Source organism: Lissotriton helveticus, chromosome 5_1 (genome assembly GCF_964261635.1).
Source record: "Lissotriton helveticus chromosome 5_1, aLisHel1.1, whole genome shotgun sequence".
Lineage (NCBI taxonomy): Eukaryota > Metazoa > Chordata > Amphibia > Caudata > Salamandridae > Lissotriton > Lissotriton helveticus.
In genome coordinates, this window is record NC_136065.1 from 471,508,577 (window position 1) to 471,652,755 (window position 144,179).

General features: G+C 43.8%; 1 protein-coding gene across 1 annotated transcript; it reads right to left on the reverse strand.

Annotated features, from left to right (window-relative positions):
• Positions 1 to 28,308: 28,308 nt before the first annotated feature.
• TMEM72 (transmembrane protein 72) lies at positions 28,309 to 102,231 on the reverse strand. The gene is made up of 5 exons (XM_078640988.1): positions 102,094 to 102,231; positions 55,010 to 55,076; positions 50,400 to 50,471; positions 34,101 to 34,240; positions 28,309 to 29,936 (listed from the first exon to the last, which is right to left on the reverse strand). Exons 1-5 carry the CDS (start codon positions 102,161 to 102,163, stop codon positions 29,452 to 29,454), a joined length of 834 nt encoding a protein of 277 aa, XP_078497114.1. The 5' UTR covers positions 102,164 to 102,231; the 3' UTR covers positions 28,309 to 29,451.
• Positions 102,232 to 144,179: the final 41,948 nt, after the last annotated feature.

Sequence of the window (144,179 nt, forward strand, 5' to 3'; positions counted from 1 at the left end):
TCCTGCTTCAACACCCTGCGCATGCACCGAAAGATCTTCCGGTGGATCCCCACCGAAACCAGGAAGACGGTCACCCAGGCCCTTGTCACCAGCCTTCTGGACTACGGGAACACCCTCTATGCTGGAACCACAGCCAAACTCCAGAAAAGAATCCAGCGCATTCAGAACGCCTCAGCACAACTCATCCTGGACATCCCTCGCCACAGCCACATCTCGGCCCACCTGAAAGACCTGCACTGGCTCCCCGTCAACAAGAGGATCACGTTCAGACTCCTCACCCATGCACACAAGGCTCTCCACGACACGGGCCCAAAGTACCTCAACAGCCGACTCACAATCTACACACCCAACCGCCAGCTCCGTTCCGCCAGCCTCGCCCTCGCCTTCGTCCCACAAATCCACCGTCGGAGGAAGATCCTTCTCCTACCTGGCAGCCAAGACATGGAACTCCCTCCCCACTCACCTACGGCTGACCCTGGACCATCTCTCCTTCGGGAAACAACTCAAGACCTGGTTGTTCGGGCAGTAGCGACCCCCCCCCGCCCCCTCAGCGCCTTGAGACCCTAACGGGTGAGTAGCGCGCTATACAAATTCTATTGATTGATTGATTGATTGCTTCCATAATGCATGGCAGATTTTTTTTGCATCTCAAAGATAAACTGAATTGTCACGCAATTCTTTGACATACATACACCATGTAGAGAAATATTTTTTTCTATTTTTTACTGGGGAAGAGTTATTTTTAATGTTTCAGTCGGAACTCACATTCTGCATACTGGAACACCATGAGAGAGCACAAGTTTGAAAAAATGTATAAGTGCACCATATTTACAAGCACATAGTTAGTTTAAACATGTTTGCACACGAGTGTTTTATATCTAGGAGTGAAATATACAGAGTGTTCTATATTCAATAGTGAAATGTTTCGAATGTTTAAACAGCGTAACAATAATTATAACTGTGTGAGATTAATGTAGAAATGTTGGAATGAATGTGAAAACCTCACGTTCTCATGTTAAAAGAATCATGTCTGAATTAAATGTAACTCTGAAATCCAGTTAAATGTGTAGGCCTCAGGGCAATTCACAGCAAACCTGAACGTGCTGCTAAAATAATGTGAGACGAGGTTGACATGGTTCTTCCAAATGTATTATTGAACTTAGGGTTAAAGTATATGTTTTATAGATGTGTTATTTTAGAAACGTATGTTAGTTAAGAATGTTGCTGTTTAAATCAAGTTAATGTTTTAAGAGTGCAGGGACCTGCTTCATGTAAATCAAGTAGGCCTGAACTGATAATGTCATATCGTTTGAACTGCCATGTGCTCGTTAGGGAAGAAGTCGAGAGGTGTCCAGCACAGAGCTTGGAGTGTGTTTTACGACCTAAAGATATGGTGGAGTCTGGAATTTGAGGCCCACTGCAGGACGAACTGTATGCAGGTGCGAGGGTCCTAATCAGCTCGAATGAAAGGGACTTTGTTCAGTGGCGCCTTGCGCAGGCCTGTAGGAGTTTCCAGGAATTTAGGGGGTATCGGCGCACTGGAGAAGAAGCCCGGGAACCAAGGTCAACTTTAACGAGGGTCTTCAAGAGTACCATCATGGAGTTTACCGCGCAAAGATGTACCACGTGAGGGGCGTCCCAAGGGGCGTTCCTATCCGAAATGTGATTTGGTATTAGGGAAAGAGACCCGGGAGGAGAGCAGAGCAGATGATTTTGGGAGCCTAAGGAAGCGGATGGGTAGGCAGATAGGCTGATCAGGAGAGACCCATTATCAGAGAAGAGACAAAGAGAAGTGCGTGATCTTCTTAGGAAGTCACCACGGCTGACACCTAGAGGGGTAAAGATCTTGCTAAGTAGGGATGTCACTTAGTATAGTGTAGGGACAGACTAACCTTAATTTTCTTTTCTGTAATGACTTTGAGGTTGCAACTTGTATCCATTTTGGCAACCCTTATGGTTTTCGAGCTTGTACTTATTATCTTGTTTTTCAGACTCAGACTATTCAAAAAGTTCATGTTCATAGTGATACCAATTTATCTTCTGAATCTTATTTTGAGAAGTTTGTATCTTCAGTTATCTTTGACTTTATATTAAATATTTGAAACTTAAATTTGGTCAGTGGTCATTTAGAGTGGTGTAAGTTCTTAAATTTATTGACTTATTGATAGATTACCTTTTACTCAATGACAGGTACCAACGATTCAGTCGACTTAGTTTGGGATTTGGTAAGGTAACTAGTAACCAGTAATCCCGCGTTAGCAGCTGGTAGCAGAGTGAGGATGGTTATCTTCTTGAGGAAGGTAATCTAGAGAGGTTAGTTTACCCCAAGGCCCCTAGACGTCGAGAGACGAACAGCGGAAGAATCGTGTGCCGAAAGGTGCAGACGGTGCGAGAAAAGCAGCAGTATCGGAGAAGAGTGAGTATAACAAGGGTCATGCGTGAACAGATTGCGGTGTTTTGTGTTGTATTTGTATTGTAATGTCTTGCGGAGTTGAATGCCTGTAGTGTGAATGAGAGAAGGTTGTGAGCGCGCGCAACCTGGTAAACTGGTAACCTGGTAAATGGGTGAACTGGTGAAATCTTAAGTTCAGGCCAGAGCTTAAGTGGTTTTGGGTGTATCGAACATCCAGGGTAGTTGTCGACCATAGTACGGAGGTCACGAGGTACCATTGACCGCTGTGGATCCAAGATAGGGGGAGTGTAAGAGTGAGTGTATGAGTAACGGACGCTGGTCGAAAGTTACTGTGTGTGAGTAACCTATCGGAGAAGGCGATTGTCTGGAAGTAAACGGAAAGACATTTCGCCAAGTTAAGGTGACAACTACAGAAAGACTGTGGGCGTACAGTCAAGAAAGGTGATCGCTTGGACGGAAGTAATCATTTTTCAGAGTATGAATGGGACGCGTGCATGACCGAGGAGACGAGCTGAGTAAGGAGGGGAACTGCTGCGAAGGGGGACGGGTGACGTCGGCTAGAGCCGCGCTGTGATTGAGCGGTTGGTGTGACGTTAGCTAGAGCCGCGCTCTGGTTGGGCGGCTAGAGTGACGTCGGAGGAAAGTCGCGTACGGATAGGCCAGTTAGTGAGAACGGCGCTGAGATTGGTGGAGTGTCATCAGGAAGTAAACAAACGCGGAGAAAAGAGAAATCATGAAGTGTTTTAAGTGTTTGAAAGGGATTTTTAAACGTAAACGAAGTGAACATTATTATGGGGAAGAGGCTCCGCCGGAGGGTACGCCAGCTCATTATATGGCAACGAATGTGGGGCTGCATACCATATTATGGATTGGGGCTTGGAATAAGCTTACGGAAGGGAATGAGGAAATGCAGTTCCCGAAGTACGGGACGTTTAAGTTAGAGGTGTTACATCGGCTAAAAGCAACTATGTCCTCATTGAAACCCTCACCTAGACCAACACAGTTTGAGGCCCTTAATGCATGGATTAAGGCTGCACACGACCGAAATTTGAACAGGCGTCAACAAAGGCTGACGCGATCGGTAAGAGCAGTGCGAGATTCAAAATGGGATGAGGAGGCAAAGCGTTGGAGGGTACAGGCTATTGAGGTGGAAAAAATGTATCCGATGAGGGAGGTGGCAGGAGGAGGAGGAAACCTCATGGAAGAAGACGAGGAAAGCGAGTCGGAGGACAATCTGATAAACAGATTGTTAATGGATAGACCGCCTCCGAGAGTGGGGGTGATAGAAGACAGAGGGCTCGCAAGGGAAGATGGGAATGCCATAGAGGGGTATACACCACTCCCTATATCGGAATGGACACCTATCAAAGGCGGAGAAATGCCTCAAAACCACACTGTACAGAGTGTAGTGGGAAGGTTTGTGGTGCAGAAAACGCCAACCACCGAAAGGGTTGAGTCTGTTGGATTGCCAGATGCTCTTCAGGTGCCCGTTACCATAGGACCCATAGTATCGATCTATAACCCAGAAAGAGATAGAGAGGAGGAACAGAGGCAATTGGATAGAGAAAGGATTGAGATAGAAAGGAGGAATAATGTGACAAATGCATGGAAACAATTGCCAGGATCGGTAACATGGAATACCCCATTAGACACAACTGTCGGTCCCAATTCAGAACAGGGAGGTCAGAGAGGACCAATGGATCTAAGGGGACCGCGGCCAAGACCCTATTCAGAATTAAGAGCTGATTTGAGGGAATGGGACGGGTCCATAGTATCCCCGAGTAACAGGACAAGAACGGAACCAGAGTGGGAAACTAGGGGCAATGGGACTGTATCTCATTGTGGGGCCAGCGAAAGCAGTCAAGGCCGGGAAAGCCAAAGTCCAGAGAATAGAGGGGATGCACGTCCTACAAATCAGGGAGAACAGCCGGAACAAAATACTAGGATTGTAGAGTGTGAGGAAATGTCTCGTCTCTGGGGGAAAGGGGGAGATGAAATGGTACGGGCTTTTCAGAATAGGTTTAGGTGCCTTCATCATACACTCGGGGAAGACGTTCAACATTGGAGGAAGGAGAACAGTGACAGGTCCCGCCATGCTTCGAGTAATCAAGAATCACAGGGCAATAGTGAGGAAAGGGGGAGCAATGGGATGCCTTACTACGCACCCAGAGAAAACAGGCAGATCGGGGAAGGCGGAAAATTGAGAAACAAGGAAGTATTTCACCATCCACCCCGAGAGGATGGAAAGGCATGGGACCTAGAGAGATGGGAAGAGGGGAGGACTCCCTTTAACTCACCAGTGCCTAGGCGCAGGGCTAGGAGCTGGGACGGGAAGGATGTGGAAGGTACATCTGGACCAGAGGTGCTGAAAGCTGCGATAAAGGTTAAAAGACTTGATGTCTCCAGTCTGAAATCCGATCTAGACGAGATTATAGAAGGGACGGTGCCTTTAGAAAGGATCGATTTGTACGAACAAGATGAGTTGTTGTTCATAGCAAAGGATACTACTAGGAGAGCTAGAGCATTCCATGAGAAACTGTCTAATTTGGCCGACAGGTATGCTGTAGATTTATCTAGGACAAGGGCACTACAGAGTAACCATAGGTTACAATACTCAGACCAAGACCTAGATGAGAAGAGGACTACTGGATTGAAAACTCACATAAGGGAGTTGATATCTGGAATAAGAGTGTGGAGAGAACTGGATAAATGGGAAGAAAGGTGGTCGAAAAAGGGCACGGTTAGGCGAAGTACAAATGTGATGACCCCTGACGGAAGGGTAATGCAGATGGAGGCATTCCCTTTGCGAGAAATATCAAATGGAAATTATGTACATGTGCCCTGGAGTAGAGGAGACTTAGCTGCATTTACCAACTCATTTCCGAAGTTGAGGGACAATCCAGTAGAGTGGTATAAGCAGGTAGAAAGGTTTGTCAAAATCTCGAAAGTATTGTGGATTGATTTGAACACGTTGTTCGACATCGTGGTCCCATCTGATCTGTGGACCCCGTGTAAGACTAGTGTCGAATGGCCAAATGCTGAACCAGTGAGGGATGTCCGAACTAATGGACCATCCGAGATTGTCATGCGAAAGTATGAAAGGGTAATAGCTTGGTTGAAAGAGAAGGTACCACCACAGGATATAGATTGGGTAAAGATAGATCGAACGAGGCAAGAACCGAAGGAGACCGTGCATGAGTTTTATGAGAGGTTGTTGAAAACATTCAAGCAATACAGTGGACTCGATGTAATGGATCCCAAAGATATAGGACAATTTGTGTCTAAATTTGTCTTGGGGTTGAGACCTGATATTTGCTTGATGATTCAGCAACATTTAATTTGTTGGCAAAACAAACCACTTGATGAAATCCTACGTTATGCAAGATACTGTAGTGATGAAATAGATTCTAAAGCCAAGAATCTAAAGGAGAAATTGATGGTGGTGCAAATGCAGTCCGCCGGGAAGGGTGGCCAGCAGAAGCAGGGGATGGGACGAAAGCCAAACGGTCAGAATAAGGACCATGAGGAAGGGCAGAGACCTAGGATAGACTTTGCCACTTTAAAGAAAACGACAAAGTGCCATCAATGTCACCAGGTGGGGCATTGGCGACGCGAGTGTCCCTTTAACCCTGAAAATGGAGAGCTAGAAGTAGAAGAGCAGGTCCAAGAAATCCCAACTCAAAAGGTGACAGTTCCAGGTAGCAAGGTGGCCAAAGGGGGGACTCCGGCTCCACGGGCCCAATTCCCACAGCCACCGAAGATAGCGACAGGGGGAAAGGTCTTTAAACAAATGCCTCTGTTTATCGAGGAAGAAAAGTGTTATTACATTGATCCATTGACAGGACAACGTGTGAGCAGTGAAGAGGACTGTACCCTCGGGGCAGTCTTAGAAGTGGATCAAAGAGGGCCGTTTGTTGAGGCAGAAGTGGCAGGGTGTCCTACAACGTTCCTAGTGGATACTGGGGCTACTCGATCGACTCTGAGATCAGCGGTGGTTCCAGACTTGCCGATGTCAGGGGAAACAATTCAGGTGGTAGGAGTCGCAAATAAAAGGATGACTAGTCCCTTGACAGAACCAGTGTCTGTGAAAATTGGAAACCACATGAACGAACATCAGTTTGTGGTTTGTGACTCGAGTCCGGTATGTCTGTTAGGAAGGGATTTGTTGTGCAAATTGAACTGCACCATATACTGCACCCCGAAAGGAGTGGAGGTACAGACTACCGACGAAGATGCTACTTTTAAGGTGGCCAATTCAAAATACTGTGTAGAACTATATCCTACTCTGACTGCAGAAGATCTTCCCCAAGACCTACGAGATGCAGTGGCGTCAGAGGTATGGGATTTCACCGGAGAGGAAATAGGATTGATTAAAGGGGTAGAACCGGTAAAAATTCTGGTAAACCCAAATGCTGAGTTTCCAAGAACGCCTCAATACAAATTGTCACAGGAAACGATTGCAGGAATAAAACCTGTGATTGAGTCAATGATACAACAGGGAATACTGAAAGAAATCGTGGGCAGTCCTTGTAACTCCCCGATAATGGGTTTGCAGAAACCTAGTGGGAAATTCAGGATAGTGCAGGATTTACGAAAAATTAACAACATAGTCGTTTCATGTTGTCCCGTGGTACCGAATCCTTCAGTGATACTGTTTCAAATACCATGTCAAGCAGAATGGTTCACAGTGATAGATCTTTGCCAGGCTTTCTTTTCAATCCCATTGGATGAAGAGAGCAGATATCTTTTCGCTTTTAAAATGGAAGATCGCGTTTTAACATGGTGTCGAATCCCACAAGGATTCATAGACAGCCCATCCATCTTTAATCAGTTGTTGAAGAAGAATCTTGAGAATCTAGTACTGCCACAGAATTCGGTTCTGGTACAGTACATAGATGACCTACTTGTTGCGTCAGAAACAGAGGAAGCCTGCAAAGCAGACTCAATTGCCTTACTGAACCATTTAGCTGAAAATGGACATAAGGTATCTCCAAGCAAGTTACAATATTGTCTGACAGAAGTACAGTATTTAGGGCACCGATTAGAAAAAGGGAAACGTAAGGTGTCCCCAGATAGGATTGAGGCGATAATGAAGAAGAATGCGCCTACAACACAGAGAGAAGTTAGAATGTTCCTAGGAATGGTGGGTTATTGCCGACAGTAGATAGTTAACTTTTCACTGAAAGCAAAGCCCTTACAGAAACTGACGCACAAGGAGGTGAGTGATCCGGTACCATGGGGTGAAGAATGTCTGGTGGCGTTTTTACAGCTGAGAGACGATTTATGTCGTGCTCCGGCTCTGGGAATGCCTGATTACGAGAAAACATTTTCACTCTATTGCTCTGAGAGAGAGGGATGTGCTTTGTCAGTCTTGGCACAGACCCACGGAAATGCCCGTAGACCAGTTGCATATTTTTCGGCTACATTAGATCCAGTTGCCGCAGCGTTGCCCGGATGTCTCAAATCCGTTGCTGCAACAGGTGTCAGCATTGAAAGGAGCGAGAGTATTGTAATGGGACATCCAGTGGTGGTGTATGTACCACATTCAGTTGAATTGTTAATGACCAGAACGAAGACGCAGCATCTGACCAATAGTAGGCTCACGCGCTACGAGCAAGTTATTCTTGCCGCAGAGAACGTGACTCTCAGGAGATGCTCTGTCTTGAATCCTGCTACTTTGATGCCATTACCCACTGTAATAGAAGGCGAAGGATGTGAAGACCACGATTGCCTTGATGTGACTGAACTATGCACGAAACCTAGACCAGATATTGTGGATGAGCCATTGTCTGACCCCGATGAAATTTATTTTGTTGATGGCTCATGTTTAAGAGACGATACTGGTCGGTTGAGAGCAGCTTATGCTGTTTGTACCATTACTGGAGTTGTGGAAGCCGCTTGCCTGGAAGGAGTACATTCCGCACAGGTAGCAGAAATTATTGCCCTAACTCGTGCCTGCATAGCAGGAAACGGAAAGAGAGTCACCATCTACACGGACAGCCAATATGGTTTCGGTGTGGTTCATGATTTCGGGCAGTTGTGGTCTCAGAGAGGTTACATGACCTCCTCTGGTTCGCCCATTCGAAATGGAGAATTTGTGCGGCTGTTGTTAGAAGCATTACAAGGTCCAGTTGACATCGCAATAGTAAAGTGTGTAGCTCATACTAAGAATACAGATTTTGTGTCACAAGGCAATCGATATGCTGATGAAGTCGCACGTTATTGTGCGGAACAAAATTATTCTTTCTCAAAGGTGGAAATAGAAGGTGCAGAAGAAAGGACAGAATTAAGCATGATGTTAGAGACCGTGGATTCCTGGGAAGATTTGAGGGTAATGCAGGAGAATGCACCAGAAACTGAGAAAAGGGCATGGGAAACAGCAGGTTGTGTGCGAAGTGAAATGGATTTTTGGGTTTCAGCAGATGGGAGAGCTGTGTTACCCGAAGAATTAGCTAATCCCATGGCAAGAGAAATACATGGTCCAGTACATCTAGGAAGGGATGCTATGATGAGAGTGTTTAGGCAGACTTGGTATTGCCCTAAATTTAGAATAGCAGCAGAAACAGTATGTAAGCGATGTGTTACCTGCCAACAACTGAACGTAGGCAAACGAACACCAGTCACACTGAGTCACATTGGGAGGTCGGGGGGGCCTTTCAATAGAATGCAACTAGATTTCATCGAAATGCCAAGAGTCAATCGCCTTCGGTATGTGTTGGTGATTGTATGCGTATTTTCCAGATGGGTTGAAGCGTACCCTACACGTAGGTGCGATACACTCACAGTGGCTAAATTGTTGCTCAGGGAGTTGATACCACGCTTCGGAGTGCCTGCCTCTTTGGAATCGGACAGAGGAAAACATTTTAACAGCGAAATAGTGAAGATGTTGTGCTCCACACTGAATATCGATCAAAAGCTGCATTGTAGTTATCGACCAGAAGCTTCAGGAATTGTGGAACAAGTGAACGGCACTTTGAAGAATAGATTGGCTAAAGTAGTGGCATCCACGTCTTTGAGTTGGCCAGATGCTCTTCCTTTAGTGCTCATGAGCATGCGCAGCACCCCTGACAGGAGGACAGGTCTCTCTCCCCACGAGATCCTGATGGGGAGGGCCATGAGACTTCCCACCGTTCCAACTGCTGCCCTATTGAATATTACAGATGATCTGATCTTGGATTATTGTAAAGGACTGTCTGACGCCATCCATTCTGTGTCCCTTCAGGTGCATGCTGTCGAAGTTCCAGCATCGAGGAACCTGTGTCATGACCTGAACCCAGGGGACTGGGTGTTGGTTAAAAAGCACGTCCGGAAGAACTGCCTAGATGTTCGCTGGCGTGGGCCCTTTCAGGTAATCCTGATAACGAACACCGCGGTGAAGTGCGGGGGGCTGCCAAATTGGATCCATGCATCCCATACTCGAAGAGTTCCAGCACCTCTAGAAGGAACAGCTCCTATCCCAGACGAAAGCCCGGAAGTGGAAGAAGAGTCGCAAGAAGGGATTGAGGCAGCTGAGGGGGTGTCGGAAGAAGTTGGGAACGCATCGGATTCAGAAGAAGAGCGAAGGCAAGACGGCAGTGAGACTGAAGACGCAACTGAAGGAGAGAGCAGCAGTGAATACGAAACAGACACAGATCAGTACCAGAGTGATCAAGAACCGAGTGTGAGGACGAGACATAGGAGAACAAGAGGTGAGGCTGCCACTTGGCCGGGAAGAGACAGGAGGCTAAGTTTGAGGTCGGCCCAGGAAGAAACCCTTGTCCCTATATCTGAAGACTCGGATCAGGAAGAAGATACTCAGGAGGGAACCGAGGAAGGCCTTAGAAGATCAAGGAGGGTGCGAGTGCCTAGTAGAAGATACTCTACTCCTGATTGGACCTACCTCGTTGCAGATGTCGGGGGGGCACAGAACCGGGAGGATCAGGGAAGTGGACCTGGTCAGAACTAACCCGATCATCACAGTGCAAATAAGGTTTCTACTGCCAGGAGCGGAGACCGAAAGGTTGCTGACACTCAACATCGTTCATCCTCCTCTCCTGAGCGGAATAAGAAAATTGATTTTAGAGACAGTTGAGTTTCCAGTTTGCTGTTCACGATATCCAATATTGGAGGGAACTCTTCTTCGTTTGGAAATGCTTGAGCGAGTAGTAGAAATTCTTGGAGCGCTCATTGTTGTGGATTAATACCATATTGCGAATGTCTTCAAGGGGGCGCAGAACTGGAAAGGTGAAGAAAGTGATCCTGATTAGAACGGACCCCTTTGTAATTGTGGATGTAGAACTGATGGTACCAGGAGTAGAAATTGAAAAAACGTTAACTCTCAATTTCGTCCGTCCACTTGTCCAGAGCGAAATAAGGAGAATAATCCTAGAAACAGTTGACTTTCCATGTTGTTGTACGAACTGCCCAGAACTTGAGGGAATGTTTCTTCGGATGGACATTTATGAAGACGTAGTGTCCCTCCTTGAGCCATACATAACTTCAGACGGAGATAAGACTCTTGAAAAGAAATTGTAAAATTGTTGCAAGATAACCTAGCGCCGAGTGGAAGAAGAAAAAATGGTAGGGGTTTCCTTTTAGCGGATGGAGAAGGGCTAGGGTTGTCTATTTTCTACTGAACTTTGAACTGTTTTGCGGAAATAAATTGTCAAGCTTCCAAGTGTTCAAAAGAGAGACATTGCGAGAGAAAAGACTTTGTTCGAAAAGAGGAAGAAGTTGATGCAGGAAGAACGTCCAGAACCACACTGTTTGAGAACATGGAGGCTGGCAACCCGAACCGCAGGGCAAAATGTATAGTTGGCACATTGTTGGGAGTAGTGATTTCCTTGATAGTTTTAGTGGTTACTGTCTCATACATGGTGGGACACGAGGGAGATGCAACTGCAGTAAAGGAGGCCAAGGGAGTGTCAACACCGAAAACTACCATTATTAATGATAAGGGAAACATCAATGATAAAGACAAAGTGTTGTTAGATGCAGAAATAAAAAGGTTACACACAGATGAGTCACAGGGAAATTTCAGGTCAAATGCTTATGCTAAATTGCTTTATGAATACGTTGATGCCATGGAGGTGAAGAATTGCTACGTTTGTATGCAGTTACCAGCTTCGGTAGAGGAGGGTATTAGATACCATCATCTTCCGTTGACATATGGAATCACGTGCAGTTTGTTGTTGAGCATATTCTATGGACGAGAAGGATTTGAGTATTATTTCTCGAATTTCGACTCGACATTGCCAGAGGTCCCGAATTTCAAGCATTTGAACAAGTGGGACTATTACAAAAGCGAAGACAGATTACACAAATGGTTTATTCCATGGAAAACGTTAGATACTTCACATGCTCGAAGAAACAATCTGACTTGTCAAGTGTCAGAAATTGAGAAAAAGTTTATAGGACAGGTAGATACTAGATACAGGAGGCAGAATATTCTGAAGGCCTCAGGACAATGGGAAACAGATTGGACCAAGGAGGAAAGGGCACATCAAAGAAAGGGTAGTATTGGTCCAATTGCTTTAGATAAGGAGAAACGGGGGAAACTGTGCATCCACAGGAGTTACTCCTATTATGAGAATTTTTATGTAGGTCAAGTCAATTGTGAACATGCCTTTCAACTGGAGTATTACTCTAAGGATTTTTTGAAAGGGATGCAAGCAATTCCAAATGTATATTTTGTATGTGGAAGAAATGCCTATGTGAAGTTACCAGATAATTGGTACGGATCATGCTATCTGGCTGTAGTCTTCCCTAAAATATATCATGTTGAGAATTTAGAAACGACAAAGAAAGAAATACCAACTAGATGGAAGAGAGGGCTGGGTGCAGCAGAAGTAGTTGGAGATGTACTCGGTGCTGCATTCCCTATTTTAGGACTGATATTGAATGACATTAAGATTAGGAGGTTAGCTACAGTCGTAGATAGGCTATCTGCCAGTACTGCAAGATCATTGATGCTGATAGAAGGTGAGATGCAATCGATTAGGGCAATGGTTCTTCAGAACCGACTTGCTTTAGACGTTCTGTTAGCTAAAGAGGGAGGAGTCTGTAAGGCTTTGAAGGTCCAGGAATGCTGCACTTACATTCCAGACAATTCAAAACCTCTAGAGAAGTATATACGAAACATCACTGCTATACACTACGAAATTGAGGATCTGACAAAAGTAAATGTGTGGGAAAAAGTAGGTCATGGAATGGGTAAAGTTGGAGGTTGGTTTGCCAACCTAGGAAAGGGTATCGTTTGGTACATACTGAAACCCATCATCATAATTGTGATTTGCGTAATCACTTTGTGGGGATTGGTGCGTTTGTATCAATGTTATAGAGCAAATAGGTTGCAGAGAACTATGAGGAAACAGGAGGAAGAGTTGACAGCGATGCAAGACACTCAATACAGGAGTCTGAAAGCATTGGAGACTATGAAAAGAGGTGGCGCTGCCATGACTTCACTTTGAAGGGTTCTACATTTTTAATGGTATCCTGATGGTGATGACCCCTGAAGGTCATCAAAGGGGGGACTGAGAGAGCACAAGTTTGAAAAAATTTATAAGTGCACCATATTTACAAGCACATAGTTAGTTTAAACATGTTTGCACACGAGTGTTTTATATCTAGGAGTGAAATATACAGAGTGTTCTATATTCAATAGTGAAATGTTTCGAATGTTTAAACAGCGTAACAATAATTATAACTGTGTGAGATTAATGTAGAAATGTTGGAATGAATGTGAAAACCTCACGTTCTCATGTTAAAAGAATCATGTCTGAATTAAATGTAACTCTGAAATCCAGTTAAATGTGTAGGCCTCAGGGCAATTCACAGCAAACCTGAACGTGCTGCTAAAATAATGTGAGACGAGGTTGACATGGTTCTTCCAAATGTATTATTGAACTTAGGGTTAAAGTATATGTTTTATAGATGTGTTATTTTAGAAACGTATGTTAGTTAAGAATGTTGCTGTTTAAATCAAGTTAATGTTTTAAGAGTGAAGGGACCTGCTTCATGTAAATCAAGTAGGCCTGAACTGATAATGTCATATCGTTTGAACTGCCATGTGCTCGTTAGGGAAGAAGTCGAGAGGTGTCCAGCACAGAGCTTGGAGTGTGTTTTACGACCTAAAGATATGGTGGAGTCTGGAATTTGAGGCCCACTGCAGGACGAACTGTATGCAGGTGCGAGGGTCCTAATCAGCTCGAATGAAAGGGACTTTGTTCAGTGGCGCCTTGCGCAGGCCTGTAGGAGTTTCCAGGAATTTAGGGGGTATCGGCGCACTGGAGAAGAAGCCTGGGAACCAAGGTCAACTTTAACGAGGGTCTTCAAGAGTACCATCATGGAGTTTACCGCGCAAAGATGTACCACGTGAGGGGCGTCCCAAGGGGCGTTCCTATCCGAAATGTGATTTGGTATTAGGGAAAGAGACCCGGGAGGAGAGCAGAGCAGATGATTTTGGGAGCCTAAGGAAGCGGATGGGTAGGCAGATAGGCTGATCAGGAGAGACCCATTATCAGAGAAGAGACAAAGAGAAGTGCGTGATCTTCTTAGGAAGTCACCACGGCTGACACCTAGAGGGGTAAAGATCTTGCTAAGTAGGGATGTCACTTAGTATAGTGTAGGGACAGACTAACCTTAATTTTCTTTTCTGTAATGACTTTGAGGTTGCAACTTGTATCCATTTTGGCAACCCTTATGGTTTTCGAGCTTGTACTTATTATCTTGTTTTTCAGACTCAGACTATTCAAAAAGTTCATGTTCATAGTGATACCAATTTATCTTCTGAATCTTATTTTGAGAAGTTTGTATCTTCAGTTATCTTTGACTTTATATTAAATATTTGAAACATTTGGTCAGTGGTCATTTAGAGTGGTGTAAGTTCTTAAATTTATTGACTTATTGATAGATTACCTTTTACTCAATGACAGGTACCAACGATTCAGTCGACTTAGTTTGGGATTTGGTAAGGTAACTAGTAACCAGTAATCCCGCGTTAGCAACCATGTAAATTGACAAACAAGCAGAGGCAAAGCCAAATGATCTGGCTTTATTATGACAACAGATTCAAATGGTTGCACATATTTTCAGACGTTAAAGCCAGACCTATTAGCTTTGCCAATGCCTGCATGATATGTCTTCCTAAAAGGGACTTCTGACTGACATTAGCTCTGTGGGGAGCCCGTGTAAATGTTTTGAAAAACAGGCGCATTGATCAGGAGATCAAAGGAGCCCAGCAGTAGATTCACAAGAATGAGTTGTTAGTGCAGTATGTGAGTAGGATTCGAAATTACAAATGGTGACTTCTCACACCATTCTGCAGTGAATGGTAGCAGGCTGTCGGAACAAGGAAATCCAGGATTTCTGGTCTTGAAATCCCCACCAAACGAAAGTTAGGAATTTCCTATCTGACTGCTGTGCCAGTCCGCCATGAACCATCACAACATGGTGATGACACTCAAACCGAGTCCAAACTCAATTGCTGTCTTGCTTGTCTGTGTTACCTCTGAAATATGGGTTGCTAGAGGACTGGTGTGCTCTTCCTTACGAATAGTGCTTTTTTTCTGCCGATCACTGGAGACATGGAAGTTGTTCAGTGAGAGCTCCTTCCCTTTATGCAACTCTGCCTCACTGGCCCACCTATCAGTCTGGTTATTTGTTTTCAGTCTATTCTTGTAAAGGTTCTTTTTCAGATTGATTCCTCTTATCCCAAGATCGTGTTCTTAAATTGTGTTTTTTACATTGTACACCATATCTCTGGCATCTCTTCCTCTTGGTTTTATCCCCACCTTTATGCTGAGGACAACCAAACTTGCTTTGCAGTGCCCTCTTTCTACGAGCATTTCAGTTCATAAATATTGAATGGTGAAACACTTCCTTCACACTATACATTCAAAAATATATGCAGATTCTTCATTTTTTTCCCACTGTTATATATGCAGCTTCGATGATTTTGTATTCTCTTAGTCTTCCTCATATTTGCTTCTATTTACTCTTCCTACTAAAGCTAAGGAAAATGTTGGTATCATTTTTAAATTCTGATTAATTATAGTTTACATTTAACGAGTACATTTCAGCAGTTAAACTTTGACACTTTTAGCTTTTAATGCCAAACAAATCAGAACTTTCAGAACTTTTTTTTTACCATTCTCGCCTAATCAATTTCTTCTCAAATTGTCTTTATTTATTTGTAATATTGTTGTACATTATGTATTGGCTACCCAATAGTGTCTTCTACCATTTCATGTGTCCTTTAGGGATCAGTGTGCCTTCACATTTTTAGGTCGAGCTGGCGTTGGAGCGCGAAGCGCTCCCGCCAGCGAGACTATAGTCACCTTCCTCCCTGTCAAGGGAGTAACAGCTGTGAACGAGCCCGATACAGACCTGGGTACGAGCCGACCCAGGTCTGTGAACGCGCTTCAAGGTTGAGCAGCTTGTGCACGTTTGTTGGACGTCAGGCGCTGCAAGCCCGCCAGACCAATTATCCCAGCATGAAACTCTACTTCCTGAGGCACCACAAGAACAATTATCCCAGCAGGAGTCTCCACTTCCTCAGGCACCGCAACAATTATCACAGCATGAGACCCACTTATCACAGCATGTCAACAGGCGCCCCAGGCTGCTGGAGCACTCAACTATAATTAATGTGCAGTTGAGTGCTCCAGCAGCGTGGGGCGGCTCTCTGCATGCTGTGATAATGATCACTTTGGGGCCTCATGCTGTGATAATTAGGGCGGCATGCTCTATTTGCAGCACTGAACATTTTCAACACAGCACAGCAAAACACAGCACAGCACAGCAAAACACAACACAACACAGCACAGCACAGCAAAACACAACACAGCACAGCACAGCACAGCAAAACACAACACAGCACAGCAAAACACAACACAGCACAGCACAGCAAAACACAGCACAGCAAAACACAGCACAGCAAAACACAGCACAGCACAACACAGCACAGCACAGCAAAACACAGCACAGCACAGCACAGCAAAACACAGCAAAGCACAGCAAAGCACAGCACAGCAAAACACAGCACAGCACAGCAAAACACAGCACGGAAAAACACAGCACGGCAAAACACAGCACAGCAAAGCACAGCACAGCAAAACACAGCACAGCACAGCAAAACACAGCACATCACAACACAGCACAGCAAAACACAGCACAGCAAAACACAGCACAGCAAAGCACAGCACAGCAAAGCACAGCACAGCAAAACACAGCACAGCAAAACACAGCACAGCAAAACACAGCACAGCACAGCAAAACACAGCACAGCAAAACACAGCACAGCACAGCAAAACACAGCACAGCACAGCGAAAACACAGCAAAACACAGCACAGCAAAGCACAGCACAGCAAAACACAGCACAGCACAGCAAAACACAGCACAGCAAAACACAGCACAGCAAAACACAGCACAGCACAGCAAAACACAGCACAGCAAAACACAGCACAGCAAAACACAGCACAGCAAAACACAGCAAAGCACAGCACAGCAAAACACAGCACAGCAAAACACAGCACAGCAAAGCACAGCAAAGCACAGCACAGCAAAACACAGCACAGCAAAACACAGCACAGCAAAGCACAGCACAACACAGCAAAACACAGCACAGCAAAGCACAGCACAGCAAAACACAGCACAGCATATCAAAACACAGCACAGCAAAACACAGCACACCACAGCAAAACACAGCACAGCAAAACACAGCACAGCAAAACACAGCACAGCACAACACAGCACAGCACAGCAAAACACAGCACAGCACAGCACAGCACAGCAAAACACAGCAAAGCACAGCAAAGCACAGCACAGCAAAACACAGCACAGCACAGCAAAACACAGCACAGCACAGCACAGCAAAACACAGCACGGAAAAACACAGCACGGCAAAACACAGCACAGCAAAGCACAGCACAGCAAAACACAGCACATCACAACACAGCACAGCAAAACACAGCACAGCAAAACACAGCAAAGCACAGCACAGCAAAGCACAGCACAGCAAAACACAGCACAGCAAAACACAGCACAGCAAAACACAGCACAGCACAGCAAAACACAGCACAGCAAAACACAGCACAGCAAAACACAGCACAGCAAAACACAGCACAGCACAGCAAAGCACAGCACAGCAAAACACAGCACAGCAAAGCACAGCACAGCAAAACACAGCACAGCACAGCAAAACACAGCACAGCAAAACACAGCACAGCAAAACACAGCACAGCACAGCAAAACACAGCACAGCAAAACACAGCACAGCAAAACACAGCACAGCAAAGCACAGCACAGCAAAACACAGCACAGCAAAACACAGCACAGCACAGCAAAGCACAGCAAAGCACAGCACAGCAAAACACAGCACAGCAAAACACAGCACAGCACAGCAAAACACAGCACAGCACAGCAAAACACAGCAAAACACAGCACAGCAAAACACAGCACAGCAAAACACAGCACAGCACAGCAAAACACAGCACAGCAAAACACAGCACAGCAAAACACAGCACAGCAAAGCACAGCAAAACACAACACAGCACAGCACAGCAAAACACAGCAAAACACAGCACAGCAAAGCACAGCAAAACACAGCACAGCACAGCAAAACACAGCACAACACAGCACAGCAAAACACAGCACAGCACAGCACAACCAAGCACAGCACAACCAAGCACAGCACAACCAAGCACAGCCAAGCACAGCACAACCAAGCACAGCACAACCAAGCACAGCACAACCAAGCACAGCATAACCAAGCACAGCATAACCAAGCACAGCATAACCAAGCATAGCGTAATAAAGCACAGCAAAACATAGCATAACAAAAAATAGCATAACAAAAAATAGCATAACAAAACACAACAAAACATAGCATAGTATAACAAAACACAGCATAGCATAACAAAACACAACATAGCATAGCATAACAAAACACAACATATCATAGGATAGAAAAACTAAACAGAGCATAGCATAACAAAACAAAGCATAGGATAGCAAAACAAAACATAGCCTAACAAAACATGGCATAACAAAACATGGCATAACAAAACATGGCATAGCAAAACATATAATAGCATAGCAAAACATAGCATATCAAACACAACAAAACATAGCATAGCAAAACAAAGCATAGCAAAACATAGCATAGCATAACAAAACATAGCATAACAAAACATAGCATAACAAAACATAGCATAACAAAACATAGCATAGCAAAACAAAGCATAGCATAGCAAAACACAACACAACACAACATAGCATAGCATAACAAAGCATAGCATAACAAACACAACAAAGCATTGCATAGCATAACAAAACAAAGCATAGGATAGCAAAAAAACATAGCATAGCATAACAAAACAAAGCATAGAATAGCAAAACAAAACATTGCATAGCATAACAAAACATAGCATAACATAACAAAAATTAGCATAGCATAACAAAACAAAACATATCATAGCCTAGCAAAACATAGCATACCAAACACAACAAAACATAGCATAACAAAACATAGAAAAACAAAGCATAACACACACAACCACACACACACAACCACGCACACATAACCACAACCACACACACAACCACAACCACACACAACCACACACACAACTATCTATCTATCTATCGCCCTCACTCTATCTGTCTATCGATCTATCGCCCTCACTCTATCTGTCTATCGATCTATCGCCCTCACTCTGTCTATCTATAGCCCTCACTCTATCTATCGGCCTCAGTCTATCTATCTAATCGCCCTCACTCTATCTGTCTATCTATCGCCTTCACTCTATCTTATCGCCCTCACTCTATCTATCGCCCTCACTCTATCTATCGCCCTCACTCTATCTATCGCCCTCACTCTATCTATCGCCCTCACTCTATCTATCGCCCTCACTCTATCTATCGCCCTCACTCTATCTATCGCCCTCACTCTATCTATCTAATCGCCCTCACTCTATCTAATCGCCCTCACTCTATCTATCTAATCGCCCTCACTCTATCTAATCGCCCTCACTCTATCTATCTAATCGCCCTCACTCTATCTATCTATCAATCTATCTATCGCTCTCACTCTATCTATCAATTTATCTATCGCCCTCACTCTATCTATCTATCAATCTATCTATCGCCCTCACTCTATCTATTTATCGCCCTCACGCTATCTATCTATCGCCAGCACTCTATCTCTCTGTCTAGCTATCTATCGCCCTCACTCCTATCTATCTATCTATCTATCTATCTATCTATCTATCTATCTATCTATCTATCTATCTATCTATCTATCTATCTATCTATCTATCTCGCTCACTCAATCTCTCTATCGCCCTCTATCTATCGCCCTCCCTCTATCTAGCTATCGCCCTCACTCTATCTATCTATCCCACTCACTCTATCTATCGCATCACCACAGCATCACTAAGGGGCACAACAACATCACTATGCGCTACCACAGGATCATTGAATGCCACAGCATCACTAGTCGCCACCACAACATCTCTCAGCCCCACCACAGCATCAATCTGTGCAACCATTTACCAACAACTGGGTCAAATATGATCTCTCAATGTTTCAAGCTTTATTACAAATGTCACAAAAAGAGGTTAGTATTTCACTTCTGTTCTTGGATTTTCGTCACAATAAAATACACTGAACATATTCTTCACAAAAGTTATTTACAAAAGTTTAAGCTATTGCCATTATAAATTACAATAACTTTTATTTAAGTATTAAATATTAAAAAAATTCAAAGCCATTGTTATTTGTAATATCAATACATCTAAGTCACGTGAATACAACACATATTGCATTACAAATGCTATAGGTGTCACAAGTTATAACTATTGGCATTGTAAATGACAAAGCTATTATTTTTGCTATTTTCAAAACCAACACATATATAAAAAATGTGTCATTTAAAATACCAATAGCTCAAACTTTCCTAATGCGAGACCTTATGCATTGCAAATGCTTGTTATTCCCATCTATTCGGTTTATATTACTCTGTTACCACATTTCTGTCATTTTGTCTTTCACTTCTTGTTTCCTATCGGTTTTAGTTTCATTGTGTTCAAAAGTTTAAATTACTTACGCTTCTATATCTCTTGGATTAAATTACCACATTCAACCTGCTACCTCTGCTCTGTTCCACTTGATCTTCTTAAATTTGCTCGCCCCACCCGTTCTCCCTCTAGGTTTCGATCTTTCTCACTGGTAACCCTAAAACGTAGGTAATCCCTTCGTACTACTGCAATTCATGTGCTACTACCATAATTTACTATAAAGAGTTTCTGAACACCATTTTTCCATTACGTTTAAATTGTAATTATCTCACCAAGGCCCGGACTGCAACTAGTTTCTTAAATTGCCATTCCTGCACGAGCACTGGTTTGCTCAGTAATTGCAATTACAGGTGGAGCTAGCTATGTTTATCACACTCGGTAATCACCAGTTTCGATAAAGATCGCACCCTTAAATTTCAACATGCTAAACCTGATGGAATTTACCGAGGAAAAAAGGGCCAGTATTTACTGGGACATGTGGCTTTTGTCATGTTAAGCAGGTAATTCCCCCAAAACTCAGAAAATGCTGTAATCATTGCAGCTGATAAATTCAGAACACCTTGACGTCAGATCTTTTAACAGATGAAATATTTAATTCAGGGGTCTCCAACCTTTTCTGTACTGAGTACCACTTATGTTTAATGGAACGCATTTAGAGCTACTAATATTATTAGCGCTGTATAATCTCAATTTTGTTGTATATTTCATTAATTCAACCAAGCAAAAGCTTTCTAATTTAATAAGCTGGGCTACACACAGGTGAGTTACTCAGAGGTAGCTGTAGAGCTACAGTAGCTCACTAGCTACTGGTTTGAGACTCCTGATTTATTGCATCTGAATGCAAAGCGGTGAAAAGCTTTTTTGCACCAAGAAAACACATTTGGAGCTGACTAGTTCATTGCAGCTGCCACCTTCCATCAGGTTGCTTTAAACTAGCCTTGGTGCAAAGCCTTTGTAAATTTGGGCCAAGAAGTTATTCCTTTTAAAATAATAACAAACACTGTGTAGAAATGGTCAATCATTCTATGTGATTACTATGTCATACTGCACCCGGACAAAGGCCTACAGACCCTCACATAGTAAGTGCCAACTGGTCCCCAAACTATTACTGGGGGGTCAATTATACAAAGGTATTCTTGGCTAACACTTTACAGTGTAATAAGTTACTCACTGCGGGCATAAAGAGTATTACTGTTCCTGTAAAGTTAGGGTCAGTGCTAAATTAAGGTTACTATAAGCACCACCACAAGAGGACACAAAAGGTATCAGATTTCACTTTAATGGCATCAAGAATTAACTTATTGTTCAGGAAGGGGGAGCACTGAAATGGGAAAATTTAATTTTCACTAAAGATGAGTGGATTTGATATTGTGATTTAATTTGCTATGTGGTATAAGTTTATGTTTACACAGTGCATGCAAACGTAATATACACTTTAATAAAAGAAATACATAAGATAACACACCAATGATATAGCCCCTCACTAGGTGCTGCAGGATCTGGTGAAAAGGCCCTAGTCAGATCAACAAGCATAAAACACAGTAAGATTTTATTTATTATTTAAAGATAATAGTCTACTTTTTCTTTCCATTGTAGAACATTATTTTAGGTTTTCTTTTTCTTTTTGATCCAAGTTCCGGTGCTCAATGATCTTAGGAAATTAAAACTCAACAAACAAATGTCTGTCTCTTGCTCTCTGTGTCATCTTAAGCCAGTTCCTTCACTTCCCTCTGCTTTAGACAGGCTCCTGGCTCTGCTGCTGGACCTATGTGTGATCTTAGACGAGCCACTCGGCTTTCCCGTGTTTTATTCCCACGCTGCCTAGTTACTGAGTACAAGTGCGACCTCAGAACAGTCATTGGAGTACTTCTGTAATGTCCTGTCCCTATCTCTTTCTTCTATTTCTATCTTTCTCTTGTCTCTCCTATTCATTCTAGAATCCAAGCTGGATTTATTCTGTCTTTCTCTTCATTAACGAACAGCCATTCCGCTGTGGGTCCCATATCTCTCTTTCTTTTAAAGACTTAATAAAGTCTTATTTCATTTCCAAGGAACTTGACTCATTTGGCATTCTTTCCTCGGTACATAATTTGGTACCAGGAGTGGGGTGGACAGAGAAACCTTTCTCTTCACCATTTTGCCTTCATTTTACATCGAGGATTTCATGCCCAGCTGACGTCGGAAAGCCTGTTAGGATCGTCACTTCAGACGCTCTCACGAAGATACTCTGTTGCGCTTCTGACAAGCTGCTTACTTGGATATTTTGTTTAATCGGACCCACAGCGTAAGACCCTGCGAACTGTCAGTATCTCTGCACAGCAGGTCTGTTCCTCAAATTTATTTTGCGGCGTATTATTGTTTATAATTAGCGCATTTATGTTGTGCGCTTTAACTCTGGGAAATGCGCTTCAAATGTGGGAAACTCGTCTGTTAAGGATAAGTTTGGCAGCGCGAGCAAGATCTTCAGTTTGCAGCGCGAGCAAGATCTTCAGTTTCCAACGGCTAAGCCAGCGCGAGCTACATCTCAGCATCTCAGGCGCTCTCCTTACGCTCCTCGAGCTAGCGTGTTGAATTTACATATTGTTGTCTCCAGTTTCCCAGCAACCACGGCGTGCTCTGCAGATTGTTTTACACGCGCTCAGTATTCAGGCATCCTAGCAACTTGGGTGACATCATTAAGCTCTTTGTGTTCTTTTGGAACTTTTCTTACAGCATTGCAGAACCATTTTACAAGCTTCAGTTGAAGAATTTTGCTTCTGCCTTCAAACAAAGGACATTATCCCAAGATTCTACATATCTCATTGACAGTCAATATTCTACTACATTGTTTCAACATTCCATCAATTTTCAAGAGCTTCAAGAGCATGCTTTATGACATCATAATTTCCTAGTTATTCTCCTTGCTCTTTTTGTACTATTATTGCATATCTGTTTCAAGGGAGTTTTATTTTTATTGTACCATGTCTTCTACAGAAAGTGCTTTACATCCTCCACCTTTTCTTCAGAAGCCAGGTAAACCTGAAATTGTATGGAAACAATGGATTGATATTTTTGAAAATTACTTTGTCGCCATCGATGGGGTTTATAATCATTTGGGTATTGCTGCACAGAAAATGTTCAACAATTTACTTCTTTTTCCTAGACCTTCTGGTGATGGCCCCTGGAACATTTACATTGAATCTAAGGGAAAACTCAAAAAACTATTTTCTGATGAGCCAAATGTAATATTGGAAAGACATAGTTTCTTTAAAAGGAAACAAGGCAGTGATGAATCAGTTGAAGAATATATTGCTGCTCTTCGAGTTCTTGCTTCAACTTGCGAATTTGACAATTACACTGATACCTCTATAAGAGATCAATTCGTTTTTAATTGCTTTTAAAAAAAGATGCAAGAACGACTATTGACATGCCACAATCCTTCTCTTTCGGAAGTTATTGACATTGGGAAAAGCATTGAACGTTCAATAATTTCTTCTCAAGCCTTAGCAGGACAGGAGGGTCATTCACCTATTTCATATGTCTCTGAGAATCCTGAATTTGCATCCATTTCTGCCATCAAAATTAACAAGGATATTAAACGCACTTTTTGTTTTAGGTGTGGTGCTAAAAATCATATTGCCAATTTTCCTTCTTGCCCTGACTTAGGTAAGAAATGTGGTAAATGCAAAAGGTCAGGTCATTTTCAAGAATTTTGTATATCTCGTCGTTCTTTTCAAAATGTTAGAATTCACACAATGTTGAATTACAATCTCCATCACAATCTCCTTCCACTCCAGCCTGTTTCTTCTATTTCTGAGTGCACTAATACCTTTTCCAATCTTCTCTTATCCATCGATGAACCATCTGATTATAATTATAAACGACCGTTATGCCAAGCCTTCATCAATGACGAATCATTACAGGTTATGGCTGATTTGGGTGCTCCCATTACTGTATTAGCTGATACCAAATTTTTCAATGTTTGGGGTCATTCCATGCCCTTGCAAGCCCCTGATATTTCTCCAAAAGCTTTTAGAGAAAAAGATATTGACCTTCTTGGTTTCTTTATTGGGTCTCTGCAAATTCTTGCACTCAGAGGCAGAAATTTGGTTGGTTGGAGAGATCTAGCTAGATTAGGTATTATCTTAAAGCCTGGCCATAAGAATCCAATTGTTTTAGGAGATCTTCCCATTCTTACTATTGACAATGATTCTTCTCCCATTGATTTACTCAAAAAAGAATTCCCTTCTGTATTTAGCAGTAAAATTGGTACTATTAAGGGTTTTGAGCATGCAATCAGACTAAAATCCGATGCCACACCAGTTACCCACAAAGTCAGACCTGTTCCTATCAGTGTCAAGAATGATCTTAAAAAACATTTGGAGAAACTCACTGAAGATGGTGTCATTACTCCTACTGATTCCTCTCAGTGGGTATCTCCCATTGTTCTTGCTAAAAAAACAAATGGAGATCTTCGATTATGTGTAGACCTCAGGTCTCTTAATCGCAATATCATTGTCGACTGCCATCCTCTTCCTTACATACAACATATGCTTTCTAACATTGGTCATGCTAAATATTTTTCTAGCATCGATCTCCGATCTGCATATCACCAAAATCTTTTAATCATGATTCTCAAGAACTAACCACTTTCGTTACTCCTTTCGGAGCCTACAAATTTTTGAGGTTGCCGTTTGATTTATCTTCGGCAGCCTCAGTTTTCCAAAAAGTCATGGATGTTCTTTTTAAAGATATTGAAAATGTTCAAGCATATCAAGATGTCATCCTTGTTTTTACTGAGACTAAAGAGGCACATTTGGATACTTTACATAAAGTTTTTTCTATTTTGAATTCAAGAGGAGTTACTGTTCAACCCAAAAAATGCTAATTTTTAGTTGAACAAATTGACTATTTAGGTCACACCATCACACCGGAAGGGATTAAACCAAAGTTTTGCAATGTTGAGGCCATTCTCAAAGCTCTGCCTCCCAAAGATAAAGATGCTCTTAGATCTTTTTTAGGTCTTTGCGAATATTATGCTGGCTTTGTACTCGAGTATTCTTTTTTTGTCCAACCTTTGAGAACTCTTCTCAAAAAAGGTACCAGTTTTGTTTGGTCCAATGATGCTAATGCTGCTTTTGAAAAGATCAAAAAGTTAGTAGTTAATGCTCCTGCACTCAGTCCATTTGTCCATGGTCATCATTGCACAGTCACTGTTGATGCTAGTTTAAATGGTCTTGGTGCAGTTTTTGGTCAATAAAATTTGGGTAAAGATCACACAATTTCTTTTGCATCAAGATCTTTGTCTAACGCTGAGCCCAAATATTCGACAATTGAAAGAGAGGCTTTAGCCTGTGTTTGGGCTATCTCAAAGTTTAAAACTTATCTGTGGGGTAATTCTTTCACTTTATACACCGACCACAAACCTCTTGTTAATCTATTGCAGGGAAAAGGTTTAGGCAAAGCTTCTGCTCGCCTTGTATGTATTCTTTCAAAATTGCAAGAGTACAATTTTACTATTAAATATATACAAGGTGGAACAAATTTCAGGGCGGATTGTCTTTCTCGTTTACCTCTACCTTCAACTGATGATACTGTTGATGAATTTGACTGTGTTGTGGCTTCTATTGATGCTTCCTTTCCATCTAATGGTGTTATATCTGAAAAAGATTGGCTTGAAGCCATTTCCACTGATCATGATTTAAAGAAAGTTTCACATTTTATTGTCAAAGGTTGGCCTCCTATTCATAATGTTCCTCATAATTTAAGACCTTATGCTCAAATATCTTCAGAGCTATCTATAGAAAATGACATTTGTACTAGAAATGGTTGTTTTATCCCTCCATTTTCTCTTAGGAATAAACTCATATCGATTGCACACACGGGACATTTAGGAGTCACCGCTACATGTAAAAAACTCAGAGAAAATTACTGGTGGCCTTCCTTGAATGCTCAAGTTTCTTCTTTTGTTGATCTTTGTCGCCAATGTATTGTCTCCGATAAACATTGGAAGACAACACAAAAGCCCCTTCGTCCAGTTCCTTTACCAGAAGGTCCATGGACGAAAATTGCTTTGGATTTTGCTGGGCCTTTCAATCTATTACCTAGCTCTTCTAAATTTTTACTAGTTTTGATTGATTATTTTTCCAAGTGGATTTATTTTTCATTTGTTGAATCGGCCTCTACTAGTTCTGTTTTACAATTTCTTACAAATGTTTTTTCGTTCGAGGGTCCTCCAAGAGAATTGGTTATGGACAATGGTACTCACTTTGTACCAAGTGCCAGGCAAGATTTTTTGAAGTCTATGGATATTAAACAAATTCAAGTAGCTCTATATATTCCTGCTGCCAACTGACTTGTTAAAAGAGCGAATCGCTTTCTTAAAGAGGGTGTTCAGATTGCGCTTTCAACAGGTGTAGATTTTAATCTTTTCTTAAAAGACAAAGTCAATGCATACCATAACTCACCTCATTCTATGACTAATTTCACTCCTTTCGAGTTGTTGAGAGGCAGAAAATGTTGTTCTTTACTTTTGCCTTCTTGGTTGGAGCGACATTCTTCTGCTGCCTCTTCTAAACATGTCATTAATACTAACAAAGATGCTGTTTTACGCCATTCTGTTGCTTTGGCACAAAGTAAACAAAAACATCATTTTGATATTCGTAAACATGTTCAACCTACAGAGTTCAATGCTTGTTCATATGTACTTATTAAAAAAGCTTTTTTTGTCAAAAAAGGAGAATCTTCCTTTTTTTCACCATATAAGATATTGAAAGTTGGACTTAGTTCTTGTTTACTTGAGGATGGCAAATGGTGGAACAAAAATAGACTTGCTCCTATCTCTGATCAACAAGCTGTGATTCATGCCAAAACTGCTATAATTCATGATTTGGATAATTATGTTTTGTTTGAAGGTCCTTGCTCATCCTCAGATGTTGTCTCATCTGCATCACATGAAAATATTGTCACTACTACATCATCCTCATCCTCCGATGTTATCTCATCTGCGTCACATGAAAATATTATTACTACTGCATCTTCTGGTAATGTTGTCAATACTCCTGTCAATACACCTTGTAGTATTTCTAATTTGCTTTCAAAAAGAATTTGTAAGTTACCTGTTCATTTTAAAGATTTTGTATTATCTTAATCTTATGTGCTCTTAAAAAAAATGTTGTATTATTATAATGTCATGTAGTTTTAAAGATTTAGTATTATCTTAATCGTATGTGTTCTTAAAAAAAATGTTGTATTATTATAATGTCTTGTAGTTTAAAATAATAATTAAAAAAAATGTATACCTTACTTTTGTTTCTCAATTAAGGGGAAGATGTGTAATGTCCTGTCCCTATCTCTTTCTTCTATTTCTATCTTTCTCTTGTCTCTCCTATTCATTCTAGAATCCAAGCTGGATTCATTCTGTCTTTCTCTTCATTAACGAACAGCCGCTCCGCTGTGGGTCCGTTATCTTTCTTTCCTTTAAAGACTCAATAAAGTCTTATTTCATATCCATGGAACTTGACTCATTTGGCATTCTTTCCTCGGTACAACTTCACTGTGTCTTAATCCCATTCAGACTATGGTGCTGACCTAGATGGTGACAGAAGAAAATTCACTGAACAAATACCCTGTGTCTCTGTCTATGCAGGCCCTGCTGCTGATTCTGTGAATGTACTCGGTACGATACTGAATTTTTTTTTTGTATCAGTACATTGATAGTGCTGATGCTAACACTGTGTGATCTTGGGTGTGTGAAGAGCATTGTCCACAGATGTATGTCACCATATCGAGTGAATATAGTTTTGTATCCAGAATATTGACTAGCACAATATTGCGATGGCAAGTATACCTAGGTAAGAATTGTTTTATTATTCTGAACTCCACATCTACGAACCTTGAAGATATATATATATATATATATATATATAGCAACATATACAATATTATGGCAGGATAAGATTCCTAAGAAACAACAGGATCAAGTAACTGAGATACAAAGAACGCGCTGCGGTGGCCTACTGCTCATAATACAACAAACAAACACAAAACAAACTTTATCCTTCTTGCAGTAGAGGACAGCACGTGCCCCATTTGACCCCTCCTGACAATCTGCTCCTACAATTTAGGGTCGGATTTGACCGACTTCCAGAGTCCACGGTGCAAATTGATTTCACAAAGGCATCTTTGATATCAGTCTCATTGTGTCACAGATGAAAAGGAGTGATTGTTCTTCCCCGAAGTACGGCAGATATCCAGGGAGAAATATGAGGTTTTTCCCTCGAATCCCACCTGCTCCATGATCCTTCTGCTTTTTGCACCCTCAAAATGTCAACAATGATAACACAGTGGAATGTGAAGAGTCTGCAGCTGAGTCAGAGGTTTCTGGTCCTGGAGATGGAGACCACCAGAGTTAGGGCAGAAGACTCACGCTTTTTTACATTGTCCATCTCAGTACCTGGCAATGAAATGAGAACGGCTCAGTCAAGGAAAATCCATAGTCTGAGACCAGAGGGTCCAAAAACAACATCACATTTTAAACAAGCGATCCAATATCCCAAGAAGTGATTTAATTTCTTAAAGAAACAGCAAGACAAATTTACATTTAGTGTAGCGGTGTTGTAATTTGGGAATCCATATTTATTGTTAAGAAAAAGTTTGTTGTGAGGTAAAACCCCAAAAATATAAGTTATGGCTGAGGATGCCAGTCTCCATTGAGAAGGAGCTCCCCTTTTTTTACATTTTGCCCCAAAATACACGAGTCCACATTAGATCCAGCATTGCCCCCTCTCAAGCAGGTTCCTGACTGTCATTGTAACTATTTCTGAAATTAGGTGGCATCCATTCTTAACAGGAATTGCTGATAGACTGCAGGGGTCAAGGTCACTAATGAGGTATGTGCTGAAGATAAAAGGTTTTTAAAGAGGCATTGGTCCTTCACGAAGAGCCTGCTGGGGAAGGCACAATCTTCAGCCATGAAACTGTACAACAAAACCCAGGGAAGTTCAGAAGATGCCGATGGTGAGTTGTGATGTGGCTCCACTGTTCCCGTCTCTTGGGGGGATGATGGGGGCAGTATCAGAGGTCGTCTCCTCCTCGCCCTCGCTTTCAGCCGCCTCCAGGCTCCCAGCCACGGACGGGACTATCTGGACCACCTTCTCCTCAAAGTGCACCTGCTTCCGCTTGTTGAGGGTGTCGGCTACCCCACTTGCCTGGCCTGCTGCCCCTTCCAGGGCTTTCGGGGGCGCCTTGTCCCTGTTGACCTTCAGGATACTTTTCACCTGTGTCAGAAGGGATGCTTTGCGTTCCTTGAAGGTGCTGTTGAAGGTGTAGGTCTGCTCCGTGTCCCCGGCCTGGGTCATTGACACTGCTGTGGCCGTGGGGTCTCGGTACTCCCTGCCCTGCTCAAAACTTTCTTTTTCCGCTGGCTTCAGCTTCTTCTTCTTGCTGAGTAGGAAGTATGCTGCCCCGGTGATGATGAGCATGGTGCCTGTGGAAGAAACAACAAAGGCAATTGTTACAAACGGCCCATTATTGAGACATATCTTTAATGCACCGAGATGGTACGCAGGGCTGAAGTGCTGCTGGTACTATTAATGTCATACATTCTTTTACAGACCATTTGGAAGTGTGACAGGCAATACAGGACCAGTGTGCAGGAAGTGCTCATGAACTGACAACTAAGAAGAGAAGACTGATGGACTTGCCAGTTTAAGAAAGCCGGCCCTTTTCTTGGGTACTGCTTGCAAAGGAGACTGCAGTCAGCAAACACGCACATTTAAGTTATTCACCCCAGACAGGCATCCCCATCTGACCAATGAAAGCCTCTACCACAGTGCTAAATTTGTAAAAAACTATAATAAGTCAGGAGGCCACCACTGTTTTCACCACACATTGCCACTGCACTTACTCAACTACTAACCATCACTCTGCTACAAGTGTGACAATTCAGACTGTTCTCGGCTGTCAAAGCTTTAAGAATGGCCTGGGTGGCAGGTATTAGTTGTTTTGAATGTATATTGTATTAGCCTTTTTGCCACGGCGCGAATTGCGCCACGGCGCGGGTGGGGCTAGAGGGTGGCGCTCCCGTACTTATGACGGCTCCACGCCGTCATGAGTCACGGGTGGCATGTGGTCATGACGGCGTGGAGCCGTCATGACCCCGCCCACTCACTAATTCGCTCGCACAGGCGGGGAATCAGTGCCGCGTGGGCGGAGCGGCAACTACATGACGGCTCCACGCCGTCATGAGCACACGCCGCCCGTGACTCATGATGGCGTGGAGCTGTCATGAGCACAGAAGCGGTTAACAAACAACTGTTTTTTTCTGATCATCTTCAAATTACACAAATCATCGGCTCAAATTAAGCACTGCTCTACTGAAATTAAAGGCAATAGTCAGAAGTGATATATGACAACACAACGTGCTCCTATCACAATTTGGCCATTACACCAATTGCCCCTAAGGCCATCATTTAAACTGGCCTGGGAAATGAGCCGGATTTTTCCAATCCCAAGAGCTACGCACACCGGGGTAGCAGTTACTCCAGGGGAGGGGAATATCCAGCACATTTTGAGTTGGACCCCGATAATCCACTTAGAATTGAAGAATTATTGCGGAATCAGTAACTTAGGTGCTGATCCCCCAGTAATTCCTCACTTTGGCCAGGACTTTCACAGGAATTTTCTGATTCTCGTGGTAACTTGTAACGAGGGCCTATTTTACCATTTTAATATATCATTGAAAATAACCCAACATATATGCTATTTATTTGAAGCATCGAGCCCTCTGCCCATCGTATGCTATCATTTCATTAATGCAATTTAATGGGGTTCGATAATAGTTATATTTGGTTGGGATTTTTATTATAATTAAATTATATTAGGATACATTGCATTTATTGTGATTGTATCGCTTTGAAGCGTGCAAATTTAAACTTCTGTCCTGTCACCATCAAAATAAAAATCTAGGTATGAAGAGCAGGGGGTTGTTGAAAACAGCAGTCTGGACTTGGGGAACGACGTGTTACAGGTAGCTATTGATAAGAGCAGAACTCGCGATCAAGGGTCATATTTCCAAACTGTTCATGCAACGCAGTGCAGCAGTTGAAGTTGCTGCAATGCGTTGCGTTAATGGCAAAGAGCAGGGCTGTGTCAAATCTTGGAAGAAATGGTGCAGTTCTGCTCTCTCTCCAAGCTCTGATGCACTTGTAGCTGCCTTGCACTAACACAGGCACTCTTGCACCATAGTGCAAAAGTCTGCTTTAAGGTCAGGATAGTTTTTGTGCAGGAAGGTGTACCTTGTAGCACTAACACTATCAGTTGAGGCGATTTCATCTTTGTATGTGTGCTGCAGAATACAGTCAGAGGTAGATATAGGCAGAGAGAGGGGTAGAGGTCGAGGTGACATAGAGATGATGTAGAGACAAATCATCTTACCCAGTGGGATATTGAAAGGTGAGCCCATGTGCACCACTTTGACCTTGCCTTACAATGTCTCTGGGTTTGATCCATGTTTGAGCATTTCTATATGTAACCAGATCTCTGCAATTAGGCGGCAGGTCTCCTGAGATAGTGGAACACTTGTGCATCGAATATGTGCAATCTGCCTACAGTGTTAGGTGGCGAAGGGTTCAGCCACAACTTGCAGAGGCATAACTTCAGTAGGGGTGTTTGGGGTGTGACACTCCCAAAATAAATGAGAGAGTGAGAGAGAGAGACACGTGGTGGCTGAATACCAAAATGTGAAACCAGGTAACATGAATCAATACAGGCATCCTTGCTTTTCCAAACTGTGTGATCCTAGGCAAACATATTATTTCACAAAGCCTCCTTTTTCTTTATTATCACATATGACCCCTTATTAAAATACTTGAGTTTTGGATGTGCATAGTACAAGTACTTCTTATGTCTGATTTAATAGATTGTAATGTTTCTCTATCTATAATAAGAATACAGGTCATTCCATATTGGGTGCTGGGTCTGTGAGCCCTAGAGTACGGATAGCTCAACTATCACCTAATCACTGTGGAATCTAGCCTTCCCTGCTTTCAACTACCAGTTGGCCGCAGCTTACTTATTTTTTCCCTGATCTGTGCTGGGCTGGAAACCTTTATTTAAACTATTCCTAAAGCACTTCACATGGTCTTCAAGAAACTGCATGAAGCCTACTCGCGATCAGGATTTGGTAGTATTATCTGGGAAGAAGGCATGTCCAAGGCATCTCCAAGGTTGCCCAAATGGACCCTTAACTTATACGCACCTGTTCCTGCAGGGTAGGGTAAACGTCGAAGGAAACAAGGGTATATCTTTAAAGTCCTAAAACCAGGTAGAAAACCTGGTACAAGGCAACAATCAATCCAATTGCTGCCTGATCCTATTTCAGGCCACTCCAGTGGGCATACGGGGTGACTTCCATGGTGCCTGAATGTGATCCAGAAGTTATTAATAAAAATCAACACTGTAGCAGAAATAGCTATACTTCCTTCTAATATAACCACAGGAGATGTTATCACCCCTGATGCCCTTGACTCCCATGGAAATTCCCCTGTAGACTTAGGGAATTTCAATTCAGACTCTATCTATGGCGTGACAATTTAGGAGATGGAGATACTCTGGGTTCAGAATTCTCTCAGGACCACATTGACATTTTGGCTAATTGTTTCGATGGCTCATTACCCTTGGATCAATTATAGACTTTAGAACACTTGGCGGATATGGATCAACCCATTTCATCGCCAACTAATGTGGATGCATATGATAAATCTACATTCATAAACAGAACAAACAACAAGTCTAAAAATGTTCCCGATGAGTGTACTCGCCCCACTTATCCAGTATTAGCAGCAACGGGGGCTATTAGTAATAATATCCTGACACAATTGTCAGAATTACTATCCAGTCAATCATCATTATTATTAGAACAGCTGCTACTGCTTAATCAAATCAATAAGGAATTGATTTCACTTAAAACCAATGCAATTCAGATATCTGCACTTAAACAAGGCCTTAACGACCTGGTATCTACTTCAATCAACTTCCATTGGTTAGATGATATAGTGGACCTACAGGAGTTACTTCCAATGAAGATCCAGACTATAGTAACAAAAAGTGAGCACTCGATTAAATATGCAACACAAGAACTAAATCGCCTCCTTTTTGCCTAAACCATCTACAGACATTTTTAATGATACATTACTAGGGAATGAATGCAACAGTTAAGTTCCACATATCAGCAAGCGTCGAATGAAAACATTAACCCCTTCGGTGCTCATGACGAGCTCAGCTCGTCATGAGGCACAGTGCTCGTGTGACCACACCTGTTTCTATTATGGTCCAGCACAGCAGGGGAATATCTTAAGCAGACAAGGTGTTAAAATGACTTAAGAAGAACGCATATTTGAATTCAGAATCTGCAAAACAAAACTGTCAAACAAATTTAGATAATTACCCTATTTTCATGAACACAACTTCTATTACTACATCACATTCTTCTACAGCACCCACCTCACCTCCGCTCTTATTTACTTTATATATAGTGGACTTGCCTGAATTTCTCAATTAAGATCACAGCGTTTTTGTTGGGAAATTTGTGATTAACTCCCCCCCCCTCCTCGCTGACTAAACTACGCCCCTGACAACCTGCATGTCTCACCTGGGATAGTAACATGCCAAACCAAAACGGGGTGCAGGAAGCAGGCGACGGAGAGCAGCGTGTACCCCAGAAACTTCTGGAAGCCTCCCATTCGAGCCGTTTTCTCCCAGCACACAGCCATAGTGGATTCCGAAGAACACCTAAAAAAGAGAAAGAGTCTCCACTTCAGAATAAGGGGAGCAGCTTCTGGCACCCCAACATTGCTTCCTGCCACAGATGCACCCGAGAGGTAGAAGGTGTGACCCAGGCAGCAGGCTGTGCTGTGCTGGCCTATGTAACACCCATATCCAATAGCGGAGTTTCTTCTTGTGAGCTGTGCCTCACCCACCCTATCATATTGGACCCCCTTATGATCAGTGGTTCATTTACTCTGTGACAGAGTGCCCTCGTGCGAGCTGGGGATTTCTTACTGTAAGATAGAATGACCTCATATGAACTGTGGATCTTTTACTTTGTCTTTGAGAAGCTTTATGCGAGAAGTGCATATCTAACCCTATGGCGGAGTGGCCTCCTGTGGGCAGCCGGACCCTTCCTTTAAGGTAGAGTGCTCTCACATGAGGAGTGGCTGGTTTAAGAGTTAGTGGAGCCTTATGTGAGAAGTGCATTCTTCCCTGCTGTGGGCTATCCTCACGCGAACAGTGGATTTCTTCGGGGCTTTAAGTGGGATGAAAAAACTTGGGGGTCTCTCAAAGGGGTGTGGCCAAGGCAATCAAGGGCATAGCTTAAAAACAGGTAAGCTAAAAATCTGTGCTTAGCATAGTGTGCCTCCAGCAGGCCCGGCTCCAGGATTTTTTATGTGGGTGGGCCAAGGGTGCATTTGGGTGGGCCACTGCGGGCTCGATTTGTCGCATATATCTCAGGGCAAGCCAACTTCAGGGCCCTCCTTTATCTCTTCTTAGTCTTACAAGGCGCAGTAAAATACACTCTTTTCCAAATCTATTTCTAAATATTATCACTCTCAAAAAGTGTTTTTTCCATGTAATGTTCTTTTGATGGGAAGAGGAGGTATCGGAGGTGGGAGTATCAGGCAAGTGACACTTCTCGGGCTCCCTCAGTGTGAGCCTTCAGGGAGAATCCCTCTTCGTTACTACCTCCACCTGACCCGGACTCTGCAACGCTCTCCCTTACAGGTTTGAATATCCGCATTTCTACCCCCCTTCTCCAGTGCGCCTTATCTCACAGCTGACCTTGGGCCCCAGCCCCATATCAGGCACCATAGGGCTCCACTTTCATTTTCCCCAGTAAAAACGTTAGTAAAATCACCTTCAAACTTAAAACATTGAATATAGCAGTAAATATAATTAGCACGCACTTTAAAGTATGTTCCACAGAAGCCCTTATGACCCGACTGCTAATTAAATAAACAAAAACAGAAAGGCCATGACAGGGCCGGCTTTAGCACTGGTGCGAAAGTCCTTTTTGGCACCCCACCACTGACTACTTTCTCTGTAAATACCTTTACTACCACCTTCCAACAGTGCCCCTCATCCCTCAATGGACCCTCCTATTGACCTCCTCCTCTTATTCCCTCACTGCTACCCTCTACCAGTGCCCCTCATCTCTCTGTAGCTCCTCCCCCCATGACCTTCTCCTCAGACTCACTACCACCCTCCACCAGTGCCCCTCATCTCTCTGTAGCCCCTCCCCCTCATGACCTCCTCCTCAGACCCCCTCACTACCACCCTCAACCAGTGCCCCTCATATCTCTGTAGCCCCTCCCCCTCATGACCTCCTCCTCAGACTCCCTCACTACCACCTTCCACCAGTGCCCCTCATATCTCTGTAGCTCCTCCCCCTCATGACCTCCGCCTCAGACTCCCTCACTACCACCCTCCACCAGTGCCCCTCATCTCTCTGTAGCCCCCCCCTCATGACCGCCTCCTCAGACTCCCTCACTACCCCCCCACCAGTGCCCCTCATCTCTCCCTAGCTCCCCCTCCACCCCATGACACCTTCCTCTGATTCCCTCACTGCGACCCTCCACCAGTGCCCCTCATCGCTCCGTAGCCCCTCCCACTACCTCCTCCTTGGATTCCCTCACTGCCACCCTCCAACAGTGTCCCTCCTCGCTCCATAGCCCCTCCCTCTACCTCCTCCTTGGATTCCCTCACTGCCACCCTCCAACAGTACCCCTCATCTTTACGTAGCCCTTCTCTCATATGCATGTTCTTTGTTGTATAGCGCTACTCATATCTGTAGTATGTGTCAGTACTTTACACCACACACATTATACAGAAACAATGAATCATACAAATATGTAAATCAGTTTACAGGGAATGTCACATAAGCCAATGAGGATTACAAGGTGTAGGAATCACGTGTCATCCATACTGGTGGGCAGTATATTTTAAGAGGGTTTGGTCTGGGGAAACACAACCTTATGATTTAAAGATTATTCCATGTGGGTCAGCTTTACTGATAAGAATGTATATCTGCTCAAACGAACTCATTTCCCCAATATTAGAATAATGAAAGATTGGGGAAGTTCTAACTATATCACAAAACACAAAAAAGCGAAGTTCTAACTATACCATTCATGTTTGTATGCAGCTCTTTGGTGACAGTTAATTGGTCGCTGTCCTATGTTAGGATAGTAACTCCTGAACTGCAAGTAACACAAGGATCTCTGTGACAAAGGCAGTAACCCACTGAGCTATCCACATAAAAGACACTTTATCTGCATTTAAAAACTACTAACAGACAAATGATTGCTCTCCAGCAGGATCATTCATCACCAGCATTATCTGGGCATTTTGTATTGTCTTATTATTGTCCTGCATCAGTCACGATAATGTGTCCTGCTGGGCCTGTGCAGATTTTAAAAAGAAAAACAAATAGTAACACATTCTCTTACCTACCACTCCATTAGTCAAACTTTGTGTCACAGCCTGAAGTGATAAGCAGCTGCAGGGGTCAGGAAAGGTGAATAGGAATAAACAAACTTATTTTCTCCTGCGCTGCATAGAAAAATAAATATCCACACAGCAGAACAGTAGGCGAAGGTTACCGTTAACAAATAAAGGTTTTGTCGCCCATGCCATGTGGAGATGAAGGGGTGAAAAAATAAACAAAGCCTCCTTAACATGTAAATGGTCTTTTAAAGACCTGTGAAGTACTCGGGTGCGGCTGCGATAATCTCTAAAACTGTCTGCGTGTTTGTGCGCCCGGGAAGCTGTCTCAGCCCGGGCGCACACACACACACACACACACACACACACACACACAGACAGCCCTTTGAGCCCAATGTCGTTGCGCGCCTGCCTTCAAGCCCTGACCGCGAGGGACAAGGTTCCTGTATGGGTGGGCCAGGCTCATGTTTGGGTGTACCTGGCCCACCCAGCCCACCCGCTAGAACCAGGCCTGGTCTCCAGACTTCTATTTTGCTGTTTCTGTCACTGCATCCAGATCTATGATACAACAAGTAACATCTTACCTACAACGATCAGGACTATTGGCTTTGTCATTGGTTGTTATTTGCATATGATAAATAAGCAGCACCAATGGCTTGTACATAATATTGAAAAAGCTTCCACTTAAAGCCCTGGTGAACCACGACCATGTTGCTGCTCCTGAGTTTTAAAACGAGAAGGTAAATCCGGAGAGAAAATGACTCTCTTTAAAGGATTTCCCTTCTCCTACAACGCTCACCTGTCATGAGGTCATCCCGTAACTTCTCAACTTGTGAGAAGTGAGCAGTGTGAGCACGCACACATGGATGTGCCTGTTGTCACTAGAGTTCGGAAGAAAAACAGATCGCCTGTGCCAGGGCACAAAACAGAGCCCAAGATAGATCCGTTTCGAGGCACCCTTTAAAAAACTGTCAGTGCTCAGCACCGGCGAGACCTGGCCCACTTAAAGCCCTAGGGGGCATATTACCAAGCAATAGCGATAATTATCGCTATTGCTTGGTTAGAGACAAAATTTTACCGCTGAGCTGCGGCGATTTTTATCGCAAATAAACCTTGGTATTACCAAGGTTTATCGCAAATGTGATAAAAATCGGCCGCAATGCATGAATATCGCTGAAAAGTCAGCGATATTCATGCATTACCGAGCTAATGCTCTTAGCCATGTTATCCACCTCCCATTGGATAACATGGCTAAGAACTACTAAGGGCAGGTGTTAGGAAGCGCGAATATCTCCATAAGTTGGTAATAGGAGATAGCGATGTTAGCGACTGTTTCCAGTCGCTAACAACTTGGCACGCCCACTTTGCATGTCATTAGTGATAAATATCACTGACATGCAAAGTGGGGCCCAAGATGGTCGCTATCTCCTACTAGCTGTCGCTAACTGGTGTTAGCCACAGCTAGGTAATAGGGAGATAATTTTATCTCCGCTTTCTTGGCTTTTAAAGCCAAAAAAGCGGAGATAAACCCCCTTGATAATATGCCCCTAGATTTCTTACTCTATGATATAGTGACCTCACACGAACCCTGTATTAGCGTCTCAGTGGGTTTCTTGCTTTAAAGTAGAGTGACCTGTGTGAAAAGTGATTGTTTGCAAAATTCCAGAAGTGCTTTAAGTGATTAGTGGATGTTTTATTGTCATGTGTGATAAGTGGGCTATGCACGTTCTAAGTAAGCATGGATCGCATCACCTGTGCGAGAGCTGCAGGTAAATATCGAATGCCTCACATATGCTCGAGCAATAGGTAAGCTACACCTGTGCTTCTACTTCACATAAGCATGGAAGGACCAAGCTTTTAATGCTTTAGGGAGGCATTGAACTCCTAAAATCAGGTTCTCATGGAACACCTAACAAATGGTTGAGTTACAAGTAATCCTGCAACACCTCACCTGGATCAGAGCTTCGGAAAACCACTGAGCGCCTCACCTGTGCAAGACCTGTGTGTAAGCATCAAAATACTCATCTATCTCAGTGCCATTGGAAGTCATGAGAAACTGCACCCATGCCAGCGTAGTAGGCATAGAAAAGTACACAAGACCAAACCATTATGCCTGATAATGGAACCAGGGTATACCATTGAAACGATACAATGGTTCCCTGGGTCTCTTTTCTCATAGAACCATGAAGTTATCCTAAATTAAATTCTCTCCCAACATCAAAACTGATGTTGTGTATTTATTTTCCAAACAGGTGTTATATATCACATAGGATTTTAAGTGGTGTAGACGACACAGTCTAGAATGATAACCACAGATTGTAGACGCGCCAGGGAGCCGTGCTGCATGGAGGGTCCTAGATTGAATAGGTACCCTTTTTTAGTTGCAATTGGGATCAACAAGCCAGCCTTGGAAGTCTCACCCAAGCATGTGAAGGATGTACATTGCTTGGAGGTGTTGTGCCAGATGGCATGTTTATGTCCTGAGGAGACTCATGTTATCTTGGGAGTGAGCCGAAACGTCAACTCTGTAAATGAGGATTGTCCAATGCTCAACAAACTGAGGACTCTGATCAGAATATATACTAAAGAGTGGATCTGTATTCATTTGGTAACATCCTGATTGTACAAATGTATCATTTTTTATATTTCACACATCACTGCACCTATATGCGATGGCTCGTCTGCACAACTTAAAATCGTATGTGACATAGAACACCTGTTAGGAGAATAAATACACAAAAACAGTTATGATGATGAGTGAGAGTCAAATATAGGATTTCTTCATGGTTGTTTGAGAAATGGGACCCACTGAACCGTTGTATGGTTTCTAGTGCAGTAGGCATGGCATAACGCACCTGTGTCAAAGCTGCAGATAAACATAGAACACATCACCTTTTGAGGAGCTACAGGTAATTATTGAATGCCATACTTGTCCCACAGTGTGGATAAGAATTAAATATCTCACCTGTCCCAGTGCTACATGTCATTATGAAACACCTCCCCTCTGGCCAGTTGCATACCTCACCTGAGTCAGAAGTGCAGGTAACTCAGGAAACAAGTCACCTGTGTCAAAGCTACCACTAATTATGAAACACCACGCATGTACCATAAATGCAGTTAATCATGAACCACCTCACTGTGTCAGAACTGCAGGTAACTTAGGAAACACGTCACCTGTGTCAAAGCTGCAGGTAATCATAAAACACCTCACCTGCACCATAACTGCAGATAATCATGAAACACTTGCCAAAAACAGAAGATGGACGGAATGATGAATTAATCAAACGTTTACCACCAGTCACAGATCTGGGTTAAATCCATATTTTTTTTGCATGGTGCGCAAATCTAGTTTAGACCCAGCCAAATGCAAATCAGTCTTGACCCTGTTTCCCATGGAAACAGTCCAACCCGAACTGCCAGGCCCGGTCCTCCCTGGACCAGAAACAAGCACTGTGGGACCGGTTTCCGGGTAGCACCCCTCAATAGCTAGGCTAGCTTGCATCTGGTGGCATAGCGAGCTTGGGACCCACGTCTGGGCATACCCTTCCTGCTTAGAGCGATAAATACAAAAAGAACATATGATTGGTGGAATGATGAATTAATCAAACATTCACCCACAGTCCAAGATCTGGGTTAAATCCATCATTTTTTTGCGCACCACGCCATTCCAGTTTAGATCCAGACATATGCAAATCGGTCTTGACCTTGTTCCCCTTCGGAACAGCCCAGCCCGAACTGCCAGGCAGGTCCTCCCTGGACCAGAAACAAGCATCGTGGGAACGGTTTCAGGGTAACACCGCTCAACAGCCAGGCTAGATTGCATCTGGTGGTGTAGCGAGCACAGGACCTACGTCTGGGCAAACCACTCCCACTTAGGGTGACAAATGCAAAAAGAACAGATGATGGACGGACTGATGAATTAATCAAACATTCACCCCCAGTCACAGATCTGAAACACCTGACCTGCACCATAACTTCAGGTAATCATGAAAATCCTTACCTGTGTCATAACTGGAGGTAATCAAGAAACACCTTACCTGTGTCATAACATCTGGTAATAACAAAACAGCTCAACTGTGTCATAGCTGTTGATAATCGCGAAACACTTCACCTGTGCCATAACTGCAGGTATTCATGAAACACCTCACCTGTTCCATACTGCAGGTAATCATGAAAATCCTCACCTGTGTCATAACTGGAGGTAATCAAGAAACACCTCACCTGTGTCATAACTGCAGATAATCACAAAACACCTCACCTGTGTCATAACTGCAGGTAATCATGAAACACCTCAACTGTGTTATAACTGGAGGTAATCAAGAAAAACCTTACCTGTATCATAACATCTGGTAATAACAAAACAGCTCAACTGTGTCATAGCTGTTGGCAATCGTGAAACACCTCACCTGCACCATAACTGCAGGTAATCATGAAAATCCTTACCTGTGTCATAACTGGAGGTAGTCAAGAAACACCTTACCTGTGTCATAACATCTGGTAATAACAAAACAGCTCAACTGTGTCATAGCTGTTGATAATCGTGAAACACTTCACCTGTGCCATAACTGCAGGTATTTATGAAACACCTCACCTGTTCCATACTGCAGGTAATCATGAAAATCCTCACCTGTGTCATAACTGGAGGTAATCAAGAAACACCTCACCTGTGTCATAACTGCAGATAATCACAAAACACCTCACCTGTGTCATAACTGCAGGTAATCATGAAACACCTCAACTGTGCTATAACTGGAGGTAATCAAGAAACACCTTACCTGTATCATAACATCTGGTAATAACAAAACAGCTCAACTGTGTCATAGCTGTTGGCAATCGCGAAACACCTCACCTGCACCATAACTGCAGGTAATCATGAAAATCCTTACCTGTGTCATAACTGCAGGTATTCATGAAACACCTCACCTGTGCCATAACTGCAGGTATTCATGAAACACTTCACCTGTGTCATAACTGCAGATAATCAAGTAACATCTCACCTGTACCATAACGGCAGGTAATCAAGAAACACCTCACCTGTGCCATAACTGCAGGTAATCCTGAAACACCTCACCTATGCCATAACTGCACGTAAACATGAAACGCCTCAAATGTATTATAACTGCAGATAATCATGAAACACCTCAACTGTATCATAACTGCAGGTAATCCTGAAACACCTCACCTGTGGTATAAGTGCAGGCAATCCTACAAAACCTCACCCATTTCATAATTGCAGGGAATCATGAAACACCTCACCTGTGTCATAGCTGCAAGTAATTACAAAACACCTCTCCTGTATTATACATGCAGACAATCATGAACCACTACACCTGTGTTATAACTGCAGGTAATGATACAATGAGTCTCCTGTTGCAGAGCTTCATGTATAGTGGAATATTTTACCAGTGAAAAATTGCAGATAAACCATGCCGAAAGAGTAACTGAGACCAATGGTCTCCCAAAAACCAACACAAGCTGTGGAACATTCAAAGAACGAAGGATACTAACATAAATCAACCCCCCAACAGATAATATAAGGTACCCACCATCATAATATAAAATTTAGAACCACCTGTGGGACTAATGAAGTGCACAAAATAGGTGTACTCACGAAAGTATGAAGAAGCATTATCAGACAGCCTGAGACCAGTGGACACGATCAAATACCGAATTAGAAGCAGGGCCATTAGAATTAAGCAGGAGGAGGGGACCAAATAATGCAGCAGGACTTACTAAATTATACGGTAAGAAAAGATACATTATTTTGGTGAAATCTGCAGATTATGCAGCAGACCATGGATTTTGTGCCAAATGTGGCAAATCAATAATTATGCGGGAAATGCAGTTACCACAAAATTGCATGATTCCAGTGGCCCTGATTCTAAAACACAAAGAAGGAATATTGTGAAACACTAAGGCGCAGTAGTCCCTGCTAGACATCCATGAATTAAGGACTACTAGCAGACACCCTGGCACAACAGTAGTTGTTAGACAAAATCATGAGACAGGCAGATAGATGCGAATGGCTATGACCAGACACTTAATCCACCTGACAGTGAGATTCAGAGATCAAACAAATTCTAAGACATCCAATACACCAAAATTGCACTTTGAGACACCCAGTGAACAGCATAGACGAACAGGCACTGATAAACGAATGAACCCTATCAGAATACTGAAACACCAACCTAATAACCAATAAAACATCCAGGAGAAGACATCAAAAGACAAGAAGGGCAGCCAGCTACCAACAAGGACAATCAGATACCCAGACCCAGATTCTGGGACCTACCATAAAATGGTAGGTCCCGGAAGTGCACCAGGCACTTCAAGTAACCAGGTATAAATACCAGATGTACGGCATTACGACGCGTACTGTTACAACGCGTGCCGTTACAACGCAGTTTTTTCAACGCAAGTCGTTACCACGACTTGCGTTGGAGGGGGTGCGGACTTAGGAATTTTTTAATTTACTATTCCAACACCAGCCTACGTACAGTAGGGAAGGTGTTGGATAGTAAATAAAAAAATTCCTTGTCCTGCAGCGCCCTCCAGCGCAAGTCGTGGTAACGACTTGCGTTGAAAAGACTGCGTTGTAACGGCACGGCGGTGTAACAGCCGTGTCGTAAAGGCTGTTCACCATAAATACCCAAAGTGATACACCCAACGAGTGAGAGAGTGACAGAGTGAGATCGAGAGAGCCTTACCCCCAGATGCATCAAGAACCTATTTTGCTATTCCTTAATAGTGAAAAATAACGATTCGCTATTAAGGAATAGCAAATTGCAATGCATGAAGAAATCACAAAAAAATATAGCGATTTCTTAAAATTCCTTAATTGCGACTCGCAAATTGCGAGTCGCAATTAAGGTATACCTCCCCATTCATTCCTATAGGCCTAGAGGCCCACAGGAATGAATGGGAAGACATTCTCAATTTGCGAATCGCAATTAGCGAATCGCAAATTGAGAATGCGATTTCAAGGGTGCAGGGGTGTCCAAAGGACACCCTGTTTCACCCCTGAAATTTATCTGTGCACATATGTTGCGCACACACATGCCCTGTGCGCAACATGAAACTTTGAAGTTTTTGCAAATTACCATGAAGTTCAACTTCATGGTAATTTGCGATCCCTATTAGCGAAATCGCTATTTTTTAAACTTTAATGCATTGCATTTAAGGAATCTCAATTTGAGATTCCTTAAATGCAAGTAATCGCATTTTTGCGATTTCTTAATTTGCGATTTTTGCATTTGGGATGATGCATACCAAATGCAAAAATACCGGTCGCAAAGGGGCAGATTCTGAGAATCTGCCTCTTTGCGAGCGGATTTTACCTTGATGCATCTATGCCTAAGAGAAAGAGAGAGAGTCTTTTTTTCTAGGCGTAGTATTGACTTTATGCAGAAACAATATGCGAAACTGAAACTCCATGGTGTTTCCTTGCTTCCAGTTTACTTTCCTAATCAACAGATGGGCTCTTGAAATGTTGGGAGTGCCGCAGCCATGTCTCACGCGTGCCAACACTTTTGACTATATGGCAAACACTCAGAAAGGGAAATATGATTACCTACACATTTTTGCAACCGCTGGAGATTTTGGGAAAGATTTTCTAAAATATCAGAAAGTATCTTTACACCCACATTTCATCTAATGCCGGAGTTGGTTTTTACTGCAGATAATCGAATAATCCTCAATAAGCCTACAGCGCTCTGGTGCAATTGTGTTTGACTTATTCGTGGGATAGGAGCGCCCTCTGCTGGCCTTGTCTTTTGCTGCAGGGTGTAGCCTTGTGCTACAAACTCTTCGTTAAGACTTAAAATAGATCACTCACTAGGGAGCACAAGGAGTCCACCGCAAACGCAGACCGCCTCGCCCACCTCCTCCCTCTCTATCTTCCAGAGTCAAATCTTGGATTTTTGTGCCGAAGGGGAAGTGACACCTCACTCCACTCTTGCAATGGGGACATGTGTGATGCTTCTATGAGCAGTATGTATGACTTCACGGTAGATGCCGTACCTGGCTGCTTAACACTCTTGATCACCTCTAAGCATCTCTCTCTCCCTCTCCCTCTCCCCCTCCCCCTCCCCCCTCTCTCCCTTCCCATTGTAATTCCTCTGCCTTCCTTACTCTAAATTCCTGTCTCTTTCCCTCGACCTTTCCTACCCTCTTATGTTATTGTGGTGAGCGGTTGGCCACGTTCTAGTGTTTCCTGATAATGTGTTTCCGCTAGCCACTCCTAGAGGGCTGGCTTCCACACTCACCCCACACCTATCCATCTCATGTGTCCCAGGACATGTGACGCTGCCAATAAAAGGGGCCGGGCGCACGTGCCCTGGGCCAGTTTCAGATACTAACTCCTTGTGTCTGTGTTATTGCTGAAAGTGTATGGGGGCCTAGGGCCCGACACTTTACTGTTATCTCTGTCCCTCATCTCTCTACACCCCTCTGTTTCCCCCCGCTCTTTCCTCGTATCATCCTTTTTAGGTCGAGCAGACTACTCTCAATGCGTGAGCATTGAGAGTCTGCTACAGACCTAATGTGGCCCGTATTCAGGAGAGTGGACACGACTCAGACGCGCGCTTTTGCAGTCTCAGTTTTGACCGCGGGAGCGCGCGTCTGAGCCGCGCTTGCGCAGACGAACTCCCAGCCCCTGCACACACACAGACACAGCCAGCCCCCACCCCTCTGCACGCACACACAGACGCTGCCGCCTCCCAACCCCCTGCACACACACAGACACGCACGCATACACACGCCACCCCCCTTACAACTAGAGCTTACTCACCGCATCGCCGCCACTCCGTCCTGACTTCTGCAGCCACCGCGGGGCATCACCTCCGTGGGCGCGGGCTTTGAGGAAAACGGAAGTCCCGCCCCAAGACAGGCGTGACGCTCCCGAACTTCCGTTTTCAGGATGCGCATGCTCGTTGCTTTTTTAGAAGCCTGTTTAGCGAGCGCAGCTCATCCGTCGTGCTGTCCCTTTAAAGCACAGGGCGTGCGCACGCGCAGTGATCCAATGCGATAGGAGAGGGAGGCGTCCTGGTATAGTTCACGTTCGACGCTCTCAGACTCTGTTCTGTGCGTATGACGTCGCCAGGATCGTTGTTGTCATGTGTATGGACATCTCTGTCCAGCGCTCACTCTTCAGTTGTCGGAAGTACTTAATCTGTACCTAAACAGCTGTCAGCGCCGAGCCTTGTTTTTCGTGCTGTGAATTCGGCAGATGTGAATAGATTCCGACTGTTACAAGCTTCCCGCCTTTTTGCTCTGGTTTACAGTCGGACCTTTCTGCTTTATTAGGCACCACGAAAAACTGCAGCAGGGCAGTCAGAGACTCCTTGTGAGACCCCATCAGTGTCAGGGCAGGTAGGGAGGGCTGGGGGCTGCACAGTGTTGGGCAGAGGCTAGAGCCTGCACTGCTGTACAGATCACTGTGGCAGGCTGTCAGAGCCTGATACTTTGTTTATGATATCGGCACCGTGAGGATGTCAGCCCAGACTCTCTGTGCCATGTGCATTCAGCGTGAAACTGACAACACAGAGAGGCGGGCCCAGCTTCACTTGGATACCGTATTTGGCAGGCAGCAGTAGTATTACTCTTCCCCTTGGTGCCCACACCTAATTAGACAAGGTACTAAGGGTGCCGTGCAGGATGTTTTTGTGGCACCAGTTAGCAGGAAGACCAGGTGTTGGATTATTGGCAAATCAATTAAAACATTATTTTTCGTGTTTCGGCGCCCACAGCAGGCAGAGAGCGCGTGGGCCTGGTATCCTGTTGTCCACGCCGCGTCACATTGGTTCTGAACTCTCTGCATGCTGCCAGCCAGTAAAAGGGTATTCAGCACGCATGACTGATATCAGGCAGCATGCTTTTTAATTTTCCAACATCCTGCCGGAAAACAACAGGCAGTGGGTTTCCAAGCCTTTGAGACTGCTGCCAACCAGAGCGAGACGTCCCTAGGAGAGGAGACCTGCCTCTGACTCTCCAGCCCGAAGGCCCAAGAAACGTGGCAGCTGAAGATATGTAAACAAAGCTTGGTTGAAGCGCTCAGCTCGGAGACCCCCAGGCACTTGTGAATTGGCAGCAGGCAGGTTAGTCACGCTGTGCCCTGTGTTTATTTGTTATCAGCAACATGGGCTTAGCTGTATTAGGTTAACACAAATGTAATAGCATGCTCAATGATTTCTTTACCTTTACTTTTTTTTTTAACACGGCTTATTGTATTCTACTAAAAACAGATTGAAAGGGAATGCTTGCTTGTACTACATTTTCTTCTTCTGCGGCTATGGTTCTATCTCAAACATTTCATTTGGTCTTTGCAATGGAGCTTTGGAAACATTTTGAAAAATTGTAATTGCAGCCATGTATTTGCTTGCAGAAACAGGGAATTGTCACTTTATAGTCGTTGAACGTTACTCATAATTACACTGAAATTATAAAAATGTCACACGTAGCAATCTGAAACTTTGGGAGCTATGTTGCATACACATGGTAGCAGGTGCAACGTTACCCCTCCAGAGCTTTCTTTAACCCCTCCGACGCTCATGACGAGCTCAGCTCATCATGAGCCACGGTTCTCGTATGCTCATGACGAGCCGTTAGAACGCTCAGGTGCGGGGCTAATTCCCCTGCTGTGCTGGGCGTTCTAAGAAATGGGCGTGGTCATGACGGGCTCAGCTCGTCATGAGCACACGAGAAACGTGGCTCATGACGAGCTAAGCTCGTCATGAGCACCGGGGCGCTGTGCGGCCCCCCTCCCCCCAGCACAGCGGGGGAATCGGGCCCGCAGCCAAGGGGTTAAATATAAACAAGTATTACGTGTGCATGTGTATTTACACAGTGGGGTAATGTACTGTAATTGCTCTCCTGTGACGCTGTGCTATAACTCAGTATTCATTTAAAAATAAATGTTTTGTTGGAAAACATTGACCAGCACTTTCTGGGTTCTAAACAAGCATTTGCAATGGAATAGGTCTTGCATTTGCGAGAATTTGAGCTATTGGCATTGTAATGACAATGCCTGTTATTTATGTGTTCGGAAAAGCTGCAAGCGGTGGGTAAACACGCACTCATAGTCCCTGCATATGAAAAGAAAGACTGGCATTAAAAAAGGCGTATTTACTGTCAGTGTTGCTTTCCGTAAGCAACAACTGCACAAATATGCACAAGGTGCATGTTTAGGCACCGCTTGCAGATTTTTAAAATATATGAATAAAAGGCTTTGATATTTACAATGCCAATAGCACAAACTCTTGTGAATGCGAGACCTATTGCATTGCAAATGCTTGTTCTCTCTGTTTCCTTTGCTCTCTTGCCCCTCACCACCTTTCATTCTCCCGTTCCTGACTTCATTTCTGTTTCTCATACATCCTTCCATTCATCTCTCGCCCCTATCATTCTTTAACGGTCACTCCAGGGTGGGCTCCTTGGAGCCTATACCAGGGATGGTGACATAATGCACATTTATATGGGTTGCTCCTCTACTATTCAGTAGCAGCTGCGGTGAGTCAATAAAAAAAAGCATCTTTGAATGGCTAGACGGGCGGCCGCCTCTCCTGCGTCCTCTTCCTTCTTCCTCTGCAGTAGGAAGTACCCGGCACACAGGTTTCCATGAACGTGCCGTGGATCGGCGCTCAAACTTGAACAGGGAGCCTGTGTATGTTGCTGACCAGGCTGTGGAATGCAGCCTGGTAGGAACACGCAAAGTGCTCAAGAATTGTTTGGTCTGCCGAAGAGGGCTGCCCAAACAGTTCATGCGCACTTTGGGAGTGCAAACCACTCCTCCCCCGGCCAGTCCTGCCCACCCGACACTGCACACAGGCTGCATGCAATAGGAAAAATAGAATAACGAAATGTTATTGTCATTTTTGTTTTGTTTTCCGCAGTGGGGCAACGCTCCTCCTCCTTAGCGAACGAGCCGCCACTGAGCCTACTCCTAGGCAGGCTTCAGAGTATGGCTACACTTGATCCAAAAAGCACCTGCAAGGGTAGCACCCTTCGCATCCTGGCACCTGTCGTGGCACATTAAGCAAAGGCCTGTGCCACAGACCTCTCGACAGAATGTATCAAATGATAGCACTGTGCCGCTCCCCACATTTACTCCCACGCCATTGCGTAGATGCAGCTTCACTCCTGCAGTGACATGGGCGCAGCAGTTTTTTTCACACATACTTTACTGACACAAAAATACTTTCCACATAGAAAACTCACTTTCTATCCATCCTCACACTTTCATTTAATGCCTAAGCGTCCAACCCCTCACTCCATTTTGGTTCATATTCAGCCAGAGGCACTGCAACAAAAACACAAGGGAGGACATTTCATGGCCTCAACTCTGGCCTTCAAGCATGCAGGCATACACTACCCATATGGGGCATACTGTATTGTACTGCATTGTAATTGCATTTATATGGAGCTTACTACCCCTGACGAGGAGTCAAAGCGCTTTTTGACAGACACAAAGGAAAACAGCTGCACCTGTGGCACTACTTCTATGAGCAGTTACAGATTTACTACTTTGGGAACTCACGAACATTCCCAGTTGTTTCCTTAGAAAGTTATGTGATGTGCACTCCTGGGGCTGTCCCCTATTATCGTTTCCCCAATGAGAAAATGTACATAGTGTACAGTTTGGTATTAGTGAAATGCAGCCCAATGTGCAAATGCACTTTTTTGTAATTTTTTCTCCACTTGGATAATATGTTCCTCTGTGGTATAAACCTCTTCCCCTACATCCCCTTCCAGTTTAGAGGTGGACTGCTCCATTTGGCTCCAATCAATCGCTCCAGGGCCTTTACGGAGTACAATCTACCCATTTCCAAGGAAGGGAGTCTCACAAGTTCATTGGGGCTCATAAAGCACTCTGCTCCTCTATCTATCTACTCCCAGTACTCCCGGCTTGGATTTTAATATTGCATTTTCTACATTCTTGTGGCTGAGAATTCTGCAATAGTTAAACTACTGTCTGACATCAATTATTCTTTAAATTCGTAACAAGTATTGATGAAACAACCCCCCCTCCCGTGAGCTTATTTTTAGGGACAAAAATTACATTATGAATCGAGCATACACTCTACAAACCTTAACACTTCTGCGGAAAAGCAAGCTACCTTGCTCTAAATGCGCTTCAACCCCTCTCAGGGGTGTGAAGCGCTATATGAATGAATTTACAATACATTTTACTAGTCTCTTCATTCACTCCTATTCTCTCTGCATTATCTTCATTTACACTCCCTCCCTCCCGTCGTTTCACTGCCCATAGGATTCCTCCCCATCTCCTTACTGACGCTCCCTAATATTAACCCATGCGTTGTGTGTAAGTGTCCTGGCCATGGTTGCCGCCGATGCGGGTGCACAGCCTTGACAGCTGATTGGCTGCGCGCGCACCCTGCACCCTCCTGGTCTTTCTGAGGCATAGACTGCGCACGAGTAAATCTGTGGTACTTACGAGCAACACCGGGACAGGAGCAGGTGCAGGAAGAAAGTCAGTTCACATATGGAGACCGCGGCAGCGGAGAACCTGGGGGAGGAGGAGGGAGAGTTAAAGCGATTACTGACGGAGAGAGAGTAGCCTGTGAGAGCAAGAGTGGTTATATATAAGCAGGAGGAAACGGGACGGGGACGGGAACGTGAGAAAGGTCAATGCAGCAGGGGAGAGTAGCAGAGACAGCGAGAGTGGTTACTGCAGGCAGTGCTTAATTTGTAAAACAATAAGTGCCAGGCCTCGTCAGGAGGCGACAGCAGCTCGCATTACCGATTTCCCCTGCCAGCAGGCCTTTAAGTGGGATGAAAAAACTGGGGGGTCTCCAAAAGGGCCGTGGCCAATATAATTAAGGGCGTGGCTTAAAAAAACTTAAGCTAAAAATCTGTGTTTAGCATAGTGCATAGTATTTTGCTGTTTCTGTCATTGCATCCAGATATATGATACAAGTACCATCATACCTGCAACAAGGCAGGGCTATTGAACTATCGCAAAAAGTCTGGGGAGGTACCGAATGGCTGGCAGGCTGTTATTTGCATACAATGGTGCTACGAGGACCAAAAAAAAAAAAAACAAGTCAGGACTGTTGGCTTTGTCAATGGTTGTTAGTTGCATAAGATACATAAGCAGCAACTATGGCTTGTATACAGGGGCGGCTGGTGACATTTGAAAGTGGTGGGGCGTAAACTAATTTGCATATTGCACCGCAGCGAGCGCAGCGAGCGAGCACAGCGAGCGAGCCCGAACCACCTTGCATCCATCCATACATCATTCATGCATCCACCCATCCATCCACCCACCCACCCACCCACCCATCCATCCACCAATTCTGCATCCATCCTGCATCTATCATTCATTCATGCATCCACCCATCCATCCAGCATCCATCATTCATTCATGCATTCACCCATCCATCCATCCTGCATCCATCATTCATTCATGCATCCACCCATCCATCCATCCACCCATCCATCCATCCATCATTCATTCATGCATCCATCCATCCACCCATCCATCCACCCATCCATCCACCCATCCATCCATCCATCATCCATCCTGCATCCATTCATGTGTCCACCCATCCATCCACCCATCCTGCATCCATCATTCATGCACCCACCCATCCATCCATCCATCTAACCATCCATCCTGCATCCATCATTCATTCATCCACCCATCCATCCATCCACCCATCCAGCATCCATCATTCATTCATGCATCCATCCACCCACCCACCCATCCATCCACCCATCCATCCACCCATCCATCATCCATTCATCATCCATTCCTGCATCCACCCATCCATCCATCCATCCAGCATCCATCATTCATTCATGCACCCATCCATCCACCCTGCATCCATCCTGCATCCATCATTCATTCATCCACCCATCCTGCATCCATCATTCATTCATGCACCCATCCATCCATCTAACCATCCAGCATCCATCCATCATTCATTCATGCATCCATCCATCCACCCACCCATCCATCCACCCATCCATCATCCATTCCTGCATCCACCCATCCACCCATCCATCCATCCATCCTGCATCCATCATTCATTCATGCACCCATCCATCCACCCTGCATCCATCCTGCATCCATCATTCATTCATCCACCCATCCTGCATCCATCCTGCATCCATCATTCATTCATGCATCCACCCATCCATTCATCCACCCATCATTCATCCTGCATCCATTCATGTATCCACCCATCCTGCATCCATCATTCATGTATTTTTATGACCATATAACTTGCACACAGCTTGTCAGTGTTTAATACCAGTCTCGAACCTTGTACTCCAGCACCAATGATACATGATTAATATTAATTGTTTTTAAAAACATGTATTTATTCGACACCAATTTCACACCTTAGTGGGAACATCATTTTTATTTGTTTTTTAAAATATCTATTTATTTAACACCAAAGTAAGTCATGTATACATTTATATGGTTCGAGAAGAGGCTCGAACCTGGTTTCCCAGCACCAAAGTCGGCCGTGCTATCCGTCAGGGGTTATGTAACCGGGCTATGTAGTGACCAGCCAATCTTGCGCCAGGATTGGCTGGGGGGGCACCATGACTCCTCGCCCAGTCGCCCTGTGTAACCCCGGGGGCTGCGGCCCGCCCCCTGGTCCTCTCTCTAAGGGGGAATTCACAAGAAAACGATCTGCGCATGCGCGGGCATGTTTGTGCCCAAAAATACACTTGCGCAGCTGCAGCAGCCCGATCCTCCCCCTCCCCTCCCCCCCTTGCGCACTCCGGGCTCCGGGAAGGTCGGGTGTCTCCCGGTTTCCCGGCCGGCAGATAGCGCGATTTTTTTAAAATAATTGTGTTTGGCTTCTAGTGACGACGTGGTGGGTCCATGGGGCTTAGTGGGGCTTCGCCCCTACGCCCCAATGGACGCACCGCGCCTGCTTGTATATTAGATTGAAAAAGCTTCCACTTAAAGCTCTGGTGACACCACAACAATGTTGCTGCTCTTGATTTTCAAAAAGAGAAGCAAAATCCAGAGAGAAAATGACTCTAGATTTCCCTTCCCTTACAACGGTTCACCTGGCATGACGTCATGCCGTAACTTCTCCACTAGTGAGAAGTGAGCAGTGTGAGCACGCGCACATGATGTGCCTGCTTTCACTGCAGTTCGGAAAGAAAAGACTGTCTGTGACCGGGCACAAAACAGAGCCCGATAGAGACCCGCTTCGAGGCCTCCTTTAAAAAAATCTGCTGGTGCTCAGCTCCGGTGAGACCCAGCCCACTTAAAGCCCTGCCTGCCAATTAAGCATGAGCGCAAAATCCGCTCCGCTCGCGGATTTTGCGGATTTTCGGTAAATCCGCGATCCGCGAACTCTCGCGAATTTACCGAAAATTCGCAATTCGCGAGCGGCGGATTCCTCGGTCAAAAGTTCAAGCCTTGCTGGTCTGTAACTAATTTACGATGGCGCCGGCAAGCTGCCAGCGCCATCCTAAAGTTACTTAATTAGCTTCAACAGGAAGCTCTAATAGATAAGATAAAGCAGGGGCTCGAGCGCCTGCTTTATTTTACCAATTAGAGCTTCCTGTTGAAGCTAATTTAGTAACTATTTTAGGATGGCGCTGGCAGCTTGCCGGCGCCATCGTAAATTAGTTACAACAGGCACAAAACGGTGGTGTCTTCTTGAATAAATATGAAGGGCAGGGTTCATTCTGGCACGCTTTTTAATGTGCTTTCTTTTAATCGGCATTTGCCTGGCTTCGCGGCACTTGTAGGTATTAGCAACCTTTCTGTCAAAAATGGAAAAGAAGGGTGCAGTTTTTACATGTTTTCAAGATAAGAACGTAGTTTGACAAACAGTTGGGATGCGTAAGCAGAAATATTTAATGAGAGAAACAGCCATGGTTGTTTGTCTCGAAGTAAGCAAGCCTGACCCACTTCCATCGTCGACAAATCACGTGGGTGCTGCAGGAGATGTGACGCCAGGGACTGAGAGCTAAGGTACAATTTCAGATGCGAACATGAAGTGGGGCGGTGCACTCTGGGGAAGACAATATTGATTCGCGGTGAAGAGGAGGCGCCAGGGTTCAATCTGGCACGATGGTCCTGGCATGGAAGCCCCGCCCCCAAATCCGCCGATCCGCGGATTTTGCGGATCCACGATCCGTGAATACGCAAATCGTGGATCCGCAAAATCCGCCCATGCTTACTGCCAATGCTTCCGACAGTACCAACACAGCTTAACGATCACACTCCTACAAATGTGACAAAACAGACTCTTCTAGACCCCAAAGCTATACGAATAGCTTGGACGCAAGTTATTAGTCATTTATAAGGTATTTTGAATTATACAATTGTTGTTGTGCTCATCTCCAAATTAGACAAATAGTGCCACCATGTGGCAGATAGCCATAAGTGCCGCTGTTGACAATTAAGTGCGGGTGCTGAGCCCTGAAAACCACCGGCACAAATTAAGCACTGCTGCAGGGAGGGAGTGAAGAGGGGAGTGGTAGAGACTCTACTGCAAGATGAGAGGAGAAAGGGTGTTCGGAGTTGTTACTGCAAGGAGAAGGGAAGGAGAGTCGGCACTATTACTTTAGAAGGAGTGGTAAGAGAGTTGAAGTGATTACTGCAGCGAGAGAGAAGGGCGAGAGAGTTAAAGTAGTTACTGGAGGAGGAGAACGTTGGAGGGAAAGTTAGAGTGGTTACTGCCAGGGAGAGAGAGGAGAGGCAGGTAAGTGGTTACTGCAAGAGATAAGAGGAGAGAGTTATCGCAGTAGGGGTTTAAGGAGGACAAGTTACTGCAGAAGAGAAGGAGAGAAAACGGGGTTTCAACAGGAGCCAGTGCTGAAGAGGTAGATATTAGAGGGGACACAGTGAAGAAGAATTAGAGAGGCCAGCAGTGAAAGAAGCAGGGAGCAAGAATAGTCCCCCAAGGACTGACGTGAATAGGTAATCAAAGTGGTTCCTGCCGAAAAGATAAATATAGACAGAGTTATCGTGTCTTGTACAAAGAAAGGGGAATAGGCGAAGTTAGTCTGGTTCCTGTGTGAGGGGGCGGGTGATAGCAGTCTCTGCAGGGCAGATATACTCACAGCAGGTAGTAGGCCAAGCTTAGGAACTGTCCGATCTGGAGCGTCTCGACTCCCACTCCTGTCAGCACTGATGTCAGAGGGCACATGCAAAGAGAAAAAAAAGCGTTCAGTGACCACAAACACTCATAAAGGGCAAAATACCAAGAAATTATACATTACAACATATAGACCTATCGAAGGTGCGCCCAAGTGCCTGTAAGGTAGCCTGTCGCGCATTCAACACTGCTTCCCATCTTCCTGTAATCCAATGCATACTATGCAACCACTGACAGACACATAACACGCAAAGCAGATCATGTACCCATATGCTCTACTTGTAGGGCAGCTTGTGTATATGCTGTTGCCCATGTGACATAGTTGTCGTACAAGTAACAGACCATTAGCATGTTGCAAATACCGCCGGAGCTAATTTGTTCTTCATTGGCCTTGTGTGAGTCACATAGGATGATGCCCACATAATAGAGATACACCAAGTCAAATCAAACTTACACCAGACAAGGTTCAAAGTCAAGCCATGAGGGTTTATTGAAATTCAGAATCATCACAGAAGGCAATTGGTTAGTCAATGTAAATAATTTGTCCAAAATTCTCAAAATGAAAAATAATGGGAATTAGTAATGGGCTCAGTTTCGATTCTAGTTAAATAGCCAGAAGCAGATACGGTGTAGCACCAGGCAAAATTGTGCACAAGCAAGAGGTCTGACAATGTCTGTTTTTGAAGAGAAAAAGGAGGATTCCCTAAAAATCTTTAAGTATTGCATCAAAAAGCAGACCAATGTGGAGACTGTTCTGCAAAGTTAAAGGAAAGTTGCTGGCAAACATCTCTAAAACAGCATGTTTTCTATTGTTTTTTCTAACAGAGCAACAGCACTGCCAACATGGTGTGAAGCAAATGTTACATTACAGGATCCAATAGTGAAACAGAAAATATATCATATGGAAAATTACTTTTGCTCTATTACTAATAAATAATACAGTATTAAGCATCAAAAGAGAAACAAAGACACATAAAAAAATTATATACACAACCTCCGCTAGCAAGAGGAAATGGCCTTGTAAAGGTATAACCTGCTTCTTACTCCAGGACATCAGTAACACAAAGAAGAATACTGTCCTCCTTCCAGATGGCCAAAGGGCAAGCAGAAGCTACTGGGCCCAACCATGGAGGTGGAGTCCCTTTTCTCCTGATGTCTCTGGGCCTGATCTATTATGAGCTCTGAGTAACTGGGCAAAGTACCCTTCAGCACTTGATTCTTAGCGGTAGCATGGATCAAGCAGTCCAAGAATACAGGTTGGTGCAAGGGGGAAACATCCTTTACAACGCAACTTTTACCACGCAGTGCCTATACGATGCAACTTTTACAACGCAAACCATTACAATGCATTGCGCTGGGCGGCGCTCTAGGATAGGGAATACGTTTAATTTACTATCCAACACCTTCCCGGGTGTCCACGGGGACTGGAGTTGGAATAGTAAATTAAACTATTCACTATCCAGCACCCCAAAGGGCTATGCGATGTAAAAGCATGCATTGTAATGTCATACATCCGTGCAAGGTGTATACCGACCCACAACTCAAAAATGTGCTCAACAATGCTTATAAAGGATTCTCTAGCCACATACTTGCATTTATGAAAAAAGTAGTAAGTATATATGAACACAAAGTTAAATATGGGACACAAACAATAATACACACTGTCTTCGTAGGCCTGCATTCTAGCATCATTTAGGTAAATCTTTGCGTTCCACTTCCCAGTGTAAGGATTGTGGTTATTCCCCATGCATGTGAAGTGACATTCAGGTTAGGACCCACTAGCAAGTACAAGTGTTAGAAGTTTCGCAATGGCGTATTAAAAGTCAGAGTTTCTCAGCGCCATATCACTTTTAGTCAGAGCAAGTTCTACCAAGAGGCCCAGTGGCTCGCCAATCAGCTGCGGTTCCGAAGGCCTGGGTGCCTGTCAGTGGCTCAGAGTTGAGTAGAAATCTGGAACCTGTGGGTAAGGCAGCAGGAGTCCACGATGCTACTTCGGTCATGCGCTAAGTCTTCCTGAGTCCAGCGACAGGTCCCTTGTGTTTCTGGGTTCAGCTGATTGAACCCATGATCTGCTTCCTCGGGTCACAACCCGCTACACTTTCCCAGCTGCACGCTGCTTTAAGGCGTCCTGCCCTCTCTCTTTTTGCCCCTCACTGGGCGTACAGAGAGGTAACAACCTTTCTGGGTCACAACACTACAACAGACGATGGCCTGCTTCTTGTCACAGTGAGGTACCAAGATGACGGCCCGTGATCTTCACTGCAGCCACCACCTGGCATATGGGGGTCACCGCCAGCAGCACTCAGACAGCCAGCCCCATTAATGCAACGTCTCCTATTTTCACCAGCTGCCCTTATAGGGCATAGAGGGCTTGCGAACAGCAGAACTTGGGCAGACGGCCTGATCGGTGCAATGATCCTCAACGTCACACTCAGTGTAAGACTCTTCCTGAGGGGTCCACTCAACAGGATCCCCTGTAGACCATGCTCCCTTCGGGCACCCTCCTCCTTCTCACAGGGTCCTAAGGCTGTGGCAGGCAGATGCTGGTTCTCCAGGTTGGAGGGCGAGTGGCCTTCATTCTCCTGGGTGATGTCCTGTCACCCAGGAGGGAGACTAGCAGACCTCAGTCTCCTCCCCGGTCACAACAGGCAGAAGTCATGCTGGGCTTCTCCACACCAATGTACAGCTCAACTATGACAATTTCGGAAGGCTCAAGCTCCTCCTTTTTTATAATCCCGTTCCAGGCACAGATGTGATTTAGTGTTTTAGTCTTCGAAGTTCATGCTGTGGAGTGCCTCCTTCCAAGGGCCCACGCCTCCATTCTGTTCTTTGTCCAGGAAACAGTTTGTCACAGCAGGTGTGCCTCCAATAATGATAGCCCCACACGCAGGTCATGGGAGAGGCTAGAGGATCACACCTGACTGTCATCAAAATGTTACAAAGGCTCCAAGCCCTCCTCTTTATGATCCCCTTAGCAACCCCGCCTCTTTCCTGAAATGTGCCCAGGCCCCACTGACCAGTAACCTTTCCAAAGTCAAAGAGCCCCTTTGCAGTGTCCCACTCATCCCTCAGGAATGGAGTATTCTACAAATGTGCCTGAGGGACTCCCCCCACCTCCACCTCCACATGCCTTCCTCAAGACCCCGGGCTTCCAAAATGGAACCCACAGGCCTCCACAGATTGTACCACACAGTGAAACTTTACATGAGTGGGCCAGTAGGCCTCACTACAGTGATATAGGAGAAAAAGATTGATCACACTACTGATCTTCATTACTAAACACAGTATGCTGCCATCACATTGCTCGTGATGCTTAACTCTGTGGTGATGGCAGTAGCCCTTTACCACTCAAGAGGGTAGCTCTTTGGACACCCCTTGCGGTCCAACAAGACAATAATCCATGAGCACATGCACGATCTGTGTTCGCCAATGACTACAAATCAGGAGCATGGCTCTAGATATGGGTGCAACGGGGGCATCTAGGGCAGGGGTGCACGTATATCACCACGCAAGGGACTTTTCAGGCCCAACAAATACATTTTAAAGATATAACAAAACGAGACCTTAAGACTACTCAAATTAAGAGTATTTTACAAAGTGCTTAAGTATATATTTTAACTAGAGCTGCACAAAAAAGAAACAAAGAACCATGTTCATTTTAAAACGTGCAAAGTACAACAAATGAAAGTGAATTTGAGGCCTGGTTATGTCAACGTAAAAAAAAAGCTTTGTTATGTTAAATACAGTTCAATTATATTATTTATGACCTAACCATGTTAACTAAACACACCTTATTTATTAATTCTAAATTCACTTTCACAACACAAGTAAAACATCTAACATATTGCATCACTGCTGTCACACAATAGTAACACATATGGGGGGATATGTATAACTGAAGTGGCGGAGTGAGGCGTTAGCTGCATTGGCTTAATGCCTCACTCCGCCACTTCAGAAACGCAAGGCTGCACCATATTTACGAGAATATGGTGCAGCCTTTCGTTTCCCCTTGGTCTGGCAGCTTTGCACCAAAGTGCAAGGTTGTCTGTGTGCAGGGAAAAGATTATTTATGTACAGGAAGGTCCCCCTTTTTTGGAGTCACAGGTCGCATAATATGATAGACACAGACAACATACTCGCAGATTATAATTCACACAATGTCATATCCTTCGCAAGCAAATGCCTCACAAAAAGTGCCTTTCCCTTAAAACATACTTAATTATATTTCATTTGAACATAAATAATAAAATTGACGTTTTTTCGGGGAATTCACTTCAAAGTTTCTTTTTTACAATGTTTTCTGTTTTATTTGGCTGCTTCGCTGTTTCTTATTTTGCCATTTTTAATGTTTCTATTTTTCTCATTTTTTACTCATGCCACAAAAATAATTTCATTTAAATTGAGTTGGAGTAAAACAGTGCTGTGCCCACTGCTCATCCGTGTGTGTGGCTCCATGTCATTTCAGATATTCCATGACATTGACCCTTGCCCCCTCTCTTTAACATTTGTCTGGTCATAAATTATTCCAATATATACATATATATTTTCATGGAAAAGTGATGTTATTGTTAGGTGAAAATTTAAGTGACAACATAAGATTTAAAATTAAAAATAACATTGAAATTCACTGGTTATAGTTAGCTCTAGTAACCATAACTTACGCCCTAAGGTGACCATCAATTGCGCTCTACCGTACACAGTCTTGTCATGAGTGACGTAATTTCAAATGTTGCAGTGATGTTATCAGTGGTGTCATAGAACATGTCATGTGTGATGTAATATGTGGGATAATTAGCTGTGCATGGCGAGGGCATCACTTATTGTTACCTCAGGACATGAGTTGGTGACACGACGAGGCAAGCTGATACGTCCTGTTCCCTTACCTGTGACAAAATAACATTAGTGTCAAGCTTAATGCTCTCAGAGTTGAGATGAGGCTGCACAATATTCGGACAATTGTAAGGAATGGGAGGCTGGCACTCGTGCACAAATACCTCACATATGTCAATCCTATCATAATGTGCAGTATTGTGTTGCAATTGGCACCATCATGGGATGGGTGCGTAAATGACACAATAGGCTTACCTCTAGCGGCATTCTCCATGGGATCCATGCAACCATATTTTTGGACAAGGAGATGCACAGGAAATCTGAAACCCAAGGAAGCCTCCAAACAAGAATCAGTGATCATTGTAATCTAGCCTTGATATAGATAAAAATCCCCTATATGTTACCCTAAGGCCCAACGTTAGCCTATTAGCATGCCACCGTTTTTGTGATTCCCTGGCCTTCACCGGGACCATTGAAAGTTCAACAATGTTATGTTATATTTAATTTGTACAGCGCGCAGCTACTCGAAAGTTTCCCGGTGCTAACTAGAGGAAAGGACCAAAAGAAACACATAACAGCAACTAGAAAGGCAGCGTTAAAAAATTTTTTTTAAAGAGCAGTTGGTCCTGGATACACCAAAGAGCCAAAGGCAACGTGTTCCAAGCCAAACTAGCTTTTCGCACAAACGAGTTACCACCCAGCCTTTGGCGGTTGAACCTAGGGGTATGTAGCAGCCGCTGGGCGGACGAACACAGCTGTCTTCCTGGTGTGTAAAAAGCAAACCTCCTTTGCAAGTAAATGGGGCCAAGCCCCATTTAAGCCCCAAGGAGGGCCCTATGAGCGATAGTCAACATTTTAAATTTCAACCGTGAATCAACTGGAAGCCAGTGCAAGGCACGCAAATGAAGGCGCACACTGAGCCTAGATGACAAACCAAAAAGCAATCTGACCGCTGAGTTTTGAACAACCTGCAATTTCTTAATAAGGAAGACTGAGCTGCCAACCAATAGAGCATTGGCATAGTCCAAACGGGACAAGATGAGAGCCCGGACAACAGTTTCTCTGGCTCTGCCTGGCAAAAAGGGAAGGAACTTCCTCAAAGTTTTCGGGATGCCAAAGCATGTGCCAGACAAATTCTTTATTTGAGTAGAGAAATTCAGGTTGTCATCGGACCAAACACCCAGATTTTTTGCGGCACTGTTGTCTGCCAGAGGATGCGGGAAGCCAGGCGGCCAGAGCCTTTCTTTGAAATCCAGAGTGAACGAGCCATAGAGGAGCACCTCTGATTTCCCTTTGTTACATTTCAGCTGAGCATTAGCCAGCCACTGGAAAACCGAAGACAATCAATGTTGGGCCGCGAAAACAAGAGCTGGGTGTCGTCAGCGTAGGCCATCACTTTAGCCCCAAGTGACTCCGCAAGGTAAACCAGTGGAGTCACATAGATGTTAAAGAGTAGGGGGCTAAGTGATGACCCCTGGGGCACCCCGGTGATTACCTGCAACGGCTCGGAGGCACAGGGAGGGAGCCAGACCAGCTGTGTCCGGCCTTCCAAGTAGCAATGACATACTCATTGTCGATTGTGCTCTACTTAAGGGTCATATAAGAATACAGATTGGCATCAGTGTAAAAAATATTGTAAATTGTTCTTCAATTTCGCATTGGTATTTTATGGACTTTTAGCACCATACCCAGGTTCTAAAGCTCTTTACAAGAGATTGTGGCAATCAGCATCCTATGGTTTTGATAGGGCTACGACCTTTGCAGTCCAATTTTTCATGCCCTGGGTCTCATGTATCCTTGACACTGCCTCTTTAAGGTTAGGAAAATAGGACTACATCTGTAAATATACCCTCTTTTTTTTAAATTACTTTAAAATCTAGTGTTCCCAGGATTGCTAAATCTTTGCTATTTCATGCTTAAGGCAAGCAGGAAGTACAACAGTCCTGTGTCTTGGTACCTGAAGTTTGCAGACCAAATTTGTGGTGCCCCTAGGATCTTTGTAAGACTTTGCTCCTTGCAGTTAGTGGTAAGGTCCACGAGCTCAACCAAACAGTACGCACTCCGTTCCAGTCAGTCATAGCGAGGATGTTCCAGTTTCCTTGAAATGCCATTCGCCAGCCTGTAGTTCTTTGGTCCGGCTTCATACATTTGAACTTTTCTTGCACCTGGTAGTCCTAGTGCCTCTGCTGCTTCATAGCCGGGGCCAGACACCTTAGTGGGAGCTCTTGTGCCTAGTAGTGCAAGTGTAATGGAGCACTGGGGCTAGAGGGCAATGCCGCCCAGCAGAGTTCAGGATACTAACTAAACCAAATTCACAAGCTCACAGAAATCTCAGCTGAGGAAGATAATGGTTATGTAATTTTACCTCTCAACACACCATAGCTGTTCTGAGAAGATTACATTTAAGACAATTACATACAATTTATTAAGAGAAAGCTGTTTTAATTTTTTTCACCTTGGGGCAGCTTTTACCGAAGCTTCCACCTCATGGAATAAATAACATCATAAACATATACCTGTATATCAGTGGCGGCTGGTAGGGAATAGGGGTGGCGGGGGGTTTGAAAAATATTTTTAAAAAACACTTACCTCTTCCGCCATCTCTCCTCGTCATCTCTTCCCTTCACTTCCTAACTCCGAGTCCAGAAGAAGAAGGAAGAACACATACTCCCCATACCTGTCGCAACGCGGCAATGCAGCGTTGTGATTGTTCTGAGGATCGTGGTCCTGCGCTTAGACGAGGACAGGAAGCCTGTGCATGGTCTCCACCAAGGCTATGTATTATTACTGGGTGGAGAACACGCAAAGTGTACATGACTTTGGCCGGCCCAAGACGGCAGGCCAAGCAGTTCTGCGCACTTAAGTGCATGAACCACTCCTCCTCCCTGTGCCACCAGTCCCACCCCAACCCAGCCCTGCAGCAATGAAAAATAAAATGATACTTGTATTGTTATTATCATTTTATTTTTCCCTTTTCGACGCTCCTCCGCCTTAGCGGAGGAGCCGCCCCTGCAATATATATTAATTGAGGGACTTTAGGTGAGCCTTTTTCATCCATTGGTGTGTTCTAATGTCATGCATATTTTGCTTCCTTCCACTACAAGCACATGCGTGGGGCAATGTTTCGGCTTACTTTAGCCATTGCCTTTCTTACTCTGAGAGTCATGGCTTTTCACTACTTTACTCTGCAGATGTTTTTTTCTTTCCATTAATTGACGTTGAAGTAATTTAAAGCCACTTTTCTTTGTGGCAACAAGAATTATATGTTCCTGCAACTTGCGTTAAAACTCAAACGGGTTTCTATTCCTGTTCTAAGTACACCTGTCTGCTAGGAATATAAAAATTATAGCCAATGACCAATTTTTTCTAATTGTCATTTTTTTGTTGAAAGCGAATGGCAACCACATTTAGGCAGCAGGATGTTTATTTCTACTTTTTACGCCATATGCTTGTACAATATAAATTAACCATTACACAAACATTTCAAGACCAGATGTATTGGCTTTGCAAGTACTTATCTGAAAGGATGGGATGATAGGGATGTTGTAAGGACTGGGGGGATTCCTGCCCATATACTAGGTATACTTGATTTAGTGTTTGTGTTGTTAAAGTTCTACATTTTCAGCTAGAGGTTCTCTTTGCCTTTGGAGTCTCTCTACATCCCAACATTGTGATTTCTGAGCGACATATTTTGGAGTGTTGTGATGTATAACTTTGTCGGCGACAGCGTTCTCTTTGCCTCTGTGGATGGCCACCCCTCCCAATTTTGGGACTTAGTGAAAGTCTCAATGTTTTCGCAAAGCTGTTCAGAAATGCCAACTATGTTTAGGAAAAGCTGTAACCATGGCACTGCCACATCTAAATCGAACAGGCTCAGGGGCTCACACTGGGCTGCTAGACTCACAGAAAAGAGGACCATTATAATATTCCATGACAGACCAGGGCTGCTGAATTGCCAGGGGGCTGGGAAAGAGTCAATCGCATGTCGGGCAAGCTGGCTGTAAGAATGTTTTTTTACCAGACCCACTGACCCTTCAAATGTGCTTCTGACATGTAACTGACTTTTTCTCATCCCTGTTGACATGTCCAAATCAGACCTGACATGTGACCCATTCTTCCATGTAGGCCTTTCTGAGGTGATCTTGAGAAATGGTTGACTGTGCGTCAGCCCTACAGAATTTAAATTAGGAACTGCAGGGCATATTTTTTATAGGTTTTGCAAGGAGACACAGGGTGACAAAAAACCTACAATGAGATTTATCACCCTGTGTGACCTTGTAAATCTAATGTAATGCAAGGCAGGGCAAGTCGCTGCCTTGTGTTACACTGCATGGTGAGGGCAGTACATGGGTGGAGCGTGGGCGTTCCCACTCATCCACCCATGTATTTTGATGAATTCCAGATTTACCAAGAGCAGTAGACCTGGGAATGCATCAGAAGTGTACGCCTCCCCACCAAAGGCGCGATGAGGAGAAATATATTTATTTCCCCTAGTTTTCTCTTTCTAAGTGTGCTGCATTCTGGAAAGAGGGAAATGCATTTGAGAATTAATTTTGGGCACCCTTGCACCATGGTTTAAGGCTGCCTGCTTTGGCTTTAGGCAGCACATTGTGCGCCAGAGGAGACAGAGAGTAGGAACGCGCAGTATAATGTTAAATACGGTGCACTCCTGCCCTCTCCCTTTCACGGTGCACAGCACAGCACAGCAAGGTGGCTTGCTGCACTGCATGAAAGTTTGTTAAATATGCCCCACAATGTGTGACAGATTCACCCTTACCTCTAATGGTCTTTCAGTGACAAGCCACTCATGTGACCGACTTCTCATCAACATTCCCGTCTTTGACAGACACTGGTGGCCTGATTTCAAAGTTAATTTCTCTGGAAAGTACATTTACAGTTGAAAATACCTCCATTTACACAAGTCAGGAATTCAAGTCAGGACTCCTGACGGTCAAAATGGTTTTACTATTGTGGATTTCACCACTGAGGGCCCAATCACAAGTTTTGGTGGTGCGCGCAGTATGCCACCGCTGAGCACCTGCACCGCCAGGACTCACTAAATTACGATTTTAAAGTGGTCTGGCGGGTGTGCGGCGTTGCGGTTCCGGGGAGTTGCCTCATTCAAAGGTGGCAGTGCCTTTGAAAAAGGTTCCACAATGGGAACCCATCACAAGGTTCCTGCACGGCATGGACTGGAACGTCCATGCCATGCAGGATCTGTTGTGCATGCACACAGGTGGCACATGTCATGCCCCGCTGTGTGCATCCAGAAGCATAGGAGGCAGAGGTGGACCTGTAGGCCCCCTTTCTTTCCTCTCCTTCAGGGTTTACATGGAGTAAGAACCTCCATGTAAACCCTGGTGGAGAGGAAATTCGTAATATGCCTCCTGACCACCACCGCCAGGGAACGGCGGTTCCCTGGCGGCCGTCCCAGGGTGGTCCGACCACCCAACTCATAATGGGGCGGTCAGACTGCGGGTGCAATGGTGGCTGGACTGCCACCACTGCACTCGTGAGTCTGGCAGACCTCGGACCACCTGACCCTTAATTAGGGCCTAAGTTTGCATTGAATTATCCAGGGCTTAGTGGGTAATGACACCATATCAAGGTCAATAACATAGATCTATATTCATTCCACACAATAATCGTATACTATAATGTTTTTCACATTTAATTCGTTACTCTAATCTCATTAACTATTTGACTGTTATACTTACCTATACTTATCTTGCATTGGACAATTTATTGAAAGCAATAAAATTGTCAAGCAATACAGCCCATGTGATACAGTTGAGCAAATCAATCAATCAACCAAACAATCAATAAATCAATCAATCAAGGAACCAAGTACATTTCAAAGTGCACGTCTGCTTGCAAAGGCATTTTGGGGCTGAGTTTAACAGCCAACCAATCCCCCACTAGACACCAGGTTACAAAGTAAACAGCCAGGTTTTGAGCAGCTTCCTGAATTGACTGAGGTCCTGTGGTCCTTCTCAGAGAAATTGCCATGCATTTGCATAGGCTAGATGCCCGTACCGAAAAGGTTCTGCCACCGTGATGAGAGAGTATAACTTTCGGCTGTAGCAAGAGACTATCCGCGACAGAATGGAAACAGCGACCTGGGCAATACCTGATGAACTTGTCACGCAGATACACGGATCCAACCTTATAGAAAACCCTAGGAACAATACACAAAGATTTAAAGAGAACCGTTTCAGGCACCGATAGCCAATGTAGTTTTTTTTAGCACAGAGGTAACCAATCATGCTCGTGGAAGCAAAATGGACAGGGTGACGGCATCACAAGAAAGGCACTTGATCAGATAATTGGGAGAACCAAGGCACAAAGACTTCCCATAGTCTAACCAACTGAGAATGGTGGCTTGTAGAATTAGTGATCTGTGTTCACTTCCAAAGGACTTTAAGTAGTGACAAACAAGTGGATTCAGCCTATTCACATGTGAGGTCAAGGCTAAATCATTATCAAAAACTTAACCCAAAGTTCCTGACCGTAGATGATCCTACTGCAAGGTAATCCGATTAAAGAGGCCAGAAATCAGAGCAGAGTGTACAAGGGATCTTATTAACGGTGAAACACAGTACTTTAGTTTCATCCTGATTAGCGCTGAGGGATTCGAGGTTATCCAATTAGTGAGTTTCCGCATACACTGATAGAAGCGCCATACCAAGCAGACGCCCTTGAATCCACACATACTACAAGTTGTGTGTCATCTGCATAATTCATTAAGACTTCCCCCTGATTACGATGAAGCTGAGCAAGCTCTGTCGTTTTATGTAAAATACATAGCTTCTTTTTGAAAAGCAGACAAAATATTCGTCAATTTGGTTTTTTTCCAATCAAGGTTTAGAGCTAACTAATATAACTCTCAACTAGTGGTTTTGGCTTTCAATATTATTGACTTGCCAGAAAACAGGTGTTGAAGGGCACAACATCATCCAAGCCCATTCTACTACAGGGAAGTCAGCATCCTTGGCAACTTTTAAGGGAGCCTCCATCAGTAATAAATGTAATGCAACTACATGGGCATCCCCTCACCCTTTTACATACTGCTGATGAATGCATGTAGTTATAACCACATCACCCTATGCCACACCCATTTCCTCAGCATCAAACAACAATTCCTCTATCCTTTTACATCTCCCCCACAGTCCTACAGATTGTCCGTGTTTGCGGCACAAAACCTAAACCTCTTTCAAATCAGCAAATATTCCCTTTCTACCAACTCACACATCCCCCACACATCCAACCACCCTTACACCAGCATACACCTTTATTACAACAGGGAGCACACACACAACATACATTTCAGCACACCTTACCCATCCACAACTTCTCCTCTTCACTCTCAGCATTCATTTCCTCAGCATGAGCGCAAATCACTTCCAGAGCACACTCTCTAAAAAATACTGAAGTCTATACATATAAACCATGCGACCATCTTCTGAACATTACACAGTGACTGTAAAGTGCAATCCCTCTTTCACCTGCAAACACCTCAAACACACACCTCCTCAAAACCACCACCTACTGTCTCATTTTGTAACCTCCCATGGTGACCCCCCCTGTTTAATGTGCTGTTGCTCGATAGGCTTTAATTAAAGCCTCCGAACACTATTCTCTCAAATAGCTTTGTCCTGCCTGCTGCTGCATGCAGGTCACGCTCTCTCCTAATGCTTTTTTTTTTTTATAGCAGGGGCACCAAACACATTTGCAGTGCAATAGGTCTCGCATTTGCGAGAGTTTTAGCTATTGGCGTTGTAAATGACAATGACATATTTATTTGTTTTAAAAACAGCACATAAATAAAAGGCATTGCCATTTACAATGCCAATGGCTCAAACGCTCGTAAATGTGAGACCTATTGCATTGCAAATGCTTGTTTGAAAGGCCAGTAGAGCCTGGGACAGTTAGTATCAGTCTTATTGGACATGGCTTGGTGGGCCAGCGCCTTGGTAGCCTTATTGCAGGTATTGCACGGACTGACTCTGCAACAGCCATGTCGTCCTTTCAAAGATACCAGAATGTCTGGGACCCTTTAGTGTCCCTATAGACCATAAGACAACAGAACGAATGTGGGTGGTGCACCATCAAGAGTATTTATCGTGGACACAATCTCATCGTAAATAAAAAACAATGGCACTTCCAGTAGGCAGAGTCTCGTAGCCCGGTTAATAGTCTGGAAGATGAGCACCATGTTGTGTAGGGTGTGAGGATGTGATGTAAACACTCCTAGGGGTGCTGTGCCTGTGAGGTGAGGCTTTACACAGAACTCTGGATTGTTTGTAAGCAGAGGAGCGTTCGAGGTCATACACTGTCAATCTGACCCCCAAGCCCAGAGCATGTAACCTCCCTCACCCCTACTTCATATAAGTTATTTGATTAGATGGTTATGGGTCCCTGTTTTAGTCATCTAACACAATATGTAAATATTTTCATAATCATTTTATCTACAATTGCCTCACTATTAAAATACTGAGGAAAAGATAAAACTATAAACAAATATTTAAAAAAAGAAACTATAAATTAGCTTTAAGTACAGCAACACTTGAAAGTCTGAGATTGTACAATAAAACTTTATATCTCAAAATATTATCTTGCTTATACATGTCTACCCTTTCTATGTAGTTATGGATCAATATTTTTTTTACTTTACTCCTACTGTAGAAGAAAAAGATAAAAAACACATTTGACGCTCTCCAATGCACTACTGTCTCACCCTATACCTCGCTCCACTCTCCACTCTCTGACTCATCTCAAACTTATTCTACTACTATGTTCTCCAAAATAAACCTTTCTAGTCTCTTTCCCCCTCTATCCCTCTTTGACTCACCCAAAACCTAATTTTACAACTATGATATCACAACCAACCCTCTCTAAAACTCTGCCCTCATATATCCCAAACCGCCTTTTACTCATCCCAAGCCTCATTTTACTACTATGATCTTCCAAATAACACTTTCTAGACTCTTCCTTCTTCTATCCCACCATTATTTATTTGAATCCTACCGAGAGACTCACATGGCCAACGCTCAAATTAACTCATATTGCCCTATACTAATCCACCACTAATCCATTTTGGGTACTGGAGTAGCGTGCTACTCGCCGAAAAGCTCTTCAATGCCTCATCAGTGCCACATAGTGGTCGAAAACAATCGCACTGGAAAAAAAGACACATTCTTTGTTTCCTTTCAGGCTCCAAATGTTTCTTTGTTTACTCTCTAAACATTTGCTAGAGGCTGTGTGTTATCAGTAAAGAAAAAGAAATGAACATGCTACACTTTCATTCTAGTGCTGGTAGAGAAAATGTCCTGTGCAGCAACAGATTACGGACGATAATCCATACTTGCCACATCACACCCTTTATGTGATGGTTCACATGGAGTTTGTTAACACTTCAGAAAATAAATTACAATCACATTACAGTATCGAGTAGCCAAACCAGCAGGCCTCGCCTTTGAAACTCGTTAGCTGACCTTTTGGCTTTGTTAATGGTTGTTGCTGATGTTGAACAACATCGCCCAAAATTCACCAAAAACAAATTCTGTCCCCAGAGTGATGACGTAGCAGGAAGCAAGTGAATTAGATTGACACGAAGGCCATCCAATGATAAGCTTTGGGGTGACTCAAAGCCCACTGTAGGAACTGATATTGTGCAAAATCCGTTTTTAGGCAACAGACAGCTTCAGGTGGGACCTAAAAATGAATACGAATTGTAAAAGCCTCCAGTCTCTAGTCCTACCCCTTCAAGAGATAGTGAAACAAATAGGTTTATGATTATGAGATAGTTCTACAGTTGTCAAACCAGTTCTGGAGTCTCGTCTGTGGTTCACACCCCAGCCCCAGGCCAGGCTTGATTCTGACTTGTAACAGAGACAGTGGCTGGTAAAGTTGTATTTCTGCGGCGCTGTCACAGTGTCGAGGAAGACTCCTTAAGAAGTATTTGTTATCGAAGGACTAAAAGATATACCATGAGGAACGTGCAACGTCAGTGAGACCACTGCACCCCAATTTCTTGCAACCCACCTTCAGACGGGGAAATCAAGATTTCACAAAATGCAATGGAGCAAGCCACACTGCAGCGTGAAAGGGAGAGGGCAGGAATGTTCAGTATTTAACATTATATGGCACATTCCTGCTCTTTGCCTGCGCTAGCACACAAACTGCTGCTTAGCGCCAGAGCAGGTACCCTTGCACTATGGTGCAAGGGTGACTGCGTTGAGGGGATTATTGTTTTTGCGCAGGAAGGGACACTTTCCTGCGCAAAAACAATCCTCAGAGGCATTTTTCTCTTTCTAAGCGTGCTGAAGAATGCAGCACACTTAGAAAGAGGAAACAAAGGAGAAATAAAGATAAGTCTCCTTGTTGCGCCTCTGGCGGGGAGGCGTACAATTTTGATGCATTCCCAGGTCTACCAATGTAGGTAAATCTCGCAATGTGGCAGGGGTGGGTGCGTGGGGACCCCACGCTCCACCCATAACACATGTCTCTGCCGCAGTAACACAAGGCAGCGTTTTGAACTCTGTTGCGTTACTCCAGATTTATAAAGTTATGAATGGCAACAAAAGGTGGCCTTACGCGGCTTGTTGAATCTCATTTAGTTTTTATATCGCCCTTGCGTCCCCTTGTATGACTCACGGGCGACGCAAAACCGTGATAAATTATGGGCCTATGTTTGTTCGAGAATAAATCAATTTTGCTCATATTTATTATCTGTAAAGCACTTTTACCAGAAAGAAGATAGTGTTAAATCAGGTATTTCTGCAGGGTAGGCTTATTGCTTGTAAAGACATTGTGTTGTCTTCTGTTTTAAAAGTGTTATTTTTCAGATATTAAGTAGAGTAGTTACATTTTTGATTGCGGTTTTCAAAAGAATGATATTTACTGAACTGGACAACAATCTGTGATATTGGTGTTCTAGCATCCCACGAATGGCTTGGTTTATCACTTTATTACACTTATTGAGTGTAATATTCTCTATTGTCTATTTTGTGTATCAATTGTGCTTTTTTATGTGTGATTTGGGTTTTTGATTTGGTGCTTATTTTCTATTGATACGGTTTTAATGAATTGATGTAAGAAAGATCATCCTGTTCCATGGCTCGTTTCAGCTGCACAACACTTATGGGATCAGAAGATCAGTGTCAGAATGTATGTCAGCGTTCAGCACCTTGGATAGCTCTGGGGCTGTCGAGAGGGTTGAAAATGTTTACATTGAAGTCAGTTGGGTGCCTGGCTCACAACTGCTACCTCCTGGATCAATGAAAACCACTTTGAAACCAGTGCCCTCACGGCTCCGGTGTTGACCCCATAGACCAGCTTCTGTTGAGTATGAATGGATCCCATAACATCCCATCCTGTTGGCTTATCAATACCTGTGGTGTGGTACAAAAGGATCTATTGATCCTGAGTGAACCTCTGCTGTACGGTAGCTCCTGTGTCAATCCTTGGTGGACTACATAAACTTTTCCCTCGTGGATTAGCATAGCCTCCGGTAAGTGTGTCCTCTTTCGCTCTAGTATGACTCCAATACTCACTGAGAGCTTGACAGAGACGAATTGAGGGATGTCCTTTTAGTGAGAGCCATGCATCGCTCCCTGGTCGCGTCACAGAGCCTCCAATGATTTGGGCCTTTTTATGCTACTCGTTGGCCTCTATATCCCTTTGTCGACCCCACTGATGCTCCTAATAACAGTATCTACATATGACACTGTTCATCCAAAAGAAGGTGAGTGTCAATTCTCACCTCTCTGCAAAACCCCATGCTTGTGCACAATAACATTCAACAAACACAGCTTAAGCAACGCAATCAAACCTCATGCACCGCTCCCAGCATGAGCAATCCAGGCCAAAGTGCAAACAACATTTACGTGGTCAGAGGGAATCTGGAAAATCGGGCATGGATCTGAACCTGCTAGACCTACAGTTGAGCACCCCAGGCCTAAATAGTCTCAGCTAGACCTCAGTTTTGTCAATGAGCCATGGAACCTCAAGTGCACAGTGACTTCTACTTTTAATCATGGTTTTATCTGTTGTAGATTTTCACCCGTGCACTGTACTTTCAAGATGGAAACTTGCAACGTAAGTTGTAATGATCATGGTAAATCCATCCCTGGTCAAGAACACTAGTTGCCATTGTTTATTCCGAATATGCTATTTGCTAGTGGTTTACCCAGTGACTCTGTTTGACATTGACTTACATAACTTTATTTGGACTCGTTTTCTCAAATATATTTGCTATTGGTTTACCAAATTACCCTATTTGACATTGCCTTAATCAATTATGATATTTCATTTTGGTACCCAATTACCTATTTGACATTGATTTACCAAAGTACAATATTTACTGCTGGTTTACCCAATTCTGCGTATGTGTTTTTAATAAATGCCATTATTTGTCCCTGATTTACCAAATTACAGCCAAGTAAGCTATTTGCCTTTGGTTTATGCAAAGACGCTATTTAGCCAATGCCTCCACTTCCCATTCGTTTACCCAATGCCACTATTGGCCATTTGCATTCCCAATCCCACTGTTTGCATTGGTTTTCCATTGCTGCTATTTGCCGTTGATTTACCCAATGACAGTGTTTACTGTAGGTATATCGAATTTATGCGATTTGCCATTGGTTTACCCAAAGCAGCTATTTTCCATTGGTTGAGCCATTGAAGCAATTTTCTGTTGGTTGAAGCTATTCACAATTGGCTTACCCTGCAATTCCAGTGCGCCCAGTAGAGTCTTTCTACTTAATTTTAAATTAGCAAATCGGATGGGAGAAGAAGGCCTATCAGATCAAGCGATCATGTGAACAAACATCTTTCTGTCCTGGACACAAAGAGCCGCATGCCTGCTACTGTCCATTGGTGGTATGTGAATGAGGGAGGGATTCTGCCATTTCCTTATTTCCTTGCACCCAGTTAGCACCAAACTGAAAGCTTAACAACATGCATAGGTTTCTATGTTATTTGTAAAACTGGCATGTGAGAACAATCAAACGTTCACAACTACGAATTTCTCCCTAACTAATCGTGCATTGAAAAAAAAAGATTTTTTTTTTGCCTAAACCGAAAAAGGCACCGAAAGTAAAATAAACTGAAACTCTATAGAAGAGATGGTATTTTGCCTATTCTTGCAAGGTAGAATGGCAGATGTAGGTACATTGCAAGCGTATTGAGCAAATATATTGTCACAGCACAAACCTAGGGTGCAAATTCTATCGTGTTTTGAAACCTAATGAGACATCATTCACTCTATGACCCTCTTAAGAATATCACAAGGCCAGGCTGACATTCTACTATCTTTTGAGGCTTTTGAGACATCTTTCACTTGATGGCTGCTTTGAGTATATCTCAAGGGCAGGTGCCATTCTATTGGGCTAAGAACAATGTTAAGAACAGCACGAGTGGCCGGACACACTGTCACTACTAAAGGCCCATGCAGTGTGGATAAAGGTAAAGATAGTTATGTTTACAAAGTCCACAATCACCACCCGATTGGCATTCCAAAATGTTCCTTTGTCCGATTATGTCAAATTGGGTTTTGTAATCTATTGTGACAGCATTCATTAGATGGCCTCTTTGAGTACAACAAAAGGTCATGGTGCCATTCTGCTTTTCTAAACAGCAGAAGGATAGTTTGTGATGCTCCTTCTTATAATATATCACAAGGCCAGGGTACAATACTGTTATTTTAATTAGGAGCTTGATGCAATTCTACTGCTTTTAATCTAGTGTGCGGCTACGTCCCAGTTTTAAGATTTTAAATACTGCATGCTGTGTAAAGTACGGTGGTTCTCTATAGGCGCGCAATGCCCATTGGGTTGAAGCCACTTTAGCCCTGCCCCCTTCCCCTTTGTCTGAAGTAGCCCGGGCTGCGGAGTGCACAGGCAGTTCTGAGCAGGGCCGGACTGGACATAGCGGCACCGGGCGTTTTCCGGGTGGGCTGGAAGGGTGGAGGCTGGGTTTGGACCAGTTGGGGCCATTTTTAGGTTTCGGCTGCAAAAAAGCTGCGCAAGCAGCTTTTGCGCAGGAGAAATCTATTGAGTTACAGTATGTGGCTCTGGAATCCGCCCTCTGTTTCATTGGCTAGCTCCATAAATGGAGGCTAGCCATTGGAACAGAGAGGCGTCCGTCATGGCCGGACCAGATTCGGGGGCGTTCCCGAGAATTTTTCCCTTTTGGCTACGTCACGCGACGTCAGCCAAAAGCCGGGAACGCCCCCGAATCTGGTCCGGCCGGGCCGTGCTTGCTGCTGTCCTGCCTTCCTCCGTGTCCCTCCTCCCGCCGTCCCCCCTCCCCTCGCTGTCCTGTGCACGTTTCCCGCCTCCCTCCCGCCGTCCGTGTCCTCTCCCGCCCCCCTCCCGCCGTTCGTGTCCTCTCCCGCCCCCCTCGTCCTCTCCCGCCCCCCTCCCGCCGTTCGTGTCCTCTCCCGCCCCCCCCTGTCCTCGTTTTACCTTTATTTCCTTCAAACTTTCCTGCTTGTTATTCTTCCTTGCCACAACCAGCCTCTGACACACCCTCGGCTCTTCCACGTTCGCCATAAAGCTACACATGCTGACAAGCACTTCGGTTGCAAAAGCCCCAAACTGCGTCTGTCTGTGAGACTTCATAGTCTGCTCGCTACAGCTTCCCTCTACGAGCGTGTAAATTGCAGGGCTGCGGCCGCTTTCCCTCCAGACAAAATAATCGGGTAGGCCGTTGGATACTTCTCTTAACCGCCACACCCTCAGGCTCTCCATCACTCCTGTACCATGTGCTTCTGTGCACTCGTTGCTGCACGACGACGTCTTTCCTGTGTGACTGTCCCTCACCTGTATTGCTGTCTCTGCAGAGACCACAAACAAATAACACCACCCACTCTCATCACACACATACACACACTCCACAGCAGGAGACTCACAAAACGCATCACTGTGATAGAAGACCATACACAGACACAGACCTACAAGCACACGCACTTGAGCATCACTCTTCCGGGGCCATGCACGCGCTACCACAGTGGGAGGCACAGGACCGGCATAGGTGTTCGCCAGGGGCGGATTCTTAATAAGGGCGGGTGGGCTGCGCCCCTACCCTTTTTGCCTCCGTTATTTTTGTAATTAAATAGTGACTCCTACCTTCTGCAGAAACAATCATCCTGCATATTTTCTGACCCTTTTTTGCGCGAGGGTCAGGTAGCGTCAGCAGATAGGCACATGCTCTTACTGCGCATGTGCCATGTTGCAGGTTTTTCAGAGCTGGGGCGACTTGAGCCCTAGTTTGAATCGTTGGCAGTGCTTTAAATGGGCCAGTACTCGCCGTTACTGAGTACCAGCACTTTTTATTTTTACCCAGCCGAGTACCGGCACTTCTCCACTGTACCGGTACTCAGGTTCTGACTGATAACGTGGGCACTGACTGGTGCCCGAGGGCCAGCTGATTGACGGTTTTTGGCAGCATGTTGGCCGTGAAGTCTGTATTATTGTGTTGTGACAACTGGCAGGCTGCCTGATGGGGCCTGAACGGCCAATTAGCGGCCTGACGCTGGGTCGTCTTGTTGGTGCCTTATAAGAATGCTGGTACAAAGGGCCATTTTCACCAATTGGCCTCCCAGTGGGATCTGATTGTCTTTCTCCTCTCTCAGTTTCCCCTGCAAATCAACCTCACCCCGCCCACCTGCTGGGACATTGAGTCCATGATGGACGAGGACGTGGTAGTGGGCTCCCTGGCGCTCAGGTGAGGTGGGAGGTCAAATGACTTCCCCATGGGAGGCCAGTATTGTTCTTCTCCCTGACCGCTACCCTGCTGGACTCTGCATGCGCTGGGGACCCTGCAGTATTCACTGTCTGCCACTGGAAGCTCTACGGCCCTGGGGCTTTCTACCGAGGTGAGAGGAGAGAACATGGGGGTGAGTGAAGGTGAAGAGTGAGGGGGGAAGGAGCAGAGAGTTTAAAGTAGGAAAAGGTAGAAAGGCAGAAGGGGCAAGCGCAGACAAAGATATGTAAGAGGTCCAGACGGTTCTGGAAAGAGGTAGAAAGGCGTGGAGGGGGCAGATTAGAAATGGAAGGAGTAAAATATTTTGAACACAAAAAAAAGAAATATAAGGAGTGATGGTAGAGAGTGATAAGATACAATAGGGGACAGAATTAGCTACAAACGGGAGAGAGGTGAGTGTGGGAGGGATCGCTAGGTTTGAGATGTGAAGACAGATAGTGTGTGTTTGAGACGAACAGAATCGGGATGTATTTGAAAAGAAATGCAAGGAATGCTTTTTTGTGTGTGTGCCCTCTTGTGTATATATAAGGATTACGCCAGATGCAAGCAAGTAGGAACATTAGAATTATTATTTTAAGAAGCTTTAAATAGTACACAACAAGGAAATATGAACATTTGGCATTTGTCCTTCATTTTGTGAAATCAGTTAACACATTTTGTTTAGATTGATACATTTCTTATGTTTTGCTCTGTCCCGCCACCAATGTAAGTGCCAGAGTCTCTCTCGCCCTAGAGCACATTGATTATTAGCCTGAAAGTGTTAAAAGTACTGTTGATGGCTTCGCACATTCAGGGTTTTAGCTATTAATCTGCACATATGGAAAGTTTGAGACCACTATCTAGGAAATGAAAGGGTAAAATGAATACTCAATAGAAGTATTTTTGTATCATGCCTTGCTCCGCCTCTAACCCCGCCCACTAGCCACGCCCCTAGCTCAATTTAATGAGTACCTGCACTTATTTTTTCCCATTTAAAGCACTGATCGTCGGTCAGAATGCAATGCCACTCCTCCTGCCTCACGTATTCCACCCTCGCTGTTTTCAAAACCAACACATAAATAAAAAGTTTGTCATTCACAATGCCAATAGCTCAAACATTTCCAAAGGCGAAACCGTTGCATTGTAAATGCTTGTTGTTACTGGGGCTGGTTCTGCATCTATGCTTCAAAACAGGAACTGAGCCCTCTGTGCGATATATATTTGTTAGGTAAAAATTGCGAAAGACTCGAATTTCAAAAAGTGTATTTCTTTAACTTGGATGCGTTTCATTTCAGTACACTAGAATGCATTTCTGAGTTGATTTACATTTATAGAAGTCATAGTTTCTAAGCATAAACTCTGAAACATTCATGCTTGCAATGATAATATACTAGCAGGGCCACTGGAATTTTTTCGATTCTGAGGCCGCAGTGTTTTTCGCACTGTAATGGGTTTTCAGAATTTGCAACATAATCCATGGTCTACTAAAAAAACTGTATTTTTGTAATGGTTTTAATTAACCTAATACAATAAAGCCTACTTACTTACTTACTTACTAAAAAAACTGTACATTTAAACATTAAAAAATCCTTTCTTGCTCATATAAATCAAAAGTTACATAAAACATTGTGATACTTGTTCCTGCACACTGGTAGGCCCTTCGCAAAGGTTAACTGGTCATATTTCAGTTGTTCATTGCTGTATTTAGGTGTTAAACTATTACTAATATTAGTGTGAAATCTTTTTAGAGAGTGTTATGTGTGATAATGATAAAAGAATCCCTTATTTCTATAACAAAATGTGGTCACCTCTATTGCATATTTTGGTCTTCCTCTACCACATAATTCCAGTGGCCCTGGCTATTAGTCAACCAAGAGGCAAGCCAACTGTCACGTCTATAGCATATTTAGCAACATTACAGTCTATTAAAGCATAAAAGTGAAGTTTTTGTAGAGGGCACATGCTTAATGGGCTCTTAAAATGAACGATAAAAGAAAAGTAGGCACAATGTAATAAGGTAATTACCTCGGGTAAGAAAGATTTTGGCAAGCAGGTAAATCGTGTTTGAAACCAGGTTTCCTGGTTTTACAGTGCACAAGTTAGATGAAGGGGGAGGGGCTTGGTGAGTGACATAAGGGCACGAGTGGCAGAAGCCACATGAAGACTTGGCTCAAATATTCCGAAAAGATTTCTTCCTGAGCCAGAGATCAATATGTGGCTCTGGCCCTCAATGGCTCTCCCATCTCTAGAAAAGTGACTTTCGGCATGTTCAGAAGGCTGACCTTTTGTTGCAGCATCAGCTTTGATAATCTAAGTTTAACTTACATCGAACTACAACTTCCCAACCGTCAATGACATGGTGAAATTCTTAGAATGTCTTGGGATACATCATCCTGCATTCACCCAACTCACACTACACTCATACAAGTTCACAAAATCACCCTACGCTCACACGGGCACTCCTCTCACCCTTCACGCACACTCCTAATCTTGCAGTTACACAGCCATTCTTTTCACCCTTCACTCACACTGCTAACTCTGCACTTTTGCCATTCACTGTCAGTGCTTAATTTGTAAAATAAAGAGTGCCAGGGCCCTCGTCAGGAAACTACTACATCTTGCACCACATATTACCCCTACAAGTGTGACAATTCAGATTATCCCAGTCCCTCAAAATATAAGAATGCCTTAGGCTGCAGGTAATAGTCCTTTTCGATCTACATAGAATTAATAAACAACTGATTTTGTGCTCATCTCTAATTTTGACAAACAGCACCACCTTGTGGCAGACTGTCACAAGCGCTGGTGTTAATAATTAAGTGCCTGTGCCGAGCACCGGAAACCACTGGCTCAAATTAAGCACTGCTCACTGTCTCCCAGCACTTCCACACCACACATCCAACACACCACTCATTAAAGTACTCAAAACTAGTGAACATGCACATATATCTATGAATACTATCACAGAATATCTGCTCTTTATGCAGTACAAGATGTCTATTCAGTTCCATCCGTAACTACCAGTCCAGTGCAAGAAGCTGTACTGAGGCTGTGGTATGTACGGGAAAGGTGATTGAGCTGAGGTTGTGGGGGCTGGTGTGAAGGCGGGGTCAGTATTAGGCTGTGGGGATCAGCTAAGAGGAAGCAGTGAAAGCAGGTGAAGCCTGCAGGAGGGGGAGCATCACAAAAGGCTAAGGTTGAAGCACTGTAACTGAGGCTGTGAGCTGGTGTGGGAATTGAGTGGGGATTGCAGCTAAGGGAGTGGGGCAGGTGGGGAAAGAAAGCAAAGACCAAGAGGTGTTTCTTCGCTCTGCAATGAGCCCCACTAGCCTTCATAATGGCTGCTATGAGGAAGGGGTCACCCAGGCACTCGTCACCAGCCGACTGGACTACGGAAACACCCTCTATGCCGGAACCACAGCCAAACTTCAGAAAAGACTCCAACGCATCCAGAATGCCTCCGCACGACTCATCCTGGACATCCCCCGACACAGCCACATCTCCAGACACCTGAGAGACCTGCACTGGCTCCCCGTCAACAAGAGGATCACGTTCAGACTCCTCACCCACGTACACAAGGCTCTCCACGACCTGGGCCCCAGGTACCTCAACAACCGCCTGACCTTCTACACTCCCACCCGCCAGCTACGATCCACCAGCCTCGCCCTCGCCCCCGTTCCACGCATCCGCAGAGCCACCACCGGAGGAAGATCCTTCTTCAACCTGGCAGCCCAGACATGGAACTCCCTCCCCATCCACCTCCGACTGACCCAGGACCACCTTTCCTTCAGGAAGCAACTCAAGACCTGGCTCTTCAAGCAGTAGCAGCCCCCCCCCCCCCCCCCCCCCCCCAGCGCCTTGAGAACCCTCCGGGTGAGTAGCGCGCTTTACAAATGCCATGATTGATTGATTGATTGACCTGCTGATTTTGCTGCTTCGGAAGCTTTGATGTAGACCAACATCTTGGCCCTGTAGACCTGCATAACCATAGTGCTCTACAGGGGCTGGTATAAGAAGGGGAAGCGCACTGACACAGCAGCTGGTGTTTAAGATGGGAGGAGGACGTAGAGGAGCCAGTGAAGTTGAGGAGAGTAAATTGAGGTTGTGGGTTGTTTTGAGAGGAGGGACGGGCATGAGGCTGTTGTTACACAGGCTCACAGGCGAAGACTGCACTGATCAGCACTTCTGGAGTTCCAGGAAGGTTGGGCAGAACTAAGTTTTTTTCTCTGAATGTCACAAATGTAAATGGGGAACTTAAAACAAACAGTCTCAGACACCATTGCTCCATCATGCTGAGCACAGCAACCATTTGGACGACGGGAAATACCCTTACTAGGAAGCTCTATTCATGAATACTTCTATCGGTATACTACTGCTGACTTTTAGAGCAATACTTTTAGCCAGTACTATAACATCATTGTTAAGAGGTCTTTTTCTTGCACACTGCCACATCATTGTGTTTTAATGGGGCAACCATCGGGCGAGAAAACAACACTAAGGAGCCAATAGGAATGCAACAAACACTCTTCCTCAGCAGCACCGCACAAGTTTTGCCCAATCAAATGTTGTACTCCAGGTAAACATTGTGGTGGTGCCAAAGAGCCCCTCACAGTCCTGCTTCTTGAAGCTTTTTTTCTAATGATCACACAAGGTATGGTGACAGCTGCACCTTTAAGGCAGACCTAAAAAGTACATCTCAGAAGTATTGAAACACATCCAATACGGTGCTTAAAAACACTTGACAGCACTACATATTATCTTAAGTACATTAATGCTTCAAGATAACACATGGAGTTATGTCATGTTTTGTGGAGTAGTGGTGATTATCGAAAAGTAGCGAAGTGATTTTTAGAACAGTATTAGTTTTATTCAAAATCGCCTTGTTTTCAAACTTTTCCTTCAGTGCCTTTTGTGCCTAGACTCCTGCACCATTCCTACCTGCAGATATTTTGTTATTGACTCCCATTTAAAACATAGTATTCAGTGAATGAGTGTGACAATGTGTACTTAAGTGGCACACAAAGTGATAGTCAGTTGGTCACTCTAAATACATATCCTTTCTGGCACAGGGCATGTGTCAGATCTAGTTCGGGGGGGGGGGGGGTACAGTGCATGCAGGAGATACTAGAGTAGATTGCTTTGGATGTCCCAGAGTCCATCCTACAGTGGCTTCAAAATCTGGGTCCAATTCAACCTCTTCAGCACTTGCCTTTCAGTGGTAGTGCTGGTCAGCAGTAACAGGCTTCTCCAGGAGGTAGTCTAGGTGTATGCAAACTCAGAACTCAGATCACCCAGTAGCGCAATATCTGTTTTTCCAACCGAGTGTTTTACTTGGACAAGAAAGTACTTTATTAGAAACACTTAAGACAGTATACCACAGCAGATATAATAATATGCACTGTCACTTCAGCTACTGGATCTTAGGATACTGTCCTCCCCTTCCTCTTTCCCATGAGTCCCTCCTCTTATGAATCTAGGCAGATCTCCATTAGGTTAGTTTTGAGACATGAATCAAAGCTCAGGCGTAGGCACCCCAGATCAATTATGGTTGTTCTCAGCTCAGTACAGTCTCTTTGATACCGTCTCACCACAATGCAGGTGTATTTTGGCATCACACGTCTCTGATCTTGTCTGCTTTTTGGATGCCACAGTGTGGTTGCAGGAGTGGCCCTCAATTTGGGTAGGCTGCAGCTGAATGGGGCAGCTGGAGACGCAGCCATGAGCCCCTCGGTGAATGCAGTTAATAGGCATTGGCGTGGGCTCGTGGCAGGCATCAGACCTGCCTCTGGGTTACTCTGCATTGAGCAGTAGATGGGTCACCACTCACAGCAGCACACCAGCAGTCGCTGGATAAACTTTGTAAATAAGGCAGTGTTTTTGGATTCGGTGGTGACGTCCACCACAGGCACAGTTCTAGACTTCTAAAGTCTTCCTCAGGAACAGCTTTGGGTTCTGGTGACTATGTTTACCATGGCCACAGCTCTTGTTTTAAGCTGCGAAGTCAACCGAGATTGTTCTTACTGCATAGTGGTGAAGCCGACTGCCAGCCCGTGTTTCCCTCTTGGAACCACACTTGGAACCACACTTCTGGAGAGTCTGCATCCACACTCTTCGGACTCGCAGATCTCTCTCTGCATTCTTTTTTCTCCTGCTGACCCTCCGCACTTTAGTCTGGTGGTTTCTGGCACTCCCTGGACAATCACTCCTCCTGCAGGATTGACAAACTCCCTTTCTCAGCAGGCAGACTGACATCCAGGCGCTTCTGATCAGGATTACAGCCCTTCCACCAAGCAAAGACTCCAGGTGATGTGCCCTCTCCTCAGGGAAGCTGGCTGTCACACAGACACTATCTGTGGCTGTACATCAGTGCCTAGAGTACGCTGCAGAATACTCCCTTCCTTGGTGAAAGGACTTAGAACTGGAGCTGCAAGGGTAAGTAGCTCACACTTTTATACAGTCAAAGCAGATAGGCAATGTCCCTATCTGCAATCTCAGAACAGGTTTGGGGCAGTTCTTTTGTCATCTCTAGGCTGTTCTCCAGAAGCATCCTTTGTGTAGAGCGATGCTCATCACAGCAGGGTAGTCTCCAGCCTGTAGTACCCACAACAGAAGCACTAAGAGGCGTGAATGTTCAGTAACTGGCTTTTCACCAGCCACACTGAAAAGTGATATGGATGAAGAAAATAGGATGACCTTGCCTAAAAGACCCTTCCCACCCTGAACACCATAAATGAGAGTCCCACCACCACCAACCAAATTATGGTACCACAGTTGCTCTTCTCATTGGGAGCACTCAAGTGAATGTCTAAAGGAGCCTTCACTCCTCCCTGCAGCTTCAAGAATGTCAGCAATACAGTTCAATGTTTGGGAAAACAATCTCAGAAGTAACTGAGGGGCCGGGATTAAGAGCCCCTACTGAAACACTCAAGGTTCTCTCCTGGAATGTGGCGGGCATTGCAAACAAGATACATACAGCAGACTGGGATCTCCTAGTAGGTAGCAGTGACGTCTGTCTTTTCCAGGAGACGTGGGCTAGGGAACCCCTGAGTAGAATGTGTTATGCAGTCTTTGAAATCCCGGCAAGGTGGAGTGGCAAGGGGAGGCCTTCAGGTGGTTTGGCGGTCTGGGTAGCTAGCCATATTGGATGTAAGGCGGAAAACGTATCTACGTTCTCGCAAGACATTCAGTGTGTACTGCTCAAGTGGCCCGGTGCTACAAACCTGGCAATTGTTCATGTATACTCCCGCTCTGTCAGTGCGGCCATGGAATCGTCCACTCTCGAAGACCTATCATCTTTTCTGGGCCAACTGCCAAGTGACTGCAAGATAGTGATGGGCGAAGACTTTAACTGCCATTTTGAACCCCTGGAGGGCTTAAAGGAGGGTGCCCTTACTGCTGAGGATGACTTTAGGGGTGTTCCACCTTGCCTATCCCCCCACCCTAAATCCTGGTCCCCACTTGCAGTGCAAATTATGTCCCTCACCTTAAACTTTGCGATAAGGGCTTGTAATGGGCGCACCCCGTCAGACAGCCCCTCACTATGTACCTTCAATAGGAAGGACCATGAGTCGAGGCTGGATTATATCTTCATAGACATTGGTTTGTGGTCCTAGGTCAAGGACTTCAGGGTGGTAGCTAGAACCGATAGTGACCACAATGCGCTTTTATTAGAGATGCAACATCCCGCACCTGTTGGTGGATCACCAGCCTCTAACCCTAGTGATGACCCAATGAACCTGGTTCTTACTTCCAACAGACGTAGAGTAAAATGGGGGAAACTGATAAACGCTGAAGGAAACCTAAGCAAAATCTATGAAATAGCACTCCCCAAGTTTGAAGAAGTGGATGAGTTAATTGAACAACCTAGAGTCCCAGATTATAACGAGAAACTGGGTCAAATCCATGCCAACCTAGTGGGAGAACTTGCTGAGGTTTTCTACCCAGTGGCGGCACCACGTAGCAAAAAGACCCGAACTCCATCCTGGTATAACTCTTCTTGTAAGAAGATTAAGTCAGAATTAATTGCCACAATTAAAGCAGGTTCAAACAAGGTCAGGGTCACTGAACTAAGGAGGGAATATAAGGCGGCCATAGCATTGGCAAGGTCGGAGTGGGATTGGAACCGATGGCAGGACCTCTCCACAGCAGTAGAGGCGAAGGACTCTAGAAAATTTTGGTCCCTGGTAAATACTGGTACAGGAGAACCCAAAGCGGCAGTGGAGCCCAACATTGCTTCTCCTGTTTGGGAGGCCCACTTTGGTAAATTGTAACAAGACACTATTCCACCTGCCAACGACATGCCCCTTGAGGCCATATCTATCCCTGTGGCTGGTTTGGAATTTACACTCAGTGAGGTGGTCAGTGCAATAGAGAGATTGGCGATGGGGAAGGCCCCGGGTCTTGATAGACTACCTGGAGATCTTTTTAGACATCATTCCGAGATCTGGGGTCCGTACCTCCTTATTCTTTTTAACGCCATCTTAGGAGGTATGGAGATCCCCTGTACTTGGCTGGGGGCGGAGATAGTCCCTATTTTTAAGAAGGGTTCTCCTCTTCTCCCAGCCAACTACAGGCCGATCAGCCTTATAGATGTCCCCCAAAAACTATTCTCTCGCCTTCTCCTGGACCACCTTTTAGATTGGATGGAGGCCAATGAAATACTGAGTCCTCTCCAGGCTGGCTTCAGGAAAAATACGTCCACCATGGACCAGATTTTCCGCCTCGTCCTGCTGTATTGGAAAACGGTGAGGATCGAGGGGGGGAGGCTGTACATGGTGTTCGTGGACCTGAGGTCAGCCTTTGACTTGGTCCCACTCAAGAAACTCTGGGAGGTTCTGAAGAAGCTGGGTGTTCCGGACCAGCTACTGCATGCTATAATTAGGATGCATGATAGCAATTATGCGCAGGTTAGGTGCGGGAGGGATGGCGCACTATCATCTAGGTTCCCTGTTCTCAGAGGGGTAAGGCAGGGTTGTGTCTTGGTGCCAACCCTGTTCTGCCTCTTTGTTAACAGTGTCATATCCCACCTTGACAATGTTAGGGACAACGACGCCCCCTGTTTGGCAGGCAGGAGGGTGCCGTCTATTATGTTTGCCGATGACACTCTCCTGCTCTCCAAACCCCCGATGGGGATCCAGCGAATTCTGGATGGATTTGGCCTTTTCTGTAGACAACATGGTCTAGAGATCAATACAGAAAAGACCAAATTCATGATCTTTAATCCATCCCCTAAAACTAGACCTAACCCCACTTTGGGGCTTGCTAGCCTCGAAAGGGTAACAACTTTCCAGTATCTGGGGGTAACACTACATGAAAATTTATCCTGGGACCCCCAGATAGTGAGATCCCGGCTAAAGCTGTTCCAATTGTCTGGCGCAATTTTTAAGGTTGTAAACACCTCTACCTTTAAACCCGTCAGCCCGGCTGTAGAACTGTATAAAATCCAAGCAAAGGCGGCCTCAACCTATGGGAGTGAACTTTGGGGCTACAAAGCAGGGCAAGAACTTGCCAGAGTGGAGAATAATTTCCTTGGACGCCTTTTGGCCCTCCCCCGAGGCACACCGCTGTTCCCCCTAAGACTAGATATGGGTCTCTCCTCCATTGCTGAGGATCTTGAGTCAAAGCCATTAAGGTTCTGGCATAGGCTCTGGTCTACAAGTGAACTCGTGCACTATAGGCAAGACCTCATTCATGTTTTAAACCTGAATCATTGTGATAGAATCCCTTGGCTGGCCTTCGTGAAGAAAGAATTGTATTGTTTGAAATTATCTGAGTTGTGGGATGATCCTGCACAAGGCTGCCAAAGGGTTTCCCGAAAAAAACGGGTGCAAATTTACAAGGAGGAAAGACTAGCACTTTTGGTCTCTGCGCCGAATAACGGCACCCTAACCGATCGTTTTCTGGAATCCAAAAATTCCTACAAATTTGAAGGTTTTATGGATATTATTTTTCCCATTTTGTCACGAAAATTGTTTATACAATGGAGGTTAGGCACATTGCCCATTAAAACCTTTACTTGTAAATGGCTAAAGGGGGATGACAAAATCTGTCCAGGCTGTAACATCCAAGATGAAGATGATATCCATCTCTTGTTTTTCTGCCCAGCATACGACAGACCCAGAAAATACTGGTTGGTGCCGTTATGCAGGAACCCTGGGATTTAGGAGTCACCTGTATGCGTACAGAATACTGAAAACTAGCACTCTGTCCCATATAGTTTTTGCAGTTGCTAAATGTTTAACGGCCATGTGGCAGATAAGGAAAAAACTATTGAAAGCACGGACAATGTCATGAACTGTTTTTTAACCCTCACTTGTGCCTGGATTAAAATGGGAAGTAATTGTATGTAATGTGTTTTTATAATATTTATGTTTTAAATGTGAATATGTTTTGTATCTTTTATGGTCTAAATGACCGAAATAAAGAATTTTTGGATTGGATTGGAAAACAATCTCATCCATATCTTATGCACAGGAGCAGGCTAGGGGCTTTAAAATCTTATTCGCTTGCCTCCATTATGCTAGCTCACTCATGTACATACAGCATGTACTAAACATGCCACACACACACAAAATCCACTTGGGATGTTAGCACTGGGATATAGCTTATTTTTTGGTCTTTTCACTACATATACATTTAGTTGACTCCTGTAAATATGCTATGTTGTGGATGCAACACAAGTGCATATGTGTGTCTCAATGTATAATCACTGGTCTAAATATACATTTTTTCTGATCATTGCCCATGTCTAAACAGTGCACACAAACAGCAACAGCCACTCGTCTCCCTGTAAATGGTGTGCAGCTTGGATATTTCATTTTCTTTTCTTCTCAAGACCCATGAGGTGGTAACAAGAAGAGATGACTGGAGATAGAAAAGCTAACAATCCTTGAGACCTGATGTCTGCCTTGCTCAAGGTAGACCCGCCCTATGACCTGGAGAGATTACCTACAGCCTGAAGAGCTGAGAGTGGACAAGAGCCCTTAACATGGGACAAAGGCTTTGAATAGCGAGAGTTATGAATGGACCTGCAGTCCTGATGAGAGGGCTTAAGGTCACAAACAAGAGCCACACTAGAAGATTTCAGAGGAAAAAGGGTCCGTCAGCCACAATAACGGAAGTGGTAGTACCATAGGAAATCCTGATCTCTAGGCAGCACTGCAGAAGGCCTCCTCATCACCGGCCCTTGCTCTTTGGAGTGCACACCTGTATTACTTCCCACCCAATGATTTCACTCTTCCTGCATCCCTTCCCGCTGCTCAACCACAAGTTAAGCAGCATAGCCAAGTTCACCAGATAACAAAACACAAAAGTATCTGCTATCACATCCCTTTAAACTCATCAACTCTTCATCAATGCCACAAATGCTTGTGGGCCAGCAGAATCACTAGCAGACCCATGTCCTCATGAATAGCTATGCATCCAATCCATCCAAAACAGTCATCAACTCATTGAATATGGGTATGTTCCCAAAGGAACTCTAAATGTCTTACATAAAACCCTCTCTAATCCAAATAGGCCAAGAGATCCTTCTAATTTCTGGCAATAACAGGTTGCTTTAGTCAAAAGATATAACGATTGAAAGCTCAATCTCACAACATATAACTACATTCATCAAAGAAAGTGACCTGCTTTCAGATTATAAAAACAAATCCTGGTGTGGCTGTGGAACAGACGCAGCAGTGATTTACACATGGGATGATTTCAAAACTATAGTGAATTTCCGGCACACCTATTACTTGAACTTCCCTTGCCTTTTATACTGTTCATCACTGTGAGGATTTGGGTGTAGTATATGATATGGCTGTGCTGCCTTACCATGTAATACACTCACAAAAACTGTCTTTGGTTTCAGTCAGGCTTGTTTATAAAACCTTAAGAACAACCCTGGGCAGCTATGACTTCGAGCAGCAAGTCTCAAACAAAGGAACTAGTGAAAAGCAATTAAAAGTACCAAACAACTGAATAAGAAAGCCACATGACATGAAAGAAATCTAACACCACTTTATAAAAGTAGATCATATTTTTATGATTTTTTGGAGACCAAGATGAGCAAAATCAACTGGAGGGTTCTAGAGATACAGATTTTTGAAGAAAACTTAAATCTTAATTTAACTGCAAAAAGGCATTAGTAACCGTAAGTTTTTAAACTTTTGAAAAGTTTGTAAGAGTGTGACTTCAACTATTCCGACCTGCCTTCAGTGACTAAATCTGACAGGGAGAGAGTCTGGGGGTGCAATAAGGAGTATCTGAACAGTTACCTGGCCACCAAAGTGTTTTCCAGTCCAGTTCCAACCAGTGCTTAATTTGAGCTGCTTGTTTCCGGTGCTCGGCACCAGCACTTAATTGTCTACATTGGCACTTATGACTGTCTGTTGTTTATCTAGCTTTATGAAGAGCACAACAACAGTTGTTAAATTCAGTTTACATTAAAAATAACTACTATCTGCCACCCAAAGCTAAAAAAATAGGTTGGGTAGTAGATACTGGTAATTTGTAATGTATATTAAAAGTCGGAACTGTCACACTTGTAGGAGTGTGAGAGTTAGTAGTTGTGTTGGTACTGTCATTGGCAAATCAGGCAGGGGCATTGAGTGGTCCAAGCTACAGTGGCCTCCTGACAAGGGCCATGGCACTTTATTTTACACAAATTAAGCACTGGTTCCAACCTTTCCAGCAGGACCTCCGTAGGCTTTAATGGAGTGGTCCTGTTGCTGCAGATGGAAGATGCTCAAGAATGCTCAGGGTGATGTGCGGTTGACAGCAGTGCCTTTGCGGTTATTCCTGGGTCCACAGGTGAGATTGGGTGACTTTGGCCAAAGAGGTCAGGGGTCGCTCAAAGTCCTCTTTGAGACAGTAGAAAGCAAGCTGCAGCTGGGCTACAGGTCAATGTCCCTAGCGGTCCCAGCGCTAGCCTTAGATGGATGCTGGTGTCCCTCTTGTGTGACCAATCTGGAGACAGATGACAATTCCAGGTCCAGCTTTCTTAGGTGCAACTTTTGGCCATCGAGGATCAGTCTCTGTGGGAGCCCAGCGACAGTCAGTGGTGATTCTTCTGGAGTGGCTACTGACTTACTGAGTTGGGCTGTTTCGGCTTTGTTGTCCCTCGTGCTGGTCGCAGGAGGTCAGCCGAATGACCCTTGGAGTCACTTCTCTGTTCTGGGGTACAACTTTTTTCCAAGCCAGGAGCCACAGCCACAGTCCTCTCTTCGCTAACCCAGGGTGCAGGTGCAGTCCAGAAGATGGTGCAGCCTTTCTTTGCCAAGTCCAGGGGTCAGCAGCAGTGCAGTCCTTAATCAGTTATCTTTCCAATTCTGGCATGATCTGAGGTTCAGGGTGCTTGGGGTGTCATATTTATGCTCAGAAAATGCCCTGGGGGTATTGTGGTCACTAGCCAATGGGCTACCAGGTCCCCTCCCTCCTGGTGACTACTTTCTGGCTATGTGTGGCATCCAGCAATCCCAGAGTGCACTGTTCTGCCCACTCTCAAGATGCCTGGCCCTTTCTCAGATGATAGGAGCTTGGACGCCCACCCTAAAGGTGTGGCCAAAAGAGGGCAACATATCCACGGGAAAACTGGTTTGGCACTGGTCTCCCCTCTCTATCCCTGTACTACCTGAACAAAGAGCAACTTGTTAAGAGTGTGATCACCATTTGCCCACCAAAGGCGGCTTCACCATTGAAAAATTACTTTTGGGCTAACACAGTGAGTGGCTTCCCGCAAAGGTGAGGTAGCACCTCACCCTGTAGCAGGCTGCAATTGTTCCTATGCCGGAGAGTCATTCACGCTACTCCCCAGGTGGGCAGAAAGCTGTCTGGTGGGCAGTGACCGTGTGATGCCACTGTTCTAACTGGGTCACAAGTAACATCTTTTATTAAATTTCATTTCCAAACTAGCAGCATTAAATTTAACTTGGGTGTCAAGTCGGGTTTAATGCCACGATTAATTTGATACCTTACAGTACCTATCTCAGTAGTCCCATTCAAACGTTAGCCAGGCTGAGTGGTCAGCTGGTAACTCTGTACTACCCAATGGGGCTACTAACTGTTCTGCAGCAAAACAACCATTTGGAAGTGTTGCTGCCAGGACAGATATGTAAAATACATGTCTTACTTTGTAATATATAGCTCCCTGTTGTAGGGATCAGTGGGCCTTTCTTAGGGGAGACATACATACATTGATAAAGGAAGTGGGAGCTTTGCCATTGGTTTGAATGGCAAAGTCGAACTAACAGTGTAATCGCTGCCCTTCTAGTCTGCAATGGCAGGATGGGGGGGCATTTTGTACTTTGCAATATTTGCAGTGTGTAGTTTAATTAAAATTACTAGGAGATTCTCAGGTACTCCCATCTGCTTTAACACCTCCCAAAGTTTGCCCTGGGGATAGAGTCAAATATTTGACCTACGGTCAACAAAGAGCACAATAAGTGGCCCCGGTCCATCAATGCCATTTTCCAGTACAGACAGCAAAAGTGTCAAATTTAATCTATGATTCTTTCATTTTTTCTGAATCCCTCCAGGTAATCTGAAAGTATACCATTTGCCTGTACCAACTCCGACAGTTCCCCAAGTACAGGACGTGAGGCATCTATAAGACTAATTGGTCTATAATTACTGGGGTTATCGTTTGTGTCCTTTTTGAAAATAGGGACTATTTCGGCTTCCTGCCATGATCTGGGTATAGGGCCCCCTCCCAGGATAGACCTAAAGAGACCCCCACACAGTGGGCTCCAATAGGTATAATTCGCCTGGCACTGAGTTGGGGCTTTGCTTGGCTAATAGTTTTAATGCCCTACATGATGTCATTAAGGGTGAAAGCTAACTGATCATCAGTGTTTCTTGAAGGAACAAGGGGGCATATTACCAACAACTAGCGATAGTTATCGCTATGTTGGTTTAGCGGCGATATTTTTATCGCCGAGCTGCGGCGATTTTTATCGCTTAGGAACCTTGCTATTATCAAGGTATATCTCCTAAGCGATAAAAATCGGCCGAAATGCATGAATATCGCTGAAAAGTCAGCGATATTCATGCATTACCGAGCTAATGCTCTTAGCCATGTTATCCACCTACCATTGGATAACATGGCTAAGAACTGCTCAGGGGCAGGTGTTAGCTTTTGGAGATATTCGCGCTTAGCGCGAATATCTCCAAAAGTTTGTAATAGGAGATAGCGATGTTAGCGACTGTTTCCAGTCGCTAACATCTTGGCACGCCCACTCTGCATGTCATTAGTGATAAATATAACTGACATGCAAAGCGGGGCCCAAGATGGTCGCTATCTCCTACTAGCTGCTGTCGCTAACTGGTGTTAGCGACAGCTAGGTAATAGGGAGATAATTTTATCTCCGCTTTCTTGGCTTTTAAAGCCAAACAAGCGGAGATAAACCCCCTTGATAATATGCCCCAAGGTTGTCTGGGATAGTTTTTGTGTCAAAGTATCTCTCGTTGCATAAACTTTTTTGAAGTGATGGGCTAAAACCTGTGGCTTCAAATGAAAATGAGTAGGGGTTGTGTTGTAACGGCAGCCATGAGTCAATGCGCCCCAAAAGAACTTATTGGCTCCTTCCCTGACTGCCCCGACCAAAGTCTCTCAGACCTCCAGTTCCCATGATTTTCGTGCTACGGATAATGTACCTTTATAGCCCTTCCTAGCCGCTGAGTTTTGTTCTCTACTATCAACTTTTAATGGCCTATTCAGGTTAAGCCCAGCTACCCTGCACTGGCTATTAAAACGAAGCGCCGCGAGTTTGCGACTTACTAGTCTTGCCTACCCCTTAGGTTAGTAGTCCATGAAGGTCGCTGTATAACTAATCATGGATGTTATGAACAAATAGTTCAAGGCAATTAGGGGAGATGTTATTTTGAATTTTCTCAATGGTATTGGCAACCAGCTCAAAGATGCTTGCTAAGACACTATTGTTCTGAACTACGTAGGATCATTTACGAGCACGCCTAATATTAGAGAGGCTAAGTTTTCCTGACATTTTTCGAGGTGGGGTGGAAAAGATTTTGGGATCCCATACTAATAATTAGATTGCCAGCTGTTTTAAACTATAACTAAATTAAATAAGTATAACACAGTTTACATAGTTGATAACTAATTACATTTTAATTAACAATTAAAATGTTGTTATTAATTGATTATTACTTAATTAATTTCCCACCCTACACCCCTACAAACCTAGCAACCAGCACCTAAAATATAACTAAAAAACATCAGTACTACATAATGTACATAATTAATTATCAATTGAATAATTAATAATAAATAATTAATTATTAACTATTACCTAAATTCCCATCCTTTATCCCTACAAATCCAACATTCCACACCTAAAATATAATTAGAATATAAAGTTATTGCACAATTTACATAATTAATAATCAATTACATAATTAAAAAAGTAATAATACATTGTTAATTAATTATAACTTAGTTACCATCCCACCCTATACAGCTACAAATGAAGCAGCCCACACTTAAAATATAACAAAAAATAAAATTATTAGCTGTGTATATAATGAATAATCAATTAAATAAGTAATAATAAATAAGAATTAATTGTTAATTAATCATTACTGAATTAACTTCCCTCCCTATACCCCCACACTAAAATATTTTACATCATTAATAATCGATTAACTATTAATAAATTAATAATTAATTATGAATTCATTATTACTTGATTACATTCCCACTCTATACCTCTACAACCAGCTATGGCACCTTATATTACTATTAGCAATTGCATAAAACATTAAAAATCACTTACAAATACAAACTATATTTAGAAATATTTTTAACAATTATACAAACAATAATAACACATAAATGTAATATACAATCTAAATTACATTAAGATAATTAAAAAGATATCTTTTTTACAACTGTATTATTGAAAACGATATTAACAACAAAGACATTCTTAACAATATTTTTTCCCCAATATTTCTCTCTTTCAGTATTTACAACTCGATATTTTGTCCAAATAAAGTACCTTCAGAATAACTTATAGCTGCTAGCTGATGGACATACAGACTTGTAGCAGCCAGCTGATATACCTTCAGAGTGACTAGTAGCAGCCAGCTGATATACCTTCAGAGTGACTAGTAGCAGCCAGCTGATATACCTTCAGAGTGACTAGTAGCAGCCAGCTGATCTACCTTCAGAGTGACTAGTAGCAGCCAGCTGATATACCTTCAGAGTGACTAGCAGCAGCCAGCTGATGTGCCCTAACTTTTAGGTGAAATACCTTCTGAGTAGCTTTTAGCAGCCAGTTGAAATGCCTTCAGTGTAACATGTAGCAGCGAGCTAATGTACCCTCAATGCAACTTATAGCAGTCGGCTGATGTACTTTCAGAGTAACTTATAGCAGCCAGCTGATGTGTTTTCAGAGTAACTTATAGCAGCTAGCTGATGTACTTTCAGAGTAATTTATAGCAGCCAGCTGATGTACATTCAGAGTAACTTATAGCAGCCAGCTGATGTACTTTCAGAGGAACTTGTGGCGGATGTACCTCCAGAGTATCTTTTAGCTGATGTACCTTCAGAGTAACTTGTAGCAGCCAGTTGATGTACCTCCAGAGTAACTTGTAGTGGATGTACCTGCAGAGTAACTTCTAGCAGCCAGCTGATGTACCTTCAAAGTACCTTCTAGCTGCCAGCTGATGTACCTTTAGAGTAACTTTTAGCAGCCAGCTGATGTACCTCCAGAGTAACATGTAGCTGATGTACCTGCAGAGTAACTTATAGCAGCCAGCTGATATTTATTTATTTATTTATTTTGAAAGTTTTATATAGCGCGAACAAGATCTTCGCAGATATCAGAGCGCTTTACAGAGGAGGGGAGCATGTATACGCAGATACATCAATCATGTTAACAGTACATTGAAGTGATATCATAAAACAATCAAGTAAGTCAATTTCAAAGTCAAAATAAAAATACAAAGGTTCGAACAAGTAGTACAGATGAGTATCGAGTCTTTGTAGTTTTTCCCCAGTAGTCGTTCAAGTGTATTTAGCCATGAGGATCGCTTTTACTTCTCTCTTGAAAAGTATGGTAGAGGTGATGAGCCTTGTTTCAGGGGGGAGCGAGTTCCAAATCCTGGGAGCCATTCCTGAGAAAGAGCGTTTATAGGTTTTTTCCTTGCGGAATCTTTTAGGCTTTAGCAAAAGATTGTTTGTGCCTCTAGTGTTTCTGGAGCCTCCAGAAATCGTCAGCTTCTGAGCGAGGTATCTAGGTGAGCTCAGGTGGACAGCCTTGTGGGTCAAGCAAGCGATTTTCTGGTGTATTCTGGCTTCAAACGGCAGCCAGTTCAGTGATTTGAAGTCAGGGGAAATGTGTGAGTGTTTTTTTGATCCAGTGATAAGTCTTGCTGCGGCGTTTAGAGAGGCTCTTATGGGTGTCGTAGTAGCTAGGGGGAGACCGCAGAGGGCGGTGCTGCCGTATTCTATTCGAGGTATGACTAGTGATTGTACCGCAGTTTGGAAGTCTTTGGCTGGAAGGAAAGGTTTAAGTTTCCTAAGGGTGTTGATTTGATAGTTTGCTCCCTTAGTTGCTTTGTTGATGTGTTCCTGCATGCTGAGATTGGTGTCAAGTGTTATGCCCAAAGATTTCGCTGAGTCCACGATGGTGGGTTGAACATTGAGTGCCGTTAGGTCTGTAAGCCACACTTGTGCGGTAGTGATCTTCGCTGGAGGTGAGATCAGAAGGAACTCTGTTTTAAGGGCATTGAGTTTGAGATGATTAGCGGCCAACCAAGATTGGGTGCTTCTGATCGTTGAGTTCAAGAGCGTGATGTCTTTGGGTGATTGTAGTTTGAGATAGAGTTGGGTGTCATCAGCATACATGTGGAAGTGTACATTGGATTCTTGCAGCAAGGTGGTGAGAGGTTCCATAACTAGGTTGAACAAAGTTGGGGATAGGGAGGATCCTTGTGGTACGCCTAGCCATACAGGTCTTGGTGCGGACATCAAGTTGTTGCTCTTGAATTTCTGCGACCTGTTATGCAAAAAGGAAGTGAACCATTTGAGCACAGTTCCAGATAGGCCCATTCTTGTGTTTAATAGTTCGAGTAAGCTCTCATGTTTGACGGTGTCAAATGCGGAGGAGAGATCAAGGAGGATGAGGAGGCAGGTATCGTTATGATCTAGGATTTGGAGGGCGTCGTCGATTATGTGAATCATGGCAGTTTCCGTACTGTGATTAGCTCGGAAGCCTGATTGATGAGAGTTGAGGAGATCAAATTGAGTAATGTGTTTAGTCAATTGTATTTGTGCGCATTTTTCCAGCAGTTTGGCAAGAGTCGGAATGTTGGTAATGGGACGGTAGTTGTTTAGGTCAGAGGGGTCGGCTGTAGGTTTCTTTAGCAAAGGTGTTACTTGTCCAACTTTGAGGGAGTCGGGAATGATCCCTTGTTGAAGTGAGCTGTTAATGATTTTGGTCCAGAGTGGAAGGAGCGACGGGGTAAGGACTTTGACAGCGTTAGCAGGAAGGGGGTCCGTGAGGTGATTGGATGGTTTCAGAGTGCTGAGCAGTTTGCCAATTTCTTCTTCCGTGTAGGTGACAAAGGTTGACCAGGTTGCATTGTTTTTTGGTTTAGTGGGTGTTATGCGGTGGGGTTTGGGATAGAGGCTTGCGTCCATGAGGAGATCATTCTTTATGTTGTCAGTTTTTTGGTTAAAGAAAGAGGCGAAGTCTTCGCAGGAGGGAGCTTCGCACATAGTGTTGAGAGGTTGGGGTTGTTCTTTGGTTTGTGTTCGGATAAGCTCAAACAGCTTTCTCGGACGATTTTTGGCTTGGTCGAGCTGACGGCTGAAGAAGTCTGATTTTGATCGTTTTATTTTCCTGAAGTAGGCATTCCTCTTTTTCTTCAGGTTTTTTAGGTTCAGTGCAGAGGGAGCTGATCTCCAGGAACGCTCTGCCATTCGCATGGCGCGTCTATCGTCATTGAGACTCCCGTCGTACCAGGGATTGGAGATTTTTGTGGTGGCTTTTTTTAGCTGCAAGGGTGCGACTTCATTAATTATTGCGGTCATATTGTTAAGATAGTGATCAGTTAAGGATTGGACGTCCTTAACGCCAGCCGGAGGAAGTAGTAAGTTGCAGCTGTTGGGGGGCAGAGAGTTTGAGTTTAGTTTTTTCATGTCTCTTTTCCAGACTTTGGGCCTGACGGATTGAATAGGGTTAAATTTAACTTTTTCATTGATGAAGAACGTGATAATATGATGGTCCGACCAGTCACAGGGTTGGATAGATTCGAGTTGGATAGAGGCCTCTTTGGAGATGATAAGGTCGAGGGTAGAGCCTTTCTTGTGTGTTGGACTGTTGCAAATTTGTGTAAGGTCAAGGGCGTTAAGGAAATTCTTCAGACCTTTTACCACCGCATCATTATGATCGTTCCAGTGGAGGTTGAAGTCCCCAAGGTATATTTTTGTGAGTTGCCGCCCGGAGTTGGTTGAGATCATGTCCATGATTTGTTGGGAGAAGGTGAGGTTGTCACCGGGTGGGTGGTAAACGCCGTGAAGAGTGCAGATCGGTTTATATACCTCCAGAGTAACTTGTGGGCGAGATACCTGCAGAGTAACTTCTAGCAGCCAGCTGATGTAACTTCAGAGTAACTTGTAGCAGCCAGCTGATGTACCTTCAGAGAAACTTGTAGCAGCTAGTGCATGTAATCTGAGTGAGCTCTGTCTCTCACCCATCCCTCCACCATCACACAGGGTAAATGCACCACAGCTGGTTGCTCACACACAACTTCAAAAGATTTTCCACATAGGTCCACAGCATATATAATTCTCCCCCATGGTTTTAACAAGCCATCCGTCCGATAATGTGCTCCGACAGCTCGCAGTGGAGTAAGAAGGACAATCCAAATGTAATTCCAATGCAACACAATACAGCACATGACGAATGTTCCTGTCTACTGTTTTAGATACCACAGAGATAAGGGTGGCGTGTAAATCAGGGCATGTATAACAATTGATAGCGAAGTGGTCTGCAAAGGCTAGTGTCCATCATCGTGCGATTCTCAAATGACGCTGGTCGGACAGTTTGCTTGCAATGAGGCCAAACATGAAATGGGCAGAAATTATATTTGTACTGCTCAGTGTGATAAATCCATTGGAGAAGAGGAGGTGTGTGAACAGACATTGAGGGTGTTATCTTCTTAGGGAGAGAACAACGGCTGTACGTGACAGGCCCTGGCTACCTGAGGTGCAACAAGTGCAGTGGCACTGGGGCACAGGGGTGTGAGGGGTTCTCTGCACTCCCCGTTACAGCTATCATCTAGCAGAGAATCCGTGGCCCATCTACCTTCCTTGCATTGAGGCACCTGACTCCCACGCTACTTCTCCCAGCAATCAGAGGGGCCAAGGAATGGATGGGTATGTGTGGTGTGCAGCACCACACACACCTTAGCGAGAAACGTACCAGCAACAGAGGCCAACAATGAAATGAGCTTGGAGATTGGAATCCATTTCCAGGTGGGAGTGGCACCTTCAGGGCCTCTCACAGTCCTCGGTTGTTTGTACTCATGACCCAGAGGGTAATATGTAATGAAAGTCACAGTACTCGATGTAGGTGGAATCCTGGTGGGTGTGGCCTTTACCTGCCATTGCAGGTAGCCTTTGCTCTTCCCTATGTATGCGGTCCGAGCTGGGCGGATAGGCCAGGTGGGGGGGCGAGGGGAGAGGGTGCGCTCAACCGATAACACAAACCTGACCCCATTGTTCAAAAAGGGTCGGCTTTAGCGCTGGTAGTGCCCGGTCCCACAATGTTTGTTGGCGCCCCCCTCTGCCACGGATTCCCTCACTAGCTCCCCTTAGCAGTGCCCTTCAAGTCTCCATAACCATTCTCTCTCAGGTGCATTTAATAAGTTTTATAGTTTATAGCGCCACCGCCACTCATGCCAGTGCAGGGTGTCAGAGCACTTTATATCACACAATTCACAGAGACAATGAATCATGTAGTAAATGTAGGTGTACTTATAGCGCAAACCTGTCACCCAAAGGGCATCCTGGCGCTTGCTTAGGGAACCCGTCCTGGTATTCCCCTGTGAGAAACCCCGGCAGGGTGTCCACAAGGTGAAAGTCAGGCATCCCGCCACGAGGGGCCGTTGTGGAGATTAAGCAAGCTATTGCCCAGAGTCGCAGAGTGTGAACCCGTGAGTCGAGGAGGCACTGGGGCAAGAATTATCGAGTCCGTGGATTTTTTAGCCCAAGACCCGCCGAGGCGGGGAATTGAACCCTGGTCCAGGACCGATCTCAGCTTCCGGGTCTGCCGCCTCTAACCCCTGAGCCACACTTCTCCACAATCATAGGTGTGTAAATCAGTGGATAGGAAATGTTGCACAAGACAAAGGACTACAAGGTGTAGGAGTCACGTCATCCATACTGTTAGGCAGGATAGTTTAAGAGTGCTTAGTCTGGAGAAGCACAAAGGAAGAATTTTGGTTGGGGGTTCACCTTACTAATCAGAATTGATTTCTACTGAAATGGTCCGTTTTACCACATTAGGATACGAAAGACTGGGGGGAAAATCATAGCCCTCTAATCTATACCTTCCAGTTTGCTTGCAGCTCCGTGTAGTTAATAGCTCACTGTTCTATGTTAAGATTATCACTTATTAACTGCAAGTTACAAAAGATCTCTCGGACAAAAACAGTGACCCACTGACCTATTTACATTATATGCACTTTGTAATCTGAATGGTACTCGTTCTTTGCCACAGGCATATTAACCCTCTGTGCTACCTTACCATGAGTCAAAACTTCCACCATACAAACCTCCGATCTCGCTCTACGAATATTAATCAACGGAGATATCTTGACATTTCTATTGTTTCCTGAAAAATGCTGGAGGCCAGGAACACGGCAGCAGGGGCTTTTAAAACCATAATATGCTTCAAGAAGGAGGCTTCCACCGAAGTGTGAGCCTGGTGCAGGCGCACTGGTCGCACGCCCTGCCATTGCCTGCTGCTGATTCGGGCGGGTGCAGATAGGGGACAGTCTGCTCACTCTGGGCCCTGCATGTTGTGGTGGATCAACCCGCATTGGGCCAGGTCAATGGAGGACAGCACGTCATCTCGCCCCTTCCACCGCCACAGATGTTTCGCTCCCATGGTGCAATCTGGGTGTACCTACCTGCCTTGAACCCCCTGCCAGTAGACTTCCCAAACCCTTTTCTTCAATGCCTTCCTCATCTCTCCAGTCCAGCCACCGGTACCCCTCACTATCTGCTCTCCAGAGCGTCAATTCCTATTTATTTAGCGCTGACAGCTGGGCATCAAAACACTTTGCTGTTTGTTATTGGCTGCAAGTCAAAGCATGGCACATTTGACCCGCGCTTTATAAGGAAGCAAGTAAAAAAATACCAAGGGAACGTTTAAACTTGTTTCTGCAAGTTTCTCCCTCAGAAGGAGCTCACTGGCTGGAACCTGCTCAAGTGAGCCTAGGGCTGTAAAATACCATACACTGGTTCTTGTAACACCATCACTTCCTCAGCCAGAAGCCGCTAAGAGCAGAATCGCTTTGTGTCAGCACTATTTTGGTGCCTCTGTGAGTTTTCTGTTTTGTACCAGGTACATACCACAACAATGAACATAGGCCTTAAACAAACCAGACCTATTGGCTTGGACAACACTTGCTAGCAGAATCAAACAATGAGGAAGAACCATATTTGTAAACACTGCGGGCCTCATTTACGAGAAATGGCGCATTCCTGCGTGAAAGCAGCGATGCGTCACTTCTCAGTGCGCCCTCCTTGCGACACCAATGATGCATCATATTTATAATATGACGAATCATGTTGCAAGGAATGACAGATACGTCAGTATAAGTGACGTATCTGTCAGCGCAAAAAGTGGCGCATTGCTGGAGTTATGTCGGAAGCCTGACGCAACTCCAGCAATGTTCCTTTCACATGGGGCAAGCCCCATGTGAAAGGGCCCACGTCACCCATACGCCTGCCATGAGGCAAGCGTAAGGTTTTGAGGCATTGGCGTCCTAGAAGTGGCGCAGCAAAATCCATAAATTTTGATGCGCCACTCCTACAACCTTTTCTTGCGGGGTTACGCCCATCCTGCATACATTATACCTGGCGCAGGTATAATGTAGAGCAGGGGTTTACAAAGTGACGCATCTACATAGATGTGTCACTTCCTAAATATGGCACATAATGGCGCATTTTTTTACGCCACTGGTGCGTCACAAAAAGTGACGCACGGGTGACGCAGGCGCTCATAAATAAGCCCCTGCATTTCTTTTCCTCTGGCGCTGTCAGTATTTGGACAGCTGTGTTCCCTTTACACCCACTTTCCTGAGAAACACAATTACAAATGGTAGATAGTTGACCATCGCTCAGTGTGCTCTGCAGAGGCGCCATGGGCTGGATGTGCATGTAGCCTGAATACCTTTAAGACCCACAGGCAGGGCCTGTGAGAAACAAGCATTGTCTTCAGTTTCAGCTCCTGCACTCTCAATCATGGCCCATCATAAACATCCACTCACAACCTGAACTCAGCCAGACTGCAAGAGGTGACTCATTTAATCCTAAATGCTATAAAATAGTTGTATGATGCAAGTTATGTTATGCAGATTTGTATAGCACACTATCACCTGAGCAGGAGGGTTTTATAAAACACCACTTCTGGAAAAAGCAAATATTCTCAGGGAATGCATGATGAAGTAAAGAAATGTGAAAAGTAAACAGGGATTGCCTCAGTAATGACGGAAATTGTTGTTAGGGGCGCTGTTGAGAGTATTTTTATAGGCATTGCCTCTCCTGATCTCTCCTTCCTAACCCTGGCTGGTTCTCTAAGTATATTCTGTGATAGTTGGTCTGGTTCCTGCTCTGATACTAAGGTATGCATAATGCTGGTGGTACTCCGGGGTGTCCTTGCTTCTGGGCGGAGAACAGTAATGATGAATTGAACTGAGTGTAGGCTCCATTCTTGCCTTGAAGCCCCTTTGGAGGACAGAAGACTTGGAGGCATTCAGTGGACCTCCCCCTGCACTGGCTCATGGCCAAACTAGGCCTGTCCGTCCTGCACTCGCACATCGCCAGACAAGGACTGTCCAACCTGCATTCACGCATGGCCAGACAAGGCCAGTCCATTGTCACCTTTCCATGAACCTCTTTCGTCTCATGTGCAGATTCTCTAATGTTCCTAATATTTTCTTTGCTCTTCTGCATCCCTTCTCTCTCTCTCTCCACTGGGCCTTCTCCTCTGCTCATAAGCGGACCCTTCTCCCTTCATCTCTCACTATGTGCCCCCCAGATCATTAGTGGATCTGCCTCTGACTTCGAGTGACTCAAGATCTACTTAATCACACCACCCTAGGGACCCATTCCTCCCTACTATAATCAGAGCCACCCCATTTACTCTCAGGTCATTGGTGGCACCCCTTCACCTCTCCCCAGGCTGCCCTCCCAGTGGATCCACTCTCCCTCCATCCCTATGGATCCACTCTCCAACCATTCACATGGATCCACTCCCCCTCCATCCACATGGATCCACACTCCATCCGCATGGAGCCACTCTCCATCCATCTGCATGGATCCACTCTCCCTCCATCCCTATGGATCCAGTCTCCCTCCATCCCCATGGATCCACTCTCCATCCTTCCCCAGTGGATCCACTCTCCATGGATCCACTTTCCCTCCATCCCCAGTCGATCCACTCTCCCTCCATCCCTATGGATCCACTCTCCCTCATCCCCATGGATCCACTCTTCCTCCATCTCATCCTTCCTCTCCCCTTACATCATCAGATGATCTCCCTTCATCTCTCTCCAGGAGTCTTTGATGGTTGCTCCGTGGATTAATTTAGATACATCCCTTACACAAATGTTCAAGCAATCGACTGAGCCCACCCTTCCGCATTCACTCGCCGTTCCCTCATCTGTTGATCCCTCGGTCCCCCAAGTGGTCTTGTGTTCCCTCTTCTAAAACATGGGGCGTATCTTCGTCAGTAGGACTGGGGGGTGAGCTTCAGATTACCCTGCAATCACGCTGAGAAATCACAATAACATACATTACATGAGAAGGGCATGGGGGCTTGAGGGGCAGTGGAGACAAGTGTTGAGTGTTAGTGGTACTCAAAACAGCATTCCATACAATAACCAACATTATTTTAAGACCTTAAAAACAGAGACAGGAGTGTGTGAGTCTGTCTGTATGTATGAATCTCAGGTGAAATCCGACAGACACCTCACCATTCCCGAGTGAAAGTACCCGTGCCCAACTATTAATTAGATAATGCATTTATTAGGGTGTGTAACACTGCAAACATCCCTCACCCCTTCAAGATACGCCCTTGTCTAAAGCCCCCTCGCTCTTAGATATACCCATGTCATAGCTTATCCCAAATCGTCGTTCCTGCTAAACCCTGTCCTTCTTAAAGCACCCCCTCCCCAGTACAGCCCCTCCCAGATACTTAGCACCAATGCCCACAAGCCCGGGGTCCTTACCTGCTACCGTGGACACCCCCAGGAACCTGCAGACTCCCTCCAGAACCTTCCAGTACAGCTGGGACTTCATGGTCGCGCGCCGCCCCCGCCAGGCCTGTCCTCAGAGGCTCGAGAGGCCGGGCCAGTGATGCTCAAGAGACGGGCCTCGCCACAGACCTCAGCATGCCCACCGGTGACCCGTTCAGTCAAGACTGCAGGTAGACACAGGGCTCGCTCGGACACTCAAGGGAGGCGTGACCCGCGCGAGATGGAACGCACCTGCGACCTCAGCACACCTACGGTCCTCCGAGTGACCTTCATTGAGGGCGGCCAGTTCAGACTGAGGGTGTGACTTATGAGTTCAGTCTGTGCATTCACAACCCCCAGCGAGGAGCGCGAGAGATTCGCAGCGCACCCGCGGCCTCACCGGTGACCTTCAGCGAGGGCTGTAGGTGCTGACTGAGGGCGCGCTGGCCAGGACAGTTGTAGGGTGTTGTTGTTGTGCAAACACTAACCCTCGGGAGATGGAGAGCACGCGGCAGGTTCCATCCAAGTGTAACCGGTCAGGGCTGGTCCAGCACCCCCCGGCACTGATGGAATTCTACTGCGCTCCGCTTCCCTCGCGCTCCTTCTCCGATGATGGGGTTTAATCATTAGCTGGACCCGCACCCTGGGCCCAGGAGCGGGCACTGCTGGCCCGGGCGGGGGAGGGTCCGTGTGGGGGAAACGTCCGGTCCAAGAGGCGTTCAGGAGGCCGAGGCAGGAGTCGGGCTGGGACCGTGTCCAGGTGAACCAGCCAAGGGGGTGTTGTTGTTTCGTCGGTGCTATGCCGGAGCCGTCTGATTTCTACACATAAAGCCCCTTAATACCTCGAGGCTTTAGTTTGAGATTAACCCCATGCGGCGCGTGGGCGGGGTGGCACTGCAGCCAGAACAAGACGCCATTGTATTTTATCGCGGGGGCAGGGAGAGGCCTGAGATGGAGCGCTTCGAGGCGCTGCATGCAGCGCGCCCATTCCTAGCATAGAGCTGGTAACAACACCCTGCAGTATAACTGGAGATTCTGCAAGGCTGGTGGTCTGCTTTACTTACAGATGGAGATGGCAGGTGTGAGGTTGGGATTAACACGTCATACATACCCAGCCTTCTAGCACACTGTCCATCCTCAAACATCTCAACACTTTACTGACAGGTCACACTTCATGCAGAATTTTCGGCCATCAAACTACACAGCCCTTCACTGACATGTTACGCACAGTGCAGCACTTTCTGCCAGCAAAGTTCATGGCACTTTACTAACGGGGTTAAATACCATACGGCCAGTGGTTGATTTGTAAAAAAAGAAGTGCCAAGGCCATCATTAGGAGGCCACCGGCGCTTGCATCACACAATGCCACTGTCAGCACTGCCAGTGACAGTACTTACGATCACACTGGTACAAGTTTGGCACTTCAGACTGTCTGAGGTCCCCAAAGCTATAATAATGTTTTGGGTGGCAGGTATTCGTTGTTTTTAATGTATATTGAATTAATAAACAACTGTCGTTCTTCTCATCTTTATATTTCACAAACAGCACCACCATATGGCAGCTGCCATAAGGGCCGGTGTTGGCAATTAAGTGCCAGTGCTGAGCACAGTAAATCACCGGCTCAAATTAAGCACCGCCACAACAACACTGTGTGCCATCACACGTTATAGCACATTACTGGGAGGCAACACAGCATACAACACTTTCTGCACTCAGATCATATGACATTCCGCAGCACCGTCTGTTCACAAACCCTGCAGTGCTTCAGGTGAAAAGTTATAGAGTATGGCGCCCCTCCCCTGCTTTCTTCTTGCTTAGATGAGCTCTGGGTGGATGATTGACCCCACCCACCTTCATGTTTAGGATTCCCCTTTCACACCATGGCTTTGTGCAGCCTTGTATCCCCCCCCCCCCCCTTAGCCAAGGAACACGCTAGAATAGTGATCGCTAACCCTTTGGCTTCCGTGGACCGCCACGTAATCATAACTAGAAACTGGGTCCCCCACAGAATAATTATTGGAATCTGGGGACTCCATGGAGACATTACTAGAAGCCAGGTCTTAAGCAATTTTGATGATGTGAACCTCAAAAAATTACACAAAAATTCAGAAACGAACATTCATAACAAACACACACAATGAAATATTTAATTTAATTCACAAACAAATATAAAAAAAACGCATTTTAATGGGAAGGTTGAGGCTTTTCTAAATTCAACTGAGGCCACCCACTGTCCATACTATAGCCTGGTGGATTAATTTACACAACTCCCACGAATCAAACTGAGGGCACCAGCTTATTTTGTAGCGTTCATTTTTTAACACCTTCACATTTAAGGAAAGTTTAAAAATGTTCAATTGTAAATTCTGCTGCTTTATGTATATACACTTTATTAATCTGTTATTGTTATTTAATTATCTAAGCAGCCAAGGAACCCTTGGTTAGGCGTCACAGACCCCTAGGGGTCCCTGGACCACAGGTCCGGAGTCGCTGGCCTAGCAGAACCCTTTTGTCTGTGTCTGGTCTCTTGAGAAGCATCCGGCAGGCCTAGGCATAGTAGAGCCCAGTGCACAGCATCGCCTGCTTGTCCCAACCAAAGATTCTTTCACCGCCTCCTACATGGTTCCCTCTCATCCTGAATCACACGGCAAACACCCAGTGGCCTACTGGGGAGGACGTGAGCAGGGATTTCACCAACATGGGTGGATGGATGAGTCTCTCATTGTCCGCTTCTGAGCTAGTCAGTCAGTGGACGACAGTGGAGGGAGCTGCAGGACCCTAGAGAGAAGGTTATACTGGGTCTTTTTTTATATATATATATTTATATATAAAGTGTGCCTCTCCTACAGCCAAAAAGTCCTTATTGCACATTCATCGATCTACCCACAAATCCATCCATACCACCCAAACAACCCACCACCCAACCCGTTCATTCACCTATCCACCCACCCAGCTGTCCCTCCCTCCCAAAGGTACGCTTAGCTGTAGCATCCCAAATACCAGACCACCGATATTCCTGAAAGGGGATCTATGTGATGTCATCCTCAAAGCAGAACCACAGGTCACTCCCGCACCCCCCCCCGCCCCCCCCCACGCACCTTCCAGACGAGATAGACAAACAAGTTAGGGACCCAGTTATGGGAAGTCATTAACTTGCTCTGAATTAAGGGGCTTATTTACAAGCCTCTTGCGCCACTTTTGCGTCATTTTTTAACATTTTTAACTTGGGAAAAGTGACGTACGGGTGACGCAAGGGGCTTGTAAATAAGCCCCTAAGTTTCTAAAAAAGATGGCCTCTGTGTAGGACTCACGGATTGTACCAAAATCCCTTTCAAGCGGCCTAGAATGCTAAAGATCTGTGATGTGATTAAACATATGCGATAGCAAATAAATGCGGGGTAACGGCAAACAGCTTTAAAGTTAACTGATTCACTCGGGGAGGAAGACAGACGCATTGTCTCTAGTCTGACACCAAGGACTTTCCGCCGCCGCCCCCGCCTCTATTGTGAGGAGGTGCCCATAAGAGATAAGCTGCTTTTTGGTTGTCGATTGGGCAGTTCTGTCACCCTACACAAAGAGACCTACAACACCCACCTCCACAATAACACGGAGAAGTCGTAGACAAGTGCTTGTTATTTTAAGAATGAGACCACAGATTACAGCATGAACTTTATTTTGTCTCCTTGGAAATTATTTTAAGTAGCATCATAACGGTCTTGCAATCAACTAGGAAAAGGCTCGGAGGTCTATTATTCAATAAAATGCAAACGAATCAATGTGACACAGTTCATTCGACTTTCTAGAGGACAAGTTATCAGTAATTTAGTCTCCCCTTTGATAGTGAAGACTGGGATAAGAACTCAGGAGCTTGATTAACTCTTGGTAGCTGTACTCCGCTCTTCCACGTCAGTGGATCGATGTACTCAGTGCTTTAAATGGGGAAAATGAGCTCAGGTACACACCAAATTGATCTGTGGACTAGGGGTGGAGTTTTGGTGGGTTGGGTTTATGGGCGGGGTCAGCTTGCAGGTATTTTATTGAAATCAATATTTCATCAGTCTGCTATTGCATGCTGCAAAAGTGTACATTTCTGCCCTTTGTATTGTGTCAGAGTGTACAGACATATCTGCCAAATGTGTCTTCTCACCCTTGGTGCTCTTGTCTGTTCCTGGACTCCCTCTTCTGCAGTCTCTCTCATTTCCATGTACTATCTTTCTCTCTATTTCCTGAGTCTTTTTTCGCTGTTTATATCCCTGACTCTGGCCCCTTCTATCCCTTGTCTGACTTCTCTTTCAACCCCACTCTTGCCTCCTTCTTGCACTCTTTTCTCTCCCATGCCTCAATATTCCCATGCCCACTCCCCCTTCTCTCTGATGCCCCTGTGGCCTCCATTCCTCCACTGTCTCCTATCACCCAATGCCCATCTCAGTGTCATCTTAAAGATATCTGGGGAACTGGGCAGGGCATATTTTAGAAACCCTTCATCATAACAACTTTGGATTTTATTATCAACTTGTGTGCTAATTGTTGCCTGTATGAAGCCAAAGCAAGTTTAGAAATGGGGTTCACACAAAAACAGTGGAAACATGTCTTTTTAGGGATCCAAAAAATCCTTAAGATGATACTGGGCAAAGGGAGGCAGATGTTGAGGTAGGCACATAGAATGAGAAAGGCTCAGATATAGAAACAGAGAGAGGTGAGCTATAGAGAGATATGGTTTACTTTTGCAGAGGACTCATTGGAAGGTGGGGCCCTGGGCAATTGCCCACTCTTCCTATGCCTTAGACATCTCTACCCCATCCCTCTATTCTGCCATCTGTCTTTCTTTCGCCATTCCTGCCACTCCCTCTCCTCTTCGCCTCTCTGACCCTCTGAACTAAAGAAAAGAGAACCACCCTTCCACTATCTACCACCCATCTCCCCGCCCCAATGACACAAAAGCCACGTGTTCCATGCAGCGCTGTCCTTTATGCGGCACTGGCATAAACAGGACCCAGGCCATAGTTCTATCGCCACCAGGATATGACGGAGTCCGCAGACACCGGATATGATAATCAGTACCAGTGTGATGCTGCCACCTGTGCTCCATTGCTCCGGAGATGCTTGCATGTGTGCGCCAAAAGCGGAAATGCCTTGAACACCTTATCAATAAAGGACCATATCCTCAGTTATAGTAATTAGTAAGTGCAGGGGCGTCATAAACCCCGCACCCCCACTAAGGCAGCTTAGCGGGGGTTAGTTCTATTTGAAATAAAACATCCATTATTTTGTTTATTGCTCTTCTGACTTTAATCGGAAACTGTTGGTCTTCAGAAAGAGGCTCATAAGTAGCATTGGAAGAGGATGGTATGGTGGAGCAGTGGGCGAAGAACCAAATGGAACACTAGACCCCAACACAAAGGGAAGAAAGGCTCAGGGAAGGGCGGCTTGATAGCAGATAGATGGACGAATGAGAGGGATGGAGAAGGAGATGAATGAATACAGAGATCAGTGACTGAGAGAAGGGTCAATAGATGGGGGACAGGTGGAGCGAGGGAAGGATGGAAGGGAGAGTGGATAGATTTAGAGCAGAGTGCATATATGAATGAAGAGAAGGTTTGATGACAGATTTAAAGAAAACAAGAAAGATGGATGAATTGATTGAGAGAAGGACGAATGGATGGATAAAAGATAGCAACAATTAATGGGGAGATGGAGAGTAATTTAGGCCCAGCACACACTCCCCTATTCTTACAGTAATGTAACCAAGTGTGCAGTTTCATGCCAGTGTCAAGGGACCCTCAACTCAGTGCCTAAAGACAAATATGGTCACCCAGTGTTCTCATTTTGGATCAAGTACCCTCACCCTCCCAAAGGTGGCATGCTTCATCATCGAGCTTAGCTTCTTGTGTTGGAAAGCCCAACGGATCTCCAAGAGAGGGCTCTTTGCCAGGGATCTTTTTGTTTCTGCCCTGCACAAATCTTAGAGAACTAAGGGACATATGTATGAGAAAATGGCGGAGTGCAGGTTAGCTCCAAAATTGCTAATGCCGCACTCTGTCACTTTAGAAACGCAGGGATGTGATGTATTCACAATAATATGGCGCACCCCTGCATTTTGACCTGCCCAGGCACTAAATTCAGCTGCCAAGCGCCATTGCAGGCACCTTCGCACAATAGTGCAAGGGTGCCTGGTTTGAGTGAATGATTGTTTATGTGCAGGTGTCTCTTACTGCACATAAACAATCTAGAATGGCGATTTGTAACTTCTCTGGGTGCAGCATTATGCAGCACACATAGAAGTTGCAAATCGTTATTTTTGAAACAAATGTTTATGCACATAAACAACCATTCATGGCAATTTGCTGTCTTGTGAGCTGCACAATGTAGCACACATAGAAACAGCAAAATGAGGAGAAATAAATAATTTTTCTCCTTTCCGCATGTTAAAACAGGTTTTCCCTGGTCTTTATTTTTGCGCTTCCTCCTATTTACACCTCCCTTGTAAATATGGGGCAGCGTCAAAATCAATGGCTGTTGCGGCAGAACGCCCACCACAGTACCCATTGCATGCCCCTTTCACTCTCAGTGTAACGTGAAAGTGGGCCTCATTCACAAGACAGCTTTAAGCCATGTTTGGCGTAATGCCGCCATGTAAATAGGCAAATGGTTCATTGCCACAGGAACATTACTAAAAGTGACATTCCTGTAGGGATAGGGGCTTGTAAATAAGCCCCCAAAAGCCCCTAAGAGCCCTCCAATCTATGTATAAGGAGGACTGTCAACTGAGTAGGGTAGATTGGTAAAGGTCCTCTATCAAAAATATTTATTCAAGGGGCCATGTTAAAGGTTAAAATCAGAAGAGAATATCTCAGCGAAAATAATGTTCTTCATATTCTAGTCATAGGGCAACATGTTTCTTGCCTGTTGTACTCCAATAGGATCAATGGCAATTCGTCAGGGCTATATTTAAACCTAATCTGCATGAAGGGGTTGTCCCAATAGAAAAATGGTATGTTCCCACTAAAACTTAAATCAGTGTGAATTCTACAGCAATCAAGAGTTTTAGGGCCAGATGTACGACCATTCCATTTTGCGACTCGCAAATTGTGACGTTTTGCGACTCGCAAAATGGAATGTACAACAGGGTCTCACACACTGTTTGCTATTCCCAGTGGGGTTGCAAACGGCCTGCCTTATTAATATTCATGAGACAGGTTGCACTTTGCGACCCCATTGATTCAGCACTCACAGGGATGTAAAGCAGTTTTTTAAAAAATGCATCCCGTTTTTCTTAAAGGAAAACAGGATGCATTTAAAAAAGAAAAATGAAACATTTCTGTTTAATTTTTTAAGAGAAGACAGTAAAAAAAAACACTGTAATGGTGAGTCCAAGTGTATAGAGCAGGTGAGACTGTGGATTAAAAATACCACAGTGGTACCCAAAGCAAAAGATTTATTTCTGGGTCCACCTAATAAGGTTAAAAACAAGCTACCCCTTGGGTAGTACATTGCTGTTCTTGGGAGCTAGGGCACTGGACCTCTTTTAAGTTCCCAGGCCCCATCCCTAGCGATTTGTGGACTGTCTTGACATTACCAATATATTTAATATGTTGTTACTTAACTGGTCCAACAATAGTAACATTCAATTCAGTGAGAAAATTCATTTTGTTTCTGAGAAACATGCTCCTCTCTCTAACATCCAGGTCCATGTTTTCCAAACACAAAAAACTCACCCAATCCATATTAGAATTAGGCACCTCAGGACCCATGAGATCATTGGCCACCCAGAGAAAACCATGCAAGGAAAATGAGCCTGAATTACCTGTAGCATTTGCCAATGTTTCCTAACCAGGAAATTGTTAGTACCCACATATCTCTTTGGTAGTCACTGCTGTGTTTCTATCCATCTTCTAGGTCCGAAAATAAACAGGGACTATTCCGTGCCATTTTTTTAACCAATTTCGAGAGCATAGTGAGCCAACACTTGATTGCATCAGTTCCGCTGTCATGTGATCAGCATGACGAGTATGTCGTCTGCAGAACCAGGTCACATATTCAATGACAAAGTGTACCGCCTGCCGCCATCTTAGGAGTATGTTTTTTTAATGATTATTCCTGAGGCTATTGGTGAGCTCTGCTTCCCGAAGAAATATATCCAACAAGATATTTACAGTTTCCCATCTATTCTTGGCAAGATAATAAAGTTAACGGTGCCAGCAAGCCCACGTTGAATATTGTGGATGTCATGGGAATTCATCCACAAATCTTAAGTAAAATAGGCCTAGGGTTATGACTTGTGTATATCACCATGTGTTTTCGGATGCCTCTCCAGATATAATGTTAGATTCATAAACCGGTTTTAATCATATGGCTGTTTAATTATCAATTGATATATTATATTCTATGCATATACCCAGTTAGTTTTAGATTGATTATTTAGCCTCATATAGTCAATTTCAAGTGATCTGACGGGGCTCAATGTGTCTCATCGAGGTCAGAATCATAAAGATATGTGGAATTTTTGTTATCTAAATCACAAAAGTGTTTTTTTAGTAGAAAAGGTCCTTTTTGGTTTACCCAAGGTAGCTCTAGCTTACCTCAATATGGGGAGTTATTAATTTTATTTTATTTGTTTAAAAGGTTTTATATAGCGCTGCTGGACCCAAGAGTATCAGAGCGCTTTACAAGGTAGGTAAACATATTAAGATACAATATACAATTGACAATGTGCAGAAAAATTCACAAACGATAAAACATTGCGTTAAATGAGTGAAGGGGGCAAAGAAACAAAGGGATAATTATAGGGACAATGGGAGTTGAAATTAGAGAGAGAGAAGGGGGTGTAGAGAAGGAGAGTGAGAATATGGAAAGAGGGAGAGGGGTTGTGTAAAAGTATGAATCAGAGCAGAGAGGTAATGAACAGGGTCAAAGTCAGTAACATTAAGAACCCCAATATTTGTTGAGGAGAAGTACAGTCTTTTTTAGAAGAGAGGGTAAGAGGGGTTGCAGCGAAGGTCTTTGGGGGGAGAATTCCAAATCGTAGGAGCATTACCAGAGAATGCACGTGATTGAGTCTTTCTACATTTTAGTCTAGGAGGGATCAGGACAAGGGAGTTAGTGCTCCTCAGGGACCTGGAGCACCCTGCTTTTTGTAGTTTGCTTGAAAGGTAAGAGGGGGTGTTTTGGTGAAGAGCTTTGTGCGTGATACAAGCAATCTTGTAGGTGGATCGTCCTTCAATTGAAAGCCAGTTTAGGTTTTTGAGGACAGGAGAGATGTGGTCAAATCTTTTACAGTCAGAAATAAGTCTGGCAGCTAGGTTGAGAACAGATTTAATCGGTGTGTGACGGGGCAGGAGCGGACAATGTTCGGGACTGGTGGTCTGCTGTCCCCTCATCACCAGTTTGTCTCTCCTCTCAGCAGCAGGACTCCCCGTACCTACGGGAAGAGTGGAACACCGAAGCAGACGAACGCCTTTGGGATTGCATTGCCGAAGGATGGGGCTCCTTTAATTCTTCCTCCCAACACAACGAGACTCCTCCCCTCTACCACGTCATCGAATCAGCCGGGCCAAAAGAAGGAGGAACCCGGAACAGAGCGAACAGCGTTTCCCTGGAGGACAGAGGTGTTGGTGAACAGAGAAGGTGTATGCAGTCCGACGAAGTAGGAGCGGAAGCAGAGACGAGCCCAGGCGATTACAACAAGCCAGGAGGCTAACGTCCCCACGAGTCGCCCCGCCACGCTCCCGCGGGAGGATCGTGGCTAACACAGGTACGGGGCAAGCTAGCGGTTTGGGTAGGCCGGCGTGTCCAACCTACGGACTAGAGAAGCACTTTGTAAATACCTGTACAGTCTCCAGACCTCCTCCCAGCACGAGCACTAGAGCACACCAGTGATAGTGTAAATACACAAGAGCACGTGGTTTCCCTCACTCCCAGTCCCGTAGTACGAGCCCCAGACACAACATTTACTCCTGCTTTTTCTTTTTCTTTCATTTCTCCCGGACCCGACCTGTTTACCTTCCTCACTCTGGAGTCCCTTGGCAGTCGGAAGACGGACCCGGCAGAGTTCGCAAGAGAGAGACTTACAAGCAGGAGGAGGAGAGCATATATGAAAATAAAGCCCTCTTTGAAATCACTTATTAAAGTCTCTGACTCCGTTCCTCGCACTCCAGTAGCCCCTTCACACGGTGCTAGGTGGACTTTAGGTGTGCCAGCAAGAGTGGCGTTACCATAGTCAATCCTGGAAAGGAAAAGAGATTGGACAACGATTTTGAAATCATTAGCTGGAATAAAAGGTTTAATTTTTTTGAAGTGGTGAAGGGTGAAAAGAGCACTTTTGGCTGCATTTTTAATGTGGGGGATGAGATTAAGATTCTGATCGATGCTGATGCCTAGGGATTTGACAGAAATAGAGGTGGAGAGTGAGCAATTAAGTGCTTTGATATCGTTGATCCAGAGTTGAATAGGTAGGGAATTGTTTTTGGGAGTGAAAAGGATGATTTCGTTTTTTTAGGATTAAGTTTGAGATGATTAAAATGGAACCAGGTTTGGACTTTAATCAGAGTATCATTGAGGTGAAGGATGTCATTGTGGGATTTGATCTTGTAGTATAGTTGAGTATCGTCGGCATAGAGGTGGTAACTGATTTTGGCTTGTTTGAGAATGAGGGTGAGTGGTTCCATGAAAAGATTGAATAGGGTTGGGGAGAGGATAGACCCTTGGGGGACATCGAGTGAGACAGGTTGAGGTTTGGAGAGGCAATGACTGAGCTTAATTTGTTGTGATCTATTTTGGAGGAACGAGGAGAACCATTTGAGTACAGTGCCTTCAAAACCAAAGCGATCTTTGAGGGTGTTAAGAAGGGTGGGATGGTGGACAGTATCGAATGCAGTCGAGAGATCAAGGAGGATTAGTAGTGAGGATTCACCTTTGTCTAAAGAGCGATGAATGTCATCTGTAATATTGAACATAGCAGTTTCGGTACTGCATCCCTTTCTAAAACCAGATTGGAAAACGTCAAGGAGATTGAAGGAGATGATATGGTTATCTAATTGAGATAGGACACATTTTTCAAGGGCTTTAGAGAAGAAGGGAAGGCTAGAGATAGGGCGTAGATTGTTAAGGTCATTAGGGTCAGCAGAGGAGTTTTTAAGAATGGGGGAGATTTGACCTAGCTGAAGGGAGGCAGGAACACATCCAGTGGAAAGTGAGGAGTTGATGATATCGGTCCATAATGGGGCAATTATATATTTGAGTTCTTTAACTAAATGGGCGGGAAGAGGATCTTTGGAGTGTGAGGATGGTTTGAGTTTAGAAATGATGTTGATGATAGTGGTTTCTGATACCGGACTAAATTCGCTCCATGAAGCCTTGTTTTTAGAAAGGTGACCCGTCCGGGATGAGTCAAGATGGGGGAGAGCGGGGAGGGGTTGAGAGGGGTCAAGATGTGGGGGAGAGTAGGACAAAAGTGAATTAGGAATGTTAGGGAGGGTGTGTTGGTTGAGGGGAGGTTGGAGAGAGAGAGGGGGGAAGAGAAGGATAGTTCGATGTTGTTGACTTTATTCGTAAAGAAGCTGGCAATTTCTTTGCATCTTTCCACAGAGGCTGCTAATTTAGGAGGGCCAGAGGAAGCTTGTTTTTTAACGATGTTAAAGAGTTCTCTGGGGCGGTTTCTAGCCTGGTCAAGTTGTGACCGGAGAAAGGAGGCCTTTTCGTTGAAGATATGTTTTTTGTAATGGGCTCTAGTAGTTCTCAGGAGAGCCAGGTTATTAGAGGTGGGATGACTCCTCCAAGCACGTTCTGATTGTCTGAGGGACCGTCTTTCATTATTGAGTTCGGCATTGAACCAGGACTTGGAAGGGATGTTTTTTTGTTTTTTGAGTTTGATTCGGGCAATTAGGTCGGGGGCTTCAAGAATAGAATTATTGTAATGGTCAGTAAGGTCGTTGGTGCTATGAGAGGGAGGGGGGAGAAGTAAGTGAGTTTTAATTGTGGATTCCAATTCGCCAGGTGGAATAAGGTGAAGGTTGCGAGTAGGTTTCATAGGTAAAGTGCTAATAGGGGCGGGGCGAGTAATGGGGCTATTCAAGGTGAAGAGGATAAGGTGCTGATCAGATCAGTCTACAGGAAGTATATTAGAGAGAGAGGCCAGATCCTTGCTCGTCGAAATAGCATCGAGGTGGGCACCTTTGGTGTGAGTAGGGGCATGGCAGAGTTGGTAACTAATACAAGTAGGGACCCCCTGACTCTGAAGCAGGGCAGACAAGCAGGGGAGGAAATACCATGAATCAGAAAGAATAAGTCTGCCTATATATTCCATTTAAAGGCTCAAAAAGAGTCCAGAAACATTTGTTAGGTCAACACAACTTTGAGCTCACTGTCAATCAGTACAGCTTACTGTATTTCATGCACTTCACCACACTTCAGCACACATCGTACACAGATACACTGAAGTTGTCCTGTGGTGTCCTCTCAGCAACTTGCTGGGGAACAAAGATGGCACTAGCAGGACATAACGTAACCACGCCTGGCGCCAGTGTATCTGTGTACGATGTGTGCTGAAGTGTGGTGAAGTGCATGAAATGAATACGAATGCAGGAATGTGTGATGAGAGACTAGTAGAATGTCTGTGATGATGAATGGAAGATGAATGGGAAACTTGGGCGCTTTATTTAAAATCCTTGTGATTGAATTATTGCTATTTATGTAAATTTTTGACATTACATTTTTATATACCTGTGAAAAAAATCTACCAAAAATAAAATGATATATTTTTTCACTTTGTGTCTGAGTCACAGTAAGCTGTACTGATTGACAGTGAGCTCAAAGTTGTGTTGACCTAACAAATGTTTCTGGACTCTTTTTGAGCCTTTAAATGAAATATATAGGGCAGACTTATTCTTTCTGATTCATGGCAGAGTTGGGTCAGGTCAGTGATGTCTAAGGCTTCCTTAAATAGGGTGACAGCAGGGTCATCATTTTTGTTCCAGTGGATGTTGTAAATACCAAGGAAGAGATTCTTGGAGCGGGAGAGCGATGCTTGAATAATAAGATCAGTCATCTCTTCAGTAAAGGAGAGACAATTTCCGGGGGGGGTGGTAAATAGTGTGCAGCCGAGTGGTGGGAAAACCAGGAAAAGTGCGTTTGGCGCAAATGTATTCAAAGGATGAGGGGTCTTGGAGCTGGACAAGTGAGATGTCAAGTTCATCTTTAAAGATAAGGGCAAGGCCTCCTCCTATTTGATCGATTCTATCTTTCTTAATGATAGAGTAGCCTGGTGGGATAAGCAAGTTGAGGATAGGAGTGGAGTGGGCATTGAGCCAAGTTTCAGTTAGAAATGCGATGTCTATGTTTTCACTGAGAATGGTTTCCGCAATCTCAGTTGCGTGGCAGGAGGCGGATCTGCAGTTTATCAACATGCAGCAGAGGGGAGAGGGGACAGGTAATGGGGTGGGGGGACGGGGGGATAGGTCTAAGTAGTTGGGGGGTCTAAGTGGTGTCGGATGTGAGGGGAGTTGTTCGTTCCTAAGAGAACTGGGATAGTAGATTGACAGATAGGGGGGATAGTGGACGAGGCTGAAGAGGGAGAGAAAGGGGAGTTCCTAGAAAAGTTAGCTCCCGAGGTTATAGGGCAAGTATCACGTTGAGGAGGGGAGGTCGTGTTGGCATTGCAGGCTGGGACGCTTAAAGAGGGTTCAGTGTGTTTGGATCGGGTAGCGTAGTTACAAGGGAGGGGAGGAGTGTCGGTGTTGGTAATAACAATAGGTGGTCTGTTGGTGGGTGGGTTGATATGAGTGTCAATGTGCAACGGTGAGGTGTATTGTGAGGCGGTTGATGTGTGGTCAAGATCTGAGGGGTGGGCTTTTACAAGGAGTGAGATATCGCTTCTGAGTGAGGAGAGTTCTAAAACGAGGGACGAAAGGAGTTCAACCTTAAGGAGCGATTGAGTAGGAATTGAGGAGTAAAGTGTACCAGAAAACAAAATGTCATTCCTCCCACCAGAAGTGATGTATTCCTATAATTACAGGGTTCACTTCTCCAGTAGGATTGGTTGTGGGTTTTCTATTTTGGTCACAGTTTCCAGAATAGCCCAAAGAATGTCAACTGGGGTATGTTTTTTTCAAGGAAATGAGCGCTAATTGTTGCGGTAATTCTCCTACATTTAATATTGTTTCTATGTTCATTTTTGTGTATTTTTACAGTTAGTGTCTCATCCCTACAGACTGTAACTGACAAGGATATGTGAGTGGAGAAACACATTTTTTCATGTAACAGTTTGTGTGTTTCTTAAGGCACCATTTACTTCATTTACTTAGATCAATCTCCTTCACTGGTTTAATAAATGTACAGACATTACATTGCATGCAAAGAAAGTGACCAGAAACGGAGGATCGGCCTCATCCTTTCAGAGATGTTATTGTAGGTCATGTATGGACCAGCATGTCAAGTTTTTTGATCATCTGAACTCGAAAAGTGGGTGTTCCAAATTCAGTGTTCCACTGTCCACGATATTCCACTGTTTAATAATTATCTTCTTGATTTTGCTTGAACAGGGAGTGAACGTGGTGACACAAGTTGGAAGGGGGGACTCTTGTTAGCTTGGGTGACAGTAGTGAATCTCCATTATTACACTTCGGATGTATGACGTTACAACGCAGGCTATTACAACGCCTACCTTTACAACGCGGTTTTTACATCGCATACCATTACAACGCATAGCACTTTTGGGTGTTGGATAGTGAATAGTTTAATTTACTATTCCAACTCCAATCCCCGTGGACACTAGGGAAGGTTATTGGATAGTAAATTAACCTATTCCCTATCCTAGAGCGCCCCCCAGCGCAATGCGTTGTAATAGTTTGCGTTGTAATGACCGCGTTGTAATGGTAGTGCGTTGTAAAAGTTTCGTTGTAAGTGATGTTTACCTTACATTTCGCTCTTTTGCGTGTGGATCGTATAATCTGTGTTGGATAGTTCCTCTATTGTAATTTCTCTTCAAGGGCATCAGCTTCTTTCTGGAATGCCCCACATTCATCATTAACTGTAGACACAATTCTTAATGTTTCCATCTCATAGGTTTTAGATCTTTTCCTTTTTAATGATTTCTCTCCGTTCTTGAATCCACAATTTGTAATCAAATACCCAGAACATTTAAACAATAGAAACATTATAATTGCACACGTCTTTATAAATATTATTGGTGTTAATATGGTACACAATGTCCCCACTCCAAAGAATCCATCAATTCACCAACCTTACTAAAACCCATTCATATCTCAAAAATCCAAGAACCTACACCTTGACATAACAATTTTCTATAAAAGAATGACACCCATGAGAAATGTTAGTCAGATTTGAAACATAAGTCTTAATAATTGGACTGTTGTTAGGTAGAAAGGTGCAAAATCTTTGTACTTTTAGTACTTTACTATCACTGCCTTCCTTTGCAAGAAGAATAGCTGGTGCTAGGGGCTTCTGGATTACAATACCCCTAATCGCTATTAGTTCAAAATTTAGCTGAGTTGGTGCTCCTGATGTAGTTACAGCAAGTTCATCTACCAAAATTGACAAGCGTCTAATTTTTACATCATTCACTGCACACATATAGAAGGAATAATAGCCCCTAATATATCTAAGATCGCATGTTAAAATCATTGTTTCACTCTCTTCAAACAACCTATATCATTCGTTTCATTCATGTGATAAAGAACTAACGCAAGATAGCAAGATCCTTCCCAATATCTTGGCTGATTGAAATAAGCATTCATACCACACACAAAAGAAATAGATTCCTTTTAGAATCATCTCTTCACCAATCAAATAAGCACCTCTCACAACAGAACCTCTTGCGCACTTACTCTCTCCAACATATTCAGCCCTACCTCCTTATAAATGTTCTGGATGCACCATGTCCATTTCTTCTCTCCTGCCCTGGTCGAGCCTCAATCTAGGATGTAGATTTGAAAATCTATATTCCAACTCTTCCTTAATTTCTCTCTTTCGATAACCTGTACATCTTTCAGTCTCTCACAATTTTTACTCTTCTTTCGTTATACATATCAACAAATTCATTTTCTTCCTTGCTCAAACTACAGACATGCCCCATTAATAGTTTCAGTTTCATGCTTAATTTGTGCAATTACCTTTTGATATCTACCATTCTGAATATTATTATGACCTCCATTCTCTGAAATGCACACATTCTTCATTTACACGTTGAAATCTGACAAGTAAGGGAACAAGAGTTCATCATCATTAAATATACTAAGAAATAGGAAGTTGGGAGTGAGCCTTCACTTGCAGAAAAAGGAAGGGAAAGGCCATATGTAGCAAGTCCTAACCTTAATTATCGCTGAGTATTTACTTATCATTCTAGTATAAATATTATCTTGTCATTCACCAGCTAAATTATCTCTATGTATCAGTGTATTATAATTCAGCTCATTGTACACTGTAATTAATTCAACCTTTGTGGAAGCATGCCCCACCGGAGGTAGAATGCACCCCAACAAGTTAACTAAGACCATTATTGTTAATAACACCGCCAAACCTATAATTTGACAGTGTCTGATGTACACCATTTTCTATGGAGTGTGAAAATTTCAACTGATAGGCTCAACATTCAAAACGAACAAAACAAATCTTTAAAACAATAATATGTTTTCTTCTTTATTTCATTAATACACTAATCAGAACAAAATGTTTGAAATAGTCTTATTCTTTATTTTAAAAAAAAAGTTCTTTTAGGTACTACAGTTAATTATCTTTATATATTCTTCATTTACATCAACTAGAAATATTTTTTCTCTACAGTATTTTAAACTCTTCAAGGTGGCTCTTCTTCTGATTCACTCTCAAACACACTCTCCAAACTACATTGACAACAATTTATTGGACTGTATGACTCTTCTGACACTGTAGTTACATATACCCATTCAGGCGATGCACATTTTTTTATTCAATGTTCTCTTTCGGACAGGTCTTTTAGCAACAGGTGATTCACTCCCATCATTTTCAGAGTTTCATTCAAATACTACAGAACTCTGTTTGATTGGCTTTAGCCTCTCTTGTCTCTTTGATTGACAATGTTTTCTTTTGCAAATTCTTTTCAATTACTTGCTTCTTCTGTTCTTCCCACTCACTGATGAACTTGAGCCTTGATTATTTTCAATTGCATGACTCACTGTAAACTACTTTCTTCCTCTATGGGTTCTTGTGACTCGAATTTTCAACTATAATCTTTCATTGTTTGAATTGGAGACTATTTCTTCTTGCTTCCACTCTTGCCTTTGACTTTGACAATGCAACAGCTCTTCGCTTTGATGCCTGCTTTGAAACTGGACTGTGTCACCACTAGTAGAGGTACCAGACTCTTCACTTATCTGGACTTTTATGACTTCAATAACCTCACCAATTTCAGAATTTTTACCTCGTCCCTTGTGATCCACGCTGTGAACTTGAGCTTGACTCTGTGAATTACTGGTTGTTTTCATCACTTATTCATCTGCTGTCTTCACTCTTATTGTGTTAATGGCGTGGATCCATTGCAGATTTCCAGCAGATTTCACAAAAGTGGTTGTCGTCAATATCGCTTGGAAGGGGCCACGGGAGTGCTTCTCCATGCAAATCTTGCTGACGTTTTTTTTTGGATCAGTCTCCAGTCCCTCAGATTTAGTTCATAACAAGAGATGTCCTTTATTACTTCAGTTGCCATGTTCACCTGATGAGATACAGATTTCAGAGTATCAGCCAGACCTTTGTAGTAATCGAGAATGATATCATCAGTTATTAAGGCCAATGCAACTGAAAGAGTGTAAGCCAATCTCATTGCTATACCTTTGATCACTTCATGGGGTGATAAACTAGCTATTTTTAATCAGGAATGCATTGGGTGCTCCTCAAAACCATAGGAAGTGTGTCAGTTCACTTTAAACCAGTGAAAGCACATATTTTTGCCAGTTGGTCCTGAGAACTGTATTTTTCCTCTCACTCTAGAAGACTGAGCATGATATCTACAATGGAATCTCTGATTTACTTGAAAAGCAGTGCAAATTATTTGCAAAACTTTGGGGCATATTACTGAGGAGTGCGTTGGAAAACGTACAACGCACATTCCCGTATCGCCGGCTATCGCCGGATTTCATCGCCTTGTTAGCGCGCAATTATCAATGCGCATCAGGCAGGCGAATAGAAATCCGGCGATAGTCGGCATTATGGCACATTAGCGCATGAAAACAAACATTATTTTCATGTGCTAATGTGGGCCTTGATAATATGGGGGGTGGATTCAGCTTTATGATCCACACCCCCATGTAATCAATGCCTAACACCTGGTCATTGCAGGCGTTGGGAGACCTGCGATAAATGAGTTTATCGCAGGTCTTTTCCTCCCATCACCTTCCTTGGTAATAGGGTGTTCCCACCTCCAACCACATTTTTCATGTGGTTGGACATGGGAACGCCCCCTTTGCATGTCATTAGCGATGTTTATCGCCGACATGCAAAGTGGGCTTGGGGCAGGCTGTAAAATGCCCTTGTTAATAGGGCTCTAGCAGTATCGCCGCTTTCTCGGCACAATTCGCTGAGAAAGCGGCGATACTTGCCCTTGGTAATATGCCCCTTTATTCTTAAGTCGGAAGACGGAACCTAGAATCAACTCCCTCAACAAAAGCTTAGCAACTGTAAGATTATCTGATCTCCAGGTGGGGCAGGTTTTAACCCATTTATTAAAAAAGCAAATCATCTACGTAATGCCCTAAAACTAAATTACAGGGCAGCTTCAAATTTTCTAGGTATTTTTTTCAGAATTCGACTCAAGATTGAAGGGCTTTCAGTATACTCTTGTGAGATCTATACCACACAAGAACATTTTTTAACTGAAACGCAAATAAATATGGACTCTCCTCATGCTGAAAAAGTGAGAAGAATGCATGGCATAAGTCACTAACTGTGTACCATTCTGCATGTGAAGGAATTTGGAACAAAGTCACTGCTGGATTGCGAACTACTGGACAACATGTGATGACTAGCTTATTAACCTTTTGAAGATCTTGAACAATGTGCCACTTTCCACTCAGTTTCTTCATCTCCATCACAGGAGGGTTGCAAGGGCTACCCAGCACTTCCCTGAGCATTCACTGTTCAATCATTTTCTCAGTGACAGGTGTCATTCCTTTCCCTACTTTACTACAGAGTTTATACTGTTAAATTCGAGGCAACATTGCATCAGGTTTAACTCTGATTTTAACTAGCTCAACACTCTTTATCAATCCTATCTCGTTCCCAGAAAAATCCCATGCCTCATCCTTGACAGCATGTCTTAAATCCACAGGCAGGTCATCTTTTGTCAAAGATGGAACCAACTGAAACATTGGATCTTGTGATTTGAATTTAAAAACGTAGTCCTCACCCTGTCATACTGGTGTTTGTTCTCCATTTGTCCTATCTTAACTGGAGCATCAGCTGTAACTTGATAAACAATTTGCCTAATACTCATCCCTATAACTTGGACTTCTCTTTTTGAGAGGGGTAAGTTTGGGACTTTGACCGAATGAATTGTAGAATGGGTGGCTCCCATATCTATTAAAAATGAAAGCTATTGAGTTCATCATCAATGTATGGACTACTTTGTTCTACCTTTAGGACTGTGCAAATTAAGCTACCCCCGGTCGTATGCCAGCTGTTGCCTTTGGTTACTTTGCCTGTGCCTGGAACTCCGTGATGTCATAGGGGAGCTGGGCTCAGGCGATGGAACGTTGTCGTTTGAAGGGACTGGCAGTTGCTGGCAGTCCCTTGACTGGGATGTTGGATGGAATTCTTTCCTCCCAATAAATGCTGCTTGCTTTTACCTTATCCTGGATCTTCATCTCATCATTTCACGAAGAATCTGTCTTGTCACACTGGCGTAGTCGGCAGTAAAGATGAAGTGAGAGAATCCCAACACAGCTGTTCCTTCATCCTGCTGCCCAGCTGATGGGTTCTCGGCCCGTGGGCCATCTGGTACTGTTTTACGTTTAATTTCCTGACACCATCATTGTGAATTACTCCCTGAAGAAACCTACACTGAGAAAAAAAATTCTCATAATCAGTGGATTCTATTGCTACCCGAGACTAGATGCCGTTTCGTGTTTAATATTTTCCTGTAATATTGTGGCTGTCGGAAGTCGGAGTATTATGTGGTGATGCTGGTTAGGCCTCGCCATACAATACTCTCACAGACCCAAAAGATGGTCCTTGGATTCACAATAATAAATCCATAGCTCAGTGCTGGTAGTATGATAAAGAGCAGTCAGGCTTTACTAGAGGAACATGTGTTAAGCATTTCAAAGTAACAACATGGATGACAAATAATTAACACAAGTCGAAAGACCTCCAACACCAATTTATAAAAAGAAAGCAGATTTTAAAAGAAATGTAGACATCAAAATGAACATGATCAGATACATATAACCTGTGTTATGGATTTTAGAAGAAAACATAAATCACAGCAATTCAATGCTGCAGAATCTTTGCATTGCGGTCAATAGGAAGGAGTGGTAGTGACAATAAGGCACGTGCAGGTCAAGTTGCGTGGAACCCAGGGAGGGTAAAGGTGATGCTGGTCCAAGGACCAAGTCACAGCAGTTAGTTCAAATTTACTTGGCCCATGGAGCTAGGGTGAAGAGCTGTCATAGCTGTCCCTGGTGCTGAACAAGACCGCAGGAGAGCTGCTTTTACCACTTACACCGTGCTGCAGAGGAACAGGGTGCAAAATCTCAACAAAGGGGCCACTGCTGATGTCAGATGAAAATTGTATGCAGTTCCCTCTAGATGCAGCGTCGAGTGAAGGGGTAATTTGCCGAACTGGTGGCCAACAATCCTTGGCAGCGGTAAGTACAGCAGATGGGTAATTTGATGTCCGGAGGCCCTAGGAAACATAATAGCTGCCTGAAACTTCGTGGAGTGTAGGACTACAGTTCCTACAATGCACTAGACCATCTGGATTTGGACGATGGTTTGGGGGACCCCATGGCCAGCAATTCCTCTTATCCAGGGAAGTTTCCAGGGGACTAGTGCCACTATTCCAGGGTAGCTTGAGGTTGCGTCTGGCTTTCACAGGTGTCCTTTTGTCTGAGGGAGCTGAGCTTTTGCCTAGGTCAAGTATCAGTTTTGCAGATCTATGTGCGTTCCCACAGGTGCAGAGTATCCATCTTTTGATTTGCGCAAGCCTTTTTGTTGCTGACTCATGTGTCTTCTTTATCCTCTATGATGCAGGTTGGATCAAAACTGAGACTATGGTGTCAGGGTTAGCCCTTAAAACCTTGATTAGGGAGTGTTAGGGGTGTGGGTCCACGTGGCGAATGGGCTACTGACCCCAGTGGCTAATTCGCCCCTGAGGTCACCACATCCAAGGGTGAAAGCCTCCTTTTCTACCCAGAATCTTCTATTCTACCACTTTTAAAAATGGCAAGAGTCTTCCCAAGCTACACACACCAGGTAGCCCTGCTGAACACCTAAATATCCCGCCTGCCTGACTGCATATGTGCCTGGGGCAGGAGAAGGGCAGTTTTTTTTCTTTGAGAGGCAGCCTGGTTGCACATCACAGGCGGTGCAGTCTTTTAAGCTCCCCGCCTTGATGTGCCACTTCACTACCCAGGGAGGGAGGTGTGACATCCTTCCCATCCAGGCCATTATTTCTGTCTCATGGGAGAGTTCACACCTCCTGGTAGGGGGTCAGATTCCTGTCTTGGCATCAGCAAACATGGGATGTCAGCCAGAGCACAGGAACAGCTTGGGCAACCAGGTGGGCAACCTCTAAGGTATCACCCTGGATAAATGTCACATCGTCCTTGACACGAGATTCATGCCAGGATTGATGAGACACATTGTTTGATACAAAACACAACATATTTAGGTGGTACAATAATGGAGCTGCCAACCTCGGGTTTTCCCTGGTGCCAGGTCATGTTATCCTATGGACCGTCTATCACTTATAGTGTCCTTAAATGGTAAAGGCCACTATAGGGACAAGTAAACTTGCACTAACATGTCCACACCTTTAATTTAATGCACCCTGCCTCCTGGGCTTTATAAGGCCATCCTTAGGGCAGACTAGCATATATTAAAAGTAGTGCATTGACTCTGCGAACACATGTGAGGGCAAAGCCGAATTTGAGCAGTGCATACTGCTTCTGCAGTCTGCAATGGCAGGCATGCTGTCAGTAGTTTACTTGGGTCACTCTGGGTGGCACAAACAGTGCTTCTAGCTCTGGTGACCCCTTAAACACCCATGCCCTGGTTACCACTTGTACCTTAGTGTAGGGACTTACAAGGTTAAAGCCCTATGCCAATTTGGGTTACCAATCACACATATCAGTTTTAGGGAAAGAGCACTGGCACTGGGACCTGGGCGGCATGCTTCAATGCCCTTTCAGAGTCATAGCCATCAGCATTGAAGATATCTGTCTGTCTATGTCATTGAACAGCACCTTTTCTGCGTGTTACAGATCATCGCTAACATCGCTACAGCCCCGGGTAATTAGTTCTAGGCGGTTACATGCATAGCGAGGCATTCTGTTACTACACAGGCCAGGAATGACAACACAAATCCAATGCATGGGGGGAGGCCTATACCTACTGCACTGCGTCACCCTTATGCCTGTTATGAGGCAGGTGTAAGGTTTTGATGCAGTGGTGCCCTAGAAGTGGCACAGTGAAATCTGAAAGATTTAAATGCGTCACTTCGACGAGGCTTTCTTTCGGGGGAACGCCCACTCTGCATACATTATACTTGGCACAGGGGTTTGCAAAGTGACACATATGCCTAGATGTGTCAATTAGTAAATATGGTGCAACGAGGCATATTATTCACGAAGCCGCTGCGTCACGAAAAGTGATGCAATGGCTGTGCAAAAGGGTCGCAAGTGGCTCCATAATAAGCCCTTACGTGACCAAAGGCATTATGAATAACCTCTCTACCAAGAGGAGCCAGGAGCTTTTGAATAGGTCCAGCGCACTTGCTCCTAATTTAGGTAAACTATATTTAAAAATGGGGGTTGTGCTGTTTCTGTAGAGGCAAAGAAAAAAAGGGGTAGAAGAAGAGATGCTAGTGTTCTAATATGCGGTGAGTGCTCCAATAGGAGCAGGTGCCCTCACAAACCCCAAGGGATGTCATGTTTCATCATTGGGCAAGCACCTCGTCGGGCCGCTGCAATGCCTGTCAGGCACCAGCGAGGGGGCTCTTTGCCAGAGGTCTTTTTGTATAGGCCGTATGATTAAGTGGGGGTGAGGGGGTAGCGATTTTTGTAGTGTGTGAAAGAGTTTTAACAGCAGTGATTTAAAATAGGTATAGTGCTGCTCATTGTCAATTAACTTTATTGATTGAACTCTCTACCCTAGTTAAAAATGTGGTGCTTATGCAGGATACAATGGTCCTAATAAGACTAGACAGTGTATAATCTGGAACAAAAAGGACAAACATAACATAGTGAAAAGTTATTCCTCTGAAATCATTTTGCATGCCCATACAAAGTGCTTATACTGCATGCCCCATGGTAATTCAATACACATATTAATTTTCATGCAAAGAATTGTAAAATAAGTTTTCATATTAAAATATTAATGGCATCTATTGATTAACATCAGGTATCACTGTGATGTTTGTGTACATCATATAACAAGCAGACTATCACTTACTCCAGAGTGGGTAACTAGTGGCCCCTTAAGGTTTAGGGCAGAGTAGAACGCATATTAGCGTCCTACAAGTGAAAAGAGGATCGAGAGGAGACTCAGTAGAGTCGGAGTCAGCCTCCAAATTGGTAGAACCTGATTGACAGTAGGTTGTTGGTTCTACTTACTTGCACAAGGATTACATCCTCCTTTAGAACCTACCCCGACTCTGCTCACCTCGGTGGAAGGCGGGCGGTCTATTATGGAGATGCGGCATGTCTTTGTTCAAGTACTGTGCCGTGTGGAAACTGAAGTGCTGACCTAACCTGCCATATTAAAGTAAAAATTGGTACCCGGCAGGTGATGAAAAAACAGTTCCCGGTGCAGGTATTTAGCTATTCTGTGGGTATTTTATTCTAAACTTTGTCCCTAATATTGTCAGTTGTAAAATTCCGGAGGTGACCACGGCCACTATATTGTGTATACGATGAGATGGAAACCGACACAGTACATTATCTGACCTCTGACCTTGTGGTTAGTGGATACGTGCAAGTATACCCAGCTAGATATGTTCAGATCAATGGTGCATATTCAATCATTGGAAAGAGACAGCTGGCTTAAGATGGTTATTTAGATAGTCGGGATCATATAATTAAATGGTGTATTAAATTACTAAGCTTGTTGTCTGAAGTATAGTATTATAAGACCTCATTTGTGTGAGGCATTAGTTACGTCCCAGTGTATGTTCTCCCTGTGACATAGTCGAACTATAAATGTTCGCATGTTCCGTCAAGTCTCTATTAGTTCTCATGAAGGGCCATGTCATAGGGGATCATGCAAATTGCTATAAGTCTTAGTGTTCCTAGAATCCCTTTATAATATTGGTAATCTTTGTCAACCCCTTTGTATAAATGTGTATTTAATTGTTTAATTCACTCCATGGATTGTCCACGTTGATTCCCTCCTTATGTGTGGAAAAATGTAAAACCTACTGTTGTTCCTTCCTAAAGGGGGCTTCTTGCCTCATAAAGGGATATATTTTCAGGACCGTCCATTTTAGTTCATCTGGGTTATGTCCAGCTGTGAGGCAATGCGTAGTCATTTTAGGGTTAGAGTTTTTACATCTAATGCTACTTCGGTGTTCTGTCATTCTTACTTTGACTGCTCTTGTTGTCATTCCTATGTACCGCATATGGCCCAGACAGGTGATCATGTAAATGCAATTGCGTGAGTTGCAGTTGGTGTTCTTCTTTTGTGTCCATGTCAGGGTGCTACTTAACTGAATTACCTTTGTGGCCTCAATAGAGGCACATACATTGCAGTGTCGGCATGGGTAGTATCCCGTGACAGATGGTAAGTCCCATTGTGGTTTCTGTGTGCAAACTTGTCCCCTCCTTGGTCTTGTGTGTAAAAGAATGTCTTTCAGATTGGCAGACCTTTTGTATGCAAACCTAATGGGTGGCAAAGAAAGATTCCCTGTTTGTTATATCTTCCAATGCTTTTTAATAATTTTTTTGTATGGTATTGGATTCTGGAGTGAAAGTGGCAAAACAGGTCTGCACATCCAATTTGGGTCTCCTATGTGGTTCTAGAAGAGCTTCTCTATTGTTATTGCGCGCTCGTTTTTGTGCTGTTCTTATGCACTTGCTCAGCTATTGACTATTTGTCAGATAACCTGCCAACTCGTTTGCTTGTTTCTTATAGTCGCTAACTTCACTACAGATGCGACGTAGTGTGAGGGCACTTGCGCCTATTGGAGCACTCTCCCCGTACTGGAACATTAGCATCTCTTCTTCTACCGTCACTTTTTCTTTGTCTCTGCAGGAACAGCACAACCCGCATTTTTTTATATAGATTATCAATAACCTGCAATGACTGGTCTCACCCCTCACTACACCAAAGAAAAATAAGTCATGTAATATGTCAGTCAAGATGAAGCTGCTGTAGGCACTACAATACTATGCCAATGGCTACATCCAGAGGGTCACCAAACAGGTAGCTCCCCATCCAAATCACCCATGTGCAGCGCCATGGGCTCTCAAAGGAGTTAACTGATATAATATCGATGTAAAAACACATTGATGGACAAAATATCGAAAACAATATAGAATACAAAAATATCAACTCCCATACCTACACAGGTAAGTACAAAAAGATTGAATACAAAATATTGATGTTAAAAATACAGATGTAAAAAATATCGATTTTAAAATATATATAAAAGAAAATAATATATATTAAATATATGACATATTAATATAAATTTTTACAAAATTAATTAAATGTATTATACATTTTTACAAAATATTACAAATAAACGTATTTAAAAAAAGAAACACACAAACATAATAATTTATACCTATATATATAAACTTTAAATAATTAATAAACTATTATCTCTAATTAATTTTACAACTTCAATATTACATAAAAATAATATATATATCAATAATTTAAAATATAAAAAAACATTTTACAATAAATTAAAGGATTAAACTATGAAAAAATATTTAAACTTAAATTGCCCAATACAATCCGTGCAACAGTAGAAAAAGTGTTGGATAGCAAAATAATTAAATTTACTATTCCAACTCTAGTGAGTGCAACAGTAGGGAAAGTGTTGGATAGCGGAGAGGTAAAAGGACTATTCCAACTTCAAAGAGTGCAACAGTAGGGAAAGTTTGGAAAACGGAGGGGTAAAATTACTATTCCCACTCCAGTGAGAGCAACAGTAGGGAAAGTGTTGGATAGCAGAGGGGAAAACATTACTATTCTCTCTCCAGTAAGTTCAACAGTAGGGAAAATGTTGGATAGCGGAGGGGTAAAAATGACTATTCCCACTCCAGTGAGTGCAACAGTAGGATAAGTGTTGGATAGCGGAGAGGTAAAAAATTACTATTCCCATTCCAAGGAGTGCAACAGTAGGGAAAGTGTTTGATAGCGGAGGGGTAAAAATGACTATTCCTACTCCAGTGAGAGCAACAGAAGGGAACGTGTTGGATAGCGGAGGGGACAAATTACTATTCTCGCTCCAGTTAATGCAACAGTAGGGAAAATGTCGGATAGCGAAAAGGTAAAAATTAAAATTCCCACTCCAGTGAGTTCAACAGTAGGGAAAGTGTTGGATAGCAGGGGGGGGGAATTACTATTACCAATCCACTGAGTGGAACAGGAGTATAAGTGTTGGATAGTGGAGGGGTAAAATGTACTATTCCCACTCCAGTGAGATCAATAGTAGGGGAAGTGTTGGTTCGCAGAGGGGTAAAAATTACTATTCCAACTCCAGTGAGTGCAACAGTAGGGAAAGTGCTAGATAACAGAGGGGTAACAATTACTATTCCCACTCCAGTGAATGCAACAGTAGGGAAAGTGTTGAATACTGTAGAAAAAATACTATTCACACTCAAACACTTAAAACTGAAATTATATATTAAAAAACTCTAAACAATAATAAAAATGAATAAACAATATTACAATAATTAAAATAAAATGTATTAACCATAGAAAAAGGACACATATAATATTAATTACATATAACAAAACCTTCCAAATACTATATATAATAAAATAATACATACATTTACAAATAAATATTTCTTTTAAACTAGAAAATATTTACAAACAAAAAAATGAATTACAAAAAATATGTAATTATTTTATTTCCTAACCTATAGCACCACACCAATAACAAAACACTTCAATTGTTTTTATTTCAATGTACTTACATAATTAACATATTTAATAATCATGAAGAAATATTAGTAATAAAACAAACTGTAAACATTAATTTGCCACACACACTTTAACACTATAATTTCCACAACACAAACCTAAATTAAACTATAAAATAATAAAACACAATTAAAACGTATTTTAAATTTAAAAACAATTACTATTAGCAACTAATAATTAAATAATGTAAATGTATTTAATACCCACCCTTTACCCCTTTAAAAATAAATATATTAAAAAAATAAAAAATTACCCAAAACAATTATCTATTAATTAACATTAATTAACAACTATATATTAATTAATTAAACACAAAGTACTTTCCACCCTTTATTCCTATAAACACCACAACACACAGCTACAATTAATTACACAATTACAAAATTATTTACAAATGTATTAATTAAAATGAATTAATAACCAATTATTAATTCATAAAAAATATACTTCCCACCCTTTACATCTATAAACACTACAACACACACCTAAAATTAATTACACAATTAACAAAATTAATTACCAATTAATTCATTAAAATTAATTACCAACCAATTAATAATTCATAAATTTAAAACAATTACCTCCCAACCTCATTAGAAAAATGGTGGGGAATCCTCCAAAATGACTTGAAGACAAGGAGTGAAAAAACAAGTGAATCATTCAAAATAGAGTTTTTAATCCTGCCACCAGCCCAGATCCAATGTTCTTAAACAAGTGTCTAATATCAGTTGTACCAGATAATGCTAAAAATTGTTTGCACAATGCCAGCAAAACGAGTGGGGTATTATGTTTGTAACCGCCTCTTTATTTCTGAGCTTTAAATAAGTGAAGGTTTGCCTGCAAGGGATTTTGTTTGTCTATTAATTTTAGAGATAGTATCTCAAGTACAATTGTGAAGGTTCCACCCTAATTAGTGGTGAACAGTTGATTAATCAAACAGTGAATGAATAGTTCTACTTCTCAGATTACTGTCTTAAAAACACAGGATGTGACACATGGGGCAAAAATCTTCTTCAAAACAAACATATTTAATATATGATCAATTTACAGATTAGGGAAACAAAAAGATAAGAATCAACCAAACATAGTTCATGAGGTAATATAAATCAACCTACAAAAACACTATGTAGACATCTTTTCTGTAAATTAATGGAAGGAAATAATCAGATATATCAATGAAAAAAGTTCCTTCAATACAACAAATGTACATAGAAAAAGAGTCTTTTTCCATGTACATTTGTTGTGTTGAAGGAACTTTTTTCATTGATATATCTGATTATTTCCTTCCATTAATTTACAGAAAAGATGTCTACTTAGGGGCTGATTCCAAATCGGGTCGAAAGGGCTCCGAACAATGGGGGTCCTAAGGATGGTGGGTGGACTTAGTCCGCCCGCCATCCTATCGGATTATGGGCCCGCCCGCCATAAGGGCGGGGGTCCCGGTGGGGTATTAGGATGCGCCCGCCACAGTGGCAGGCGCATACTGCATTTTTAACATTGTGGCGGGCGGTGCTCTCTGCACCACCCGCCACAATGCTAAAAATGCATGTGATGCATTTGCATACAAAAAGCAGCAGGCACCGCACGGTGCCTGCCGCATTGTGTATGCAAATGCAGGGGGGTACCACAGGTACCTCCCATGTGCACCCCCCACCTCGCCTTCACCATGGGGGGCCGCAGGGGGCCCTCAAAGTGAAGACCGCCTGCCTCGGAAAAGCATTCCCCAAAGCCCATACTAATATGGCTGGTGGTGTCTGATAGACACCGCCACCATATTGAACCTTTTCCGCCCCGGTTGCAAGGCGGGTGGCGGGCGGGCAGACAAGGATGTCGGGCGCCCGACATCCTAATGGACCCCCATGTTTGGAGCCCTTCCGACCGAATCGGTCAGTGCCGGCCGGATTCCATTCCGACCGAGCCATTCCGATAGGCTCGGTCGGAATGGAATCCGACTTAGATTTCCGGATGGCCGACGACGGGCTCGGCGAGCCCGTGTGCCATCCGGAAATCCTTCAGTACTCTCCCGGTCGCCTCTTTACGACCGAGGGAGTACGATGGCAGTTTTTCACTGCCTTTTCGTGCCAGTTTGTCCGACACGAAAAGGCAGTCGGAAACTGTCTTTGGGGGCCTCCCAACAGGGCTCCCATGGGTGCAAGGCTGCCGAATGGCAGCCTGGGGGCACCTATGGTGCCCCTCTGTGGATCCCTGCACCCGGTGGCAGGCACCTTGGGGTGCCGGCCACAGGGTGCAGGGATGAACTGCACCCCTGGTTTTCTCAATGCAGGCATGCATTCCGCTCAGAATGCATGCCTGCATTGTGAAATATACAAATGCGACCAAACCCTGTTCGGTCGCATCGTATTAGCAGGGCCGTAACCCACGACAGCAGGTCGGTGGGTTACTGCTCCTGACCGATGTCGGACAGACCTGAGTCCGTCCGACATCGGAATCGGCCCCATAGTGTTTTTGTAGGTTGCTTTATGTTACCTCATGAACTATGTTTGGTTGAATCTTATCTTATCGTTTTCCTGATTTGTAAATTGATCATATATTTAATATATGTTTGTTTTGAAGTAGATTTTTGCCATGTATGTCACATCTTGTGTTTTTAAGACAGTGATCTGCGAAGTAGAACTATTCATTCACTGTTTGATTAATCAACTGTTCACCACCAATTAGGGTGGAACCTTGACAATTGTACTTGAGATACTATCTCTAAAATGAATAGACAAACAAAATCCCTTGCAGGCAAACCTTCACTTATTTAAAGCGTTTATCGCCCAAGCCTCCAAGGGTATATTGGGTTTCCCACCTCTTTTGAAACTCTTGATCTCTGAAGCAGTTCTGGCTTTTTGCAAGTTTAAGTCACAGCCACATAGTTCAAAGGGACCTCCTTTTGCAGGAAAGGGGCAACAACTTTACTAGTTTTGTCAAAGCAAATGCCCTTCACATAATTTCTAGGTCAGGGGGCACCTTTGAGTACATGTTGAGGTGTGGGGTTCAAGCCTATACCACAGCACTGCTCTATTTTAGAAACTGTAATCACATATATTTGGCATGGCAGCAACCCACAACAGACAATGTTGGTTAACATTAAATATGAATCAATATTTAAAAGTATGTGGTTTATTGGGATGGATGAAACAGGAGTTGCAGGTAAGATATACTTTAACCCAGGCATTTAAGGGGTACACATTGCATTCAAAGAAATAGAATCACACAGTAGTGAGCGGCCTGGAGGTTTTCTGCAGCTGGAAACACTAATAAACTCAGGGTCTTCTTCATTCAAGCACGTGTAGGAAAAAAAATACATTTCCATGAATGAACTAAAAGCGAATTGTGCATTTTCTTGTAAAAAAAATACATTATTTATAGTTCTGCAATCATGAAAGTGCGAAGTTGTAATCCAAAGGGAAATGACTCCAAGTATTAGCAATGTAACAGGTGTACTTTCACTAACAGCAAATGTGGTTCCCTCTGTTTGCTCTATACTTGTAAATTGTAGGTGGACTCTTTCTTAGCCATTGTCTTCTGTTCCATTGTTAATATGTAGGGCTTAAAAATGGCTGTTTTGTTTAGGAGTTGTCCAGGCATATAACCTGATGGAAGAGTTTGTAAAGTCCAGTGTAACTGTATTCTGGATTTTCACTGAGTCTGGCCATGTTGTAAAAGATCTAAGTCTCCTTTGTGGGGAGCTAACGCTGAGGAGATGATGTTATTCAATGAACATACTTTTTTAGGGAGTGTGTGCATACTATTGTCAATAATCTTGAAAACTGCTTGCATATTTTATCTATCTGTCAAATTCTTTCAGCGGCTTCTCTTTCTGAGTGTTCCATTCATTATAAATGGCATCTATACCTTTTGCTATCTACTGTTTAGTTTTAGCTGGGTGTGGTTCCCGGTGGAAATCAGAAAAGTCTATATTTCAATTAATTAGGGTCAAATGCTTCTTCGTAGCCTGTATACTGGATCGCGATAACCAAGGTTGGCACAGCTTACCCAAGCTATACATAGCAAGAACTATAGGTATATGTCTGTTTACCGGGGATCCGGGTGATAGCTTTTGGGCCAGGAGTGCTGGAAAGAAAATGATGCATGCATAATATAGAATCATTGGGCCATTTAGGCTAAACCTTCAGGAGAGAAATGTGAGGTATTATAGGTTACATTCTGGGTCATGTCATGTATTTCATAGTCTGATGAACAGTGTTGAATCAACCTTTGGTAAAAAATGGCTTTTTAACATCTTTCATGGTCCCAAACTCCGGACATATAGTCTGTTGTAGTGTTTCATTTAGAAAAATCATCTCTTTGGATATAATGCACACTTGGAATAGGGCTTCTTTATCTTGAACTTGTCAATGTTCCCAAATACTTTTCTCATCAATATTTTCTTTCTAATAACCAAGATCCAATTGTATAGCCAAATTCTAATTGAACTCTTCTGACTAGATCAGCATTTTCGTAGTAATTAAGTGCCTGTGATGGATATCCTGTTCTCCTAAATATAAATTCCCTTAATATATCCTTTGAGATTTATATTACGGTGGATGGTTATATCCGTCACCATTGTGACGGAGTAACCCGGTCTGCCGAGATCTAAATCAGTTCCTACGTTTTTCAGGAGTTGCTGTGGCCATTTGTTAGATCAGTTTGCCTTAGGGCGGTCTTCCCCCAAACTTTCAAACTTTTTGCTTTACAATTTTGCTGATCACTTTTTTTGGCCTGAAGACTCTGCACAGTATCCCACTGCTAACCAACGCCAAAGTGCTTGTGCTGGCACCTTCAAGCATGGTGAAATTGACTTACATTGAATTGGTACATTTAATTTACTTGTAAGCCCGTGGTAAATTGGTACTACATGTACCCAGGGCCTGTCAAGTAAATGCTACTGGTGGGCTTGCAGCACTTATTTTGCCATCCACTTTAGTCACCCTTTAATTATGTCTCAGGCCTGCCAGCGCTGCCTGTTTGTGCAATTTTAGACTGCCATTTCGACTTGGCAGAGTAAACCTTTTTGCTGCCCTAAACCTCAATTTTAATACATATAAGTCATCCCTAGGGGAGGCCCTAAACAGCTTTGGAATCTCCTGATAGTGAAAAACTCTCAAATGAGCCATTTACTACTGCAAGGCCAGCCTCTCCCATAGAATACCATTAGGTTAACTTATTATATATGATAACTTTCAATTGGGAGCAAGCAGGAATGTTGAGTTTGGTGTTTAAAGAATTGTAATTTAAAACCATCTTTAATGGTAAAGTCGGATTTTAAGTCACAATTCTGAAAATGCCACTTTTAGAAAGATGACAATTTCTTGTCCCAATCATTTGGTGCCTGCAGCCTGTATCCTGGGTCACATGACTAGGTATAGCTGACAGTTGGTCTTTGTGTATGGTCTCAGTCAGTGAGACAAAGGGGAATGGGTGCTGTCAAAATGGGTCATATGACTTGATGGGGGGGTTGAGTTGTCACCTACCACCCTTGCATATCACAATGGTGCTGCCCAGCACACTCACAAAGGGGTTTGACAATAGTCTTTTATGACCCCAGAAAACCTGAGGCCAGGGCAGAGAGGCAGGAAATTCCAAACACCTCTGAGGATGGAAGCCTCCAGAACCTTCTGGGACCACCAGAGTGACTCCAAGGGCTAGTTGGCTGACCTCCTGATTAGAGCCTCAGAGACAGAATAGGTACCAATCACCTTGAACTCAGCACCTGGACTCAGCCTGCTGTGAGTCCTGTCACCCAAGTGGTGCCACCACAGTCCTGGACCCTTTGAAGTGGTCCTGAAGGTGCTCCGCCAGCCCAGCTGTGGTCATGTGAGTAGAAATGATGCACCACAATGCATCTCCTTGCAGCCATTTTGGGACCGCTGCTGCGGGACGCTTCCTTGAGGCAGGCCTTCACATCGCAAGCCCCTTGTCTATGGCATCCTCAACAATGAAGCAAAAACTTTGCATTGCAGCACTGCAACTTTTTCAGAACTGTTGATGAACAACCCACCTTCAACGCATGACTTCACATCGCAAACCCCTCATCGACAGCCTCCTTGATGACTCTGCAGGACTCTGCATCACAGCCTCGCAGCTTCCTCGGAACCCCCACGGCATGACACATCCTCGACGTAGGATCTCGCGGTGCTCCTCAAACGAGGATTAAAGGTACTTTGTTTAGTAGATAAACAACAAACAAGTGATAAGGACCCAGGGGAATTTTAAAGACCAAGCTCCAATATGTTCCCTATAGACTTACAACAACATATATATTGGAGGGTCTAAGACACAAACTACGCTCGGTATACCCCAGAAAAAAACTAGGACAACCTCAAACTAAGTGTATCTGTCAAGGGTCATCCCTACAATGGTCATGGAAGGATGCCCATCAGTCACCACACGGAACCGCCCTTCATCATTTGGGATTCCATCAAGACCATCCCAGAGATGGCCACTCAACTACCACGGTCGGGGGTCCAGATGTTAAAAAGGAGCTCCACCGCCGGTCAGTAAGGTCCATCTATGGTCTTGCTACTCATGTTCTGAAGATTTTAATATCAAAAAATGGTGGGACTGTTGTTGCAGTTCTCAAAAGAGTGTGAAAAAACTAGGGAAGTAATATTAGAAAAAGTGATAATAAAACAGGATGGAGGGGTTACTTCTAACTTTATTCTGGTGTTACCCGACCTCCTGGTGTTAAAAAGTAGTCAGGAGGGATGACCCTTGACATATACAGTTTGAGGTTGTCCTAGTTTTTTCTGGGGTATACCGAGCATAGTTTGTGTCTTAGACCCTCCAATATATATGTTGTTGTAAATTTGTTTAGTAGGCCTAACTTGGCCCCTGTTTCTGTCTGCGCTCCATCGTGGTGGGCCTGAACCTGTGACATTGTTGGCACTTTGTGCTTCTAGGGACTGTTTTCACCTAAATCTATACAATTGCATATGGCCGGTTCAACTGACTAGAGGTTTGTTGTTTTGGTGTCAAATACCTTATTAAATTCTACTCTCTGTCTCTAAATTGGTGAGAGAGTTCTCTTATGTTGTGTTTTCACTTTATTGCTGATTGAAGTGCTGCATAGATACTTTACACATTGCCTCTAAGTTAAGCGTGACTGTTTGTGCCAAGTTTCCAGAGGGTTAAGCACAAGAAATTTTTTATTTCTGCTTTCTTTTAACTGTGTTGTGTTATTGTGTGGTAGTCCTCCTTACTCAAAGCGCCGGGACACTCTTTTTGAGTAGCCGCACGCTATACAAAATAAATATAACATAACATAACATAACATAACAAGTTAATTTGGAGTTTTCTTGTGATTTCACCCTGACAGGAATTGTGGTTGATGCTTGAGTAGGCTTTTACCTCTCAACCAGTAACCCAATTTCCTTCAATGCTGTAAAAATAGAAGGTCAAAGGATGGGACCTGTCCTCCCTGTAGAAATACAAGAATGTCTTCACAAAATTCGGGTGACTATTAGGAGCCAGAGCCTCACAATGCTTCCACTATGTGTAATTGTATTTTTCTCTGGGATAGGTCGGGAATTTCATGATTTCTTTTCTCTTACTCGCTCGGTTTTTAAACTGTAAAACTCTTTCCGTATTTTTGTTTATACCTCCAATTACAGTTTGTCCTCATCCCCCAATACCAGCGTGGCTTCACAGCAACCACCAATACCAGTGCGGCTTCACAGCAACAATCAATATCAGCGCAGCACTTTTATGACGTCAGTCTAACTCTTCACTGCAACGGACCCTCCCTTCACAAACTGTTCATCGTCTTTTCTCTTTCGTCCTTTAAAACAAAATTCTCATGACAATACAAATACAACATAAAACAACTTTGTCTGCTCCACTAAAAGAATTATAGATACCCACTCATTCAGAACATTTAATTCACTTCCAGTGAAAACCTCGACTAGTGCGATTCCACTCTCTTTAAGTAAAAATCCTTAATATGTCTCCTGATGCACTCCCTGAAGAAATATCAACAATTTCAACTTGTCACACTTCAAGTTCCCTTTCTCAGTTCCGGCAATGGCGTCTCATGCAGAGTACTCACAAAAAAACAGACAAACACACTTAGTGCATGCCACACTAAGACTGCCCGTACGCTTATCCCGGGATCTTAGGCCTCAAAGGACCTGTACTCACTTAGGCCTCGATGGACCTAATTCAATGCAACATAAACATATGATTTTCATAATATGACAATATTTTGTGGTCAGAGGTCCATTTCAATTTTCGTCAATGTCAAAATTTCACCATCATTCACAACCCTACTATTCTCCCAAAAACAACAACTTTCTAATCACGTCTCCTCGTATCCTAGTTTAATTAGTCAAACTAACCATCCGATAAGCTACCAGAAAAATGATGCAGCGGAAAGCTGGACAAGATTTTTTTTCACACTACCAATTTACAATCCTGAACATTTTCATCCACTGGGCCCATTACATAATATTTCTCAATCACTGGTCCTCCAATGGATCTTTTATGTGAACGAATAGGGGCTCGGATATTCAGAGAAAGTGAGGCAATTCGTTATGAGGACATGGAATAAGAAATGCCAAAAACCATGCTAATTTCCATCACCAATTCACCATTATTATCAACATTTATAATACAATAAAACATGGAAATCCACTCCAAAAATGACTCAAATACGATAAAGTTTGCTCATGTAAATCATTTATCTAAAACCTCAATTTGAATGGTCAGGAATCATGAAATCGCATTTCAAAATAAATCTGATTTAATTACAGTCTATTAGTATATTAGCCACATGATGCCATACAGATTCACATAAAGAAAAAACATTGCTGGTTGCCTAGGGAAAGAAAGAAAGAGAAATATTGGAAAAATCGATATTCAGAAATTAGATTATACAAACCAAGTAAATACAGAGTAGAAGCACAATGTGCCACAGGAAAGAGTCAGTAATCCCTTCAGACGAAAGGTTATCACCTGCACACTTTATCAGTCTGCAAATTGCAGGTTTAAGTCAGTTCGGGAAGGTTAAGTTCAATTGGGTTTGGCATAAAAGAGAAATCAGAGTTCAGTCCGACAGCATGCCAGGCAGGAAAATAGTAAAGGACAGCCAGACCGACTCCTCCTCCAAGGGGCAATTATACTTCCATATGCTTTGGTTTACGGCCACCAAGTATCCGTTTTGGTCATCCCATATGATTTCCATTGGTCATCCACAATGTACTGTTCATTGTGTGATCAATACCCCACTAAAAAATCCGGAAGCATTAAGTAATCCTTTTGCTAAATCATTAAATTCAATAATTTTATATTTCCATTCTTTCCTTGGAAGTAAGAAGATTCACTTTGTTCCCAGATGCTGTCTCTGGGTTTGCATTTTTATTGATACATTTCTGTGAAAAGTGTTGCTGAATAAAAAGAGAGTTCTTAGTTTTAGCGCACAAGAATGAAACTTCACAAAAAGTTCTCACAGCGTCCAAAATGACTACTTCAGCTAGATTCTGTCTTACGAACAAGAAAAGAAAAGAGTTCTTTTCTCAGAATCACTGTGCCTGTCACTCTAGCCTACACGTGTTTCATCACAGCATGTGGCTGTGAATCTTCACGGCTGATCTAAATGATCGAGGCGCTTTATCGGGAGACCGGTGATAATTCCGTCCCGGTCCTAATCGGGATGTTTCTGTATACACGAGAGCGGTACCGAAAATAATCGGTTTCCGTTCCGTCAGAATGGGGGTAGTGTGCGAGTTTACACAGCGTCGGGAACCGCACTTGGAAACAGGAGCTGCACCTAGCTCAACCCACGGGCAACAAACGGCCCGAAAATACCGACGCTGTGTAAACTCGCACACTACCCCCATTCTGACGGAACGGAAACCGATTATTTTCGGTACCGCTCTCGTGTATACAGAAACATCCCGATTAGGACCGGGACGGAATTATCACCGGTCTCCCGATAAAGCGCCTCGATCATTTAGATCAGCCGTGAAGATTCACAGCCACATGCTGTGATGAAACACGTGTAGGCTAGAGTGACAGGCACAGTGATTCTGAGAAAAGAACACTGTTGAACAATAAAACTTTTTGAAAACTTATGTCTGTTTGATCTATCCCATTGGTTTGGCCATTTGACCACTTGAAGATTGAAATTTGATTTGATATACTAAGTGTGCTCTGGATTCTTGTCCAATTACATTGGAGAGAGGTCCTTGATCCTTTTCTCTTACAGAGGTTAAGGTTTTCCTCTGCCAAGAAGCACCTAATTCTATACCATGACGTAATACTTACCGTGATAAGCTGAGCGCCACATTTCTGAACACTTAAAAACCTGTTCACAGATTGTATAAAGAAAAGAAAAGAATTTTAGGCCTACATGAACATTCGCGAAATCTTTCCCACGTTATTATTAACATAAAACACATATTAATAGAAGTATTTACATTTTTTGTGTTAAATCAATCATTCTTCTTCTTCTATAAGATACAAGTCAATATTAGGTGCTTACCCAAAAATGTGCATGTTTAATCTTTTTTCAAAACAAAACGTTATACATGTCACTCTGAATTTCACGTTTTTATCACACAGATGAAAAATGAAAACTGTGAATCTTATTTTTATTAATCATCTCTTGTACTAAGCATTTTATCATTTTGAGTCTTTCATTATGAAGACAGTAATTTCTTTTGACACATTTTAGACGTTATCTTCAACGTATTTTCTATTCTAATTAAGTATTAGTTTCTCAAACCACGTGATTATATGCATAAGTAAATATTATCTGTTTCTCTCTTTGTTTACTTTTTCACATTTCCATGTTTCAAAACACTCCCGCATATTTTTACGATGCAGTATCAAACCTTACATTTTTTGTTTCGATCATTTTCCACGATTTCATCAAGAATTTATTATCGTAAATCTCTTTTAATGCTGAGAATTGATAGCGGCAACCGTTATTTAACTTTAACGCTCCAACAATGGTCATCCATAAGTAAGGAAATAGGAGAAATTGGGTTATAAGAAAAGGATTTGTATGTTAATGGTGAAAAAAAATCTACTCCTCAAGAATTAATGTTGTATTTAAAGGGTAAAAACCTACATGGATATTCAATGGGTAAATACCTACACGGACAGACACATATAGGGAGAGACAGTAAGATATGTACCTTCAGAAAATATTTAGAACATTTAGGATTCAGAAATGCTGCTGAGGACGTGCGTGTCAGGCGTTTAACATGTCAAATAAATAATTAGAGTAAAAAGACATTGAATGTGATGAATCATATTGGCAAATCATAAGTCCCATTTTCGAGACTCCAATCAGCCTTTGTTGAGATGCCAGTTTGCAATGGTTTGAAATATATCTTAGTCATTGTCTGTTTATTTTCATCACTAAAAGATTGCGATAAATCCATAAAACCTGACTCTTAGAGTCAGAAAGCAAGTTGAGCACCTTAAAAAGTTCCTTTGCCCGAATTCAGGCGTTTTTGGTCTTAGAGGTTAAAAATGTAGACTTTCCCTCATAAATAGCATGTTTATAATTGTGGATTAAGGAACTGTAAATTGTTTTTTCCTGTAGATCACATGCAGAATGCCATTTACGTTCTTGCTGGCAGTAAGATTGTCTCAGCAATCTAAGACTCTCAGAGAATCACGGGGCCGATAGTTTAAGCCATCATTTGTTCATAGCTTATAAATGGAGCAACTATATCAGAGGAATGAGCCAGTTCTGTTAATTTGCTGAAGCTGCATTGGGATCAGATGAGTCAAAGAGGATGTGGACTGTAGGACTTGATCAAACCTATACACATCCATGTTTTTCAAATCCTAAAACGTAACCTTTACGGGAGGGGCCTTGGGAGAGTTATTCGTCGGAAGCTGAATAAAAGAAAAAACAATAGCACTGTGATAAGACCAAATAAGAGCCTTAAGTAAAGGACTATTGGTGAAAATGCCAACCAGAGTGTGACCAGTCACATGAGTGAGAGAGTTTATCAATTGCGAAAAACCAAAGCTGGACATAATTTAAATAAGCGGTCGAGTATCTGAATAGGATGACCTTTCCATATGAAAATTAAACTCCCAACAAGTAGTAAAAGTTTATTTATGGACAAAAGGTTCTAATGGTATGCCAGTGAGAGAGATAAAGTCCACCTTGGGCCCGGGAGGACGATAAATAAGAAATCTCGAGAAGGTAAAATAGTCAAGAAATTCAGATCAAAAGAGATAGCTTCATATGCAAGGGTGGTGAGAGGCGAAATAATGCAATGAAATTTGCAACAAAAAATGACTGCCAATCCTCCCCCTGCTTATGTCTGCATTCCTGATGTAAGATACTATAGACTGCTTGTACAGCATCTGCCATATCTGGATCCCAAAAAAACACTGAGCCCAAGTCGCAATTGCAGAAATCTAATCATGATTATGGGACTTAATAAAGTCAGGGAATTTGTTTATTAGTAAATACCTGAAAACAAATGTGGGGAGGGTCAAAGGGGATATAATTTAATGACCTGTCACCTTATGCCCCAATGATAAGTATACAACACGAAAAAGGAGACCAGGTCAATTTATGGTGTGCTGTCCTAAATGGTGGGAAGGAGTCACAAGGACACCCATGTAGGATAGATAAGTGGGGTTTCACTAGGCTGAAAAAGTCCCATCAGACCACCCTCTTGGCGGTATATCATCATTTGGGGATGGCAATTATTCCATAACCCGCCTATGTAGCAGTGCGGGAAAGGAAATAAACATATTCTGCCACCATAGTGCCCAAAATGAAATGTGCAGACAAAAGAAAACAGTGCTGTGAAAGAAGTGATACTTAAGAATGACTACCTAGACTATGGAAATAACTTGACAGCAAAAGTGTAGGTGTCATGATTAAAAACACGCCTGGTAGCGAAAGAGTAGAGCTACATTATGGCGCTGTGTGGAATGGTCGACTAGTTTCAGCTGTATAGAGTAGTGCTCCAGCTTTCATCAGGACCTTGAATAAAGACCGCTACTGCCAAATGAACTAAAGGGTGTACAAGTATAAGGAAGCACAGGTTGCATCAAAATACTATATAAATGGAAAAGTATCACCCAAGACTTGGAACCTCTGTGTCCTCTGCAGACAGGAAAGACATGTTCTACCTGTCGAGTAAGCAAAAGATACCATATCTGTATTACCTCACAGGTGGCCACATAGCTCCACAAACACCACAAAGACAAGAACACACCTGCATGAACAATTTGCGTCCTGCATTTCTAATAAGCATATTAGCTTTATCACGAAGAGGCATTTCCTCACAGTGATACTTACCCAGCTTTGTGTGGGTGATAGCCTCACCTTACCCGGCAACCGCTCGGGAAATTGAGGCCCCGCTCTAATGTGTAAAAAAAGGAAGAGGGGGGACACAATTAGCAACAGTTCAAAAGTGTCCAGCCCACTAGCTATACACACAAACCCAAATAAAGCGTATAGTAGACTCTTAATTGCCCAAATATTAACAAACCCTGTCAATGAGCCCGCACCTATTGAGCATAGATGCATAAGACAATAACCCTCAACAAATTGGGGTAATAGTAATACCAATGGTGACCATATATCGCACTTTAACTCGTGTTATAGATAGCACTATAGAGTTGCTACAAGGGAATACTGCCAAACCTAGGAGTGTTCAAACATTAGGTGCAACCTCCGGGTACAAATATAGTTTAAAGATAGACTGACCGTCAAAACAGTCATTAACATTCATGCAAGAATTGCAGATATTTATTCAACAAAGTAATCAGACTTGTCCACAACCAGCATAGCCTCCGCACATATTGGGTGTTGGAACCTAAACCTAGACCTTTAACAACTTGACTGTTCAGTCAGCTCTCTCTGAACTTACCTATCCGTCGGTGCCTCTGCTCGAAGTCGAGCGGAAGTGAAGGCACCGATGGAGGTGACTGTTAGATTTTAAATAGCGCGGCTTCCTGTTGTGTCAGCCAATTACGGCCGATGTAAGGACCAAATTCTAGGTGTAACTAGAAACGAAGGAAGACCTCTCCCGCATTTGTCGGGAAGGGAGCCAGATCTAGCGCGTCCGGCACTGATCAAGCCGAGCATGCGCAGTAGTTCTCAACTTCAATTCAGGGAACACTATGCTAATGCGCATGCGTGGAGCTGTTCCAGAACGGCCGGTGTATCGTGGCAATGGATATCTAGACCGATACTAACCAGCGTATATGCTGTAAAATATGGGCTCAGTGGGCCATTTATCTTTAAACCTCAAAACAATATATATAAATATATCCCCACAGATTGAAAAATGGAAAGGAGCTCGCTAGTGTCCAGGTAGGCGGTAAAAGGTTAGTGTGCTGCACAAACCATGTATAGTGAAGCAGGCAGCTGGGAGTGGCAATTTATGTAATCCGGGACAAGAAAAAATGCCCGGTTTGTCTGTAAAACATGGTCTAGCCGGAGAGGCTGTTCAAGTACAATCACTGATAGATTCAGAAACCACGGCTCTGGACAATAATCCAAGTGCCGGAACTAAAGAGTTCCAGCAAGACAAGGGTCAGGCTGAAGACAAGAGTAGTGGCAAAAGGGCAAGTGGAGTCCTACACGATTAAATTGGGTGAGCAAATATAATGCAAACAACGAGTACGTTTGCATTTTGGAAAAAGACCCGCAACAAAAAGTTGCTCTAAATACTTGAAAACAAATGTGGGGAGGGTCAAAGGGGATATAATTTAATGACCTGTCACCT

Excerpts from the sequence above, each read along its gene's own strand:
- TMEM72 (XM_078640988.1), bottom strand. The coding sequence starts at position 102,163 with ATGAAGTCCCAGCTGTACTGGAAGGTTCTGGAGGGAGTCTGCAGGTTC. Across the intron at positions 50,472-55,009 it reads AGCTTGGCCTACTACCTGCT|GTTCTCCGCTGCCGCGGTCT; the intron begins GTGAGTATATCT and ends CTCCTCCCCCAG. Across the intron at positions 29,937-34,100 it reads TTGGCATGTTACTATCCCAG|GCACCATGCTCATCATCACC; the intron begins GTGAGACATGCA and ends TTTCTTCCACAG.